The following is a 144179-nucleotide window of genomic DNA, read 5'->3' on the forward strand; positions in this document are numbered from 1 at the left end:
ACAGGGAACAACCTGAATTCCTTTTCAGATCAAATAATAAGAGATGATGTGCAAACCACAATCAGCAGCGAATGATTAGCATTATGTGAACTACAGCAGTATAGTATCAGCAGAAACTATAGTACCGTCTTCTGTAAATCTGGAATTGGATTTACTTCTTGGATACAGTAATATTAGGTCATTAGGGGGGGTTTGATGATACAACATTAGCAACAAGACCACTTCTGTCCAAACAAACAGATGAGCTCTCTGCACTCTGCAGTCTGTGCAAACAACTGATTATCAGTTATAAAAATATACAAGTGACTTCCTCAGTGTAGCCTCACAACAATTAACCCAACAAATGAAAAAACTCCGAAAATGATTAACAAAAATGATGGATAAAAAAAATACAAGCTAGGGACACCACAGCGCCTGAAACTTATCTTTGAATAAACAGTAGAGTAAAACATTACTACAGCAGATAACGTGGACATGTACAAAAAACAAACACAGGAGAGACTGCATTGTTTTAACACACCGCACACACAACTACGTTGCTTAGCAATTATGCGATTGTTGACTTTCGGAGAGTTCAGCAGTGTGTTGTTGCACTCACCCTGTCTTAACGGCACGGCGAGGTCCTCCACACTCTGCTCCAGGTTCCACTTCTCTTCTCGTTCATTCTCAAAGCATAATGAAACCAGTCCATCCGGGCTTCTTTACCCTGTATGACAAGTCAACTTGAAGTCTTTGTCCCGTATAACAAGTCCACTGCGCTCAGCAAGTCCACTACAAATCAGGGATTAACATGAGAATGTTAGCATTTACCATGTTAGCCAGATGCAGCGTGCCCCGACTGTTAAGGTCAGGAATGTCGTGGGTTTTGCATTACAAGAGTTATTAATTAAGATATATACAACATTTTGCAACATTATGCTGAAGTACAAAAATGCTGTGAACTAAAACTGTGAATGCAAACATTTATATAATTTCCGGAAAGCAGAATGGAGCTCTGCCCGCGCAAACACACCAGTAGCTTCTTCTCTGCTGCAGCTGCTGATTTAACTCCTTTCATCTCTTCCATTCACACACAGTTTATCAGGACTTGAACATGTAGTGAGACACAATAACCTGCTCGTGGTGGTAAAGTAGAGTCCAATTTCATCCGATCGTTTAGTTATTCCATTTAATCTAGCCAACGAAAAAAAAAAAAAACATATCAATATAATCTTCGTCCCCTTTTAAGCTTACAAAACCGAAATGTGTGTTTTCTTGAATGGGTTATCTAATAAATAAGAAAACATTAATAAAATCGAAATCTTAGTCACAAATCTGTTTGTCCATTTTTGGCATTTTGTTTGGTGGCCTACTGTTTCTCTGCTGTTTGCAATCTTATCTGCAACTTATTTTAAGCAACGTTTCATGCATTTAACCGATGACACTTTTTGTCCTTTTTGTACATGAAAGTTTAGACAGTGATGTTGTGATGCTCTATGAATAGAGACAATAACACTCTTGTTCCCTCATTGACTTTGATTTGCTAGGCATCTAGAACAATTGAATGATCAGATGATATATGGACCAAAGTAGCCCACCAATAAGCCCACACACACAAACACGCACACATAAAACAACTTTGTTACAGTAACGAGTGCAAATGTAGAATTTGTTATTTCCCCCACACTGTATGTAACAACACACTGGGCTGATGTTTTCCCATTCAGGGATCGTTTATCCGCTCTGTGACTTTGCCTTTTGACCTCTTCTCTCCTCCAGGCTCCCTGGTGGTTTGTACAGACCTGTCTATATGCAGAAAAGGCCTAGGATGGCAGCTGCTGTGTCAATGTGAGAATTCATAGCTCTGCCTGAAGAAGGCACTCGTTGATGCCCGGTGGCTGTTAAGATGATCTGACAGATGCTGCCTTTTCTTATATTTGAAGAGTGGATGAGAGGTTGTCTCGGATAGTTTTCCCTGAGGGCATTACAAGACTGATAGATGCATTGAAACAACAATCTTAGGCACTTATGACCCGTTAATGAAAACATGCCAGATAAAGAAGTAACAAAATAAAGTGGCAGGAAAACTGTAGAATCCGTGCCCATATTTAAAGTGTTGCTCTATTGTGGAGACTTTGAACGCACCAGTAAATATGTGACGTGTGGGTGGAGCTGTAGGTTCAGACCTGCTGTACCAGTTCCGACTCTGTGATCGGGGAGTTTTTAACAAAGGATGCCACCGTGGAAAACCACCGCAAGGAAAAAATGCGTTAAAATGCATTTGATGTTTTTGTTCTTATTGCCTCAATTGTTTTTTGAGTGAGATCATTTTTTTTTAAACAACAGCTTCATAATCATGCATGCGTTTGCCTGCAGTCATATGGACTTTTGTTTGGTCTTTTTGTTTTTTCTGATATCAGTCGCTTGAGTCGAAAGACGCCCGCTTCACTGGAAATAGAGACTGACGACACATTGCTTTCTTGAGAAAACTTACTCTAAAGTTCTCTTTATGGCGTTTCAAAATGACTGACTTCAACTTGAGGAACGAAAGCAATGGGATCTATTTGGCTGAAGCTTTTAATGGATCTGTTCTGGACCAAATATTTCCAAACGACAGCCTCACGACATGCCCAAACTTCAATGTGGACTCGCAGGTTGTCGGGGTTGGGATCTTTCTCTTCGTTTTTATTTCGGTGTCAATTGTTGGGAACATTTTGGTTATCCTGTCCGTTGTATGCAATAAACATTTGCAGACGGTCACAAACTTCTTCATCGTCAACTTAGCCATGGCAGACCTGCTGTTGAGCATTATCGTGCTGCCTTTCTCTGCATCTCTAGAGGTTCTGGGATGCTGGGTGTTTGGCCGGGTTTTCTGTAACATCTGGGCAGCGGTGGATGTGCTCTGCTGCACCGCATCCATCCTCAGCCTCTGCGTCATCTCCATCGACCGGTACATAGGTGTTAAACACTGCCTGAAATACCCGACTATTATGACAGAGAAGAAGGCAATAGCTATTTTAGGGCTCGTTTGGGTATCATCTACGGTCATCTCTGTCGGACCACTCCTGGGGTGGAAGGAACCGCCGCCTGTGGACGACAGAATCTGCAGCATCACAGAGGAGCCCGGCTACGCGCTCTTCTCCTCTCTCTTCTCCTTCTACCTCCCGCTCATGGTCATTCTCATCATGTACTTTCGGGTCTATGTCGTGGCCCGCAGGACTACTAAGAGCCTAGAAGCGGGCGTCAAACGAGAGAGAAATAAGTCGATGGAAGTGGTCCTCCGGATACACTGTCGCAGCGTGCTGGAGGACGCGCGCCCGATCAGCTCAAAGAGCAACAAAAACCACCCGTTTCGAAGTTCGCTGTCGGTGCGGCTGATGAAGTTCTCCAGGGAGAAAAAGGCTGCTAAAACCCTCGCCATCGTTGTGGGGATGTTCATCTTGTGTTGGCTGCCCTTTTTCTTCTTTCTGCCTATGGGTATGTATGTCTGATGACTTATGTGGTCCAGCATTACATGTTCCCCAGCGCGTCTATTCCAGTGTATGCAGAAAGGGATGTTATAACTTGGTAGAGACTATGATCTCTGTCACTGACATCAAATTGATTCATTCTTAACATTTCTAGCACATTAAATGTATTCAAGGAACTAAAATAACAATTCAACAGATGGACTGATTATGAGGTAAATCGTTTGCAGTGATATATTTTCGAGGTAATTCATTTTATTGTGATCAGTTATGAATTCGCGTCACTTGTGATTAAACTTTATCAGCCTGCAGCTCCTCCTTAGAACCGCGTAGATCTATATACAACGTAATATACTTGCTGACAGTATTAAACCTATAAACTACAGTTCATGAAAATCTTCAACATAAACTACAGTAAGATTGAGGCATTAGAGAAAATAGAAAACAGCACATGTTGGATTTCATTCACTGTTTATTCTAAAAAACTATGCCAGGAAGTGATCAAAACTAAGATTTTTCTAAAAGCAAATATTTTGGTGAGTGCATGCAGGTCAAAACTGCAACTTGACTATTAATGTGGCTTATTTTCATGCCTGTCATTTATTTTTCAAGCCTATTTTTTCAGATGGCTAATATAACATTCTTAAAAGAGCAGTCATAAGAGACTAACATTCTACACTAATGAGAATCTTCCCAACATCTTGCAGCCATCACAGCCGCAAGTACCACTTCCAATGGGCTGCCTGTTTTAGTGAGAGTCTCACATAGTAACACAAATATGTATCATATATTTGTTTGTGAAGGGTTTTGTGTTCTTTATCTTCATTGCAGGGGAAGGTTACAGTTTAATTTGAACATTAAAATCTACCTGGAAGTCTTGAACATGTGAGATTATTTACACTGAGGACTAAAATTAGGTGTTAATGTAAGCAACAGACCACAGTATTGATTGGATGAGACAAGCCCTTCAGAGGGGATGATGAATGAAAGTCATTATGGATTCTACATCAAACTGAAGTATGCACCATGCATATACAGCTGCACTTTAAGAAAGTAGCCTATATTGACAACACACACTTATGGTGGCCTCATGAATTTTAATTTAGCATACTATTTCACATAATTGATTGTGAAAGCCATTATGAACAAATGGCCAGTGTCTTATCAGATATAGCACGTACAGACTTGTCATTCTTGCTGCACCTCCAGATTTATTGAATAAAATTACCGTCAAGCTTGCAGGAAGAGAGAGGGTGCAAGAAATGAAGTGGAAGCTGCTCATAACTTTACTCATTCAATGGAAGGGAAAAGGGCAATATTTGTATCCAGAAGTCTAAGATGGATATATACTCCATCTCCTCTTGTGATTGAATATAAGCAAGGACAATAATGAGATTGATTGTTATTGGACTACAAATCAACACACCATCAATCTAATATCATTTCAGATCGATGTTGGAACATTGTTGAGACATGATTAATCAATAACCTGAGAGACAAACATACTTTTATCACCTCTTGTGCCAATCAGGCCCGTTCTCTGTGATGATGCCAATCTGGACGGAGTAGTCTGACTCATCTGAAGCTCCAGAGAGCGCCCGAACACAATTAGCTGCACCACACTCATGAATACCAGAAACTGATGGAATAAAAAGAAATGGCCTTTCAGAAAAACGTCTCTCACAGGGAATATACATTTTTATTGTATGAATTATTCAACTATGTATAATTTGCTGCTTTTCCTTTATTTTTGGCTGACATAAATCCAACCAGCATAAAGTCACACATTCATACATGTTTCAAGTTTCCTATCATTGCTGTTTATAGTTGACTTTCTTTGTTTTAAAGGTGTACATTACTTCAGTTATGCTTAGATGGATTTACATTTTTACTTTGAGCTGTATGAGGACCCATACAATTTACTTAGGGTGAGCAAATTTCAACCCTGCTGATCAGGATGTGAGCCGGCAGTACTGGGAAGTTTGGAGAACCAAAATGATCACAAGAGTAAAGGAACTTGGTTTATGGTTTCTTACTTTAAAATCAGTATACGTAAGACAAATAGCATTGATAGAAGAATAAAGGATACTTCCCTGACACAAAGGAGGGATCCCCAGCTCACAGGAAAAAGACAACAAAAACTCAAATACTTCCTAGTTAAAACTACTTTGCTAACAGTAAGGGTACAATTAGGCAGACAATTAAAGCTAGTAGGAATTTTAGTAACATCAGTATTTCCATTCAGGCATTAAGATACAATAACTTTATAACATACGAGTCAAGCTACAGTGATTCTATCTAAGGCTGAAATAAAAATAAATAAATAAAAAATGAACCCATTGATTCCTCCCCCATCCCAAGGTCCCATTTGGTACAGTCCACAGTACCAACACCTGGTGGAGCAAGGGGCATTCACGTGTGCATGTTAATGAGAGCGCTATCCTCAGCCAGGAAGTGGACCTAGAAGAGAACAATTATTAGCAATCACAAGAAACAATAAAACAAATATTTGAATGAAAACATACTCAATGAAGCAAATGTATTAATCAACAAAATGGATCCTACATTTAGATGAGGAACACATGTCAAATAACCCCAAACCATGTATTTAACTAAGCTGATAAATAAAGGAGCGTTTCACCTGACTGGTGAGGGAGTGGGTGTATTATACTTGTTTATAAAGAACACAAGGCTGTCTCTCTATGAAGGGTAAGTCTGGTGATATTCTATATTTTTCTATTTGTCAACAAATCCCATGAGAAGACCAAAACCAACAATGAATTGATATGACCAACAAGTATTGTAGCCTGTGACCTGATGAACCTAATTTCTCTGTGCTAGAGACTTCCTTTGTTGTCCATAAACGATAGAAAAGAAAACAACATCAATTAGCCACACAGTTTCTCTGAGTGACATGTTCCTTTATTATGAGGCACCTGGGGACTGTCATTCATTTATACACCCCCTGCTGCTTTAATCACTAACACAGCAAATTTGAAGCTGAAATTAGTCCTCAACAAAATCACTGTCTACTGCTGAGGAAATGGTTTTGCCTTTAATAATAATATATCGATGATACGTTTTTAGAGACGTATGTCTTCTGTAGGCACTAATGTGCTTGGGGGTGTTTTTAAAGACAAATTCATAGTTTGTTTCAGTTTTTTCATGGAATTTGTTGACAATAAGAAAATGATAGAATACCATCAGTATAGGTAAGAATAGTAAACTTACAGTTTATGGCTTATCATTACAATATGTTATTTGGTCAACAAGACTCCCTATAAATGCATACCAGTGGTTATGCAAGTGTTCACTGAACTAGCTTCATCCTTGAAGCATCAAATGTCAAGGAGATTATTCTCTAAACTCTTTCCACCCATCCGGACCTCCTCCTTACGCATAATGTGTTGCTCTTTATACAACACTTATCTGACTTTCTCCTATAAATGTAAATATCCATTGCATTAAGCTGTTGACTGACTTATACTGGGGTTTTGTTGGGGAGGACGGTCTGCATCTACATTTTAAAAGATATTATCTAATAAGCAATAAAACAAAAATCTTAAATATATCATCTGTTGTCACGGTGTAGTGGTAGTGCGTCACGGTGGTGAATCACTTGCTGTCTGCCTTTAAGGTGATGTCATTTCAGTAAGAGTAATCAGTGGATAACATCACTCCCTTTAATCACTTATTCATCTTTAACAGTGTTGAGTCAATGACTTACAGACGAGACGAAAGGAAAGCAAAGTAAGAGGCAGGTAGCCGGAGCTACACAGAATATTCTTCATGCTGCAGAAAAACATACAAGTCAGAGAGAGAACCGTTTTATTATACCGTTTTTGTCTCTGAATAAATGGCACAATAAAGTGTTCAGTGTGTTATTGGTAGCTGATGTCAAAACAGCATGAACCATTGTTTAAATGACAATCCAAGCCATTTTGTATATTTCTAAATTGTACTAACACATCTGAAATGAAAATGGACTTCTGGGCTCAGGCAATGCAGACTTGACATTAGCACTGTGACATGTTGCCTCTGTGTCCAGGGTCAACAACTATGATAAAATTCAAGAGGGAGAAAAGAACAACATGGAATTGCAGTAGGATGAGGCCGCTTTCCATGAAAAATAGCATGTCATTTCATGTCATACCAAAATTGCCATTGCAAGTATGATAAAATGAGCAAAGCAGCTATAAGGCTTGGGTTGATATTAAGCAGAAAGGAAACTAACCTTTTATCACAAAACTTTTATCTAATTAATGGAAAATTACCATTCTGTAATGTTATTTGGAAGAACTTTAAAAAGCCTCAATCCATTTTTTTAAATGCCTTTAGGCAGTTAAAAAGGAAACATCTTAGCTGTTACATTTTAATGCTCTATCATCCCAAAAGAAGCTGATAACTGGAATATTTAATGTTGTCCATGGCAGGATTTTTCATAATGCAGACACTAATGACAAAGACATGGTTTGAATGAACCTGTGCACAAGCTAAGGCGGTGACATAATTACATGTGGAATCAAGTAGAGCTACTTCTGTGCTGACTCATTCAAACGCCTGACAAAGACCATATCCCCTCAGAGAAAGCATACACCACAGGAACATTTAAATCCCCTTCATGTTGCTTCATCTGTCTGGTTAATGAAGACAAATGTTTTAATCAATTAAAATCACTCAAGAAAGGATTCAAGTACTTTGCACAAATAACAAAACAGCTCACATGTTCTAGTCCAGCAAGAGCCTCATGAAAGGATTTGTGGTTGAAACATGCTCAGTAAATATCTGTCACCATGAATAAAAGTCCACAAAATGTCACAGCCTCCCATTACTACTGGTACACAACAAATCACCACACAAATGATGCTGTTAATACCTTACAGTCAAAGGGTTGAAAAATACATATATGTAGCACAAGCATAATACAATGGTAGAGTGCATTGTTTGTTTGAGATTCAGGTTCCGTTTTCCTGTATAACTTCTTAAAAACACAAACTATTTAAAAATGGATTGATTGATACAACAAACCTCTTGTCAAATTGATATGATAAGATACAATTATTCAAATTACTTATGAAATATTTTATACAGATTGACAAAATTAGATACAGCATCATTTTGCCAAAACTTTGAATCCGTTATTTATCATAGCATTTGGTATACATAAAAGATAATACAACGTATCTTACTGTACCTACATTGAGCTTCAACAGGTCTTGGTTTTGAAATATATCTCATGAAAATGTTCTTGAATTTTTAACAGAACAATGACAGCAGTTTACTGTTCTTGTATTGTGCGTTTCCTGTATGTTTCCTCACAAATATTTCGTATGGATCCATCTCCTCTTAGGTGCCTTCTTTCCAGCACTGAAGCCATCAGAATCATTGTTTAAAGTGGTCTTCTGGCTGGGCTACTTTAACAGCTGCATCAACCCCATGATCTACCCCTGCTCCAGCAAAGAGTTCCAGCGGGCATTCACTCGGCTCCTCAGGTGCCAGTGTCATCAAAGACAGAGGGTCCTGCGTCGCTTCTATGACCACAGGTGGCGGACGGCTGTCAAGGGAATGACAAGGGATCAGAGGGGAGACTGTAAGCCCGGCTATGCTGTGCACGAATCCTGTGGCAACTCTTTGTTTCACAAGGGGAAAGGGCCCTCGCTAGGTTTCAAGAGATGGAGTCTGTTTCCACCTCTGCAAAAATCTTCTTTTCAGCTCAAAGAGAAAGTGAACAATCTGTCAAACAAAATCAAGGGAGGGCCAGGAAAAGGAACCAAACCTGCATTGGGTCGGATGGACACAGTAGACACAGTCTCTATGGGGATTTGCAACTCTTGTGAGCAGAGCAGTTATCAATTCATTGATCTGGCAGACTGCTATGGTCTTAAAGAGACTGACATTTAGGGGGGCAACCAGAGAATCTTTTATTTATCTTCAGAGCGCCATATTGGACCGACGTGGGACGTACTTTTTTGTTCACAAAACATCTGTGAATCCAAGCTTTATTTAAGCTGCAGACTGAGAACAATGGCTTGATCCCAGCCCAAACAGGACTAAACGTTTTTCTCAATCCCATTTAAGTGGACACAGTAGTAGCCAGATTCTTTGACTTACTTTAATTGCTGTCACTTGGAAGCACTGTGCATCGACATTACACAGCCCAGTTGACACGCATACGCCCTTTCAGCAAGACATTTAACATTAGCCTCTATATTACCGCTTATTTCTTTAAATTTATATATTAAATTTATATTTCAGCTGATTTCAGAGAAAAAAAAGAACATACAAATGTAAAGGATTGAAACAAATATCTTGAAAACTCTTAACAGAGCAAAATAAGAGTTACAAGTAATATTTTTGTTGTTACGAGAATGTTTGGGTTTAATCAAAAGTAATATGTCAAAATGAATCATGATATTTCATCAATTTTGGGGGTTTTGACAAGGCATTGTAAAGGTAAGAGTCCGCCTATGAATAAAGATGCTGCACAGTATTTATTCTATCTGTTGGATTTAGAAGTTAACTTGGCATTGATATGTAAATCCATGTGTCCTCTTGGCCCGCTTAACTGTAATTTCTTTGCCAAGTGAGTGCTAATGTGAGATAAACATGCTTTTTTAGGGATACTTTCTAATGTTATTGTTTGTTAACGTAAGAAATAAAATAAAAAGCAAAACAAGTTGAGCCATTGATTTGTTTTATACTATCTGCCTCATCCAGCAGATGTCACTATTGTTCTGTTTGTTTCACCTCTTGCATCTTTTCACCTTTAAATCTTGTGCTTTTGGGAAGCAAAATAGTGTGTTTTGACAAATTAGCAATAAAATGTATGGAAATAAATCAATATCTGTATGTGTCAACCAAGGTGAACAGAGTAGTGGGAATCTCCTGACCTGATTTAAACACATTTTCCATCATATTGACAGAAAACTTGGTTTTACCAAATTAAAAAGTGACATTGATTTACAAAAATGTAGCCGTGTCTGTTCACTTTGTATGCCTACACAACATGTACAGATACTATCTTTATTTTCAGGTTAATCTGCACGTTCATTTGCCTCTTTCCTTGTGTGCGACAGGTCCATCCCAGGGGAGGATCCAGGCAGACATACCCTGCAGCCCATGAACATCAGGAATGCCCTACGGAAGGAACGGTTGAAGAACCCATACAGGAAGGGATTCAGAGATGAGTTGATATATCCTAGCCATAAAAATGTATCCCAGACAACCACCTCCGTGCTGTATTCAATAAACGGGTCCACAATGTTGACTGTAAAAAAGGGCATCCAGAAGATTAGGAAAACTCCCATGATGATACCCAAGGTTTTTGCTGCCTTTCTTTCCCTTTTCATTGTGTTTCGGTGTCTTTGTTTCTTGCTTGAGTCTTTGCCAACTCCAGCAGCCATCTGGCTTTCCATGGCGCTGATCTGCCTGGCTTGCCGTTTGGCAGCTTTGAAGATCTTCCAGTAGGCTATTAACATGATAGCCATCGGCAAGTAAAAGGCTACCAAAGAAGCCATGACAGCATAAATGCGATTGACCAAAAACACACATACATCTTTAGGAAGCAGGATGTCCACACCGGCAATATGGAGATCTAGCATTATGGGGCCAAAGGAGATGAGCGTAGGAACAGCCCAACATATAACAATAAGGAGAGCTACCCGACTGCGGGACATCTTTAAAGAGTAAACTAGCGGGTTGCAGACAGCAATGTAGCGGTCAAAGGCAATGCAACTGAGATGGAATATAGAGGCAGTGCAGAGCATGACATCTAGGCTAGAGTGAAGCTGACATAATAGGACACCAAAGTACCAGCATCCCTCCACGGTTCGAATCATACTATACGGCATCACTACCAGGCCAACAAGGCAGTCAGCCACTGCCAGGGACATGACAAAGGAGTTTGTGGGTGACTGCAACTGCTTGAAGTAGGCGATGGACAACACCACAAGGAAGTTTCCCACTACTGTGCAGACGATGCCGACAGAGAGGAAGGCATACAGGAAAATGCGAGAGACCTGGTTCCTCAAAGTAATACAGGATTGAAATTCGATCTGAAGAGATGTGTTAGCATCTCCGAGCAATCCCAAACTGCTGTTATCCATGGTCAAGTCAAGCCTGTCAAAACACACACAGATACAGTTGTTAGTAATGAGTGTGTTGGTCACACTCCTCGGTAGCACATTAACTGTGAAAACATTGACAAACCACCCAGGTTTCTGTTTGGTTTGTCCCAAATGCTGCTCCATGGTAACTTCTCATTAGTTAATTAATCTCTAAACTGTAAACTTAAGTTCGACATAGGAATCATAAAAGACTGTGGGCCTGGAAAGCACCTGTTTTGGTGTAATTGGCTTATCTAAAATGCCATCTCTTTGCTGCGTGTTGAGAGCAAAACCAGATGTTCTTTTCATCAACACATACCTATATATAATGAGGAAAATAATATATTATTACTTTTTGCATGTGTCTTCTTAACCAAGAAACACTCTGTGTCAGATAATACATGGAACTTGACTCCACAGTCACATTTTCTTACATACACATTCAGGAATGTTAACCCTGTATGTTACATGCATCCCATAGATTATTGGAATTCTTTGAGAATGTTAGCCATTTATTTAATTTCACAGGTGTGTTTGCCTCTGGGAACAATTACGTGTTTTGCTCCTCTGGATTCATACATTGCACATTACAGTATATCACATAACAGAATACATATGACTATACAGAACAGGGAGCAATATAATAAGAATAGATTTGAATGAACACTACAGGGACAGTGCAGTGGTGATGGGAAAGTGATGCTGAGTGAATATGTAGATTTTTGCAGGGCTTGTAGACTTATTTGAGTGGAACCTCTGAAATAAAGTTTATCCTCTCTCTCTCTCTCTCTCTCTCTCTCTCTCTCTCTCTCTCTCTCTCTCTCTCTCTCTCTCTCTCTCTCTCTCTCTCTCTCTCTCCACATTGCACTTTTAAAATTGACAGAACTTCAGACTTCTGTATAGTCACCTAACCTGGCTGTCTATCTGTGTATCTTACATAAAGGCTGATGGCATACTTATCATTTATTTAATAATAAAAATGTCCATTACTTTGCCATTTCTGTCTGCAACAATAATACAGTTGTATTATAATCTGTTATTGTGGTACAATACCTATTTTTGCTCATTAACCACGAAATAATGTTCTTATTGTTAATTGTAATTTACACTGCCAGTAGACAATAATTAGTACAATTTTAGTGCAAAAGCTTACTGTACGTAATGTCTTACTGTCAAGCTTATAAAAATGTAATTTAGTGAATAATAAAAATTGCCTGGTAATAATGACAATACCGTAACATATATAATTCAAAGATAATGGCCATCTCTTAATTTTGTCATGGATAATAGGTGGTTATATCTTTTGCAATGCAGCAATACAGGAATATACAATACTATTAGTATGATGGTAGGACTGTCAATAGGATTCTTCCATCTGATTCTACGAAGAACAGCTACATTACTAAGAATTAGCTTAGTTATAGAAGTTAGCATTTAAAACGTTTTTAGAAATTAAGATTAAAAACAAAGGGTTGTCTATCGTAAAACTTCACATCATGCACTACCAGAAAACGGTGTAAAAATGACACTCACCTGTGAAGCATAGAGATGTTCGTCTGTCCTCATGTCTGCATCATACTGCACCTTTTACACAGAGATGAGAGGGATGGGCTGGGAAGTGGGCTGTAATGAATGCATGCAACAACAATCACAGCAACAAAATACAGTCTGTTGCCAACTCCCCTGCCACCTCAAATCAAATGACTGTCAATTAAATTCTTATCGTGATATGTTGAATAAGGGCAAACCAGTATTTGTATCTGCGTCTCACTTTGGAAGGTATACATTTGTATCGCAGAGTGTGGAAAAATGATGTTATTCCCAACACTAAAAAGACAGGAAACGATATTTGACACCAAACCGATGTAAGAACATGACCCTGTCATTGGAACCATTGATAGATCCATAAACTGTATTGCTCCGGCTGAGAATACACTATGCACTTTACAGCAAAACAAACAATTTATATTCTCCAGAGACATCAGTGCACATCCTGAATGTTTTTGCTGTCTGTCAAAATACTTTGTTTTTTTTAGCCGTACTATACAATGTGGGTCTAGGGATGGCAATGTCAGTCATTCTACCCCCACTTTGGTCCATACAGAAATAACTATTGGGTATATCATGCAATTTCTGTACATTGACAGTCCCAGACGTGTATCCAACTGACTTTGGTGATCCCTCCCCTGAAGTGCCGCCAGCAAGTGGATATATATGGGATGGACTGCCATGACATTTGATTCAGACATTCATGTCTCCTTTAGGAGCTGTAATAACTTCACCAGGCACGAGTCATTTGTAATGAGTCAAATGGACAGAGGTCACTGAAGTGCTGTGTCTATCCCAAATATACTGTAAATAATTTTAAAAATGTTGTGTATTTTTAGTTTTGGCTTAATGTTTTGTATGATACAATTCATTATTAAATTGGAGAACAAAACAGAAATAATAACACTAAATGAAAATAGAAGATTTACAACAACACCATTTTGCTGTTTTAAATATATAGGATGGATGAAGCATGAATACTTATGAATATTATTATTATTATACTTACAAGTGCAACTTCACTTTCTTCATACCCTTAAAACGGCTCTCATCATCCCTTTCATGTGTTTCAGTGAGCAGTAGAGCGCAACCAATCCTGCCAAGCTTGAATACCTTGGGCCTCAGCCAGAGACAGACATATCTCAAGTGTGGCGGATGTGTTCTAATTAAACATGGGGGGATTTTTAATGAAGGGTGCAATAAAAGGCAGATTGGCTCAGATTGTTTTTTTTTTGTCAGACCAGTCATTCATATGTGTAATGCAAGTGTGCCTTACAGACAGGATAGACTGGCAGCACATCTGTTCTTTTGTTTCTGAAAGAGGAGTGAGCAGAGGTTGATTCCCGGGCTAAGCGGTAAATAAAGTGACCTATCGAATATGATTAAACATTTCATTATCAACGGTGTAATACTGATGAATAATATTACTATACCTCATGATGCTTCAAAATTGCATTATAATATTCTGGACTACCCTGTCTTCATAAAATTATGTTTATATACCAATAATTTGCAAAAGGCTTTTAAGAGAAATGTAATGCTGCAAGAATTCTTTTTTTTTTCTTTTTCTTTCTTTCTGAGAAAAGGTTTTCGTTTGTTTTTTAGGTAATGTGGAGTATATTCCATTTGTTTCCCTTCCTCAACTTAATTAAGCTTAGTTACCATACACTTACACATTCTCTGTGATTACCCCAGTCTCAAAAGTGTAGTGTGAAGGATTTGGCGTCATCCAGTGGTGACGTTGCAGATTGCAGCCAGTTGAAACTTCTCTCGTGCCCCAAGCATCTCTAGGAGAACCACGGTGGCCGCTAAAATATCGCAACACGTGCAATTTTGCTAGTTCATGCAATACCCGCAAACTGTATGTCATAAAGAAAGCCTCCACAGATTCCAACTGTGTCTTATCATGCGATAAGATCACTCGATCAAAACTCACTGAACTAGCACTGAATGGATAGGTAGGAGCTGTGTCAGTGTCAGGTGATGCACCAGGAAGGGACATGTTTTTTTACCAGAGCAAGAGAGCAGAGGAAGAGAGACACCGCATGAGAAATGTTTGCTTTTGATTAATACAATAAAATCCACCTAAACTGAAAATCACGACCGGACATCAAACCTCTTGTCTGAGTTACAAACCGACTAAAATGGTGCATCAGTGGCCTTTTGATGTAGGTTTTTTGTTGTTGTTGTATTTTTTCGAATAGCCACTACAATGATAACAATATTATCCAAATAGACCTTGTTGCAGAGATACACTCAATTCATTTTGGGCCGGAGCTAGAGCATAGGGTGGAAGAAAATGGTTTATGGAGTTCAATGTGTCTTCATTCACTGAGTGGACAAAATAAAGAAGAACACAAAGAAATAAATCAAAATCAGAATCAAAACTCATGTCAAGAGGCCAGGGGTGATGTGAGAGCTGTGTGACCTTGACGAACAGCAAACAAAAATGTCAATAAAACATTTTAGGGACGAAAGCTGCACACACACGACCAGGTTTGAATGAGCTTTGGGGCAATGCAGCCCTCTTCTGGTGTGTCATTCCTATTGCATGTACTGTATGGGAAGATGACAAGTTGTTGTTAATAGCAACAACTGGATTTTACATTCTGTATTACTAATATAATGTATGCACAAACTACACTCATGATGTGGTCTTTTGTTTAGATTAATAAAACACCGCTTCCATGTGTGACGCTAATTCATACTCACACAGTCAGCCATGAAAGCATTTTGACATACAACATACCATCCAGGTAGCAACAGTGGGATCCCCCATTGCCTGTTGCTGGGAAAAGTTCTTGCCCAGCAAATATTGACTGTATGGCCCCCATCAGAAATACTGAACAAGTTGTTCATGTGCTTTGGGGATGGAGTGGCTAGGAAAGCCCTATCCAAGAAATGCCTGTCAGGATGGTTTTGTGAGTGCATCTCCCAAACCTATAGGCAGGCAGGAAGAGACCCTTCCACTGTGGAGTGCTCACACTCTACAGGCAGCATGGCAACCTTGTTCAGTGGGGTGAGTATTGAGGACACACACTGCCTGGCCCAAAAAAAAGTCGCCACCAAAAAAAAAAGGTCACACACTCTAATATTTCGTTGGACCGCCTTTAGCTTTGATTACGGCACGCATTCGCTGTGGCATTGTTTCGATAAGCTTCTGCAATGTCACAAGATTTATTTCCATCCGGTGTTGCATTCATTTCTCACCAAGATCTTGTATTGATGATGGTAGAGTCTGACCGCTGCACAAAGCCTTCTCCAGCACATCCCAAAGATTCTCAATGGGGTTAAGGTCTGGACTCTGTGGTGGCCAATCCATGTGTGAAAATGATGTCTCATGCTCCCTGAACCACTCTTTCATAATTTGAGCCCGATGAATCCTGGCATTGTCATCTTGGAATATGCCCGTGCCATCAGGGAAGAAAAAATCCATTGATGGAATAACCTGGTCATTCAGTATATTCAGGTAGTCAGCCGACCTCATTCTTTGAGCACATACTGTTGCTGAACATAGGCTCGTACCTATTTGCTTAGTTAAATCCAGGTGGCGACTTTTTTTTTGGCCAGGCAGTGTATGTTCTATGGCAATGTGATCAATATATTGTTCCTTCATACTTTTCTATCTCTTTGACATGTCAGGCTCATTTTCAGGGTCTGTGCTCACTGGAATGACACAGGACTGGGAAAAAAAGGGTGGTGTGCGTTGGTTGTGTTGCACCTACCCCCCCATCTTGTTCCCTCTGATTTGAATAATATTTGAATGGCCCGTCCATGCTCTTTAGTGAGCGGCGGAATACGCTGCAGTGTTGCTGGAATAATTTGTCATGCTTTATTGTCATATCAATATATGTGACTGGTTCTTGTGAGTTTGGTCTTGTCATTGTGTTAATTACATTGATTTTGACTATATAGATTGTCTGTTAATGAAGCATCCCGTCATGCGCGGGGTTAGGGTCGGACATTTGATTATCTGTTTGGGGAGTTGTTTTCTTTAACAAAGCAAGAATTATGGTGTGGAGAAATGGGGATTGTGTGGTAATTGCTTTAGCCCTGTTTGAATCAGTAGGTAACAGCTGCCTAAACCCTGCGAGGAGAGTTTGGCGTGTGTGCTGCAGTTGGATTTCCTGCTAAGCTAGTTTAGCAGAACACATGCACCGTACACGAGTACAATGTTGTGGTTCCGGGGTGGGCGTGTCAGACAACATGTTGCCAGGTTGAGCGCAGTCCACCGAAAACATTATATTTCCCACAATTTAAGTTTCTGCATTTTCCAAATGCACTAGTATTATTCAAACGTATTGTTCGGTTCGTAAGCCTCGTACCGAACGGTTTAATACGAATACGTGTATTGTTACACCCTTAGAAACAAATAATAACCGTAGCTGTGGCATCATAATGAGGTTATTAGGAGGTGGTTCAACTGTAAAAGGGCAGCACTGAAGAACCAGGTACAAAATGCACGGCCCGCCACTGGACTAACGTCCAACAATAACATTAGTTTGATTTGGTTTTAATGTTGCTCCTGGGATAACACACACAGGTAACGTTACTGTTAGCAATACCTCAATTGTTCATCGTCTTGAACACACGTCGGCAATTTCTGGTCCGCTCTCCATTTTGATAACCGTCCCGTTTGCGGTCGTACAGTCGGTTCAATAATAGCACAAGTAAACACAAGTTAGGTTACCAATGTTACTTCTTAAAACTGTAATTAGTGATTAACTTTATTTATGTTACCTCAACTTGCTATGCTGTTAGCTAGCTAACCTTTCTAAGGCTAGATTGAGCTCGATCTAGCTAACGTCACAGAGCTAGCTCCGCCAATATTAGCAACCTATTGTAACGAAACAGACCAAGTAAAACATTATCTGAGATGTTAACAGTTCAATAATCATGAAGACAAAACAGTACTGGAGACTTGGAATTTCGGATGATAAGCGTAAATTACCTCGACTCCTCGGTTGATCTCAACATGGCTGTGCTCAGTCACGTTCAGAAGCAGTTGGTCACGTCTTGTAACTCAAAAATGACTTTTAGGCAGTAAGCAGTTGGAATAATAAACAATATTCTATCTTCATTACAGACACATTAACCTACAACAGACGATGTAGATGGATTGTGATTCACTGAACTTGTAGAGAAGCATATTTTATTACAGTGCACTGTAAATCTTGGTAATCATAAATATTGTTGTTGACAGTTATAAATACAGCAACAAGTTGGGAATGATTTGATTCAGTCATCACATAACCTAATCTATAACAGCACTAATTCTAAATGTTCAAATCTGCCATTCTGCTGACCAATTATAATGAAATATTTTTCTTTTAATACTAAAAGAGAGTCAAAAAGAAACATTTGAAAACCAACAAGGTCATTGGAAAGGTAACATTTTAATACTTTTAGATTAACAAAGATACACATATTTATTATTCCCCTTTTTGAAAACATACAGGAAGAACCAGTGTTTAATTTGAAGAGTTAAGCAATTACAATCAATAATCTTTCTAAATGTTAGAATAATAGCAGGACACTTTTAAACTTGCATCTACCAATCCACTTGTCATACTATTAACTTGATACTGGATGGTTCTGCAAAACCCAACATAGTGCTTAATGACAACTTATTTCAATGTTCAATGACATTTTTTTTTTACTACAACATTCTCATATGGCAACTGTGGTGTCGTTAAAGTAAGCTACCTTAAACTACATGGTTATGGTTGGCGAAAGATCGTCTTTATAATGATTGGTCTCACATGTAATATAAGTCATTGGTCTTCAGCATCAACATTATGTTAGTTCTACACCCCTAACTTTTGGTATCACACTACATTAACTGCACACTTCTTCCTTCATTTGCACTTCACAATGGCGTTGGATGTAAATTGTGTCCTGCTAAATCGTACAATGCTTTAATTGGAAATAAAAATGTTCTACATTTTCCTATACATATTTGCATGTTTTAACTATGTTAACAATGTCACATGAATATTGCATATAAAGAAGTATGGCCAAAACACACACATTGTATGACATCTGCCAAAAAAGTAACATATTAAGTATTTTCAATTACTCACAATCTCTGTGGTAATCAATGGTTAGTTCTTTAAATACAATTTAATTAAAACACGAGTGATTGTAACATCAAATGTGGAAAATACTGAAAAACTGTCTCAATCTTTGACACAGTACACATCTTTTTACCAAAATACATTGTATTGGTAAATTTCATTATGCACACTTGTTATGTCTTTTGTTTTTAGTTCGATGGTAAATTGCTTTTTCCCCCAAACTTGATAGCATAGCAAAAGCTTTTGGCAATCTCAGTGCATTTACTTTGGGTTTCGGTTAAAAGTCTATCAGCATCTGTGCTACAGCCAGCAGTGTTAATGAAAAGAGAGCCAGTGAGCCCATTGTGGACTGAGGAGGACTGCTTGATGTTGATGTTGACTCTGAAATATAAGAAAAAGCAAAGATTGTAGTGATTGTTAGATTATGTTGTCAGTGAAAATATCTGGACAGAAAATAATTAAGTTAAATACTTTATAAAAAGAATATCTAAAATAGTTCAAACTTCTAAAATATAGGCTAAAAAGGAAGCTGCATCGTACTTTTATATTTAAAAATGAACAAATAATTACAAATATCACATTGTAATATGCATTTAATAATTTTAAACATTAACGTATTCAAAACCATGAATTTAATATATTTTGAAGTAAAACAATATACTTTAAGTTTAAGTCACCAATAACTTACGTGCTGAAACGCTGCCTGATATAACGTTCAGGGAGGTGGAGCTAAGTCCACTGCTGAGTTGTGAAGTTGCAGTGTCTCCTGAAGGAACTGAATTTGTATCTCGAAACACAAGGGTCATGTCGGCTCTCACTGATCCACTCCTACAGTGACAAAACGGTAAAGCAACACTTTTTAAAGCAAAGTAAACGGCAAATGTCAAGGAGAAGTTGGTTAGTGATCGAAATTAATCTTACGTGAAGTTGTTTACAATGCTACGACGGAAGGATGATCCATAGATATTTCTGGCCACTCTGTTAACCTGAAAGACAACATTACTGTCATTTGCAATTCAAAAATACAAACATGTCTACAAGCACCAATGCGCAAGTTCCCTGATTGCCCTGTAAATCAGGGATGTTGCTAAGGTTTGAAGACAATGGCGAGTGAGCTGAACTGGGCTGGGATATGGCACAAACTCATTTTGGGGACTTGTCTAACTTGCAGCAAGCGAGAACAGAAAAAGAAACACCTTCCAATATAATGCAATAATCTCTGTGTGAATTATAGACATTTTGATGTTGAATTCTTAAAACATGGCTCGTGCATACTGTATTCAAATGCAGCAACAGCTCTATGAGCTAGAAAGCTCTTGTATCATTTTAGTACAGGCTTTCGTTAATTAACAATATCCCAATTAAAAATAGTAGGACAAATTTGATATTTTCTCAAAGATGATGTTTGGTGTTGCTTGCTCTGGTGTTGACGAAAATGTCTGCTTAAAAAAAACTGCCATAAAATATTATAAATTAATATTATTTTCCTCTTTCAGTGAGTTCAACCTTTACACCAACATCAGTCCTGATCATATTTACTGTTGTTTTTTATGAAAAAGATAACACAAAATGAACAATGAACAAGGATATGTCAATGTTTAGCAATAGGGATGTCAGTTTCGGTTGGTATTGCATTTGATAGCCCAAACCGGTTATTTAATAGAAAAAAAATGCAGAATTACTTTACATACAAGAGATGCTTTTCTTTCCTTTCGGCGCCGCGTTTCAAATCGCTAAATCCATCCAAGTTTGTATGTTTTGTTTATTCTTTGCTGAAGTGTGTTGCCACATTTTGATCAGGTCATGTGTGTTCTGGTCAATTGGCCGGCTAAAATCTGTTCTAAATAGTTTGATCGGTGAACTCTATAAAGGCCTATCATGAGAATTGATCAGATGAAGCATCAATTCTGTGGATGTGTGTGCTGTATCGCACATACACTGGACCCGGCACTGCGGAGCTCACCGCTGTGCGTCGATTGTTCGAACAGTTCGATGAGTGCCGAAGCTTCTTTCTGTGCCCATGTTAAATTACTATGCAGACTGTAAATCTATAGACCAACATGTGTAACCAGTTTAAAATGTCCTCAGTGGTTAACTGTTGACACCCCTCATTAGCAACAACATTGACTTCGCCACATTGTTATTTTTTCTGCAGTGTCAGATTAAAAATTAACTCCCTTTGGTACTTCAAAGGAAAAAATATCCCCTGCTAAAACTACTATAAAATTATTATGTATTGGTTCCTTCATTATCTTTATTTGCTGTCAAGATCAAAAAAGGGTTGACTCAATAACCAAAATATAAGGCATATTAAGCAAAATAAAAATTCCAAGAATAACATTAGATTTAGTTGTTTCCATGTGAAAATTATAAGGACAGACTGAATGATTAATCTACATCAGTGCAGTTCCTGTAGTCAGTGTACACAATGAGAATTATTTAAAAAAATACATTATTTGCAGTTATATTTAGAAGATGCTTCTGTTTCTTATGATGTCCATGGAATAGTATTGTAACAAAATAAGATCTCAATTAATTTGCAGTACATTATTATAAGGCAAAGACATCTTACCTCTGTGACCACTTCTGTAGCCAAAGTCTGAAACGCCGGTGAGGATGATACTGCAAGATCTGATGTAAATGCTCGGTCAAGACGAAACCTGAGGCCAAGGGTTCCCTCACTGGATGTAGGAGGATCTGTTGATGCAGTGGTGGTTGACGTAGTTGGTGCAGCAGTAGCAGTGGGAGCAGCAGTTGTGGCCACTGTAACCACGGGAGCAGCAGTTGGGGCCACTGTAACATTGGGAGCAGCAGTTGGGGCCACTGTAACATTGGGAGCAGCAGTTGGAGCAGCAGTTGGGACCACTGTAACATTGGGAGCAGCAGTTGGGGCCACTGTAACATTGGGAGCAGCAGTTGGGGCCACTGTAACATTGGGAGCAGCAGTTGGGGCCACTGTAACATTAGGGGCAGCAGTTGGGGCCACTGTAGCATTAGGAGCAGCAGTTGGAGCCACTGTAACATTGGGAGCTGCAGTTGGAGCCACTGTAACATTGGGAGCTGCAGTTGGAGCAGCAGTTGGGGCCACTGTAACATTGGGAGCAGCAGTTGGGGCCACTGTAACATTAGGAGCAGCAGTTGGGGCCACTGTAACATTGGGAGCAGCAGTTGGGGCCACTGTAACATTAGGGGCAGCAGTTGGGGCCACTGTAGCATTAGGAGCAGCAGTTGGAGCCACTGTAACATTGGGAGCTGCAGTTGGAGCCACTGTAGCATTAGGGGCAGCAGTTGGGGCCACTGTAACATTGGGAGCTGCAGTTGGAGCATCCGTAGCATTAGGAGCTGCGGTCAGGGCAGTTGTAACAGTAGGTGCAGCGGTGGTAGTAGCAGAAGAAGCTGAACCAAAACCAAAGAGTTATCAATGAATATGACACTAGCATGCATTTAAATAGATTGATGAATAGATTATGTTTGATTCTTAAACACTCCAATCACTTACTTGCTTTTACACTGCCTGATAGAATATTCAGGGTGGTGTTCGTAAGTTCACTGCTGAGTTGTGTAGTTGCAATGCTTGCTGAAGGAACTGAGCTAATATTTGTGAACACAAGGGTGGTGACGGTAATCACAGATCCATTCCTTTAATGACAAAGAGACACAGCAGCACTGTTTAAAAGCAAGTGACTGGTAAATGTCCAGAAACATTAGCCAGTGATTGAGATTTAGTCTTACGTGAATGAGTTAACGATGGAGCGAAGGAAAGTTGATCCAAACAGATTTGTACCCACTCTGTTTATCTAAAAGACAGCACAACTGTTACTTGCAGTTTAATGGCTCACAAGAAATGCAATGATTGATTTTGAGGCTGCTGTACCTTTTTTGTCTTCTGTATACATATGTTTACAAGATTACAGAAGTCATACTAGACTACAAACAAAATAGTGAGCAAATGAAGGAATACAATATTTTAGTTATAACTGCTTTACAATTACAATTATGTGGAAAAATATGTAATTAAGATCAGCACAAGAACTTGAGTTTATTTAGGGGGCATGTTAAATAATTTCCAAAGATTAAAATTTGCTGAATATGTGGTTTTAACTTTAATGTAAAATAAACTTGTTTTTTAGGGGCTAAAATGCCTTTTGTTGAATATTTGCTTTTTTTTCTTATGATGCCCATGGAGTATTGTTACACAGTAACATTTCAATGTATTTGCAGTAGAGTTTCATAATGCAAAGACATCTTACCTCTCTGACCACTTCTTCAGCCAAAGTCTGAAAAACCGTTGAGGATGAGTTTGCAAGATCTGATGTAAATGTTTGGTTAAGACTAAATGTAAGGCCAAGAGTTCCCTCATTGGATGTAGGACGATCTGTTGATGCAGTTGGTGCAGCAGTGGTAGCAGCTGTAACATTAGGCGGTGAGGTCATGTTGATCGGTGGTGAGGTCATGTTGATCGGTGGTGAGGTCATGTTGATCGGTGGTGAGGTCATATTGATTGATGGTGAGGTCATATTGATCGGTGGTGAGGTCAAGTTGATCGGTGGTGAGGTCATATTGATCGGTTGTGAGGTCATGTTGATCGGTGGTGAGGTCACGTTGATCGGCGGTGAGGTCATGTTGATGGGTGGTGAGGTCATATTGATGGGTGGTGAGGTCATATTGATTGGTGGTGAGGTCATGTTGATCGGTGGTGAGGTCATGTTGACTGGTGGTGAGGTCATGTTGATCGGTGGTGAGGTCATATTGATCGGTGGTGAGGTCACGTTGATCGGCGGTGAGGTCATATTGATCGGTGGTGAGGTCATATTGATCGGTGGTGAGGTCACGTTGATCGGCGGTGAGGTCATATTGATTGGTGGTGAGGTCATGTTGATCGGTGGTGAGGTCATATTGATCGGTGGTGAGGTCACGTTGATCGGCGGTGAGGTCATATTGATTGGTGGTGAGGTCATATTGATTGGTGGTGAGGTCATGTTGATCGGTGGTGAGGTCATGTTGATCGGTGGTGAGGTCATATTGATCGGTGGTGAGGTCACGTTGATCGGTGGTGAGGTCACGTTGATCGGTGGTGAGGTCACGTTGATCGGCGGTGAGGTCATGTTGACAGGTGGTGAGGTCATGTTGACTGGTGGTGAGGTCATGTTGATTGGTGGTGAGGTCATGTTGATCGGTGGTGAGGTCATGTTGATCGGTGGTGAGGTCATGTTGATCGTTGGTGAGGTCATGTTGACAGGTGGTGAGGTCATGTTGACTGGTGGTGAGGTCATGTTGATCGGTGGTGAGGTCATGTTGATCGGTGGTGAGGTCATATTGATCGGTGGTGAGGTCATGTTGATCGGTGGTGATGTCATGTTGACAGGTGGTGAGGTCATGTTGATTGGTGGTGAGGTCATGTTGATCGGTGGTGATGTCATGTTGACAGGTGGTGAGGTCATGTTGATTGGTGGTGAGGTCACGTTGAGTGGTGGTGAGGTCATGTTGACTGCTGGTGTCGAAGGTGCAACTGTAGCTGGGGCTTGAGTTGGTGCCACGATTGCTAAAAATAAAGATTATGAAGTTATTGTGTTGTCTTTAAATATGTTTCTCAAATCATATATTCAGTATGCGCTTGCTATAACCATTGACAAAATTTGACATTAGGAAATAATATGATATCATACCTCCTGCAGTAATAGAAGATGTGTTGACATTGAGGGAGAAATTAGAGCTGGAAGACGCAGTCTCCAAAGCTTCAATCACAGAACTGGCATTTGGTAGTGCAGTCACATTGTTGAATATCAGTTCAGCTTGTACTATAACGGATCCTTGACTGTAATAGAAATGTTTTTGAAAATGTATGTTTTAATGCTGTTATCTTGTTAGGCGTTTGTGCCTGCTATTGTTTAACTAAGGCTCGATGACAAAGATGAGGGTTCTAGTTATAATTTTTAAAATATCTATTTAAATACGCCAATAACATTCTGGATACTGACTTCTAATACCAATGATATAACATTTCAAAACAGAAATATAAAAAAGTACATTGTTCTGCTCTGTTGTAATTAATAACCTAAGAAAACTTATATTATTTATCATTAAAGTAAAAATAACTTTTTAAGATGTAGTGGTGAGCAATGTTTTTCACCTGAAGCTGTTGATAACAGTTCGATTGAAGGCCTTTCCAAATCTTTTTGAATAGACATTGTTGAGCTGTGAAGGAATTTTGTTGAAAGATAAAACAAACTTAATATGGGCAAAACGATTTGATATTGTAAGAAAAATAATATTCCATCTTTTTTCTCTCCTCTTATGTTTTGTATTTTTTCATTCATGTTTCATGCTGTATTTGAATATGATTGTGGAAAGATGAAAAAATAATAAACAAATGAATATATAAAAACTTACCGCTGTGGTCACTCTGTCACTTAATTGCCTGAACTCTGGTGATAATTTGTTTGTAAGTTGTGATGCAAAGTTTTCCTGCAACCTAAATCCTACATCAATTCTTGGCTCCCTTGTTGTTGCAGCTGTTGGGGTTGTAGCTGGAGTAACAATAGTTGTGATATTTGGTGGTGCTGATATTCCAGTTACAGGTGTAGAGCTTACATTGCCTAAAAATTAAGGGAATATTTATTAGTAATATTTATTACATGAGAGCATGACAATCTGCATTGACAAATATAGAAATGCAGTAAGTGCTAGAGGTGCTATAAAGGCTCATATTGATGCTACGTGTTAAAGTTTACCCATAATTTTAGCTAGACAAAAATATTAATGAATTGACTGTTGGTAAAGTTGTCATGATTGTAAAATCAATTGAATAATATATTGATTGTGCTAGAGGTTGCATTACTTGGCAATGGCGTAATGGTGACTGGTGGTGAGGTCATGTTGACTGGTGGTGAGGTCATGTTGATCGGTGGTGAGGTCATGTTGATCGGTGGTGAGGTCATATTGATCGGTGGTGATGTCATGTTGACAGGTGGTGAGGTCATGTTGATTGGTGGTGAGGTCATGTTGACAGGTGGTGAGGTCATGTTGATTGGTGGTGAGGTCATGTTGAGTGGTGGTGAGGTCATGTTGAATGGTGGTGAGGTCATGTTGATCGATGGTGAGGTCATGTTGATCGGTGGTGAGGTCATGTTGATGGTTGGTGAGGTCACGTTGATTGGTGGTGAGGTCATATTGATCGGTGGTGAGGTCATGTTGATCGGTGGTGAGGTCATGTTGATCGTTGGTGAGGTCATGTTGACAGGTGGTGAGGTCATGTTGACAGGTGGTGAGGTCATGTTGACTGGTGGTGAGGTCATGTTGATCGGTGGTGAGGTCATGTTGATCGGTGGTGAGGTCATGTTGATTGGTGGTGAGGTCACGTTGAGTGGTGGTGAGGTCATGTTGACTGCTGGTGTCGAAGGTGCAACTGTAGATGGGGCTTGAGTTGGTGCCACGACTGCTAAAAATAAAGATTATGAAGTTATTGTGTTGTCTTTAAATATATTTCTCAAATCATATATTCAGTATGCGCTTGCTATAACCATTGACAAAATTTGACATTAGGAAATAATATGATATCATACCTCCTGCAGTAATAGAAGATGTGTTGACATTGAGGGAGAAATTAGAGCTGGAAGACGCAGTCTCCAAAGCTTCAATCACAGAACTGGCATTTGGTAGTGCAGTCACATTGTTGAATATCAGTTCAGCTTGTACTATAACGGATCCTTGACTGTAATAGAAATGTTTTTGAAAATGTATGTTTTAATGCTGTTATCTTGTTAGGCGTTTGTGCCTGCTATTGTTTAACTAAGGCTCGATGACAAAGATGAGGGTTCTAGTTATAATTTTTAAAATATCTATTTAAATATGCCAATAACATTCTGGATACTGACTTCTAATACCTATGATATAACATTTCAAAACAGAAATATAAAAAAGTACACTGTTCTGCTCTGTTGTAATTAATAACCTAAGAAAACTTATATTATTTATTATTAAAGTAAAAATAACTTTTTAAGATGTAGTGGTGAGCAATGTTTTTCACCTGAAGCTGTTGATAACAGTTCGATTGAAGGCCTTTCCAAATCTTTTTGAATAGACATTGTTGAGCTGTGAAGGAATTTTGTTGAAAGATAAAACAAACTTAATATGGGCAAAACGATTTGATATTGTAAGAAAAATAATATTCCATCTTTTTTCTCTCCTCTTATGTTTTGTATTTTTTCATTCATGTTTCATGCTGTATTTGAATATGATTGTGGAAAGATGAAAAAATAATAAACAAATGAATATATAAAAACTTACCGCTGTGGTCACTCTGTCACTTAATTGCCTGAACTCTGGTGATAATTTGTTTGTAAGTTGTGATGCAAAGTTTTCCTGCAACCTAAATCCTACATCAATTCTTGGCTCCCTTGTTGTTGCAGCTGTTGGGGTTGTAGCTGGAGTAACAATAGTTGTGATATTTGGTGGTGCTGATACTCCAGTTACAGGTGTAGAGCTTACATTGCCTAAAAATTAAGGGAATATTTATTAGTAATATTTATTACATGAGAGCATGACAATCTGCATTGACAAATATAGAAATGCAGTAAGTGCTAGAGGTGCTATAAAGGCTCATATTGATGCTACGTGTTAAAGTTTACCCATAATTTTAGCTAGACAAAAATATTAATGAATTGACTGTTGGTAAAGTTGTCATGATTGTAAAATCAATTGAATAATATATTGATAGTGCTAGAGGTTGCATTACTTGGCAATGGCGTAATGGTGACTAGTGGTGAGGTCATGTTGACTGGTGGTGAGGTCATGTTGATCGGTGGTGAGGTCATGTTGATCGGTGGTGAGGTCATATTGATCGGTGGTGATGTCATGTTGACAGGTGGTGAGGTCATGTTGATTGGTGGTGAGGTCATGTTGACAGGTGGTGAGGTCATGTTGATTGGTGGTGAGGTCATGTTGAGTGGTGGTGAGGTCATGTTGAATGGTGGTGAGGTCATGTTGATCGATGGTGAGGTCATGTTGATCGGTGGTGAGGTCATGTTGATGGTTGGTGAGGTCACGTTGATTGGTGGTGAGGTCATGTTGATTGGTGGTGAGGTCATATTGATCGGTGGTGAGGTCATGTTGACTGGTGGTGAGGTCATGTTGATCGGTGGTGAGGTCGTGTTGACAGGTGGTGAGGTCATGTTGATTGGTGGTGAGGTCATGTTGATCGGTGGTGATGTCATGTTGACAGGTGGTGAGGTCATGTTGATTGATGGTGAGGTCATGTTGATTGATGGTGAGGTCATGTTGACTGGTGGTGAGGTCACGTTGATCGGTGGTGAGGTCATGTTGATCGGTGGTGAGGTCATGTTGATCGGTGGTGAGGTCATGTTGACTGATGGGGAGGTCATGTTGACTGGTGGTGAGGTCATGTTGACTGGTGGTGAGGTCATGTTGATTGGTGGTGAGGTCATGTTGAATGGTGGTGAGGTCATGTTGACTGGTGGGGAGGTCATGTTGACTGGTGGTGAGGTCATGTTGATTGGTGGTGAGGTCATGTTGAATGGTGGTGAGGTCATGTTGACTGGTGGGGAGGTCATGTTGACTGGTGGTGAGGTCATGTTGATTGGTGGTGAGGTCATGTTGAATGGTGGGGAGGTCATGTTGACTGCTGGCGTTAAAGGTGCAACTGTAGTTGGGGCTTGAGTTGGTGCCACGACTGCTGTAAATAAAGATTATAAAGTTATTGTGTTGTCTTTTAAATATGTTATTCAAATCATATATTCAGTATGTGCTTCCTCTAAACATTGTGGAAATGTGACATTTGGAAATAATATGATGTCATACCTTTTGCAGTAATAGAAGATGTGTTAACACTGAGGGAGAAATTAGAGCTGGAGGACGCAGTCTCCAAAGTTTCAGCCACAGAACTGGCATTTGGTAGTGCAGTCACATTGTTGAATATCAGTTCAGCTTGTACTACAACGGATCCTTGACTGTAAGAGAAATGTTTTTCAAAAGTTATGTTTCAATGCTGTAATGTTGTTAGGCATTTGTGCCCGGTATTGTTTATCTAAAGCTCGATGACAAGGATGGCGGTTATAGTAATTGTTTTAAAAATATCTATTTAAATACGCCAATAACATTCTGGACACTGACTTCTAAAACCTATGATATATCATAACAAAAATAAAAAAAGTACATTGTTCTGCTCAGTTTTCATTAATAACCAAGAACAATTAAATTATTGAGCAATAAAGTAAAAATAACTTTTTAAGATGTAGTGGTGAGCAATGTTTTTTACCTGAAGCTGTTGATAACAGTTCGATTGAAGGCCTTTCCAAATCTTTTTGAATAGACTTTGTCGAGCTGTGAAGGAATTTTGTTGAAAGATAAAACAAACTTAATATGGGCAAAACGATTTGATATTGTAAGAAAAATAATATTCCATCTTTTTTCTCTCCTCTTATGTTTTGTATTTTTTCATTTTTGTTTATTACTTTTCAAAATAATTTAAATTTCTACTGCTGTCATGATGATCATTTGTTTCTGACACCAGCTATGTTTGTTTCCAAAAATACATCTAGGTGATGTGAAAAGTCATCAATATTCTTGTATGCCTACGGCTTACATCCGTCTCAAACAATGATTATTAAAAATATCATGAGTTATACATATGTGCTGTGTTTTTAATTATATTTGCTAATGTCTTAATAAAAGCTAATTCATCACTGTCTTCCTATCAATGCTGTATGTGCTATCCTGCTGCATTGCCATTTAATGTTCTGTCATCTAAACGTTTCATGCTGTATTTGAATATGATTGTGGAAAGATGAAAAAATAATAAACAAATGAATATATAAAAACTTACCGCTATGGTCACTCTGTCACTTAATTGCCTGAACTCTGGTGATGATTTGTTTGTAAGTTCTGATGCAAAGTTTTCCTGCAACCTAAATCCTACATCAATTCTTGGCTCCCTTGTTGTTGCAGCTGTTGGGGTTGTAGCTGGAGTAACAATAGTTGTGATATTTGGTGGTGCTGATATTCCAGTTACAGGTGTAGAGCTTACAGTGCCTAAATATTAAGGGAATATTTATTAGTAATATTTATTACATGAGAGCATGACAAGCTGCATTGACAAATATAGAAATTGCAGTCAGTAATAGAGGTGCTATAAAGGCTCATATTGATGCTACGTGTCAAAGTGTACCCTTCATTTTAGCTAGAAACAAATAATAATGAATTGACTGTTAGTAAAGTTGTCATGATTGTAAAAGAAATTGAATAATATATTGATAGTGTTAGAGGTTGCATTACTTGGCAATGACTTTGCGGTGACTGGTGGTGAGGTCATGTTGACTGTTGGTGAAGTCATGTTGATCTGTGGTGAGGTCATATTCATCGGTGGTGAGGTCATGTTGATCTGTGGTGAGGTCATGTTGATCTGTGGTGAGGTCATATTCATCGGTGGTGAGGTCATGTTGATTGGTGGTGAGGTCATGTTGACTGGTGGTGAAGTCATGTTGATCTGTGGTGAGGTCATATTCATCGGTGGTGAGGTCATGTTGATTGGTGGTGAGGTCATGTTTATCGGTGGTGACATCATGTTGATCGGTGGGGACGTCATGTTGACTAGTGGTGAGGTCATATTGACTGGTGGTGAGGTTATGTTGATTGGTGGTGAGGTCATATTGACTGGTGGTGAAGTCATGTTGATCTGTGGTGAGGTCATGTTGATCTGTGGTGTGGTCATATTGACTGGTGGTGAGGTCATGTTGATCGGTGGGGAGGTCATGTTGATCGGCTGTGAGGTCATGTTGAACGGTGGTGAGGTCATGTTGACTGGTGGTGAGGTCATGTTGATCTGTGGTGAGGTCATGTTGACTGGTGGTGAGGTCATGTTGATCGGTGGGGAGGTCATGTTGATCGGCTGTGAGGTCATGTTGAACGGTGGTGAGGTCATGTTGACTGGTGGTGAGGTCATGTTGATCTGTGGTGTGGTCATATTGATCGGTGGTGAGGTCATGTTGATCGATGGTGAGGTCATGTTGACTGGTGGTGAGGTCATGTTGATCGGTGGGGAGGTCATGTTGATCGGTGGTGAGGTCATGTTGACTGGTGGTGAGGTCATGTTGATCTGTGGTGTGGTCATATTGATCGGTGGTGAGGTCATGTTGATCTGTGGTGAGGTCATGTTGACTGGTGGTGAGGTCATGTTGATCGGTGGTGATGTCATGTTGACTGGTGGTGAGGTCATGTTGATCGGTGGGGAGGTCATGTTGATCGGTGGGGAGGTCATGTTGATCGGCTGTGAGGTCATGTTGAACGGTGGTGAGGTCATGTTGACTGGTGGTGAGGTCATGTTGACTGGTGGTGAGGTCATGTTGATCTGTGGTGAGGTCATGTTGACTGGTGGTGAGGTCATGTTGATCGGTGGTGATGTCATGTTGACTGGTGGTGAGGTCATGTTGATCGGTGGGGAGGTCATGTTGATCGGTGGGGAGGTCATGTTGATCGGCTGTGAGGTCATGTTGAACGGTGGTGAGGTCATGTTGACTGGTGGTGAGGTCATGTTGATCTGTGGTGTGGTCATATTGATCGGTGGTGAGGTCATGTTGACTATTGGTGTTGAGGGTGCAACTGTAGATGGGGCTTGAGTTGATGCCACGACTGCTGAAAATAAAGATTATGAAGTCATTGTGTTGTCTTTTAAATATATTATTTGAATCATATATTCAGTATGTGCTTGCTCTAAACATTGTGGAAATGTGACATTTGGAAATAATATGATATCATACCTCTTGCAGTAATAGAAGATGTGTTGACATTGAGGGAGAAATTAGAGCTGGAAGACGCAGTCGCCAAACTTTCAATCACAGAACTGGCATTTGGTAGTGCAGTCACATTGTTGAATATCAGTTCAGCTTGTACTATAACGGATCCTTGACTGTAACAGAAATGTTTTTCAAAAGTTATGTTTCAATGCTGTAATGTTGTTAGGTATTTGTGCCCGTTATTGTTTAACTAAGGCTCGATGACAAGGATGGTGGTTATAGTAATAGTTTTAAAAAGATCTATAAATATCTATTTAAATATGCCAATAACATTCTGGACACTTACTTCTAAAACCTATGATATATCATAACAAAAATTAAAAAAATACATTGTTCTGCTCTGTTTTCATCAATAACCAAAGAAACAATTTATTATTTAGCAATAAAGTAATAATAACTTTTTAAGATGTAGTGGTGAGCAATGTTTTTTACCTGAAGCTGATGACAACAGTTCGATTGAAGGCATTTTCAAATCTTTTTAAATAGACTTTGTCGAGCTGTGAATGAATTTTTTTGAAAGATGAAACAAACTTAATATGGGCAAAACGAGTTGATAATATATTGTAAGAAAAATAATATTCCATCTTTTTGTATTTTTTCATTTATGTTTATTACTTTTCAAAATAATTTAAATTTCTACTGCTGTCATGATAATCATTTCTTGATGACACCAGCTATGTTTTGTTTCCAAAAATACATTTAGGTGATGTGAAAAGTCACCAATATCCTTGTATGCCTACGGCTTACCTCTATCTCAAACACTGATTATTAAAAATATCCTGAGTTACACATCTGTGCTGTGTTTTTAATTATATTTGCCAATGTCTTAATAAAGGCTAATTCATCACTGTCTTCCTATCAATGCTGTATGTGCTAACCTGCTGCATTGCCATTTAATGTTCTATATATATATAATATATAAAAACTTACCGCTGTTGTCACGTTGACCTGTAATTGCTTGAACTCTGGTGAGGAGTCGTTTGTAAGTTGTGATGTAAAGTTTTGCTGCAACTTAAATACCAAATAAATTGTTGGATGTGTTGTTGCAGCTGATGCTGATGTTGTTCCCACTAGTCCTGTGGAGAAAAATTTCACAAAGTTCAAACTTAAATTCAGTCCATTTAAAAATATTATTATTATTATGAAGTGTTACAATTAGAGTCTCCCTTAATCCCTGCAACTTTATTACTTTAATGTCCCTCTCTCTCTCTCTCTCTCTCTCTCTCTCTCTCTCTCTCTCTCTCTCGTTCTGTCACATATGGAGCGTTTTGTCTAGCTTTATTTCACTTAAATAGACCCTGGGCTCGGATTTCTGCTCAAACTGTATGCTTGCACTCAGATATATTTTTGCTTCCACAGATTTCCTTTGCTCCAGAGAGTGACCAACGTCAGGGAGTAAAGCGAATGCAATCGCAACAAGGCAGGGATCATCGCATCGGTCAACACTACACCTGGCATACTATTGTTTGGGGAATCTTTTTCGGGTTCTTGCACAGAAAATCAAGAGCAGAGGAGAACTCTGAGAGCAGACATTTCACAAGCATGAAGAAGCAGCCTGACTGTGGGGAGAAGGGCTAAAGCTGGACCACAAGAAAAATGTGCAAGCAACAATATATATGCATGCAAGCATACAGTTTAAGCAGAAGCAGAGCAAATCTATGTGCAAGCCGGGGCTATTTCAGTGTGAGGACAGGGTTCTGAAGGAAAGCATTACAAAATCTGAACATGGATTTAATAAGTCATGCTCTCAAATTGAAAAAGCACACTCTTGAATAAAAATAGGAAAAAAAGCTCCATAGTTACACACACACACACACACACACACACACACACACAGATGCATGCACTGCAACAAATACCTGCTAACAGGAGAACAATTATCAGAGGATCCATCCTCCTTTTTTCTGGTTCCTGTGAAATATTAAGAACACATTATAAATACATTGCAAATAAAGTTTAGTATGCAGAACAAATATGCAGACTGATATAATTTGAATACAGGTTACAATAATTAGCCAGTTTATTGTGTACACCTAGATTCAAAGTAATGCATGCTAATATAACAGCTCTCCAATAAATTAATTCATAAAGGTTATGACGTTCAGTTTTAGTAGAAGCTGTTTTTAAAAAGGTTTTGATTAAACTGAAGGGCCATTTGGATGTTATAGTTAGAAGTGAGTAATTCAAAGTGAAATTTGTAGTATTTTTTCACCCCATTAATATCAACAAGGATGATGCACATTGGAAACATCTCTTAGTGTGACAAATACAATTCAACAGCACAAGTAACATCCTGTGAAGTGACTATAGAGTTGAATCAACACATCTTTTAAAACTGTTTCAAGAAAAACTAAACCGTATAACCATTATGTAGGATTTATTGCAATGCTGTTGTATTTGGCCACATTAGTTCTAACAAAGTGCACAGAATAAGCAGCAAACAAAGCCTTTGGTATAGCAACTTAAATACAGTATGATAAAAAAAGGTCTCTTCTTCCTCTGTGTGGCAATGATGCACTGATAAACTCATCCTCTTACTGTAGCCATGCTTAAGACATTTAACACATTCTGAGTGTGAGAAATGCAGAATCAGGTATGTCAACATTCTGCAGAGACGAGATTGGGTAACTTTGTCATGTCTCACTCTGTCAGATAGTATCACACCTCCAGGGATGTTAAAGATTCAAACAGGAAGCGTATGGTGCGCCTACAAGACTATCAAGATTTTCTTTCATAAGCTCAGTTCAATTTATTCACAGCCTAAAACACAATGTGATCCATTCATATTTCTCAAAGGAAATAATTTATGTGACCGCTGGCATTTCGACTGTCTGTGTGGATTCAATTCAAATTTCTGTCACCTTTATACATCTCATAGAGGCCAAAATCAGAAACAAGAGTCTGTCAGGTCTTTTTCAAACACCGGATTTTTGATACCAGCTCAGTAGACAATAACAATACATATAATGACAAAAACAACACATCATCTTCTCAATTATCTTGTCTCAATTGGATTTTGATCTGGACTTTGCCACCTCAGGACTTCAACATTTGAATATCATCTGATAGTGATACACTTGTGGTTTGTAGGATTATTAATATAAAAGAAACAAACAAATTCATTATTCAACTCCCTAGACATCCTGATGCAGTATTGATCTGTCTAAGCCATGTATGCGTCAACCTCTCAGTTGGAGATCGTCTGTGAAAAACTGAATTTGTTTGAAGTAATTTGGATCAGAATACATTTCTTTACTTTATACCTTTTCTCCAATTAGATTTATTTAATTATTATTATTATCATTTTATGACATAAATATTTATATATATTTGTCAAGTAAAGCAATTATTTTACAAGAGTTAAATTAATTCCCATTAGACAATCTCGGCGGCTACAGCACAGGACATTCTGCTCTTTATATTCATTATATACAGCGAACAGAACATTAAGGTGCAAGATAGAGCAGCCACACCCTGACAAGCCAAGCATCACAATCCATTAGTATATAGGCCATTGAATGTTTAACTGTTACAGACTTCAGAATCATAGGCGTTACTTTTAATAATCAAAGGTGTATCGGAGCAAATACCTGAAAAGTTAAGAATAGTCAATAAAAATGAGAGAGATAAATGTTTTACACATCTTAAAAGGAAAAGCACAGATTGTGAATTAGAATTTCTTTCTGACCACAAATTCAATTCACAGTCACGAAAAGGTGGTACATAAAACCACCAAATCCAAAGTACATAAGTATTTATGCATGCATTGAACATTGAAAAAACTAAAGCTACATTTATGGCTCACTAACAGCCTTTTTTAAGGTAAAAAGTGAATTGATTTCTTATGGTTGACATTTTATATGTACATCCATGTCAATATAAATTGTTGCTTTCTTACCTCAGTGGAGTCCAACTGTGCAGCAATATTGTTGTATTCGCAACAATTCTTCAATGAATGGTAAGAGCTGACACTAAGAAGGTACCAGACACCTTGACGACGTGAAGATGAAAGTGACGGCTTGTCAGTGACTGAGGGTTTTGTAAGAGTGACCATAAATTCTTTCTTTTCAAACCTCTGACATATCTTGCAGAACTGGTTCTGCTGTGTTATTTCCATGTACAAGGACTGACGTAAGAGCTAAAGCACAATGTAAAAGTTAGAGGAAAGGGGGGGGGGGGGGGGTTGTTGACGTTTAGTTGAAAGATTTAAATACCAATGTAGGGTGAGTAATGAAAGCATTCTGGCTATTTGAAACATCCATGAGGTGTCATCAGGTATTGTAAAGAGCTGCGCACATGGATTCATTAAATAACACACAGGTGATTTGTATTTAAGTAGAACAGGTTGATGGGCATACTGCTATGTCCAAATAATAATAAGCAGTACATGCCACAGTAACAAAATACTTTGAAACATTGATGTTCAACATCACACTTCTGACTTTGCTTCTTCCCCAGTCTTTGTGCTTTCTCTGGATCGTGGTTATACCTGGACCATGGTCCTGCCTCCTGCTTGACACCCACTGCTACTATTATTAGTAGTGGCAATTTTCCCATCATTATTCTGCTCACTACTCTCATATGAATAATTGATGTCATATGCATTGAATATATTGTAACTTTGTTATGTTGTTCATGCTGTACACATGACATCTATTGCACTTCGGTCCATCCTGGGAGAGGGATCCCTCCTCTGTTGCTCTCCCTAAGGATTCTTCCTTTTTGTCTCCCCGTTAAAGGGCTTTTTTGGGGAGTTTTTCCTGTTCCGATGTGAGGGTCCTGGGACACAGGATATCGTATGTTGCATCGATTGTAAAGCCCTCTGAGGCAAATTTGTGATTTGTGATTTTGGGCAATAAAAAATAAATTTAATAAAAACTTTTTTGAGTATCTATTCAAAGTAAACACAAGACAGTGCTTGCAGCAGCTAATACTTTATTTTGGTCTGACAGACCCAGAGAAATGTTTTGGTACACTTTTATCAAATATAGAATTAGATTAATCGATTTTATATACTACTCCCCAGTTCTGGTTTAGGCTACCTGACTCTCAATCAGTCTACAAAGACACCTAATTGACAGCTGCATTTATGGCTATGAAGAAACTTAGATTGGGAATCTAATTATCTTAATGTCACGCATGTCTCTTAACCAAACATATAGTAAAAAAACATCTTGTCTAATACTCACAGAAGTGAGTATCATTTGCTACAAACAATGAAAAATGTTTTGAAGGGAAATCATTTTTACCTTTCATGAGTTTTTTTTCTCATCCTTTTGGTAAATCTGTCTTTACAACTAATCTGCGTCATTACCATAAAAGGTCAGCACATCCTATCAACTATCTCATCCAAAAGCAAAAGATCAGACAGGAAGACTGTTTCACTCCTTTAAACTCATCTCATGCATCTATTACTGTATCCAAGCAATGTCAATAACCTGGGGGGGGTTTTTTCATGTTTTTTTCCTTATTTTCTTTACTTGAATTCAAAAGTTAGTCCTGTCCTGGATTAGGCTGTCCACCTACATAGTATACCTCTTTCAAATAAGACAATCCTTAATCGGTGTGCTATCTATTAACTGATTAATTAAGCTGTGGTTGTTTGTTGCTTCTTAATTAGCAGCCAGACTGAAAGCATCAAGTTTTCCATTTTGTACAGGCAGCTGCGTTAGGGTCAGCCTCATGATCAGGTATTACAAAAAGGTAAAGGCTATACCATTTAATGTCACTCTTTGTCACATACTCTGCTTTTATACTGTAGTAGTTCCAAAATTAACATATTTAAAATCCTCATTTAAAAATGTGTTTGATAAATTGTATTTGCAAAACATTGAATAATCAAACACATTATGTCATGACTAAAGTTACCCTAGGCTATATATTTTATTTGTATTTATTTATTTTATTTCAAAGGGACCATGTATAGTTTAAAACATAAATGTCACCATTTGGTGCACTGTACCAGATTATAGCTTTAAGCTAATTCACATCTGTAGTCCCTTGGCAGGTCAAAACAAGGAAAGCACAATAACAAACAGTACAAGGTAAAGACATAATACAAAGATATACAAACATGAACACACAAGACACACAATACAAAGCTACACACAATAGCATATCACAAATGTATGTTTGTCAGATAAAAGCAAGTCATAAAGACCGTAAGATTCGAGGTCAGTGAGTACAGAGCTGAGCAGCTTTTAACAGACTTTTTAAGTTGGTTTTGAAAGTGCTGATGGAGCTGCAGCTCCTCACATCGTCAGGCAGGGTGTTCCACTGATGTGTGGCTTTTACAGACAAAGCTGATTGACCAAATGCAGTGCGGCAAAATGGCATGGTACAGTCTCGTATAGAGGATATTCTTGAGGATCGAATAGAATTTACTGAGCGAGTATACACAAAGTTACGTAGTGGAGGAGGGGCCAAACCATTTAAAATTGTATAAACCAGACACAAATTTAAAAATAATCTAAAATTCTCGAAGCTCAGTAAATTGTATTTCTCCAGTACCCTACAGTGGTGAAAGTGCAATGGCTTTTTGTCCAGAAAGCTTCACGCAGATCTAAAAATACAGCACCAACTACTACTCCTTGATTTCATTGGCTCTATTAAGTGCACGATAACAGTTTCGGTTGAATGATTTGATCTCAAGCCAAGCTGCATCCGAGCATACGGTGTATGACCAGAAATTCATGTGTTCAGAAATGTTGTCAGTTGTTTCTCTGCAACCTTTGACAATACTGGCAGTGTCCTTATCGGTCTATAATTACTGGCTTCAAGGCTTCCAGATTTAAAAATAGGTGTGACAATGGCACATTTCCAGTCATCAGGAAACAAGCTGTGTTTAAAAGACATGTTAATTAAATGAGCAATGCGGATGGAGTTAAACTATCTTTGTGAGATTTAACAAACATGGTATCAAATTGAAAAGCATCTCTACATTATCCATTTGACACAGACACAGTATCAACAAAGAGTCCGATACAATACTCAACCCATCACAAAACTAGACCGATGTAAACACAACTACTTCAGACAAAAGTCCCTTTGGTATTCTAAATGTAAACGTGATTTCGACACACGGTCATACCTGCCATGACGTAAAAGATCACAAAAGGACAGCAGTATAGGTATAGGTAGGTTTACACAAACACAACTAATTTTAGACACAAGTCTTTAGTATGCTAAAGATGTGACATTGTGGTCATACTAGTCATACCAAAACGAGGTCATACGTAAAAGATGAGAAAAGGACAACACTATGAAAGAGGTTATAAGCAGCAATCTTCACTGATAACATGTTTTTACACTGCAAGTATATTTGAAGTTATTTGAAGAGATAGATAAGCAGGTAGATGGATTACAGATTGCTATGCTATCATGCTGATTTTAAGAACATATGCTGGTTGAGTCTTCTACTTGTGCCTCATCCTTTTTTAAAGCATGTGGCTGATTTTCTCATCCATCACACGATGTGACCTCTCCACACCGACGATACCAAGTCCAGAAGCCCAGTGGATTGTTTCACTTCAGAATCTGGATGACTGAGATATTCTACATACAGTAGATCTAATGCTGTATACCTGCTTAGCACACATGGATTCATTAAATAACACACAGGTGATTTGTATTTAAGTAGAACAGGTTGATGGGCATACTGCTATGTCCAAATAATAATAAGCAGTACATGCCACAAAAAGTAACAAAATACTTTGAAACATTGATGTTCAACATCACACTTCTGACTTTGCTTCTTCCCCAGTCTTTGTGCTTTCTCTGGATCGTGGTTATACCTGGACCATGGTCCTGCCTCCTGCTTGACACCCACTGCTACTATTATTAGTAGTGGCAATTTTCCCATCATTATTCTGCTCACTACTCTCATATGAATAATTGATGTCATATGCATTGAATATATTGTAACTTTGTTATGTTGTTCATGCTGTACACATGACATCTATTGCACTTCGGTCCATCCTGGGAGAGGGATCCCTCCTCTGTTGCTCTCCCTAAGGTTTCTTCCTTTTTGTCTCCCCGTTAAAGGGCTTTTTTGGGGAGTTTTTCCTGTTCCGATGTGAGGGTCCTGGGACACAGGATATCGTATGTTGCATCGATTGTAAAGCCCTCTGAGGCAAATTTGTGATTTGTGATTTTGGGCAATAAAAAATAAATTTAATAAAAACTTTTTTGAGTATCTATTCAAAGTAAACACAAGACAGTGCTTGCAGCAGCTAATACTTTATTTTGGTCTGACAGACCCAGAGAAATGTTTTGGTACACTTTTATCAAATATAGAATTAGATTAATCGATTTTATATACTACTCCCCAGTTCTGGTTTAGGCTACCTGACTCTCAATCAGTCTACAAAGACACCTAATTGACAGCTGCATTTATGGCTATGAAGAAACTTAGATTGGGAATCTAATTATCTTAATGTCACGCATGTCTCTTAACCAAACATATAGTAAAAAAACATCTTGTCTAATACTCACAGAAGTGAGTATCATTTGCTACAAACAATGAAAAATGTTTTGAAGGGAAATCATTTTTACCTTTCATGAGTTTTTTTTCTCATCCTTTTGGTAAATCTGTCTTTACAACTAATCTGCGTCATTACCATAAAAGGTCAGCACATCCTATCAACTATCTCATCCAAAAGCAAAAGATCAGACAGGAAGACTGTTTCACTCCTTTAAACTCATCTCATGCATCTATTACTGTATCCAAGCAATGTCAATAACCTGGGGGGGGTTTTTTCATGTTTTTTTCCTTATTTTCTTTACTTGAATTCAAAAGTTAGTCCTGTCCTGGATTAGGCTGTCCACCTACATAGTATACCTCTTTCAAATAAGACAATCCTTAATCGGTGTGCTATCTATTAACTGATTAATTAAGCTGTGGTTGTTTGTTGCTTCTTAATTAGCAGCCAGACTGAAAGCATCAAGTTTTCCATTTTGTACAGGCAGCTGCGTTAGGGTCAGCCTCATGATCAGGTATTACAAAAAGGTAAAGGCTATACCATTTAATGTCACTCTTTGTCACATACTCTGCTTTTATACTGTAGTAGTTCCAAAATTAACATATTTAAAATCCTCATTTAAAAATGTGTTTGATAAATTGTATTTGCAAAACATTGAATAATCAAACACATTATGTCATGACTAAAGTTACCCTAGGCTATATATTTTATTTGTATTTATTTATTTTATTTCAAAGGGACCATGTATAGTTTAAAACATAAATGTCACCATTTGGTGCACTGTACCAGATTATAGCTTTAAGCTAATTCACATCTGTAGTCCCTTGGCAGGTCAAAACAAGGAAAGCACAATAACAAACAGTACAAGGTAAAGACATAATACAAAGATATACAAACATGAACACACAAGACACACAATACAAAGCTACACACAATAGCATATCACAAATGTATGTTTGTCAGATAAAAGCAAGTCATAAAGACCGTAAGATTCGAGGTCAGTGAGTACAGAGCTGAGCAGCTTTTAACAGACTTTTTAAGTTGGTTTTGAAAGTGCTGATGGAGCTGCAGCTCCTCACATCGTCAGGCAGGGTGTTCCACTGATGTGTGGCTTTTACAGACAAAGCTGATTGACCAAATGCAGTGCGGCAAAATGGCATGGTACAGTCTCGTATAGAGGATATTCTTGAGGATCGAATAGAATTTACTGAGCGAGTATACACAAAGTTACGTAGTGGAGGAGGGGCCAAACCATTTAAAATTGTATAAACCAGACACAAATTTGAAAATAATCTAAAATTCTCGAAGCTCAGTAAATTGTATTTCTCCAGTACCCTACAGTGGTGAAAGTGCAATGGCTTTTTGTCCAGAAAGCTTCACGCAGATCTAAAACTACAGCACCAACTACTACTCCTTGATTTCATTGGCTCTATTAAGTGCACGATAACAGTTTCGGTTGAATGATTTGATCTCAAGCCAAGCTGCATCCGAGCATACGGTGTATGACCAGAAATTCATGTGTTCAGAAATGTTGTCAGTTGTTTCTCTGCAACCTTTGACAATACTGGCAGTGTCCTTATCGGTCTATAATTACTGGCTTCAAGGCTTCCAGATTTAAAAATAGGTGTGACAATGGCACATTTCCAGTCATCAGGAAACAAGCTGTGTTTAAAAGACATGTTAATTAAATGAGCAATGCGGATGGAGTTAAACTATCTTTGTGAGATTTAACAAACATGGTATCAAATTGAAAAGCATCTCTACATTATCCATTTGACACAGACACAGTATCAACAAAGAGTCCGATACAATACTCAACCCATCACAAAACTAGACCGATGTAAACACAACTACTTCAGACAAAAGTCCCTTTGGTATTCTAAATGTAAACGTGATTTCGACACACGGTCATACCTGCCATGACGTAAAAGATCACAAAAGGACAGCAGTATAGGTATAGGTAGGTTTACACAAACACAACTAATTTTAGACACAAGTCTTTAGTATGCTAAAGATGTGACATTGTGGTCATACTAGTCATACCAAAAAGAGGTCATACGTAAAAGATGAGAAAAGGACAACACTATGAAAGCGGTTATAAGCAGCAATCTTCACTGATAACATGTTAAGCAGGTAGATGGATTACAGATTGCTATGCTATCATGCTGATTTTAAGAACATATGCTGGTTGAGTCTTCTACTTGTGCCTCATCCTTTTTTAAAGCATGTGGCTGATTTTCTCATCCATCACACGATGTGACCTCTCCACACCGACGATACCAAGTCCAGAAGCCCAGTGGATTGTTTCACTTCAGAATCTGGATGACTGAGATATTCTACATACAGTAGATCTAATGCTGTATACCTGCTTAGCACACATGGATTCATTAAATAACACACAGGTGATTTGTATTTAAGTAGAACAGGTTGATGGGCATACTGCTATGTCCAAATAATAATAAGCAGTACATGCCACAGTAACAAAATACTTTGAAACATTGATGTTCAACATCACACTTCTGACTTTGCTTCTTCCCCAGTCTTTGTGCTTTCTCTGGATCGTGGTTATACCTGGACCATGGTCCTGCCTCCTGCTTGACACCCACTGCTACTATTATTAGTAGTGGCAATTTTCCCATCATTATTCTGCTCACTACTCTCATATGAATAATTGATGTCATATGCATTGAATATATTGTAACTTTGTTATGTTGTTCATGCTGTACACATGACATCTATTGCACTTCGGTCCATCCTGGGAGAGGGATCCCTCCTCTGTTGCTCTCCCTAAGGTTTCTTCCTTTTTGTCTCCCCGTTAAAGGGCTTTTTTGGGGAGTTTTTCCTGTTCCGATGTGAGGGTCCTGGGACAGAAGATATCGTATGTTGCATCGATTGTAAAGCCCTCTGAGGCAAATTTGTGATTTGTGATTTTGGGCAATAAAAAATAAATTTAATAAAAACTTTTTTGAGTATCTATTCAAAGTAAACACAAGACAGTGCTTGCAGCAGCTAATACTTTATTTTGGTCTGACAGACCCAGAGAAATGTTTTGGTACACTTTTATCAAATATAGAATTAGATTAATCGATTTTATATACTACTCCCCAGTTCTGGTTTAGGCTACCTGACTCTCAATCAGTCTACAAAGACACCTAATTGACAGCTGCATTTATGGCTATGAAGAAACTTAGATTGGGAATCTAATTATCTTAATGTCACGCATGTCTCTTAACCAAACATATAGTAAAAAAACATCTTGTCTAATACTCACAGAAGTGAGTATCATTTGCTACAAACAATGAAAAATGTTTTGAAGGGAAATCATTTTTACCTTTCATGAGTTTTTTTTATTACATTTTTTATGTAAAATATTTTCCAGTTCTTTTTCACCTGCTGAAATTATTTTATTGGCACTTAAAATGTAAATGCAAAAGGAGGCAGACTAAATTAACATTACAAACAACATTGTTTGCAAAAACAGTCAAATTACATCTGGAGAAAAAGTATCTCCAGAGAAGAACTCAAAGTTGGTAGGAGTATCATGTTCTGTCTTCTGTTTGGAACTGCATTTTTGAAGTCCTTAGATTAAGAGTCTCCTGCTGAAAATCCCTTTTCGGACACTTTTGTTTGATTTAGATGCACTGCAATTTAAAAGGCAACAGTACAGGGTGGGTGCTGGCAACAGATGCCTGACAGGAAGACACTTCAAATGTTAAACCAGCAGAACAACGGTAGCCGCACAAATCGGACTCATGAGATATACCTTCCCTCCCCAGGGGCTATAATAGCAAGTTAGATCTGATTAATGCGATGAGACAAAATATCCTGCATCTTTGTTTCCCTTTGTGGAGACACAGTGCAGTACCAAGATTCTGTCCCCTCTTTGTAACAAACATACTTTGTACGATGGAGTATTTCATGTCCAGAGGATTTAGCTTATGCTTAGACTTAAATGCTGAACATAGGGTGTTTATGTTTCCTCGTGCCACTGCAGAAAAACAACCTTTGTGTGCGAGGATTTAAAAGGCATATATTCACAATTACTGCTGTATAAGACAGTCAGTTTATGGAATTGATTTGATTACAAAGATGACATGGCTTGTTTTAGTTTGAGGAGGAAGTTTGCAATATTTGTTTTCGGGAAAACCAAAACGTCATGTTAGCAAGGGGACTTTCCAGCATGTTCGTTGTGTTTTTGCTGTTCGGAGGGTGTATCTTCCAAGTGTCAGGCAGGTTTGACTGCATTGTCAAACAACTCTGTCATTTATTTTTTTCTCTCTTTTCTTTTGAAGAGCTATTGTATTCGATGCACGGACTGGGTGGGCGATCCAAAAAACTATCAGATATAATAAACAAAGGAAAAACAAACTATAATAAAGACAGTTTGAATCAAATATTAAGTGACAGCTATCGTTGATAATTAAAGCTAAATATAGTGGACTAATGTCTACCTGAACAGCGACACAAGTTGCTTTACACTGCTCTTGTCAGATTTAACATGGAGTCTAATGGAGTAGTTGGTTGGAGTTCATGTCGCTCTGCGGCTCTTTGAGCCGAATGTGTAAGTCTGTTTGGATTCCACAGTCATTTATCTACGACAAGGACAAGAATAGCTCCTTTAAAATCCCCAAATTATGCATGAAGAGTGAAAATTGTGGAGTCAAAGGCAAAAGACAAATATTTTTTTCACAAGAATCTCAAGCTCCCCTTCACTCTAGCGGTGACATCACGCACTCTAAACTGTGCAATACACACCCATTATAAAGTCAGAAACAGACCCAAATGTTCCTGAAACTTAATCTGTGACTTCATGAAAACTGTGCTAGCTATCAAAATGTCCATTTGGCTCAATAAAGTCCAGCGTTTTGTCTACGTTTTAAACTTTGAATCATTGTTCTACATTAAAGTATGTCTACTCAATATGGGCCCAAAGTTAAGTGTTTTTTTTAGCTCTCTTCATGCCGAAACCCCATTCAAGTGAATGGAGAAATTTTGCTCAGAAGTTTGAGATTTTTGGGTAAACCGCTGGGCGAATCTCTTATAAAAGTCATTGCACACGATTCTCAATCGGGCCGCACGTTTGGATATACTTTTTGCGCCGCAGTTGGCAACGCTGTGTGAGGAGAAGCGTGTCAAACTTATCTGGATAAACCTGATTATTATTATTATTATTAAGCCCGCAGGATTATAGACAGTGTGCTTTGGCACAAACTGCCTTTGTGCTACAAAGCCACACTGAAAGGTGGTAAATAAACAAACATATAAGAGTATATTAAAACAAGTATGTTATTAAAATGTCAAAAGTATATTAATAGGAAAGAAGTGCAATGGTGTTTAAGGAGGAAATTGTCCTGGGGATGTAAGTGTCAGAGTCAGTGGGGGTCCCGGGCTTTGTTAATGAGTCCAACTGAAGACGGGAAGAAACTGTTCTTATGGCGTGAGGTCTTGGTCCAGATGGACCGCAGCCTCCTGCCAGATGGAAGGGGCTCGAACAGTTTATGTCCAGGGTGAGAGGGTCGGCTACAATCTTGGACTGGGATGGGTGGTACAGAGGCATGAGCCCCTGCTGGGCTAGGGGAGGGGTACATGGTGGTCTGGAGCTGGTGGATGGGGTCAGGACTGTCCCATTGTCTTTCAAAGCGAGAGAACTTGTTCAGCTCGTCCGCCAGACGTAGGTCATTCATGGGGTGGGAGGGACAGAGTCACTTGCTGAGAGCTGGTGTTGTAGTTCCTCAGAGTACTGTCGTTTAGCGTCTTTCAAAGCCTTGTTAAACCTGTATTTTGCTTCCTTGAACATGTCCTTGTCCCCACTCCAAAATGAATGTTCCTTGTGCAGCCTTAGCTGTCTGAGTTCTGCTGTATTGTGGGTCGTATTCATTACATCAATGAATACGACAATTGGCTAACCTCCCATCTAGTGGATTGATTAAAAAGGCATGGAATAGCTGTGATGTAGTCAGCTGTTTGTGTATTTCCTTTAGCTGTTAGCTAAAGAAACCGTCCAAAATAATACAAGTGGTCGAACTGTTGTTCCCTATTGCATACAGCTTATGGTTTTCCTCCACTGTGTCTCAGGCAACAGAGTCGCGGCTGGGGGTTGGCGATGCACTCATCTGTGTTATCACTAGTGCCCCAATACCAGCCAGGGACCATTTAAGACTAGTGAGTGAGAAGTCAGTAGGCAGTCATTGGCAGTATAAAACAGGCAATAAAGCGGTTTTAAAAATGTATGAGCACCTTCGAGCATGTCTCAAAAAATATGACGCAGTTTGCTGCAGAGAGTGAGGGATTAGTCCCTCACCTACGGACACATGCATGCACACACGCAAACACACCAGCGATTGCATAATTCTCCTGACAGAGATAATAACAACAGAATAGAATAAGATTGCAATTGAAGATACTGGTTGACCTATTTTGTAATCCACCTCTCGATGTATGTATGGATATGACGCATGACACATACCCGAAGGTTGGCAACCTCAAAAAGCACAGGAACTTCCCATCACTGAATCCAGTTTGCCAACATTCTGGGGAAACAAGTTTGGGTTACCAGAAGTGCTCCATGGCTTTAGGGGCTTTTAAACATTCCAGCTTTTTGATCCACCTACACGAGTTGTCAAGAATTTAAACCTTTAGTTTTTCTTTTGTAAGCACAGTAACTATGCACTATGCACACCACTTTAATCTGTCACAAAATAAGGAATTCTGCAGATGAGACTTGAAACTTGCTGATAAAGTATTTAATCTCTCTAGCATATAAGTGATGACACTTTTGAATAATTACTTTTACATTCCCGTTTTGAGTCCAAGGGATGAGGGGGAGTAACAATTTAAAAACTCCCGGGGAAAGAGACTCATGAGCAACCGATGACTGAGCAAAAAAAAACACTGCTACACAAAAAAACACAGCTTGTGGGCTGCCACTTGGATCACTGGCAATGGGAGCCTGTCGGTCTGAATCTCCCAGCCTCTTATCCACCCTGTCACTGATCAGCAATTGAGAACAGCTGTGGTCCTTCATGCGCTGCAGCTGGGAGGCAGTGAAAAGGGCTGCACCTGAACAGACACTGGGAGTGTGCAAGGTAAGCATTCCAGCAAGCGTTCCAGCAAGTTACTGGAACACCACTCCCAGTCTTGCAATGTGGTCTGCCAAGTCATTTGGGTACACCACAACATCATCAAGTTACACATTACAGTGGGGCATATCCCCCAGCACCACTTGCATTAGAGACACTGGAAAGCCGCAGGCGCGTTTCTCATGCCAAAAGCCATACAAGTATACTGCATGAAATGGTCTGGTGTTACGAATTCCGAGATGTCAGATGCTCTAGAGCAGGGGTCACCAACCTTTTTGAAACTGAGAGCTACTTCATGGGTACTGAGTAGTACGAAGGGCTACTTGTTTGATACAAACTTCCTGAATAACAAAGTTGCACAGATCACCTTTTAATAATAATAATATATGTGAAGAGACTGTCTGGTCACATGTCAATGTTAATTATTCCTCACAATAATTATTAACAATGATGGTAGGAAACAGATATATTTGAACATGCAACATTTATCTGTTTCAACATTTGAAAGTCAGAGGTATCACATCTCTGATATTTTTGTAAATATCTTTCTTGACAGTTTTGTATGAATAAGCACATTTGTAGCATTTTGTTCAAAATCACACCTGTTATATTCTTGTACAAATTATCACTTCTAACCTTTTTTAGGAAATCATTAACTGTCATATCTTCAAATCATGTCTCGTTTGTACTAACCACTACCTTTGTAAAATGTTTGAACAAATCATGAACTCTGTTCCAGAGTTATTACAAATTATTAGTTATGTGTAAGATAAAAAAAAAATCAACTTTCACATTTTTAAATGAATCCTAATACATTAGTACTAATCACCAAATCTGTATCATTTTTAACAAATCATAACATCTATTACACTTTTTGAACAAATTCTTTTTCACATTTTTGTGCAATATTTGAGTTTAATGTTGTCGTATGTTAAGATATGTGAGGCACATGCAAACCCACAGTGGCACACCCAAAGCGTCTTGTGTTTATCCTGGACGTCATAGAACTTTCCAGAAGTTGAAAACATTGTTTTTAAAGTTTTTATTTTGTTTGTTTTACAGGCACTCGTCATCAGAGATTGAAGATACCAGCCCGGTACCGCTGAACAACAGGATCACACCTCACCTCATGCATTGCAGGAGTCTTCTTCCTGTAAGATGCTCGCCACTCCCTCCTACATGATTATACCACAATGAGGGCATGGAATTTAGATTGTGTGGTTTCCTAGGTAGGAACCAACAAAGGAAGTTATTTTCACAGATAAGCTGAGAAAATAAACAATGTGTTGTTCTACTGTCCCATTGGACATAATGTTGCAATCACCCTTGATTCACCCTACAAAATGTATTTGAAAATGGTAAGCACAGAATACTTCTAAATCTACCTCATGTCACTGGAGGTCATTTTTCCTTTTGGAATGGGTACAGTGCCCAAAGCTGAATGACGTCTTCAAAGGAATGCGTAGCATTAAAGGATGTTGAATGCTATTCCATAAATAGCACCCCTATTAAACGGTCTGGTGGACGTAGGACATACATTCCTCAACAGCACGATTGTAGAGCATGAACAAAAGATAACTGCCAATCAGTTTTCATAGAGCTCAACTCATGCCGTACAAACTCAAATGTCAAATACTTTGGCAACAATAGCAGTTATCAGAGAGAACCCTCTTAATCAGTGTCTGAACAGCAGTCAACCACACCCTCTATACATATCAGCTAACTATGATGTTGTAATTACCTCCATTAACTAGATATTCAAGGACAAGACATACAACAAAAACCAACACACAAACATTAAAAGTGAAAATAATATTTATTCAGACAATACCCATTCAATCTAAAGTATATGTATGAAAAAATATTAACAAAAACACAAAAGTTCAAAAAGATTGTTCACATTCACTAACTTCTCAGCTGTCACACACTAACCATAGCATACACTGACTGCATTAAAAATAATCTTGTGTTTGCAAGTTAAGCAGATGGGGATTTCTAGCATCAGTCTGGGTGGCATGAGCTCTTTGCTCTAGCGAGGTGGAAAGCCCCTATGTAGCCCTCCCCTGCCCCTGAACCCTCCCCTGTCCCCACGGAAATTTGGCCGGTTTCTTTCACGGCCTCTGTCTCCGCCTCTTCCTGCATTTGGCCCACCACGGCCCCCTCTGGTTGCTCCACCACCACGTTCCGACTTGAGCTTAGCGGGGGGAGACTTGGGCCGCAGCCTCTCTATATCCTCTGTGCAGCCAGATAGGTGGGAATTGGCAAAATGCGAGGTGTAGCTCTCTTGGTTAAAGTTACTGTTTGTCAAAGTAGGACCCACGGTCAGCCAGCCTAGAAAGAGAAGAAAACCAAAAAGCAACAACATGGGTATTGAGGAGGCACAGAGGAAGACGAGACACTCAGAAACTAAACGCAAACATACTGTACAATATGCAGTTATCACCTAAATTGACCATGGAAAGAGATTGTCCAGCTCACCTGGTCTGATGGTCGAGTCTCGTCCAAACAAGTGCAACCTCCTGCGGCCCAAACAGAAGTGCTCAATTATGTGGAAGATCTCAACAGGCTTCTCTACATTTCCCATCTCCGGCTCCTCAGTGATGATCAAGTCAATGTCCACGTTGGCATGGATGAAGTCACCGTCAGTACTCCTACGCACTGTTCCTTTGATTCCCATTAGGCAGTGTTCCTGGAGGGAATAGGTTGTATGCATCATAATATACAGTTGAAACTGCTTTTACTTGACATTCATCATATGTAGAAGGGTTCTTTTAAATTGGGTATCTATAATTACAATTTGCAGATAAAAAGGAACAAATCCCAAAGCAATTTGATTCTGTAAAATTGACATTAATGTGAACATGTATTTGACATTTCTGCTGTACCTTGGTCCTCTGGAATACTGCTTTTGGGTCCAGTGCCTTGGTCTTGCCTGGGTTATTCTTGTTGGTCTTGATCCAACAGATATCCTCACAACGCCTAAAGCCCCACTTCCTCAAACACTGAAATGGATGTAAATACAGTTAATGTGATGGACTATGTACTACACACACTCACGATACAGATGTTAATATTGACAGTTCATATTTTTGTAAGTAATTTGAGACAATTAATGCATTATTAACACAGTACATGCAGAGTAGGGCTACCCCTACCCTTCTACTGTATAGCAAATCAAAATCAAACCAAGAAAACGGATTTCTGAACTGCTGAAGAGTACATGGCCTACTCCGTGGCTCAAAGAGCAATAATGCCAGTGATTCTTTCAGTTTTACGTAACACCAAGTTTGAGTAATCTGCACAAAAGATAATGTTTTGGCTTTTGTCTCCATCTCGTTCTTTGGTTGTAATACTTCAATGCTATTTGAGATAACAATGCATAATTGTTCAACATTTAGTTTACAATAAGCATGTTCTGTCTTCCTTTCTTAAAGGTTGTCCACATTTAGCTTTTTGGTGTTTTTGATAATGATATTAGCAAAACATTCACAACAATTAAAACTCTTGACAACAGACCAAAATATTATTGACTGGAAGCTATTAAAAGGAATGTGTGTGTATATATATATATATATATATATATATATATATATATATATATGGTGCCACGGTTCGGTACGGTACGTTTTCAATACAGCAAAAAAGCAGAAATGCCAAATCCTCGCTGGTGAGACTCTCGCGGGGGCGTGTCTGAAGAACATGGCTCTTTATCTCCAATCAGTAGTGAGGTAAAGTGTCGTTACAGTCGGGTAGCTTTGTGTAGTCCGTGACGTCCAGCCGTCTGTTGTCAGAGCAACAGCGGGTGCTTCGATCATTTGATTCTCTGTTTGGGCTTTTTTTTTTTTTTTTTTTAACAAAGCAGGAATTATGGTCTGGCGAAATGAGCTCGTGAAGCTGAATAGCATTAAGCATGTTCCTACAGCCTGGTTTTCCGGTCCAGAGTAGGGTCTCATATCCGCAGCTACAGATATACCTTTAGCCCTGTTGGAACCAGGAGGGAATATCTAACATTACCTAAATGCTGCGGGGAGAGTTTGTAGTGCGTGTGCTGCTGTTGGATTTCCTGCTCAGCTAGTTTAGTACAGCACACTTCCCAGATCACACGTGCCTCAGATTAAAATGTTTTTCTTTCCTGGTGTCAGACAGCACGTTGTCTGTTATGTGGTGGGAGTGTCAGACAGCACGTTGTCTGTTATGTGGTGGGAGTGTCAGACAGCACGTTGTCTGTTATGTGGTGGGAGTGTCAGACAGCACGTTGTCTGTTATGTGGTGGGAGTGGCTCTACCGAGAGAACATTATATTTCCCACAATTTAAGCTTTTGCATAAATGCAATAGTATTATTGAAACAAATCGTACCGAACCGAAAGCCTCGTACCGAACGGTTCAATAGAAATACGTGCATTGTTACACCCCTAATATATAAATATAAAAGCTTAAACGCAAAACTTGACATCAGTTTGCCACAATTCAGTTTTCCATATTTGACTGTAACGCAGTGTTATTGACAAGCTCAAAGACGACATACATCACACCGACGAAAATAAATAATATAATTTAAACACCACTCTGGATTTATAGGGCTTTTTTATTTTAACAGTGTGACGTTGTACACACTCTTTACTTGATTAAAAGCAGATCATGTGTATTGTATAAAAATCAAAACAGTCTGAAATGACAGGTGACTATGTTCCTAACGTTCCGTTGACTTTGCTCCAGTTTGGGTAAAGTTCAACATGCCAAATCAAACTTGTTCTTGCAACTTGGGATTACAAGTTTAAAAGAAGACTTCTTTATCTCACCGTTTGGTGGTTTGACATGAATATATGAAAATGTTTATCTTACTGCTTGTCTTTGAAATCAGCCAAATGTCACAGGTTTTCATTTTGCACCATACCATCATACCAACCATTCATTTTGTAAATATAAGTAAGTAACAAAGTGAAAAATACTGTTTGTCTGACAGCCTGCGAAACATGAACCAGTACTTTAATTTGGTTTGAACAGACGTATAAGGTGTTAAAGGTTACTGTCATAACATCATACAAACAGTTGCCCAACTGTCAGAAGCACACTGAACCAACCAGTTCCTCAATGACTGGCAGAATTCAGTGTTACAAACAACTTGCAAGTCTCATGTTGCAAAATCTTGTGAACCCAGTAAAGAATGAGAGATGTATTGCACACAGAGTAAGAGTTTTCCTATAATTTACTTTGTGCTTTTGATTTTTGATTGATTTAAGGACAATGTTACCATTCTGCCCAAGTCCAGGCCTTCACCAGAGCCGCACCAGAGGAAGACAAAGGAACGTAGAGAAGATATCTCCTCAATTTCCAGTTTCATGATCTGCAATCGCAGGGAACAGAGAAGGGAAAGAGGGGTGAGGGAACATAATGTCGTAGTCATCCATGCAGGGTGAACATACCACTCACTAATCACTTTAACGCTTGCTTTCCTTCGGCAAAGAGAGAGCAGGACAGGTGATTCTGCTATGCCATCTATCTTCACATCTGGACATTTGTCAGGCTCATTCTGAATATTTGTCACCACCTACTGGGTGAGGGTCAGCATACTGCTACTTATTTGCACTCACAAGCTCTTAACATTGTGCGTTCACACATCACTGATACTGACTTCCACACTATGACATGTATTACTATAGCCGACTTTAAGCAATTTCAGTGTATAATTGTTATACAATGAAATTGCTGTGGCCCATGAGCCGGTCATAACAATATTCTATATTTTTCACATACTAGCACAAACTGCTAAATGTCAAACCAGTATAACATGCATACATACATCATCCCAGGTCCAGAAACGTTCAGTGTGGCTGATGCCTGATTCTCTGTAGTATTCCTCTAAGGGAGGCTCAAGCAGAATGACATCAAACTCGCACTTCAAATCTTGCAGGTCAAAGTGCATTGGATCAGCCTGGAGGTACCTTAAAACACACACATGCACACGTTTTAAAGTTAACGCCAACTTGATCTCAATTTGGTCTTCTTAATTAAAGTTTTTTTGTCTCTCGGTGTAATCACATTGACATTCCGGTAAATATCTACTCTAACGTTCATCATTTAAAATACATGGGAGGGGTGTTGGTGGTGGAGATGAGCTCGTCCTTCAGTCTGATCAGCTCTCGAAGCTTCGGGTATTCTTCAAATCGGTCAGCCAAGCCTAAAACACAGGAGGCAACGAGGTCAGAACCACACACAAGCACGCACATGTACATAAAACAGATAAAACACAAGCACACACTCACCAACATCTCTGATGAAGTTTTGTGGCCTGTGCCCCGTGTCAACAAAGTGCTGACAGTAGTCATTGTGAGGGTTCAAACTCTGGGTACCCTGAAAAAGAATTAATGAAGATCAATAAGAAATGCAGGAGAAAGGGTCATAAGAGAAATATATCTGCATAAACAGAGACAACATATCGCTGGATTGTGTATTCAAGCATTTTAACAAACATTTGATGTCTGGAAACTGCAAGTTAGACAATTTCCTTTTGTTGTGGCTTTGGCTCATTTATTATCCTAATTATAATGTTGAAAGTGAGACTTACAAATACGTGTATTCTTACACGCCTAATATATAAATATATATATATATATATATATAGTGAAAAATACTGTTTGTCTGACAGCCTGCCAAACATGAACCAGGGTGTCTTACACAAACACATTTAAAAGATGTGTATATATGTAATACGGGCACTATTTCTGTTGATATTTTCTAATGTAACTACTTTCTACCTGCTTGACAGGCTACAACAGCATAATTAGTGAGACACGACATAAAAGAGACATTGTGTGTATAGAAGAAAAGGACAGCAAGAGTCTAACCTTAAGGAAAGTACTTGAGTCCTTGTACACTTCCTCATATGGGTTGCTTTCATCCAGCTGCTGCACCTCCACCTCATCCTAAAACACAAAAACACAACGAGGTTCATATTTGTCGTCTATGAAAAGATCCTCAATCTGCGTGCGAGACGTGTGTGGTTGGTCGATGAGTGCAACTGAAAAAATATTGATCATAACAATTCATAAAATATGAGCAAAATCACATTCATGATAAAGCGATGTATCCCATAATAACAAAGAAAACCAGTAAAGATGTTGGGATAGTAAATAGAGGGGAAAACATATACATTATTAAAGGGCTTATGGTAAAATAGTTAAGATTCTTATTTTCAAATCAATCAGCTGGAAAACAAAGACTAAGCAGGAACATTGTCAATCCTGTATTCTGCACAAGTCAAATATTCACCCCAAAGTCATGGGGGTCAACCTAAAGTCAACCTAATATTTCACACTATGCTCAAATATTTAAATTTGATTTATCCTACACACGAAGCCCCATAACGAGTCAACTGAAACATTATTAGCTTCTTTCGGATAAGAAGAAAAGGTAAAGGCAATTCTGGGTGGTGGCCAAATTTACATCGACCGCCTGCAGCTACAAGCTGACAAAGCTGAATGGAGCCAACGATTGAGAACAAATCATAGCCCTAGGGCTGGGCGGTATCACAACGTACACAAGATCTAAAAATATATATCGTTCATATTTTACTATATCTTTCTATCGTGAGTTCAAAATACTTTGATTGTCTTTCTAATTTTGTTTTTAAACTTTAAATCACATTTGTTCAGAGAAATGATACATCAGTCAGGTTATTACCAGTACATACAAAAGGTTTGAGGTTTCTTTAACCCATGTAGATTCAAAATGCTCACCTTTTGTTCTTCCACATCTTCCTCTGTGTCCTCTCCCTCCTGTGCCTTCCTTTTGGAGGGTGCTGCTGAACTGTCAAATGAAGCCCTGCAGAGCGCACACACACACACACAACACAAACACATTTCCAGATTCTGTGATCTCACCAAAGCACAACATTTACATGTTAGTCCTGGGGACGACAAGACAAAACCGGCAAGCAAGATGGACAAATGCTAACAAAGATATGTTAAAGAGCGAGGTTGTGAATGTAGCCAAATGAGTGAATTCAATATGCTCAATATGTGCACAAACACAAGGACTAAATAGCACAAAGAACTCAAAAAGGCTTGGGCAGCTCCTCTGTTTAGCAAGCTTTTTTTGTCTTCTTCGTGCCATTAAGTCAATTCAGTTAATGCGTTCCCAAGTTTTGGTGAATGTGTGCTCGCAAGATAGAGCCAGCACAGCGCACACAGCTGTAGTCTCTAACTGGAATAATGGTGCGGGCTGTCAAGCAACAATTACACAGGACAGATCCACGCATTGCATTTTATGCAACCAGCATCAGACTGTTGTAAAAATAACCACAGAAACCTCAGTGCTTAAGTATGTGTCGTTTTGATGAAATATTCTACACAGTGGAGACTGACACATTGAAAATAGTTCACACAGCTCCACAAATAACTGTGAATCACCTAAAACTTCTCGCTATACCTCGTTTGGTAGGGTAACTCCATTACAGAGATCAGAAAGAAGCCATTATTATAGGTGGGTGCATGAGAGGCTGTGGCAATCATAGATTATCCCATTTCCTACTTCCACCTGCTGTAATCAGCTCCCCCAGTCATGACGCACTGACAGTTTTAAACCCCCAAAAAACTCAATCACAACCTCATAGCAGCCAAATATCTACTTTAATCAGGAGGGACCTTAGGGATTCATAAGGGGAGCGAGACGATTTAAGTGATTCAAAATGTTTCACCGTCATGTCTGTTAATATGCAGAAGAAACTGAGTGTATAATAATTAATCAACAATATGTTTAATGTGTTTTTTGGGGGGTATTACATCATATCTTACCTGCATGTTTCTCTTGTCTCTTCAATCTCCTTCAGTTCATCTTTACTGTTGAGGACAGCTCCAATGCTGTCTGCGCTTTCAGCTCCCAACTGTGGTTAGACAACAACGAGAAAGCCAGTGTAAAGTCACATATTTTCAAATTCTGGTATTGTCTCCTTTAACATATTATGCATTGTTGGACTCAACGTTGTTTCCTTTCTCATTGTTTTGTAATGCTGTTATATAGCTACAGATTCAACTATTCTCCCAGCAATAAAGCTTTATCTTATCTCACATCTAATATTACGAAATGATCATAATCTAAATGGATCTCAGTATATTTTCTTAGTAACTCACTTGTAGCGTGATTCTAACTGACATGGCGTCATTTTTGTTTGCTATATTAGCTCAAATAGCTTTACCATGTTGATTTACTCAATACACGTTACATTCAGCTAGCTATATTATCAGTGCGACTGAACTATGCCCATGTTCACCACAGAGTCTAGCAGCTCCAAAGACGGTCAATAGATATAGCTTAAGTTAGCTAACGTAAACTGGTTAACTTAAAAGAAATGAGTTAGCTAAGTGCTAACAACAAGAGGCTAGCTGTCCACTTGCCTGTTGAGCTAAAAGCTGCCGCCTAAGTTTTTGTCGCTCACGGATCTCTTGCAGTCGACTGTTCATATCTTCAGTTGTACTGTTGTCTCAATAATGCTAACTATCTAGTACATGTGATCGTTGTTACAACAACGTTTTTCATATACATGTAATCGACTGGTTATCTATAACGTTAGACAACAATCGGCTAACGTCTAATAGCCGCTAAAAATCAAAATGGGTGTGCTCGTTATGAACACCGGGGTGCTCGGGTTCAATTCAGGGTCTTAGCTGTAGTTAGTCGGTAAATAAAATGCTTATGACACCCGGCTGCGACTGCGCAATAGTTGCAATCTCAATCACGTATACGGGTTGTTTGGATCCGCAACGATCTTGGCAGCCCGGTTGGAATGGTTCAAAAGGCGAACGGAGCGGTTTATCGAGTGTCGACTCCGCCAACCTGGGCGAGTTTCGGCGTACGCAGGTCATAATTACGAGTGCACACGTCTGGGGTTGAATGGACGCGGCGTGGTGATGTCACCATATAGGACGCTTTAGTTTGACGTTACAAAATTCATCCTCCAATCAGATAATACCATGAGGGAGACACTGGTCACTAGAGGCGCTCTGATGTCCATTTCAGTCTGTCTGTGATCGACATGGTCATAACCACATAGGGATAGAGCGATGTGTATTCATAAAATCTTTCGCCATACATGACCGCCATGCGCCAAACTGCATCATATCAGTAGTTGTGCTTAACTGATGTGGCTACAAATAAAAATATACTTTTCAACGTTTTTCTTTTGTTAACTTGCATACCTAATGATGGATCCATGTGAGTCGATGGATGATACATTAATTTAATGTAGTGTAGGTTCGTGTTGATAGGAAAATTACGATGAGCTTCAGAAAGTCGTAAAGCATAAAGATCTCAACAAAACAAGTAAACAACTGGCTAAGCGTTTTGGGCATGGCCGTGTTGCCACAACAATAGGCAACTTCTCAGTTGTTTTGGGCGCTCTAATTATAAGGACTATATACGACTGACTGCTTACAGTATAGCTAAATATCACATTATATAGGATTGAGCCCCCTCTACTCTGCAAATTTGCTCTATAAACCATATCATTATTTTTGATTCAATATAGGATTATTTTTCATAAAATAGCCATATATAATTGAATTGTGTAAATCGCAATCACACACACACACACACACACACACACACACACACACACACACACACACACACACACACACACAATTACTCCGAAAATTGGATTTCGGTAGGAGGGTTGATTTCCCAGTAGCCCACGCAAATAGGAGTTTCATTGATCCGCGTCGTTTCTCCTTCCCCGGTTCTCACTCTCGTCCCACGGTAGGGCGATGAGGCTGACTAAAAATCGTCTCCTCAGATGATGATAGAAGCTGCTGCTGATTGAAGCATCGTTCTGAGCTGCCTACAACCAGAGACCAAACATGAACGCGGCATTTATTGCTCTAACAGTCGCGCTTTTTGCTGCGAATAGTGGCTTCTGTTATTCCAGTAGCGTCCCTTCATTCATCCTGCCGTTCACTGACTGCGTCCAGAGCCGTGGGAAAGGCGGCTTCTACCAGGGAGCGATAGACGTCACCGAGTCCGGCACCCGGTGCACGAACTGGACAGAAGTGGACGGCTTCAGGGAACGCTACCCGGGCAAAGGAATAGGGGAGCACAATCACTGTCGCAACCCGGACGGCAGGATTAGACCCTGGTGCTTTTTCAGGAACCACAAAGGCAGAGTGGACTGGGGGTACTGCGACTGTAAACAAGGTAAACACGCAGGCTTATAGTCACACAGCAATAGACTATTGTGTTATGTCGAAACGAGTTTGAACTACACAGGAACTGAAATGACCCCGACCCAAACAAGCCCCTGTAATTTGTTACATACTAAATTCATTTTTGTGGGGCTGATGAATAGCAGATAACTGTGCAGTTGTTTTGTGTGCGACTATCTTAACACATGTTCTAGCTCCACTTGTGTTAAACTCAGGAAGCCCAAGCTTAAATAATTAGAGAGGACACACCTAAAGAGTCCCAGGTGTGAGTCAGCTGTATGCAGATGGCATGTCTAAGCACATTTGTGCTGTAATGAGTGCACTAGGTATTTGCTTATATGGTGTGTTTGGGAATAACACAGTTTAATGGATCCCGGGTGTAAGAGAATAAAGTGAATAAGCTCAATAAAAATCTTTCTTCTAAATAGTTTGCCATAGGAACACCACACTATCAATACCTGCCAAGCACACAGGATTGCACTGCTAGAAGTGTTGCTAAAATGAAAAATGATGGCAAAGGATGGCCCCTACATCTCTGGATTGATGAAAGGTAGAAACGTAGAGAGAGAAAGGGAGTGGTGAGAGGAATAGAGTGTGTGATTTCCATCTGGCACAAGACAAGCAGCCTGTGGTATTTGTAGTGTCGGCAAAGCATGGGTAAATTATCTCCTGGTAATTGAAACATGGAATTGTCATTCATTGTTCAGTTATTACAGATGTTTGGACAATTACAATCCTTTAGAAGGGGTGGCCAAATTTGAAGTCTGAATTCTGTTAATTTTGTGTCTATGACCAAAATGATATACAGCCACACACCAGATGTTGTCTCTGATTTAAATTCAGATATGCTGATGGCAGTAACAGGCAGGCACTTTTCTGTATGTGTGTGTGTGTGTGTGTGTGTGTAAATGTGTGAGATAGAGATGCACCCTTGCATTATATGTTGCCATAATAACTCTTCCCAAATGTATCAAATAGATACACACAAAACAAACTTGTTACTCCAACAATAAACAACATACACCCACACACACTGTAACCATGTATTTTATAAAAGTGATATCTTCAATTGTATGACAGCAAGGTAAACCTATGGGGCCACACACAAAGGAAATCCCCTTCATTCTCTGGGAAAATAAAAATGGATAGCTAAATATGTCACTTGCTGTGAAAATGAAAAAGACAGCCAGAAGCACGTCTCGTTTTTTCATCTTTTTATAAAGTAGTTGTGATGTGATAACACACTGTTTTGTCTGGATGTCATAATCTGAAGTGCAATGAGAACTTCTATATGCAGCTGTTTTGACACAGACCGATTTACTGCTTCATTTATAAGACAGTTCTACCCCTGTAAATGTGCTCTCCTGTCATCTCACGAAATAAAATACCTTCTTCTATTTCTTCTTTTTCCACTACTATTGAGCATTTTGTCTTTTTTTGCTTCCCAACTTTGCACCCAGTTCTGCCCCTTTTATTGCTTTTCTGTCTTTCATCCTGCTACTTTACTCTCTCTGACACCCTGCTTATATATATATATATATTGCCATATGGTGTGACACATCTCTTTCGTGTCATCTTTTATCCCCCATTTCGTGTGTGCTGTATTATTAAACATCTGCTGTTCTCCAACCCTCTTTCCATCCCAGGCTCTGTGCGTCTGCAAGGAGGCCGCTCCAAGCTTGATGGCAGGGTGGAAGTCTATCTGGGAGGAGTGTGGGGGTCTGTCTGTAGCGATGACTGGGGGGACGAAGACGCTGCAGTGGTTTGCAGACAGCTGGGCAAGGGGTGAGAGAGCACACATGCATACACATGCGCTCAGACGTGCAATATTTGCCGCTCTTTGTCTGCCTCTTGCTTCTACATACATATTCAGACACAGGTGCAAGTACAATCCCCATCTGTCGTATAAATTCACAATGTGAAGCAGCCCGCAGAGGTCTGACATATGGTTAGTGTGATGGAATTTTGGTGGGAATTTAACAACACTTACAACGCAGACGTACATATGCATGCACTCTCTCCACAGTCTTTGTACTTTTCTTCTGTGACCCTTGCATTCCAACACCCCCCCCCCGAAATACCTTCAGTGCTCAGCTATTTACCTTGTTACCAGCTCTCTCTTTGTCTCTCTCTCACATACATACACATGTACGACTGTGTCTCATGGTCTTGAATTTTGAGATGCTTTAATGGTAGAGGAGCCACTGATTTGCAGCGTCTCAAGGGAGCCTGCAGACAGATCATACATATCGACAGCGTTCATAAGCTGGGGAGCGTCTTACTACCCTGGAGAACAGAGACGTTCTGTTAACGCACTACACATGTTCACAGGCCAGCGCTGGCACGCATGCTGACAGAAACACATGCCGCTGTGTGCATATTCACACAGGAGTCAATGAAAGTCCTCAGCGGAAAGGAAAGAGGGCAAATGTCAGACATATGTCAGCTGGAATGGTTGGTGATGATTTTCACGTGGCCAGTTATTGAAGCTGTTGGGTGTAAAACTTCTGACCGCATTGGCCCTGGAATGGCAGATCATGAACATACAGACGGCTGAAGGTTACTGCTACCAGACGTTAATGACTGCTGTACCTTTTCCTCTGAGATGGTCCGCCTTTTGCCTGGCTGCAGGATTTATCTCAGATGATATGAAAAAAAACGTTGCATCTACCTTCTGCATCTATCTAGCGCACATGCAACATTTATTAAGGCTTTGATTCCAGCCGGAGCCCTTTGCTGCATGTCATCCCACTCTTTCACCCTGCCTTTCCTGGTTCTCTCCAAGCTAACACTATCCAAGAAAGCATAACTGTCCAAAAAAAAAAAAGTATTTTAAATTAGTAAAAGTAAATTGTTTGCTTATCGATCCCATTCCAGGATCTCAGGTCGTGCACGTGAAGTTCCCCTGTTTCGGCCAAGCATGGCCAAGCTCCATTGGAGGGCAGTCCATTGCCAGGGAGAGGAGCCAGACCTGCTCCAGTGTCCTAAGACTACTTGGAATGGAGGGGAATGTCCTCAGGCTGCAGCCATCACTTGCATACAGCAGCAAGGTACACACTCCTCATAGGGAATTATAGGTCTATGATGGATGGATAGAGGTTTGCATGAATATAATGAGATCTGATAACTCTATAAGCCTTTTACAATTCTACAACCCCTACTCAGTTTTAGAATCATCCTCAATATATGCTTTAAAATTAAAAAGTCACAGCATTTTTTGTCAGTTTTGCTTAGATTCTTTAAAGTGGCTAAAAGCGACGTCTCTTAACTTGGCGATGTGGGGATACACCAAATCTGTTGATGTATGTGAAGTGGACAGATGCTAGACCTGGGGGGGGGAACCGGAGGGTGGGCACTAAGCTTCCGCAATGGCACCGTGGGTCGGGACGGCTTTATATACTGTACTCGCCATATCAGCCCAGTGCAGAGCAGCGGCCATGAGCTAACCAGTGGGGCACGCTCACATGCACTAAAAACATGCATGCGCGGCCATCCCGGCTAGGTAAACAAAGCACAGTGAAGCTCAGACAACGACACACACAGAGGGAGAGTGACTTCATTCTCTGCTCAGGTAAACATTACTCCACTATATCTTTTCATAGCAAATAGTTGTTTGCTGCTATATTAATGCTCTGCACATCAAATAGTGGTCATTTAGGTAGAATATGTGATAATGTGTGTATTCATGCTTGGTTTCAGCGGTAGTGGTGCTCCCTATACGGCTAGTGGGAGGTCGATCAGAGTCAGAGGGCGCAGTGGAGGTCTTCCATGCGGGGCAGTGGGGTTCCATATGTGACGACCAATGGGACGACAGTGATGCGGAAGTAGTGTGTCGACAGTTGGGGCTGAGGTGAAGGGGCACGCACACATACACACACATATTAATGTTCATATTCAGATTAATTCTATCTAGCAGTGAGCATAAATGAAATACATTGTGAGTATGAGAAAACGAGGGAAAAGTGTGAAGATAGAAGCTTAGATTAGTTAATGTGGGTGTCCAGCCGTCTGTCTCTCCCTCTGTCTCCAAAAGTATGAGAAGTATTCTTTCCATTTGGCCACACACAGAGAGAGGAGCAAGCAGTAAAGAACATCTGGGGGTCAGACAATGAATCAGGCTCATTGTTCCTGCATGAATTCTAGTACCACAGAGATATGCATATTTAGCAACACTACACTCTCCGCAAATGTTCGCGTGTGCATTTTGTGTGTATGCCACTGTGGTGTTGGTGTTGCAATGTCTATGTATTCACATATATGCGTAACGAGGCAAGGCAAGGCAAGGCAAGACAAGGCAAGGCAAGGCATTTGTATAGTACATTTCAACAACAAGGTAATTCAAAGTGCTACACATAAAACCATTAAAAGCATCAAAACATAAGGCAAAAGAAAAGGAAATTTAAAAAAAAGCAGTGTAAGAAATAAAATACAGTAGTAGTAAAATGCAGAAATGCAGGAAATTGATTTATATCCTTGAATCTGGTTCAATTAAAGCCAGCAGCAAACTTGATTTAAAGGAGCTGAGGGTCTCAGCAGACCTGCAGCTTTCTGGGACTTTGTTCCAGATGTGTGGAGCAGAAAAACTGAACGCTGCTTCTCCATGTTTAGTTCTGACTCTGGGAACAGAAAGTAGACCGGTCCCAGACGACCTAAGGGGTCGGGATGGTTCATAAGGTAGCAGCAGATCAGAGGTGTATTTTGGCCCTAAACCATTCAGTGCTTTATAAACCAACAGCAGGATTTTAAAGTAAATTCTTTGTTGGACACGAAGCCAGTGCAAAGACCTCAGAACTGGAGTGATGTGATCCACTTTCTTGGTCTTAGTGAGGACTCCAGCTGCAGCGTCCTGATTAACCTTTTACAGAGACCTGTATACACACCGTTACAGTAGTCGAGTCTACTGAAGATAAATGCATGGACAAGTTTTTCCAAATCCTGTTGAGACATAAATCCTCTAATTCAGGTGATAGTAGGCTGATTTAGTAATTGTCTTGATATGGCTGTTCAGGTTGAGGTCTGAATCCATAACTACACCTAGATTTCTGGCTTGGTTTGTGGTTTTTAACATCAGTGATTGATGAAAACAAGCACTTTTTCAAAAGTTTATTTGAAATACAATCGGTTTATTCCATTCAATATCCAGATTAAACATGTCGTAAACAACTTGTAAGTAAGCCAGTCATTGCATCTTTTTTTTCATTGTATCACTCTTTCTGTAAACCAAACCTTTCTCCTGTACCTTCTCTGTTCTTTGTAGCGGTGTGGCAAGGGCATGGGGCCAGGCACATTTTGGCAAGGGCTCAGGCCGTGTGTGGCTGGACGAGGTGCGTTGCACAGGCAATGAGCTCACTCTGGAGCAATGTCCAAAAAGTGCCTGGGGGGAGCACAACTGTCTGCACTCTGAAGATGCAGGAGTGTCCTGTAACCGTCCTACAGGTAGAACAAGAACCTGACTTGGTATAAGCAATCCATAACATTCACATATATATTGGGTCATGGGTACATGCAAAAGGTTTTGCATGTACCCATGACCCCTGAAGCTGTGTTCCTGGAGCCAACAGACATTTTGGCTTGTCAAACACAGGTGTAACTGATTGCATTAATAATGGTTGCATTCCATTTCTGGTGCCTAAATTGAAGAGAGCAATCATTGAAGTTATTAGTTACTCCTGTGCGTTTCCTGTTATGACTAGTCAAAATGTTCTCTTTGAAATAGATATGGCAATTGGTCTCAGGAGAGACAAACAAATCAAAGACCCCCAAGAGAAGGGTGCAAGGGGAAAGGCATTGGAGAGGTGCTTTTAGGAGAGCTCATGGTGGATAGACCTTGAAATATGGAGGTTGACTATTGCCCATCTGTGTGGTTTCACCACCTACAAGTAGAGGATTAGGAGTCCGGTGTGTCCAGGTGACCAATGTGTGAAGGTAGAAGTCTAAAGAACTGAATCCCGGCTACAGACACTGGCTTTTAAGTCAGATTAGGATCTCCCAGAGCTTTGCAGCCAGAAATGACTGCATAGTGTTTTGTTAGGAATTGTAGCATTTTGTTGCAATAACTCAATCTATTTAAGATTTCTTTTGAAAGCTACATGCGTATGGAAGGCCAGGAAAAAAAATATATATCTACATTTTTAAATGTATGCTCATTAGCGACTCACTCTCTGCCTGTCTCTGTCTTCATCTCCAGATGGTTCCGTTAGGTTGGTAGGGGGCACAAGCAGCTACGAGGGGCGTTTAGAAGTATTTTACCGTGGTCACTGGGGAACCGTGTGTGATGATGGCTGGACAGACTCGAACACACAAGTCGTGTGTCGACAACTTGGTTACAGGTAATGTGAAGAATTCATGCGCATACAAATAATATTATATGAACTTTAATAAGAAAACATGTGAGTTTGTGTGTGTACATGTCTACCTTGCAGATTAGGTGAGACTCTCCTCTCCGAAGGACTAGACATCACACCGGTCCCACGCTTTGGGGTGGGGTCAGGTCCCATTCTTCTGGATGACGTGAGCTGCACAGGGAAAGAGCCTAGCCTCCTGCTGTGCAACAGGAAGGAGTGGCTCCGTCATGACTGCACGCACCATGAAGATGTTAACATCGCATGCGGCCCTGATCGCACTGGAGAGAGTCTTCCAACGAGTAAGATCAAGTCTTATCTTACAATACGACCTTAAATGGTTACAGATAGCATAGACACCATGAATGGGTGAGAGAGGCTCATTATGAACTTTAAAATGACTTTGAAACACAAAGAGTCGGGCTTTTTGAATATGGTAATGGTCTTTCTCAAAAATTCCATTCCGCTTTGAGAGTTGATCCTGACACAGAAACGCCACTCGTAACTTTGCTTATTTTAGTCCATATTAAGGCTTTTTATATCGTTGATCATTTGATTTTATGTTGCCATTGTTGAATACAATTCATTAATCCTCTTTGAATTTGGAGTGCCTCAGGGTTCAGTCCTAAACCTGTTTCTCTCCTCTTTCTATTGCAGCAACCGCAATGTACATACAAAGAGATTGAACATGTTGATGTCTGAAAACCTCTTTTTGTTAAATCCAAATTCATCATCATTGGTCCAAATATAGAATCTCCCCTAATCTTGTTTTACTGTTTTCCAATATCATCATCCCTCGTATTAACAATAGTACAACTCTCTCTTCCGTCCTGTTTCCCTGAGATTCAAAAAGGAAAGATTCTATCTATTTAACCTAAATTATTTAAATTTTAAGTTATTACTCGAGGATGCCGCAGCCCATTTCCTTTTTGAGATCCAGTTGGAGACTATAAATCACTATTTTAGAATCTCTGCACTGGTTACCCGTGTGTTTGGAGTCTATTTGAATGAATATTTTCATCACTTTTATAGCTCATATGTGGTAAGCTCCAGACTACTGACCTTTACTCCCCTTTTTGCTGAGCTCTGCCTGAGATCTTCTGGTTCTTCCTTTTTAGTGGTTCCTAGGTGGAGACTAAAAACACTTTGTTATCAGTAATAGGGGTAGCATAAAAGAAGGACTGTAGAAGATAAACCTTGCACTAATAGCACTCGTACTTTAAAGGCAGTGAAGAACAGGAAACCAAATGATGAAAGCCTCCATGTAATTTCCTTCACTTCATAAAACCCGGTAATGGAAGTGCAGGCTGGTCTGAAATCTGTTCCTGAGATCTCTGCCAAACTCAACCTGCAAGTCAATTAGATCTCATCTTACTTAGATGAGTAAAGCCAACATTCTCCAAGACATATAGAGGATGATGTAAGTCTAATAGGCACAGCTGTTAGTTGGCTTGTCCTGCCTTTATTACCGGGACTCTTGTAAAGTCGTCATGATTAAATGGACCTACTGTAAACCTATACCTAAAGTAGGTCTCCCTCATGCCACTATTCCCAACTGCAAGACCATAACTATCAGGCAGCAGTGGGGTGATACGTTGCCAGACACACATAACTGCACCTTTTACTTCTTTATAAGAAGAGACAGAAGGGTTCAGTGGTGTTACTACTTGCTGAAAGAGGGGGAGAGGGTTGAATGGTAGCGCCATTAATCAAGCCTATTTCTATAGCCTTCAGACACCAATAAAGATACGTGATATAACGTTATATAATGTTGAATCTAACAGATATGAGTCTGATAAGTCTGGTGAATGTCACAGAAAGGATACGTCATGTTTTCTGTCAGCGATGATAAGTTGGGTTTAAGTAGCTTATGTTTTTGAAGAAGAGTCTGAGGGACACTCTCGCTCCACAAACACCCTCTAAAGAACGCGTGTCATTACTACATAGCATTCGTGTGTGTGTTTGTGTGCATTTGTTTGAGTGTTTGTGTGTACACAAATCCCTCTTTCCCGCTCAACATGCTACAGGCAGATTGGTTTATGTTGTTTTTGGAAAAGGAGACAAAGCAGATAAGCCAGGCTTTGCTTTGAACTCTCTCCCTCACACACACACACACACACACACACACACACACACACACACACACACACACACAGAGTCTGGTGTGGGGGACCATCACATTAGGGTTGTATCAGAGCAGCAATTTAACGTGTGTGTGTGTGTGTGCGTGTGACGTGTGTGCTGAGAGGGAAAAAAATGTTTATTTCTAAGGGAGAGGACAAAGATGAGCATTTCCTCAATAGCAAACACCAACAAAGAGATAAACATTCCCACAATTTCCCTCTCTTACAATTCGTATGTGCCAAACACAAAATGTTTGAATGTGGTATGCCGTTCAACTCAACACAGTGCAATACAATGTTTGAGCTACAAAACACAACAACCAACTTTATACATCATAGCATACAATTCCAAACACTTGGCAAGAGTGTAAACTGATCTTGAAATTGTCCACGCATGGAAAAGACATCGGCATTCATGTAAATGTGATTAGTGCGTGTATGTGTGTGCATGCGTGGGCAGACAAATGAGGATGGATGGTTTAAACCTTAAGCCCAGACTTATTTGATTAACAGTGTGAGTGAATACTATTTGAGAGAGAAAGAACAAGAAAGGGAGCGTGTGAAAAACAGAGAGGCAATAAATCTTTTCATAGCGACAGGAGTCTAAAAACAAAAGTGGTTATGTGCATGAAGACAGACAGGTGTTCAAGCTACTTCCTTTCTAGGGAACATGAGCACACATGCCCCATTCGCCAGACTTGCTAGCCTGGGGGATCAGTTTTTTTGGAGACTATGTGTGTAATGTCATTGAGTATTTCTAGACTCAGGGGTTTTGGGTAACATCAGAGAACAAAAATAAACCTGTGCCAGCAGCATGAGTCTGTGTGGTCGGTCTAAATTGCGTTTGTGCACATGTGTGTTCTTCAGGTGTGCTGGTGAGACTTGTAGGAGGAGAGAGCCCTAGGGAAGGCAGAGTGGAGCTCTATCTGTCTGGACAATGGGGGACTGTGTGTGATGACGGATGGACTGATCGTGACGCCGAGGTGGTTTGCCGACAGTTAGGATTCAGGTATGTATATGTACAACTTGCACACTGATTTGCATGCATAAGCAAAAAGAATGCCATATGGGCAGACAAAGTTGTTAAAAGTGGGTATTTCAACACATTGGTCACAGATGTAGGTTCAGTTAGGAGGAGGAAATATTACGAATAAGTTTCGAGAGATGGGTGCATTTTACGGATCCAACGATTATTTTCCTTATCGGTTGTCGTGGTCCATTTGTCATTTGGCTAACAAAATGTCAGAAACCAAGTGAAAATGCCCAATAACCCAAAGATGTTCAATAGATGGTTGAGAAAACCTGGAAACATTCACTTTTGAGAAAGTGTTAATTAAATGTTAATTAACTTTGACAGTTGACCCAGTTGGCAATTTTCTGCTGATCATTTTATTTTCAGTCGTGGTCCGGATGTTGGAATAGAGGTAACATGTTGGAGAAAGGCTCAGCTGTGGCATTGCAATGTGATGACTCTATACATTACACTTCCTTAAGTGAATCCAGACGGCCTCTGTTTGCAAAATCAATCACCACTTCTCAACTTGGCATTTGTTTTATACACTTGCTCCCGCTTTCTCTGTCCGTCTTTCATCTCTCAACCCTTCTGTTTTCAGTTTGCACATCATCACGCACGTCTCGAGTTTCAAGCAGACCTACAATGGACAAACTAAAGTATGCTTTGAATCATTTAAGATGACTGTATTTTATTAATCAATCTGTACAAATTGTGCGCGCAAGTTTTTGAGCACTTCTTATAGCTGCTGGCGTGCTGCCATCTGCTTTTATTAGGGGTGTTAGCTGTGCCCTTTTGCAGAGCCAAGATAAACATCCAATTAAAGGGCAGGCTAATTGTGCATATGACTCATTCACAGTGACAGTCATTCTCTTGCGTCCCACTATCTCGTCTCGCCGAGACACTGTCCAGATTTCCAAAACATTGGCAATGGGATGGCAAGGAACAACTGTACTGTAACAAACTGTCTTTATTTTCTCTCTGATCACTGCTCTGCATGAGACACTCCCCCCTCATGCTTAGTTCACACTACACAACTTTGACCCTGACTTTTCGTCTTTGGAATTCCCAGACAAAAGACCCAGATCAGAGGGAAATCCACGTTGTCTTGGCCCTCGAGCGATACATGTGAACTGTGCTATGGCACGTGGGTGCATCGCAGATGCCTTTCCAGATATCTAGCACGCTAAATATCTGGATCTGTCAAGGAGCAACAGCCAAAGAGAGCGCTAGGCACAGGTTGAGGGAAAACCTGGCGGAGTGGTCGCCTCACCTGTGTCAAATCAAAGTTGTTGTTGTTGTTGTTGCACCTAGGGTGTTGGATGTTTGCATGAATAAATATAACACACTGCAGTGACTGATCCACATAGGGGAAATAGTAGAGTCGTGTGGAAACAGGCTATTATGTGAACACGTGTGCCCACGGCAACATCAATAAGCATGACAAGGCTACGCCCGTGTCACTACTCGCACCTGATTTTGTGACAAAACTAGCTTGGAGGCCTCATCAGTATTCCAGATGAAGGATCTTGTAGTGTGTGACACCCACTGTCGAAAGTCAGTCATGTAGTGTGAAAACCACACAACTTTAAGACTCACGATTAAAAGACAACAAGTTGTGTGTAGTGTGAGCAGTACATCCAACTGACTACTTTGAAGGTCATGTAGCGTGAAGTTGACTTTAGCCACCCAATTTTCTGTGACACATCTGTGTGTAAGTGAAAGCCACATCTGGAACACATAAGCGTGAGAGAGGGGAAGCGTGTTGGAGGCGTGTAAAAGCCCTGTAAGGATCATCATTCAGTCTCACACAGGGTGTGGTGAAAGGTCGTTTCATACTCAGCAGGTCCCCAAGGGTTAGAGGTTGCTCTAGGGGTGATAAAACAAAAATACACACACACACACACACACACACTTACAAATTATATTCAAAGACAACAGTTTGACCCAGTGTCACCTTGAATAAGAACCTACATTAAACTGGACAAGATGCACATGAAACATTTTTGAAATTGTATTTTGGCAACAGTTTCATTTGCTTGTGGTTTAAAAGCCTATAATGTGGATTGAAATGTAGCGAACACTCTTTGTACCAATAATCTGAAAACAGTAACTGACAACAAAGGGAGCTTGTTTGTCTAACTTCAGGCATTGATGTTGTATTTCTGCAAGTGTGGCAAAAGGCAAAAACATGAATGTACGACACAGGATACAAGGTATGATCAAAAAGGCAAAAAAGACAATCTGGCTGGGGGACAGGGAAAACAAGGGAGTATATAAAGGGGTAGACCAACAGCAAAATCAGGGGCAGCTGAGTAATTGAGGCCAGGTGAGGATAATCAAGGAGGCGGGAAACGTATGAGTGCATGAACTGAAACAAAAGGAGATGTTATTATATCAAAATATAACAGGAAACTCTAAACAGGAATAAATAGGCTCGTTTGAGATGAACTGCGCCTCACCTGGAAAGTGGATGAGATTAGGCGGCAGCAGCAGGGAGCGTTGAGAAAAAACTGCAGTCAAGTCAGACAGTTTTTAGCTGCCTTTGAAGAATACACAGGAAGTCAAAGCTACATCCTGTTAGATCCGATATCTGTAAGCTACTTGTAGTTTGAAGATCTCATTCGGATTTATTTATGTGTTTGTAAATGTCCTGTATATTTATGTGGAAATGTGCGTGTAACTGGCATTTTTTGCTATCCTTTGGTTTGTGTGCCTGCGAAACACTTTGCTGCTTGTTTTAATATGTGTTAAATTAGCTTTATTATTTCCAATCACACAAGACATGTTTTTAGATTAAACCTTCGTTGCACAACATGAGACTAATAACTAACAATCTAGTGTTAAGTATTACAATTACACAGAAAAATAGGATTTTCTATAGGATTGTCACGCAGTTGGTGGAGAGCAACTGCGGCGCCTGGCTGTAAAAAGTGCGGTCGCCTCGCTCTTGTGAGGTTATCGTTGCCCACTTGCTCGTGACGCCAGAGCAAGTCGGGATCAAGTCGGACACAAATCTAACCAGCATGCATTGTGATCGATTCTGTGCAGGACTGGCTCATCTCGAACGAGCCTAATAACATGAAACAGGGAAAAACAACAAACAGAAGACCTAAATCCCTGAACACGAAATGCTCTAGATACTTGATCATCTTCTAAAGATGCAGCACAGTCCAGTGTTCACAAAAAGTCACAGGGCATAGAGCCAGATTGTGACAACCGTGTGACAACAAAGGAACAGTAAAAGGGATTTCTTAGATTTAGGACTTGTTTGAAGTTTGTCCAAACTGCATTAAGTGCCAGTTACCTGCAGCTCATGATGCAATCCAAGTCACCTTGGCTGCATCTTTGCTTCCATCCTTCCTTTCAACATTTAAAGCTGATCCAACAAAAATGCAGCCAAGACAGGAAATATATTTTGAAGATAATTCACGGTACATGGACAGCACATGAAATATGATGAGTAAGAAAATACTGGGCTTTCCATTCTAAGTTGAGCATTTAGTATCCAAGACATGTTGCATTTTGGACTCATGTTGTGTTACTGTGTGTTGCCACAGAAACACACCAAGCAGGCTTGATGTCAGGCTCTCGGCTTAGTTCCAAGTGACTTGGAGGTTCGCGCTTTGCATGCTAAGTACTGCTCGGGGAGCCATTGGAGACACAGACGCGATGCTAGATGTCTCAATAAGTGACATGAGATTCCCTTTGGATGAGTGGGGATACAAGACCTGCCACCCATTAAACCCCAGGGAAGCAACATGAGATCCTCTGAGTCGGTTATCTATCAATCTTAATCAAAATCACAGTTACATCCTACGCAGGCACACCTCGACCTACAGTCTCGTGTGTTAGCTGTTTGCTAATTAAAGTCAGAGGTGAGAAAGTGACACAAATACTGTTATTATTATCAGATTGTGAAAGTGGTTTGACCTGGTTTGCGTCACAGCCAGAGAATGTCAAACCATAACATCTATACTAAGATGTCATCACCTATATGCTTACACATGCAGAGAGAAAGATGTGTCAGGCAAGCGTTCAACTCTTCAGTGTTTGTGACACGATTAGCGGTAATGTGGAAAGATACACAGAATTAAATTATAAAAACAACATAAAAGAGTTATATTATTCCCTATTAGTCCCTATTTATTGACTTACTTATGTTTCTTTGCTTTTGTGTTGATCTTCATTTAGTTTTGTAAACTCTATTTTGCTGCGTTTGAATCTGTTGAAATCCTGTCTTTTGATATTTAATGCTTTAATTCTGAGACTGATTTTGCAGTTCGTTTTGTCTCCAGCCTTAAGATGAAGTACTTTTTCGGCAGTTCTAATAGTTTTCCAGTTTAACAAAATGTATAAGGCAATGGCAATAAAATGTGTTTTCTGGGTCCTGTCCTTCCTCCACAGTGGTGTGGCAAAGGCCCGTGTGATGGCTTACTTCGGGGAAGGGACGGGGCCCATCCACGTGGACAATGTGAAGTGCAGCGGCGAGGAGCGCTCGTTAGCAGATTGCATCAAACAGGCACCCGGCACACACAACTGTCGCCATAGTGAGGACGCCGGGGTCATCTGTGACTATGGTGAATCGCAACCCAGCTACAAAGAGATCAAAGGTCAGTCAGGTCTGTTTCTTACTCAGAATAAATGGAGCTCTTGTGATTGATTTGGAGCATACGAGTGTGCATTGAGCACGCTTGAGACGAGTGTGTTTAGCAAACATTTCAATTGTCTTATATACACTGAAAAATTAATGAGAAACAAATAAAGAAAAGCCAGGAGGTAAGATTCTGAGAGGAAAGCGGGCAGCACTTCAGTTTGTGCGTATCCAGATGGTAAAATGGAGAGAGCGATGTTATTGCTTCACCTTGTCTGTCACACATCAGGGCAGACTCAAAATGCTATCCATTACCTGCACATATGCTATTACTTCCCTTTCTCACAGGCACATACTGTGGAAAGTCAAACCAGTGCAGGAGGGTGATTTGTCTCTTCAGTATGATGAATTACATCTTCTACACACAGACTATGAAAGTGATCCCCCATTTAATTTAATTTACTTTATTTGAGGTTCATATGTAGTAGTGAAAGATTTCAAAAATGAAATCTAAATATTTAATAAGAGCAACATCTGAGCGCAAATGTATGGTTTAACAATCATCACCCTCCCACACAGTCTTACATATACACACCCAATGGTTCCTCTTTTGTCTCTGTCAGATCCTGTCAACTCTATTTGTGGTTTGCGGCTCATACACACTCGCCAGCGGAGAATCATAGGAGGAGAAAACTCTCTGAGGTAAGCTGGCTGGAAGGGACATTAGGGATTAATGACAGCACAGAGGACGCCTGCCAGAGACATATAGAAAAATAAAATTGGACACATTTTCAAGTCAACAGGTCAGAGATGGAAAACAGCTGATCTGAAGAGACAGGCAATGGTCTATCTCTATCCAATTGTTGGTACTTCCAAAAACAAACTATATGTGGCTAAGTGGAAGCCTGGGAGTAATTTACATAAAAGAGAAACAGGCGTACATGGCCAATCCAGAAAAACATGCTGGAGTTGAACAAGAAAATCCCATGGTTATGACTTTCTCTGTTTTGCTTTGTGTGTGTGTGTGTTTATGTTGTGTGTAAGAAAGAGAGAGAGAGACGGAAAGAGGTTGGGACCAACAGAGAGAAAAGCAACATTAATGCGTATTTGTACGCAACCGAGTGTGTGCGGTCACATTGATGTGCTTGTGTGTGTGCATGTTTAGATGACATCCTGCATCCTTACACTTCACGAAGCTGCATGTAAACTCTGTCTGCCTGCCAGGTATGCTAATGTTTAGTGTCCTCCATAAAAAAAAATCACAAATCATGTTTGGATAGAATTCCTGTCACTCCTGCTTGGCTATACCTGTTTCAGGCTCTTTACAGTACATGGTACTTTATAGTATATTTGTGCACTTTTATAATTCCTTGTGTGTTCGTGTGCGTGTATGGCTTTGTGTCACGATTAGGCTTTGCCTCTGTGTTCTGTGTTTCTCTACCCTCCTCACTCTACCTGTCAGTCACTCCCTCAGCTTATTCCCTTCACCTGCCTCTGATCACTAATCAAGCACTTCCCCCTCATCAGCACAACTCCTCTCACCTGTTCTTCCCCCTACATAAACTCCTGCCCCTCAGTCACTCCTGGCCAGATTCTTGTATTGTCTACCCGCCCGTTCGGCTTGTCCTGTTCCCGGTTTTCCCGTCTGTCTTCCCTGTCCTGCTGGAATTTCCTCCCTCGTCTCTTGTCTGTTCTGTGGATCCCCTGCCGATTCCTGTATGGTCTACTATTGGTTTGTTTTGTTCATTAAATATACCCGTTTCACACTACTCTGCCTGGTCTGCGCTTGAGTCCTCCACCATGCCCCGTGACATTTGTGCTCATGTTTGTAGGGGCGGCTGGCCATGGCAGGCTGCGGTCCGTTTGCGAGGATCTCGAGGAGACGGGAGGTTGGTGTGTGGAGCGACTCTCATTGATACCTGCTGGGTCCTCACCTCGGCCCACTGCTTCAAAAGGTCAAACTCACACACACACACACACACCGACATCTACTTACACACAAATGCATGTGTGACAATTTGAAAGGCCATGTTGAACTTTCAACAGCCAATTCATCTCATGCAGCAGGTTCAGTATGGAGGCCAGGAAATAATAACCCATAATCACGTACGTGTTCACGGGCCTCTCAATACACACAACACAACATGGGTCTTCCCTCTCATCCTGGCCACTGGTCTTTTCCACACGCCCACACCGCTGGACAGACAGCAATTTCTGTGGTGGTATTCCACATATAGTAAGAATTAAATATACTATTTCAATACACTAAGTGCAACTAAATCGTGCAATAATTTAGTGCTCTAAGCCCACTGTGAACCCACTTTCAAAGCCGCTCTCCTGACGTAACGCATACCTTTTACATTGTCTGTTTGGATTTTCTGCACATGTTTGAGGTTATCTTTGTTCAATGAAATGTGGGTTTACATAATGTATGTACTCTTCCTGCAGCTTGAGCGACACCCAAACTAAACAAACGAGTCCGACAGAGGCATGAGAATCTCAACAATGTAAGCAGTGATCAGTGGGTGGGTTTGGCTGTGGTTGTGGTGCAGGCAGCAGGGAGACAGCCAGAAATTCATCTGGTCTGGGGGCCTCCACATGGCACCACCAACATGAAATCAATCACTTTAATGCATAGAGCAGAAAAGGCAGCAAAAATAAATAAAAGAGCTGAGAAAGTTGACGGTTGTGAGGACACTAACCCCAGAGCCTGCCTTTAATATTTGTACAGGACATGTAAGGTTCTCAGACTGTATGTTAAGAATAATATATTTTGTGTTACGTTACCAAGTATTAGTTCCAACATTTGGGTTTAGGAAAACCAGAACTCTTTATCGGCTCCAGCAGCTCTACCACTATAAATCCTGATATTTCCACATTAAAGAGAGGATGAGGTCAATCACTAAATCCTTTTCTCCTGCCATTCCCAGTCCCTTTCCACTGCCAGAGTTGTACTTCCTAATGCAGGAACCTCAACTTTGCGATGTGTCTGGCACACCTTCTTCCTTTAAACGACACACACAGGAAACAGACATCTGTGCTATGCTGCAAATTAAGACCACGAGGGATGTAGCAATCAGGACTTCTACGACTGATTAACGGAAAGTGTAATTGCAGACTGACATAAATCATTTTACTGTCTGACTCTTTACTAACAATGGTGAGTCATTTAAAATTGCACAGTAGGCACTCTAGTAGCCACAATAGTTAGCCTCAAACACAACACCATAGCTTGCTTGTGCCAGAGTAAATAAACGACAGGCTTTATCCAAACACATGACTTATATATTAGTGTTGTGCTTAACATGCCAGGTGTTCACTCAGCTACTGGCTCAGGCTTTGCTTTTGTATTTATATATTTATGTATAACAGGTTTTAATAATTGATTGTAGCTCTTGGAATTCGCCTTCACATTCAGATTGATGACACTCCTTTAAAAGATATTTTGCTGACTGCTGCAGATTAGCACAGCATTTGTACAGCAAATAAGCCCTGTAACAGTATTTCTGGTAGACTTTTTATTTTGCTAAAAGGATACTCAAAGTCCACACCTATACACTACATATTACATGACAGAAATCAAAGTATTTTTAGCTGTATGTAAGATATTTGTTAGACATTGTAAGCAAACAGAAATGGTCAGACACTACAAAGTACTTCTCTTGCCTGCCTGATCACATATCAGTCTTCAGTGGCCCGAGCTGTTAGCCTCGGCCATGACAGCTTTGAAAAGTCATTTTCTGCACGCAAGCCAGAGCATGCAGACCAAGATAGGGACTTCCGACTTCACAGTGTCACCTTTCGTATACGGTAACCAAAATGGGGTGATACACATACAAGCACACACAGCAACAAACAAACAAACAAATACACCCATGCAGTCAAACAATATACAGAAAATACATCAACAACTTAGCATACCCATCTCTTCTTGCTCTAGATTGCACAGATGACGTTAAGGTGCACCCACCAAACACGATCATGTTACCTTAGACCTTACACCACCATTACCATTAATAGGTTCATAAAAAATGACCACAGGTCAGTGGTCACATGCTGTCAACATATTTATCCTATTTATACCTTCTTGCTGTACAGCTGGTGGCAGGCCAACAGTAAGATTTGGAGCTGTTATAAGCAACAACAACGTGTGAAAGGTAACTTAGATGTCACATCAAAACACATTCAATGATGGGTATGTGCTGTACGCAAATGACTGGTCAGCAGTCTCCGCTCTGCCAGGAACTTCGTGCAATTCCCAGGTCAGGAAATCTTTCCGGAAACACTACCAGTTGTAACTAGACACAGACAGTTGGCTCGATTGAAAGGCCTCCTTCCTTCACTTCTCTCCTCTCCCTCCCTCTCCCTTCCTTCCTCCCGCCCCCTCCCTTGTCCCTGACTTACCCTACTCCTCTCTCCTCTCCTTCTCTCCCACTTGGCCAAACATCTTAAAGTAAATTGAAAGCATGGAAACACTTAATTATGTCAACCTATGAGTCAGTTGAAAGCATAAACACACGGACACAATGACAGATCTTTTGTTATCAGTCTCGCCTATACTCACTCTTTGTCAAAGTTTTCATTTGTTAAGCTCTTAGAAGCAGTGTAGCGAGTGTGTAAACCTTCCTTAGTCATGATTTATAATGAATTGATAGAATATATAAAAGCACTTCAATAATGTTGTGTTGAAGGGGTACAGCAGAGATAAATAGAAACCATGTAGCTGATAAGTTTCTTGGGAAAAGCTTTTAGGACCGTCTGATCGAGCATATGAAACATTAATAAGACTATAAGGGGCAACGCAAACAATATACATTGTTGAAAATGTTGCTAAAAACAAGACCATTTTAAACAAGGATAATAAAAATTTCTTTGAAAGAAAAAAACATGATATACATACTTTAAGGGAAGACTTGAAAAGATAATTCCAAGGATGACCTGAGCCCAAACCCCTGTGTGTCCTCAGTGTTAGTGCTTGTACTTTTTCAAGCTTTAGATGAACTATCTCTGAGGTAACCCCAGCCAGAGCTTGTCATTTTATTGCGCATGGTTTATGTATCAGCTCTGGGATTGCACACACACACACACACACACACACACACACACACACACACACACACACACACACACACACACACACACACACACACACACACACACACACACACACACACACACACACACACACACACACACACACACACACACACACACACACACACACACACACACACACACACACACACACACACACACACACACACACACACACACACACACACACACACACACACACACACACACACACACACACACACACACACACACACACACACACACACACACACACACACACACACACACACCTCTCTCTCTCTCTCTCTCTCTCTCTCTCTCTCTCTCTCTCTCTCTCTCTCTCTCTCTCTCTCCTTTTTCCCTTTCTCTCTCTCTCTCCTCTCTCTCTGTCTCTCTCTCTCTCTCTCCTCTCTCTCTTTCTCTAATGGCCTCTCTTGATCCATCCCTGTATTTATCTCTGCAGGTATGGAAACAGCACCAAGCAGTATAAAGTTAGAGTGGGTGACTACCACACCCTCGTCCCTGAGGAATATGAAGAGGAGTACGGCGTCGATCAGATTGTCCTCCACCCAAGCTACCGCTCTCATAGTAACGATTACGACTTGGCCTTGGTTCGTCTGTCACCGGGGGCAGTGGGCCAGATGCTGGGAGAGTGTGTGTCATTCAGCCGTCATGTTCTTCCCGCCTGTCTGCCCATGAGGAAGGAGAGAGTGCTCAAACAAGCCAGCAACTGTCACATTACCGGCTGGGGTGACACGGGTGAGGGTGTGCGTGTTTGTGTGTGTGTGTTTGTATGTAAAGGGTAGGTGGATACTGAGGCCTTGAGGTGACATCTTTTCATTTCATCCTAGCATTTAACGGGAAGGCGGCACTGTACGTGGAAAAGTGTAGGACCTTCACAAATGTAAATTATTTTATGTTAAGGGCAATGCAGAAAAGATATAGATGACATTAAAAGACAGACCCAGCAACATTTTAGTTTGTGCTTATTTCCATCTCTATAATGTTAATTTTAGCATTTTTCACAAGCACGTGCCATGACCAGGGATATATTTTCACCGTTGTTCATCCCTCTTCCTTGAGCCAATCTGCCTTAAACCTTTCAAATCAAGCAAACGCTGTCTTTATATTGACGCTGACTGAATAAGAGATTGCAGAATTTGGAAATTGTTTTACTAAATCTTTCCTAAAAGTTGGTGCCCGATTTAATAGAAATCTTTAATTTAATTAAAAATATTTATCAGAACAATTGGATTTTAGAAGATATGTAACAGTTTAAAAAAGCACTGAGAATCAATTAATAAACAATACAGTAACCTGATATCAGTAAGTTAATGGAGGGCTGTAGTTATTGTACATTTGGACACAGTAAAACAGTCATGTGCTGTAACCACAGTATTCCTTCCATATGTAAGTCATTTTGAAGGTCAACTGCAAATGCATATAAAGTAGAAGAGAATCCTCCACCAGTAATTACACTTGCTTGACATCCCGCTCTGTATCCGTCCATACACTTGACAGTGTAAACCAACACACATCTGTTAGTGATCTCTTAATAACATGCTGATGTCATCAATCATAGCAATGTAGTCACAAAGGGCTAGAGTACACGCTTATGCAAAAAACATGTACTCCCTATTGATAGGTGTGTGTGTGTGTGTGTGTGTGTGTGTGTGTGTGTGTGTGTGTGTGTGTGTGTGTGTGTGTGTGTGTGTGTGTGTGTGTGTGTGTGTGTGTGTGTGTGTGTGTGTGTGTGTGTGTGTGTGTGTGTGTGTGTGTGTGTGTGTGTGTGTGTGTGTGTGTGTGTGTGTGGGGGGGGGAATATTTTGGCCACAGAAGTTCCGTGCTGGTAATTGAACAAAGCAACCGGTGACAGTATGTGTATCAGAGGATGCACATTTTTGTTGACAACAGACAAGAGTCGAGACTGGAGACAGGGTCTGCATGCAAGGGAATTGTATTTTGTTTTAAGAGACACAGAGAAAGATATGTAATGGGAACCTTCGTAAGATGAAAGAAACAGCCTCCCTGAGACTCTGCCAGAAACCTTGAAGTGATCTCTAAATTAGAGCCCCCTAATGCTTGAAAAAAGTCAAAGCCTTTGATAAGAAGGTCGTGTCTGTCTGCTGCCGGTTGGCAAGACAAGGCAGATAAATCAAATTTATATTTTGCACAAGTCATGCACTTGGGGAACACCCTGTGCTTCACATCCACAAATTTGAACTGTCCTGAGGCACTCTTACCAGACAAGCACAGGCTTGTATGCAAGTTTCATATTGTAACCTGTGCGAGTACATTAATTTCAAATATCATCACGATTGTGATTGATGCAGTTATATAGCAGCAATTCTATGAAAATTACCGTTCTGTTTACTTTGCAAACTTGTTGTGGACCTGTAATGCCCTTAGAGATGACATACCGGGATGTGAGGCTCAAATAAGCGACATAGTTGCAGCTGTGAGCCTTTGACTACGGTTAGCAGAAGGCTAAACTACTCGCAACATTTTCTGTCCATATATGAAACGATATTTTACTGCGTTTCTTGTCAGCTCTCTTTTAGACCCTCTGTTTGTTAAGTCCAGGTTGCTTTCCAGGCAGTTGTTGCAAATGCTGGAATAGTAACTTTTTCTGCAGGATTTTCCGCCATTAAATCAGGCTTTGACCACCTGAAGGGATGCGCACTGGCAGCTGCATTTGGAGAACAGCCAATAGGAACCCTCTCTCTGAACTGACCTGTGATTGGCCAAAGTCTCCCGTCACAGGCTAGATTTTTTTAAAAACTACAAACGGAGCCAAGACGAGATTCTGTAGTCTAGTTTTTTCTCAGACCACTTAAACTGAGAGGTTATTATGTAATTTGTGTGCAATGACACTAAATATGATGCTCTCACACACACACTCTTCCGCCTACCTTCTACCTCTCATTCTAAACTCTTACGCTTTGCCTCTTTTTTCAGGCCGCTCATACTCCAAGACCCTACAGCAGGCACCCCTCTCCTTACTTCCCCGTCGTCATTGCCAGAAGCATTTCCACAGTGCCTTCACAAGCCGCATGCTATGCGGCGGAAGCATCCAGTCAGAGAGGCGTGTGGACAGTTGCCGTGGTGACAGTGGCGGTCCGCTGGTGTGTGAGCGTCCGGGAGGGGGTTGGGTGGTTTACGGGGTCACGTCTTGGGGTCATGCCTGCAGGACACAGCAGTCTCCTGGCGTCTACACAAAAGTCTCTGCCTTCAGCTCCTGGATACGCAAGGTGATTGGACGCGATGACAGAAAAGAAAACAAGCGATGAAAGGTGAATAATGACAAGTTGAAACAATTGACTTCTCGATCAGAAAGAATGACTCGATCAACTGGTTAGGCGACAACTGATACAACAATATAATTCAGTCATGATTAACTGATGTCATGATGTTGTACCTGATGTAAGTTAGGATCTGACAAACGGAGAGCACAATGCAACGCTGGACTTTTTCCGAATATAATTTTATTTTATATTTTTTGGAGAGAGGAAGGTTTTTCTTAATTTAATGATTTAATATTCTCTGGAGCTGCAAGAATTTGAATGGAGTTAAATGTCAACTTAAGGAAACGGCAAATATGTAACTTACATTTCTTTTTGTTGTATCTGACATTGCATACTACACTAAAATGTTTTTTTTTACCATAATAATAATGTTTTCTGTGATTGCTTATGTTATAAAGTTATATTGTCATTTATGACGTGAAATATGTGATTCAAAATGTTGTAAAGGGACCACAGAAAAACAGTATACATGCATGCATGCACAGCAAGTATTTGGCATGATATCACCTTGCAGACCTGCACTATGAACCCCTTTTTAGGTACTTAATGCATAATAGTCAGTGCTTTTGTGTTAAGCATTCTAGTCATATTGACATTTGCCAAACTGAAATATGTTTCAACATTATTTCATCATTGTTTATGTAATGTTTCTCCATTGTGCTCATGGTTTTGCTGTGTAAAAAGCAGATGTCGGGTCTTTGTAATTACTCAGGCATTTTCATAATTTACATCAAGTCAGTATTTGTCCTTGTCTCAGTGCTGCTTGACATTTGCAGAGAAAGGAAAGGACTAAAGTGTCTCTGAATCAAAGCACATGACAGCATTTCTCAGTGTTGATTTGTCATATTGACACTGTTAATTCATGTAGTGAAGTGTTGTGGTGGATTTGACAACTCTGAATGGAGACAATCTGGTACACTTGGAAAAATGACACTGCCTTTTTATTTGTGTTTACTGTGTATGTGTTGTGATTTAATGTACTGTAACATTTCTTTATACATTTTTGTAAAAAAAAAAAAAAGTGAGTTTTTTGTTCGTTTAGTTAAGACACTTAAAGTTTTGGGTCATAATGGCTCTAGTCTGTTTACGTAAAAACATTCACTGTATGTACTTTCTAAGTTGTTGTCATTCCCTCACATCTGAAAGGTGAGTAGCTGGAACAAGAGAGCTCTTTGAGGATTTGATCTGACTGCAAACTGTCAAAGTGAGCACCACTATGTCAGACAATGTGTATGCACACACACACACACACCGAAGCACACACAGTGTCACTGGTTTTTCGCACAGTGGCTACGAGAATAGCAGCCATTTTCTGAGTTGTCTTCATTTGCAAGGCAAACAAGTCATGTTGACTTAACACCCATTTAAGAACTGGGACCTGAAGCTGCATCAAATCTTGGCAACAAACATACAAATATTCTCATTGTAGTGTCTATAAGATCTATACTTTTGCTACTGCTGGCTGCTAATTAAGCTGAATTGTTTAGACGTGCTCAGAAAAACAACACACAACGTTACCAATACTTTATTTCCTTGCATTTATTTTTGCGTCCCTTCCAAGTTTAGTCACATAGTTAAAACGAATAACACCACCTGATATTAACCGAGCACAGTCAAAAACTGTTTGCAACACCTGCGGTTACTGGCATGAACTTAACTTGGCACCAGCATCGCCCTGTTCAAAAACAGCACCTCGTGCTTGGAAGCATATTCGATTTAAACAAAAATCAAATACATGGCTCATACACTCTATACTCTTTATTTCAGTTTGGAAAAGCTGCATAATTGAAATTTGTATCTCCATTATAGCGGCCTTTTCTTTTGTACGATGTATGTTTACTTACAGACCTAACTGAGACAATGACCACTCTCACCTTTGACAGCCCAGTAGGGTGACCAGATCAGTTTAAAAATAAATAGGCATATTTATTTACAACACAACCAAAGTACATACAAAACCATAAGGCAAGACAATACTTCAAATGATGTTGAAAGGAATCTTAAAAATGTATGAAGTTGTCATAGCTCTGAAAGTTGTGGCTAATGTTATTTCTGCCCTGGCTCTGCTTTTAGATCCGCTTTTACTTGATTTCAAAATGATGATTTAATGAGCATGTCATGAGACGTGTTGCTAAAATGGAAATGCAAACGTCATCATACATTACCGCCTGTACATCATTGAGCCTTTCCTTTTCATCCTCATTGAATTTTGATGAAGCACATAGGGAAGTAACAGTTTTTAATTAAAATTGAATTATAAGTCAACCACACGGGATGGTTCCACACACATGAACACAGAGGCAGATAGTTAATTTAAGTAATAATGCTAGAGGGGACAACATTCTGCAGGGGAATGTTTGTGGGTGTTAATGTGCCACCCCATCAGAATTTATCTTGGCTTACTTCTGCTGAGAATTGATTGCCTTAACTCAAAGAACTGCTCTCAGCTGGAGCACAGTTGTCCTTGTTGTCTGAGACCCCCCTCCTGTGGTCATTATCATGCATTAGAAAACATTGACTAATGGTTAATATAAGGAAAATCAAACATCCACAACCTTCCTATATTTCCTGTTTAAAGACACTGTGATGCTTGATGAGTATTTTGACATAATAAAACATAGAAGACAAGCATAGAAGACGTATATTTCAAATTGTAAATGTGTTTTTATTCTTTGGGCTGATATCAAGATTAACAAATTAAACATATAAATGAAATCAAGAAAAAAATAATCATGAATATAGAGATATAAATATAAATCTTAATTAAATGAATGTAAAGATTTATTGAATCTAAGACTTAATGTTCATCATAAAGCTGTCATGGCAGTGTGTATTTAATCTGAATATTGAAACCCTTTTTCTTATGATTTTGCATTGTTCTTGTTGATGTTCGGCGTTTTCGTCTGCTGATTTAGATTTTTGGACCTACGAGCTTCAGTATTATTCAAATCATTCAACGTAGGCAAATCAGTATAAAGTATTATGCACAAACATTCAAATGAGATGAAAAGAGGAACCAGACTACTATTGGCTTATTATGTATTTTTCTTTTCGCTATTCCCACTGAACCTTTAGCCATAGCTCTCTGCACTAATGAGCTATGTCACCAGAGGTGGAGCAGAACAGACGGTCTCATTATTCACGGATAATTTATTTCGACTAATATCTGTTTCCATCCCTGAAACTCTGGCAACATGTGGAAAACCCAGTTGGGAAATATCTGAGGGTAATAATTAAACCTGCATAAGAGATCACACACATCGCATTTGCTGCTAAAAGTACCCTCCTCAGCTAGCTGCTTTCGAAGATGGATTAAGAAGTTCATGGATTTGGGATTTCGATTACTTTTAGACTGATTACATCTAGATGTGCAACCCTTGAGTAATGTACTTCCTTTATCTTTCTGTTATATCTAATATGAATTATTTATAATCAGGTCTACATACCGTAGACCAAATCACAAGTCTATTTTTTTTATCAATAACGATCTGTTTAATTAATGCTGTAAAAACAGAGAAAACATAACATTAAAGCCATTATATCACGTCCAAAAAATTACTTTTTTCATTTATAAAGTATGCAGTTTATAGACGTAATATGTAAAAACTCCTTCCTGCTATGAACTGCCCCTGGGAACTCTGCAGTAGAGATCTAACTCCTGCAATTATTTCAGTCCCCTTCACTCACTCAGTTCTGGGAAGCCATTATGTATATTTCAACTTTCATCCATATCCGCCAAAAGTGGTTCTATGAGTGTAGAATTTGAGAGTTGCTTAAAAAGAGTAAAAGAAATGCTGACATTCACATGCTGTGTGTTTTCCTTCACTCCTGCCTGTCACAGCTCGGCTCAGACCAGATGAGCAGGCTGCTAAGAAAAGTAATTTATTTACAAAAACATATACAAGTAATGCAGTTTATAGGTCTCAGCTAATCAGTGGTGGACTGCATGTATGGGTTTGTGGTAGAAAGAGAACAAAAAACAAACGCTGCATCATGCCGGAGGGACGACAGGATCTCCCCCAGAGAGGCCAAAGCTGCCAAATGAGGGAGATGTATATGGCCTGAGCAGGCAGCGGGCCAAGGTGTGGCTCATGCAGCTGACGATCCTCCATTCAGCACCTGCAACAGACAACCAGGAACAAAGCAGCAACAGGGACACCTAGTGGACGGGAGGAGGAGGGTCGTGACATGCCTTACTGGCGATGGATGTTTTTATTGATTTCTCACACTGTACGGTCGGACCCATCAGACGTGTTTGGACAGTAGTGTGTGACTTCACGGCTAAACGTTGTTTCCTGTTGCTTTGGAAATGTCAAGGCCCTCCATCGCATTCCATAGTTTATTGCAAATGTCTACATTTTATGTACAGAAATAAAAATGAAAAGCTCAACAGCAGATTGAAAAATACAATCTCTCCTGGCAACCCTCACTGCAGGATATCAAAACACGTACCCACACCCTCTAACACTGACTAATATGTGTTTACCATGCTGTGCCTTGGAGGATATAGGGTCACATATTTTCAAGTCTGTCTTAGAACAATAGTCAGGTGCCTATACAGTCGTTGAAACAGGTTTTGCTTGCTTGCTTGCTTGCAACATTCCTCCTGTTCCTCACACTGGCTTTTGAAAGATCACTTGTTAGTGTACTTTCAATGCAAGTGATTTAGAAGCATATATGAAGTTAGTATGAGTCACTATCTCAGCAGTCTGAGATAGTCAAGTCAAGTGGATATCTTCTGGAGATCCAGTCTTTTTAGTTCAAAACCCCCTATTTGTTTTGTCCCTGTTGAGCAAACTGTGAACCTTTCCCTCAACATTACCACAAAATGTTGGTAGATATATTCTAAAGTATTACTCTTTCTGAATGAGCATGTGAATGCATTGTGGTCCAATGCATCACGTCACGTGTGACAAATAACAGTGTGGCTCTCAGAAGATATAGCAAGGAATCTTCAGCTGCTGTAATTTACCAAACGAAGAGGACTGTGAATGTTGTGAATGTCTGCTATTTTGTGTTTGTCCATATTGGCATTCTTTCTTGTTTTATTTTGTATTGTGTAATGGCATTGTCTATACTTTACAGTCTGACATGTGTGCTCTGTGCATTAGTTCCTGGTGACTGTTTCCTCAAAGAGCAAACTGTCTTCTCCATGTCATTTTAAACTTACCTTGAGTCTACTGTCAACCATTCAGGCCAAAGATTAGACTTTCACAAGTGTGTATTCAAGTGTGTCCCGGCACAATATGGTTCATCCGTGTTGCTTCCTCATTAAAAAAATAAATCGTATGCCATCAGTAATATCCATTTCTTTAATTTCGGTTTCCGTGTTTGACATTTAGGGTTTTTTGCATTCAAATAGAAGCTCAACAACGTAGGCCACTGGTTTTAAAAAGGAAAGAAAAAGGAAGTTGAGACTTAAATGAAACACTGACAAAACAAAAACTGCCTGCGTTTACAGTAGCTACTTAAAGAGTGTTGGAATTGAGTGTCATATCCATGAGGCTCATTTTGGTCCGCTTTCTTCACAAACTCATGTGCCCTCAGTCCTTAGCGCTAAAATCATCAGCGCTCATGCTCTGCTAAATGGACACAGCGTTCTTCTGCATGGCTTGTCACAGGAAAATAATGAGCGGGCGACGCATCTCGCTCGACTCATTTCTAGGCCACACTTTCCAATGAAAGCCTCCAGGGACATCTCTAAATGTGAACAAGGCTACCAGATCGACCAGAAACTAGCTTCACTTTAAAAAGTGAACTTAAAAATGAACTCATAAAACAATGAGAACTTATCGTGGGAATCCTTTCACTCAACCTGAGTCGATGCACTTATCCTCCCTGCTTATTCACTCTCATTGTGACAAAAAAACAACAACTAAAAGATAGAAAAACAGAACCACATAGGGTGAGGTTTTTTTTTTGTGTGTCTTGGAAACGCATGAAACAGAACTTAGTGCAAAGTCATCTCTATGGGAACCACGCACAGCTGACCAGCGCTGTTCTGGCATCATAAATTAGAGGTGAAAATTTAACAAAAAGTAATAACTATCAAAGTCACTGCCGCTCTTCGCGAGAGTTCACCACATTTCAGAACATGGTTTGAGCATCAGAGACCTGCCGGTCATGGTTCTCTTCGTCCTTATAATGTGGCTCTTCCTTCTAGTCCCACATTCTGCAGAGCTGGCAGAGTCACCTGGAGCTCTGATTCCTCCGTCCATCCTTTCATCCTTCCAAGAGTTCAAGCTTCAGCCCGCTGCTCCCTCCAGCTGTGTCACAGCTCCTAGGTGAAACAAGGCACCTTGTCCTTGCCTCCACCTCAGGGTTCACTAAAAGGCCACAGATAGATCATCTGCAGGTCAGGTGCTCCTGGTCTTCGACCCCTTGACCTTTAACCCTGGTTCATGGATGCAAAGGTTATCTAACCTTCAGAAAGAGGTAACGAGAGGGAGGGGATAGAGAGGGAAACAGAGAAGAGGGAAAAGGGAAGGAAAAAGTGTTCATTTGATTTTGTTTACCTACTGATTCAAATGCCAACCATGAAAAAGGAAAGAAAACATGCTGCAATTGCTGTGAATGGGCTGAAAAAACCTAAACAGACTTGTCAAGTGGCTCCCTCTAAATTCGCAAACAGTGGCGAGCAGTAGCACAAACAAATCCACAGACAAAAGAAAAACAATGTTGAGCACTAGAAGAAAGAGGGCTCTGCAGAGATCAAGGTGAGACGACTGTCAGCAGCAGCACTTACACCAGGAAGCCTCATTTAAGTGCATGCTTTGAATACCTCGACAGGATTAGGAGGTAATCAGAAGGATGTCTTTTTTTGAAGAAGCCAACTATATTTGTATTCTCTTTGTATTTTGAATCATCCATTGATACCTTTTGCTTTTGTTGCTTGCTTTGTATGATTTAACGAAGGGCTTAAAGGCCCTGAAAACCTATTCAATTAGATTCTTACTATCTTTCTAAATCTTTCTGCCAGAACAGATAGGGTTATTTAACGTGGGGGATTTCTGTGTTGTGTTTTTCTTTCCTTTCTCACTGGTTTGAAGTGAGCCGGGCTCTGTTAAAAGAGATAATGACAAATATATTTCCATGCACCAATCAGAGGTGAGCAAAGTTTGAATCAAAATCTGGCAACGCTTAATAAATAATAACTAGTTTTTTGTTTGCTATCAAACTATATCTCTAATTGTTCTGGTAGTTTACCAGGGCCCAGGGCACTTTGCTGCATGACATCCCCTCTCTCTCCCCTGCCTTCCCTGTGTATCTCTATTGCTATCAAATAAAGCAGAAGCCAAGTTTGCAGGGGCTCCAAGAACAAGTTTTGCAGTCTGCCGACGTAAGTCCATTTTGAGATGTTGACTTGCATTTATAAGCTGATGAGATAAGTGTCACAGAGTTTAATGCACGCTGACCTTCTGCAGCTCCTCTCTTAGCCAGGAGGGGAGGGGCTGTCCGAGGCGATGCAGCAGCTTTGACAGCTCCACGTTGTGTTCCCTGTAGTACCTGGAGAGGTATGCATGTGCCTGAAGAGGGAAGAGTGGGAAAAAGATGGAAGAAGAGGAAGGGTGAGTGCAAAATAGGTAAGAGGATGAGCACACATGGGAGGTGGGGGAGTGAGGGAGATCAAGTGAGGAAATAAAACATATAGGGAAAGAGTAAAGATGGTGAGTCAGTATTCGATAAGTGGCAGAGGCAGAAGACAGAAAGTATAGTAAAACATATGGAAATAAGCAGTGAATGGGGGAGAGACATGAGCAAGGAGGAAAAAAAGGGATTATAGAAGGAGACAGGAAAGGTGAATGGAAAAATGGTTGGAGGGAGGCATATTTAGAGGAGAAAATAAAAAGACAGCATGAGAGTATGGGGCAAACAAGAAATTGAGAGAGATTAATGATGTGCCAGCATCTTTAGATTAGTTTATTTCTCCTCAATAGGACTTTAGGGCCACTAAGTGCCATGTGGTCTGAAAAGAGAGGTTAGAGAGAGGAAGAAAATAATAAGAAGGATGTATGAGATCCATTATCCCTCTCCCTCCTGTGTGCATCCTTCATTTCCCCCTCTGTGTCTGTCCTCCCTGGTGTTCCCTCCATTTCACTCCTACTCATCTGTCCTCTCCTTCTGTTCCCTTGGTGAAAACTCAAATGCAGTTTAATTACAGGTGATACTGAGAGGCAGCCATTAGCCATGTGTGAGCACATGAGGGAAGACAAATTGTGTCTAAGTGTGTTTGTCTTCATGTGAGAGCAAATGTGTGATTCATTGTTGGCAGGTCTGGTCTCTCCTCTGTGGCCAGGACAAAGATTTATGAATTGGATTTTCTCCTACCACCGTTTCTCCTTCTACCCCCCCCCCCCCCCCCCCCCCCCACGGGTGCTATGTCACTATTGAGTCCCCGTAATTAGGTTGTAACTTTCTGGCTGGATCTGATTGGCTGACAGTTTCCACCCCACCACTGAGTCCTGTGGGAAATGTTGCCACAGTGGTGGAGGGGACTGTGTATCACTGTCAGTCAGGCTGCTGCTTTTTCTTTTTCTCTTTCTCTAACATTTCATTCAATGCATATCATTTTTTCAGTGAACAGAAATCTATTGTATTTGCAATGTGTATGTTTACCTCTGACTCCATAGGAGGGTACTTTCTCCCTTTGCTCTTTCCCAAACATTTTGTCTTTCCTCCCTCAAGGAGCTGGCACCAAAAGCCCTTCTGAGGGTCAAACCTGGGAGAAAAGAAACAGAGAGAGACGGATGGAAGAGAAAAAGAAGAGACATCTTAATACAAATTTAAATAATTATTTGACCTAAGTTATGGTAAATGGACTTGTACAGTGCCTTTCTAGTCTTCCAACCACTCAAAGCACTTTAACACTACATGTCAATCACCCATTCACACCCATTCATACAGAAACAGCCTACGCTGAGCAATTTGTGGTACGTGAACGAGCGGAGCCGGGGATCGAACATTCGATCCTCTGATTGGAGGACGCAGACAGTATGCCATCCTTGTTTTATCCAACGTGTTTTAGATATAGATAGTTGGCTTTATTAATCCCCTGAGGTAAATTAAAACACCATAGCAACAAGACAAAAAATACAAGGCAATAAAAAAAAAACACAGGTTCACATAAACCAACGATGGAAACACAACAAAAGGACAAAGACACACAGAGTTGCTATCACAGGCTGACACTAGCACAGCGACACCCTGCCTTATCTTCGATAAGTCTCTATCCAATAAAGTATTTTGTTAATAGGAGATGTATAATCAAGACTCACTCTAGACAAAAAACACAGCGGAAGATTATCTGACTGCCATAGTTTACAGGTACATGACCAGATCAATTCAGTAATTAAAAGAGCAGACATCAGAAAACATGGCTCCCAAAGAGAGATAATAACAAGGGGATAAGAAAGATAACATTTAATCACATGGAGATGTACTTGCTCTGTATGTGCCCTAAGATGGTACTTCAGTTCATTACTAAATGTAAAAAAATACATAAATGTCAGAGAGAAATATTTCAATACAGCTGATGTCTCTATAACGTTCCTATATTGGCTCGATGAGACTCCCTTGTGAAGCCAATTTGCCTCTCATATTAGCATTGTGCAAACACTGTTGCACCCCAGCAGCAGGTTATGTGACAACCTATCAAACGAGGAAATGGTAGGTGACTTTCAAAGCAAAGAACCCTAGTATATACATGCCTGTTGTCCTGTGTATATGCATGAATACATAGGCATGTATATATAGTTATGTATGCACATATACTGTATAAGCATATTTGAGTGTATATTTGCATGTGAGGTATGTATGCCTGCACAAGGACTGTTTATTTGTATGCATGTTTATCTACTACATACTGTTGATTTCTTATAAAATGTCGTAGTAGTACAATGTACGTCTAAAGAAGATATATAAAGATATACATTACTGTCAACTGCTATTTGGCAGTCAGTGTAAAGGCTAATGTTGATGTGACTGAAAGATGCAAATATTGTTCTTTATCTGCACGCATCAGTGAGTGAATAAAAGAGGAAAAAAGAGTTAAGTGGTTCTCCTTCAGTTTTCCTCTGACAGAACAGGAGGAAGGAAGAGAAAGAGGGATTAAATAAATAGACTCCAGTGTTGAGGATCTGTCAGACCGCTGCCATGTCAAAAGAATGAGAAGTTGAAAAGAAAGATTAGGCTTTTGTGTAACTCTGTCTTCACCCAAAAATCACACACACACACACACACAGCTGCTTTATTATTCTGTCAAAATGCATCTCTTCACACATTATTTGTATGCATGTGGGCTTGTGATTCAAGACAGAGGCACTCTCTGTCCTAATCTGAGCTACATATTCTAGATGTCCCTGTCTGGAGATTTGAGGGCTTGCAAGCAGATGCATTCTGATGAGTGGTGCTCAAGATAAATGAACCAGCTACCACTCCTACCAAACTTGAAGGTCACTTGAAACATCTCTATTGGAGAATGAGTTGAGAGCATCAAGAGGCCAAAGCAAATTTGGTGGATATGCATATATTCTAGGCCACATCATATTTCGCTTTACAATAAAAAAAAAAAACGTAGTTTCTCCCTTTTCGCCTGCCTTTTTGTATCTGTTGTGAAATAATGCAATGTATATATTTAGTTCATGCTGTAGAAGTTGCGTTACTTATTTACTTTGGTTACTGGTGTATTTGCAGTTTTAGTTCTTTCGGATTGACAGTGTGCAGTGCACTAACCTTTTGGTTTTATTTATTCAGAGAGATGTAATACAGACAGGCAGGCAGTGTAAGTGAGACAGTCAACGCTCTGTTGGGATTTGATCCCTGGCCAGCGGCTCAGGGGGCTGAGACTTCACCACTCAACTGTCGTTTGGCAAGAACAAGCATCAATTTTTTATTGCTGCTTGTGTATATGTGTATATGTAATAAAAAAGATATTTATGGACTTCAAAATTGTACAAGCAATGTAATCAAATGTTAATATTCCTAATATGTTCGGAAGTAATGCCTAGAATATGAGATGGCATGAGTCGGGAGATGTAAGTGTCTGTCATTGATGACCGGCAATTAGAATAAATAAGGCTTTCCGAATCATTACACGTTACATAAAATTACTCCTTTTTACAACCGTAACCTTAATTTGCAATTATAGCGAAGAACGTCTGCCATGTCCTCTATACTTAAAGGTGTATACAAAATTCCTCGATGTTTATTTTCTCTTTTTTGTCTCATCATCTCTTTTTCGTCTTGTATCTACAGTGTATCCTCTGTGCTCTCTCTGTTGGGACCACCTACTACTACAGACAATTTGCCCCTTGACAATAGTCCAAACCTAAATTTGAGTAAAGGGATAAATGTAACAGCTCAAAGCAAGCTGTGAATTGACCATATGCTATTGGCTGATCTTTGATGCCAGGTGATGTCACTGCCTGTTGATGAGTGCCTGTAGATGACCAGTTTAGTGTCCCACTGTTCACCAATAGATGTCAGGCTTCACACAGGTTTGGGTTTGGAGTCTTTTTACGGCTTGAATCTGTACTAAAATTTCTATCGCGGTGCATGCCAGGAGAAAGGCTCCTTACCCAGGAACGCCAGGGATGGAGGAGACGTAAGCAAGAAAGCAAGAGAGACTTACGTAAGGGCCTGGGAGTAGTTGAGGTGAGGAGTGACTCCCAGGAACTTCTGCACTTCATCCATCACTGCCGCAGGGTCAGTTCTCAGCTGATGGCCATCTATGATCATCACCTACACACAGATACATTCATACTGTAACACTGGGTACTATTAACTAACTTGTTTGTGAAAAGCATGGGAGCAGCTTCTTTAGTACAATTTGATCCACTTTTATCATAGCTACAAATGCAGGAAAACAGAACTCTGAAAGCAGCTGTAACGTAATTCTTTACTCTTTTTCGTGAAGTTGTTCAACTAATTTCTTCAGGCAATGAACAAAGTGTTACTGTATGTAGTTCCCATCACAGAAAAAATCGGTAAATGTCATATCTGAAATATTTCATTCCCTTTCTTCCAAATGTGTGAACAACAAATAATATTTCACAGAACCAATGCAAGGCTTTTACATTACATACTGTGTTATTTATGCATGAGTTTGGTATTAGAGCGCAACGGAGTGCGTACCTGGTTAGCAGGGTAGTGAGTAAGCCACCTTTCTAGGTGTGAGGAGTAGAGACCGGGGATGAGACAGCGGCTCTGCAGGGAGCGGAGCTCGGCCGGTGCTCCCGCTCTCGCACTGATGACATCATAGAAGGTGAACCGCAGGGCTGCGTGGTCCTCGTGAGCTCTTTGATGCTGCGAAGGGTAACAGATACAGCCACATAAAGAACCACTCTAAATGTACAATGGATCTCACTCCTTGTCTTAAACGTCAAGTAATAAATTTACAACTTTGCACGAGAGACTATTTTTATGGTCGACAATGACATTTGAGCTGGCACGTTGTTGACATTCATGTCTCATTAATCAAACGGACTTGAGCGGAAGATTTCAGGATCTTGTGACATTTCCCACACTGAGACGTATGGAAAAATCAGGCTCATTAGCTCCATAGTCAGAGTGAGGAATCCCACTCCAAATTCAATCTTGGACACAGAAATTCAATTAAAATCAACACAGAGACGAAGCACGTCATATGATGAAGCAGGCCGCTGAATAGAGTTAAAAAAGAATACATGTGCAGTCACTGGGATCTAATATATTCTGTGTGTTTGTGTATGTACCTGATACCAGCTGTAGGCCCGATCAGAAGGGTTGATGAGCAGGGTGATGATCTTGGCCTTGGGCAGCAGGGCAGCAGCTCGACGCGGGGACTCCTCTGAGGGGAAGTAGTTCGCACTCTTCTCAAACAGGAAGTCCGTGCTAACATTAGAGGGCACGGGGAAAAACTCCATGTACCTGCAAATACCATGCAAATGCACAGACACACACTCAGGCTACCAGCTCTTACACAAGCAGCACAGCATTTCTGCAAACTCAGTCACCCGTAGTGTAGTGTGCTAAATCTTTACAAAGTCAGATACAGTCTCAAAGTTACAGCATTAATATGTGCTTAGACAGGGAGCCTAAAATAAACTTGACAATATAATTTTAACAGTGTTTAATGACACATTTTCAGAGATAAGTCTTTTCTGGATGACTTCGGATACTGCACCAGCTGTGTATCTGTCAGCTAAGTAACCCATTTATGGGTCAATTTGGGCATCCATATGTCTGCTGGCTTATGTTTGCCGGCTTAAAAGACCATTTTGAAGATGCTTTTAAATTGCTTGGAACTGCTTAATGTATCATCGAAGTCTGCAAGACACATTGACATCTACAACAACCTTGCAAAATGGAAAAGGGTTGTTTATAATATTTCTTTTCACCTTAAGTTTTGACTAATAAAAAGGCCCAGAGAGTGTGTGTGTTTGTGTTCTTACCAGTCAATTCCTTTGTGGTAGTTATTGGTGTTGAAGAACTGGACCTCCTCATACGTCTTTGGACTGGGGAAGTTACTGGAGATGGAGGGATGCATGAGTAGGAAGAGATAAAGTGCTGTCGTTCCTGGAAGAAAGGGCATAATTCATAACCGGCTCGTTAATGCAGCTCTGCAGAGAGCAGTCTGTGTGTGTGTGTGTATGTGTGTGTCCGTCAGTACGTGCGAGAGCTGTCATCCACTGATCCATACTGGATGATTTTACCCTCCGCAAGATTTATATCTTGCTGAGAATACACTATGTGTGCAATGACCACATGCCTCCCTATCAAATGATTCAAAAACCATTTGACACCAATCAGAACCTGGGGCTTTGGTCGTGCCCTCTGTTTCACCCTCAGCAGCTCCCTTTTCACCCCGGTCCCCTAAAACTTACTCCCACGCATCCTGCTACATCCCCCCTCACCTTGTTTTTCCATTTGCTCTAACATCTCTGTCATGTGAGGCATACCCTGCAATAAAATGAGAATTTATTGTACTGTGGTTGTTGTCGGACTGCTAATGTTGCCATATTGACCCCATTAGTAAATTATCACCTGGTTAATCAGCAGCATTACGGGACCTCCTCACCTCTCACATCAAACACCAGCAATTACAATTCCTGTGATCACACGAAGCCAGTGTATACAGATGTTTAATAATCTCATCTTTTTCTCTCTTTGAGAGAGATATTCAGAAAAGGAGAGGGTGGAAGATGAGTGGAAGAGAGGAGGCAAGAGCCTCCTCCTTTGTCTCGCGCTGACAAGACCAAAGCTGCGAGGGGGATTGAATGAATGGGCTCTGATGTTGAGGATCTATAGACACCTGGACACACTGAAGGAGTCTCTCTGTTGTATGTGCATGTCTGAGTTTGTGTTTGTGTGTAGCTTACCTGTTTTCTGTGGGCCTATGACCATAAACTTGGGTAACCTGTCACAGGTTTTCTCTTTAGACCAGATGTCTTTATGTCGTTTGTCATCGCATGGGTTCTACAAAAGGCATAGACAAACAATTAGTGATTCAAGTAATGATGAACACATAACACATATAAAAACAAACCCATATAGCCCATATACCTTCAGTACATACAGGATGTACTAACTCAAATGACTGAATGAGGTTTTTGTTGGTGTGTCATGCATACAACTATTCCCAGCGAGCATGGACTTACAAGACACCAAGACAGAGAGAATAATGCATCGTATCATTTTTCAAACTATACTATAAAAGCTACTTGAACAACTTTACAATCATATGCTCAGACTTGCATTGCCTACAACAAAATTCCCATCATAAAGAGAAAATCCATTTTTAAAGCTGATTGGTATGACAATGGATGGAACCTTTTTATCTTGTTGCCATCAAATATTAAATTCCTGTTTTAAGAAATAAGTATGACACAATCTATAAACTAATTCCCATTCCTTTACCTCGATTTATACAAAGCAGTATGTAATTTTCCTTACCTTCTCTAAAAGTTGGTGATGTCAATTTGTTGGATACAAAACGGTTTGTCTGGTTTTAAAAAATAATTTGGGGCACTTTAACTCATGCTCTGTACAGGATGTAGAGGTCACTTTAAGGGGACAGTCCTTTTCCTTTTATCTATCCTGCCCTATTACTCATAAAGTCAAATTAATTATTTTTAAATGTATCAGCAATCTACCCTATAGTGTTTTTCTTCACAAAAGATATACATTTGAAGTGGAACCTTGCATGTCGTGTTCTTCAGAAGCTGAAACCATTGACCATTTATTTTTGAAATGTTCATACACAACTTTGTTTTGGTCTGATATTCATACGTGGCTGTTGTTAAAAACGGTTCCGTCATTTGCTTACAATTATTATTTGTTCTATTTCATGGACAACTTGGATGCATCATTTCTGATTCCGGTAACCTTGTTAATATTTTAGGCAAATGTCATATTCATACTTGGAATGGCAGTACTCCCTCTTTAACTGTGATCATGTATCATTTTGTCAACTACTTTAAACTGCTGAAACATGGCAAAATTAATAGAAAGGCAAAACAATTGTACATACATATTGCTATTTTATTGTCTCTTACCTTGCTCTTGCTTGCAGATTGTTTCCTTTTTTTTGTTGTTTCTCATTTTGTAAAATAATATAGATCTTTTGTATATTGGTACCTCTATGGTTTGTTGTTTGTGTCAGACTCTGTTGGACAATCATTTCCACCATTGTTGATTACATTATATCCATCATCTTTGTATATTAATTCCCTTTTTTTCATATTTCCCTTGTGCTAAGAAAAATCCTAAATTGCTTTTTTGTCTAATAAATAAGGGTAAATACCAGTTAAATAGTTAAGAAATAATCTTTCCATCTTTTCCAGGCTTTTGAGACAAAGTTAGCATACTGGAAAATGAACTCTCATTAAATCCATTAAATCCACATAATAAGAATATTTTTACACAGGAATGCAGAAACACACAAGCCCATACATGTGGGCAAATATCCATGCAAACACACCTGCCAGAGTGGGTTCCTTTGTTCGGGAAAAAGCTGGAAGTACTTGTGTGCAAGCTGCAGGGGTGGGAGTGTGTGGAGTTTCATGTTTGTCCACGAGCGAAGGAAGGAGGCCAGGTGGACGAATGTGTAAAGGCCCAGTCGATCATTGCCATAGTTAGACAAGTGGGTCATGAATATACTGATCTAAGATGGGGAAACAGAGACAGAGTAGAGGGGTAGAGAGGAAAAGGGAGAACAGTGGAGAGAAGGAAACACATACTTATTGTATTGTGTAAAATTGCGATAGAGTCAAAATCTCATTTCCCAAGTTCCCGCGTTTGGGAAGAACTGAGGCGGCGCAGTAAATCGAATCAATGTTGTTGTGACTGCAGTGGGAAGCAAACAGATTATTTCTCAGTGTGTGATAGTTTTAAAGTCACTAACAGAGCAGCTGCCCACTGGGTATCAATATTTGCCATCACTTTGGAAAGAGACACACTCGCTTTTGTTATGTAAGATTATACATACACTTTCAGCGAAATACAGTTTCAAGTATAAAGAGGAAAACAGATAAACTGAAGCCGATGCATTCACCGCTCCTGATACATAAAGCTGAAGAGGCAGCAGAATACTCCTCAGCCACTGGGTGATGGGAGAGATGCAGCTACACGCGGGAAAGTGTTTTCGAGTGTGTCGGTGTGTGTTCATGACGGCTAATGTGTGTGATGGAGAAGGAGTCACTCATAGGGACTGAAGGAGCGATAGTGTGTTGGTTCAGGCTATCTCTCCACGCCTCACTGCTTTTATAGGCTGATCAAAGAGACAAGCTAAGATAGCTGCTACAGACAAATGCATGCAGACACACACACACACACACACACACACACACTTCTTTTGTGATTGGAGGGAGCTTGGGAACGTGAAGTGTCTGGATGAAACGGTAACATCAGCCATTAAGATATGAATTATTTGGTGGGTGTGAGCATGTGCGTGTCTGTCAGTGTGTGCATGAATGATTGTGGGATATTTGGGAGAATGTCTCTGAATGTGAACAGACATATATAGAAAGACACACATAAACATAGAGAGTGAATTTCCAGGTGACAGAGGACTGTCGGTCCTCCTCTTTAATGCTGAAGGTTGCCGCAGATACAAAGCGACACAGTGTCGGGGTTTGATGGATCAGCGTCCGGCCGACCCGGGAAGCTGTTCAGAATACTGATCGCCCCCGAATACTGATGTGTGTGTGCGCGCGTGTGTGTGAGAGATACTGTGGGAGGGAGAAAAAGGAACCAGATGTGTGTGGCTAGTTGTGTGTGTCTCTGTGACAAAGAATGCAACACAGAGAGAAAGGAGCAAGGGTATGCATGTCAGAGTCATTTCTCGTGTGTGTGTGTCAGCATAATTGTTCATGCATTTGTGTGTTTGTGTATTCCAGCACAAGTGTGTGCAGCTGCCACTGCCTTCTTTTCTTGTGCTCACTTTAAGCAAACCAGCAGTGCACCATCCAGCCGTGCCTGCTTCATATCAATCTGGTTGATGTAAGGGCAACAATGTGGAACCACTGTCAAGGCATCACCAACATGCACTCGACTCGGAACAACAGAAACACGCGGCAGCAATAAATGTTTGCTTACTCCTCCTCTCCAACGATTCGTAATGTCAAAAAACGAAGAACCTCTCTCTTCCAAGCGTGCATAGAGAAATTGGGAGTACTGCTCTTTGAAACGTGTAATATTAAATTTGACAGCATCTCACCGGAAACATCTATTCACATTTAGGATTGAGACAGGATATTTCCCACGGCACACTGCGGTGGTTTGGGTGGGGGTGAATATTGTAAAATGAAAAGGTTTTAGACTGATACGCATGATGAACGCAGACACATCTGACCTGAGTAAATAAACTATGAAATAAACCATTAACCATTTCAAAGTGTCCCACCTCTTCTTGTGTTGTTTTGTGCTTTTTTGAAAGCAGGCAAAGTGATCAAAAAGTGATTTATGTTCCTTTCAAACTACTCAATAGCCTATGAAATCTGGCCTAGTACGTGTGTGTGTGTGTGTGTGTGTGTGTGTGTGTGTGTGTGTGTGTGCGGTTTATGTGCGGGTGTGTGCGCATGAAAGACAGAGAGAGAGAGAGAGAGAGAGACAGATTGAGAGAGAGAGAGAGAATCTGGGTGTTATTGAACAAGGAAACATTCATTATGAAGCTTAAGCACTGACTGCCAAATTAAACAATGGGGGAGAGAGAAGATGATTTGTGTTTGTAATTGGAGAACTGCAGGAAAAGAGAAAGCAAAGTACAGAGTGTGTGTGTGTGTGTGTGTGTGTGTGTGTGTGAGGGGGGGGGGGGGGGGGTTTGGGGGGGGGTAACCTTGGCAGGTGAGTCTGAATAAAAAAAAAGAAAAAAGCCACTTGAGAGAGTGTTATTCTCCCGCCAGAGTGCAAGCCCCAATCCCTTTTGGTCGAAGAACTCACTGTGGGTAAGAATTCAATTAACTGAACCATATGAACCTTTTCTCTGCATCTGGTGCCACGTCTCATTTCCTGAATATTGGATTGCTTTGAGTCCCTAATGTGCCTTTAATAAAGAATACAGCGCTAATAATTTAACACCAGAATTGGGCTCAAATCATACTTGGAACTGGACTGGGAGGGAAGTGTAAAAATGAGAGAAATAAACCCAACCCTGCAGCTTCCCTCTTTCAAGCTGTTCCCCTTGTCTTTTGTCCTTATTGCTCCTATGCAGCTTAATTTACTTCCTCTTCTCTCCTGCTTTTACTGTCTTGTTCTCACTCTCTCGTTTTATGCAAAAAAGTCACTTTGTGTATTTTTTTTCCTCTACTCTCTCCGATCTCATGCTGACCTAGATGCTCTGATGAAGCATGTCAGTCCAACATGGAGTGATGTTCTTCAAAATCCTTGTGCACACATGAACCCACAGCCACACAAACAGTCTCACACACACACACGCACACACATATGCCATGTCTTGGAAGATTAAGAGAACGACAGCCATGTATTTGAGTTTGTGACATGCTCCAATCCAGTGTAACATGATTGCATTTTTGAGGAAATTACGTGTTTTAAATGAGGTTGGATTTATTTCCACTCTATCCTTTTTTTTTTTTATCTATCGCTCTATCCCTCTATCTATCCATCCATCCTTTCATGCATGCCTACAACTCTCACTCTCTTTCTGCTCTGCCTTCTCTGCTGCCTTCTCTCTCCTTCAATGTGTAGCTGAGGTAGCCTGTTTCCCATTACGTAGCACTTAGTTCCATAGACATGTTCCCCCTGATTGAATTGCTACTAAAAAGAAGCCTACACCCCCCCCCCCCCTCCCTCTCGGTTTCCCCATTCACCGTCATCGTCCTCTCTCCCCTTCCTGCTCTTGCAGTGTCTCTTCCTCATCAGTGGATAATTGAAATCTGAACGGCAACACACCAAATGATTTCGATTCAATTTATTCTGCCTGCTCCAGTCAACATCTTCTGCCCCTTTCCATTCTGCCAACTTCCACTGCTTTACTCTCACTTTGTAATTTCTACTTTTGGATTGTAGTGTATCGTGTGTATGTATGCATGCGTGTGTGTGTGTGTGTGTTTTATGTGTTGACGAGCTGCCAAAGCCTTCAGTAGCAATCAGCAGGATTCTGGATTAAGGGAAGAAAGGAGTGGAAATGAGACAAAAAGATTCACATGTGTGAAAGTCCTCCTGAATAAGTTGTTTAAATAGAGACAGAAAGAGTTGTAGGAGAGGTGAGAGGCGTGCGGGTGAGTACTGGGTAAAACAGAAGGCTAGGAGGAAGGGAGATTGTGCTGATATGGCTAATAAGCTTAGTGGCAGAGCTAAGCGTTAAATGTCAGCCCTGATATATGTCTACAGCTCTGCTTATGTCAGCTATACACTCATTTGTCCAAAAATACACATGCACACAGACGCAGATATTTGGATGCTGACACACAAACATATGCATGGGTGTGTGTTTGTGTGTGTGTGTGTGTGTGCCTGTATGTGCATCACTTCCTCCCTGTATGTGTCTGGATTCTCAAGTGACACAAGATGCCGTGACCTGAAAATTAAATCTCAGTCTGTCTGCCACCTTCTCACCCTTCTCTCCCTGCCCCCCCCCCCCCCCTCCATCTCTTCTTGTCCTCCCTCTCTCCTCTCTTCTCTCTTACCCCTCTCTCACCATCTCTCCGGCCATTTATCGGGGAATGGCTTGTGCCCTATTGGCTGTTTGCAGAGTCTAGGTCGTCCAATCGATTGTCGAGCTTATGTGAGACGGGGAGCTCAATGATCGCTGATGGAACCCGGAATGATGCAAAAGTATCCTAACGCACATGGACACATGCACAAGCACGCGCACACACATACAGTTAATGCACATGTACACGCACACATTCAATATGTTGGCTGTTGTCAGTGAACTGCCACCACAGGCCAAATGTGATTTAAATTCGCTGAATGGGAAGTGACAATGTTACCAATGTGCAGATCATCAAACAATAGGAAACCCCCGGGGACTAAAGCAGTAAGCTCCCGAACACTATTGATTGTACACACAAAGTGCACGCACTAATGAAAGCATATGCGTCTGCAAATGGAAACATAGGGAGAAACAAAAACAAATCAGTCTTCATGTATGTGGGAGCATGTGTGCATGTGTGGGTGGACGTACGTCATGGCAGAATAGTTCTCCTCATTAAGAGACACAACAAGAGGAGAGTTTCATCTCTTATTACACTGATTAAAAAAGACGGTAGTGAAAGAGAAGGACAAAAGATTGTGGAAACAGAGGAACAAATGTAATTAGCCTGTGTGTTTCTGTCTTTCAGTAAGAATGTCAAACCCTGTGTGTGTGTGTGTGTGTGTGTGTGTGTGTGTGTGTGTGTGTGTGAGTGTGCAGAGGCATCCCTCTTGGTTTGTGAGCTCATGTTGAGATGACATCACCGGTGATGTGAGCAAAAAGCATTGTTAGGTCCTTTGTTCTTCGAGCAGCAACACAATTACAGTATGTGAGTAAGGAGTCACCGTTTGTATCATAATTACTGCAATGTGTTGGACTTCCTGAATAACCGTTCAATATAATGTATAACATGTCTCTCTCCATAGAGTTTCAATTTCTTTTCCTATAGCAATTTCTCTTTACGAGGCAATCCAGGAAGTATTTCATTCTGTTATCTTCAATCCAAAGCTATACTACTGGTCTTCCTCAACAACACACAGTTTGTTTACTTGTGCTGCTCAGTCTAACTGCTGCAGAGTTTTAAAGGTCACATAGTTATTAGTGCATTCTAACAATTCATGCATTGTTTAAATTGGTCATGAAAAGACTTTTATAGGCACAGGAGACTAATCATTGGCTGCACTTTCCCTTATTATGTTCATACAAATCCCTGGAATAGAAAAAGGTGAATTATGCTACCTCTAGCTTTTTACCCGACGCAAACCATCTAGTTCTTTGTCTTATGGACCCTTCTGCAGGAAATGTAAAGCACTTCCCTTTATTCGTACCAAAGGCCTTTCTTTCCTAAAAAGTGCTACCTGATACAGAGAAGTTTGGAGCAGCAAAATAAAGCAATTATGAGAGTTTTTGTTTTAATGTATACAACCTGATAACAAGCTTATACTGTATATTTGGCATGTATCATTTTAAGACAATGAAAACTGAGGACGGAACAGGGATGCACTGACATGCAGAGACACAGAGGACAGACAGCACGAAAGACAATACACATCCACATGAATAAAACACTAAGGATTGGCAGACACAAAGAAGAAGAAGAAGAAGAAGAAGAAGAAGAAAGAATTAGATTGGGTTGTTGTGCGTAGCTGTGATGTTCGCGGAGTTCTGACAGCTCCTCTAGTTCAGCAATCCCCCACCTGACACTTCAATACAGCCTGCTGGTCTCTCTCTGTGTATGTTTGAGCATGTGCATGGTATGAGTCAAAGGAAGTTGTTTGGAGATAATTCCTGGGAATTTCTATGCCTACAGTTAACTGTGTGCATGCATGTGCTTGCAAGTACGTGTGCAAACATCTTGGATACCACCAAAACCTAATTCTTTTACTTAATTCAAAACAAAATCGAGTTGAGCTGACATACACAGCAGGGGTAAGTAAGAGGGGTAGGATGTGTGTGTGTGTGTGTGTGTGTGTGTGTGTGTGTGTGTGTGTGTGTGTGTGTGTGTGTGTGTGTGTGTGTGTGTCTGTGTGACAGCAACTCCCCCTGTGGTGTGACCTAATTTAAAGTGGGGAGATGAACACAGCTCAACAGTAAGAAGCAGCCCCTGACAGGAAAAGAGAGAGAGAGAGAGAGAGAGAGAGAGAGAGAGAGAGACACACACACACACACACACACACACGGCAAAAATGAAAAAGAAAGAGCCAGACAGAGAAAGTTACCTTTACAGAGTGAGCGGAAAACCCAGCTGGGCCTCTTTAAGGTGCAAAAATCAAAACAGAAAGTAACAGGCCTCGCTGCTTCTCACGCTGTATATCCGTTTGCATGTGCAAGAGTGTGTGTGTTTAAATGTGTGTATGGTTTTGTGACTCACTGGGTTGAGAAGCACAGTGAGAAACAGCTCTCCTCCACGGACGCTTTTGTCCAGTTCTTTAGGTCCACCAGGGTATTCCTTATAGTAGATGGTGTGAGTAAACAAGCCACACGTCTGGCGGGGCAGCACCTACGCATACACATAAAAAGGAGGAGTTTTGAATAGCTTTCATTTCTATAGTTTAGACAGGAAGTGCAAATGAACAAATAGTTTATGAGAACAGTCAACCAAGAAAAGTATGATCAGTATAAGTAATTTATACGACAAAAAGTAATAAAGCAAGGAAACGCAGTCTGTCTGTGTGTCTTTTTCATATTGCGAGAACCGTTCATTCTCTCTACTTTACTCTTGGCGGGTTTTCTTGATGTGCAGTGTTGAATTTAGAGCAAACCTGACATGTGACACAATCAATATTAAGAAACAGCGTTTTGTGCAGCAGTTGGGGACGGGCATCAGGGCTCTGTGGACTGAGTCGAGCATGTCGTCCACAGCAGGCCATTATACAGGCGGAGATTTTGCTGTGTTATGCTAGTAGCGGCTGTTGTAGCCTTGAGCCTTAACTCCACACACACACACACACAAACACACACACACACACATTTTCATTTTCAAGCTTGTAGTAGAAGAGCTCACATTTATCAGGTTTGACTTAGGTCCCCCTGGAGCCACAAATGGCTTTCTACTATTTTTTTCACATATGCAGTCTCCAAGATCTGTAAACACACTTTAATGTTCCCCTTTAAGTGGCAAATGAAACTACTGTGATACAATGATTTGAGATTAAACAGCCAGCTCTGTTTGAGGTGTTTGAGAGTTCTCACTCACCTATTTCAAGGCATAAGTACAAACAAATAGGTACCAACATGACTTAAAATAACACAAATAATTCAGCTAGCAGCATAAAATATGACAGATGCAAGGGTGAAATGTACAACTATAGAGCCAAGGTTGTCCACACGAGAAATATGAGAGCAGACAGCAGAGCATGTCAGGGATATTCTGATGTGTTGTGTCATCCAACATATGGTAATGCTACCTGTTAAGAAGCACTGGTGCTAATTCCACAGATGGTTCAAGTCACAACACAACTCTTGCAGTGTGAGAGACACCTTTTTCACAGCTGGCATTTTGACTTGTGATAAAATTAAAAAGCACAGGTGTAATTAATAACATAAAAGATAGCTCTGCTCCATTTAGGGGTTTGAGTTCCAGGACTCTGGTATCGTGCATGCTGGTTCACAGTTACAGCTTACTGGGATACTTAAATAAAATATACTTCAATAAAATAGAACCATCATTAAATGTTACAAGCTCCACCTGTGCCTTTCCTGTAATGACAAGTCAACATGTGTGCTGTGAAAAAAGATCTATGAGAGTCAAATTAGGGTTGTCCAAGGACACACCATTTACTGCTGAGTCCCAAAGAGTGGTCCAGCTGAGATTACTTCCCTACAGTAGTAGAGACCCTTCATTTTCATGCAGGTGTATGAAATGCACGGGTGAAGTTAAGTCTTCCCGGGGCACCGTTCCTCACCCACACCTGTTTGGTATTTTGGTGACTCGTTGTTGTGGAAGGAGAAGATAATGGATTGCTTTTAATCCCACCTCGAGCAGGTGCCCCGTGCATCCTTGATCGCGAAACCCAGCCACCGCCGTGTGTGAGTTACATGCCTTGATTGATGAAAGCAGCGTCCCACATGTCAACTTCTCAGATTCTCACTTGTAAATCTAACAATGTTGTGGTTGGACAAGGTTTTAAGAGTGACAACAACAATTGATTTCACAGCAATGACATGTTGAAATTACAGGTTTTTGGCTTCATATTTTAATATCTGAATCATCAAGTCTTTACAGCTTACCCCAACTGTAATACTACATTTGTCAAAGACGAGACAAAGTATGAGTAAAAAAGTATTTTGGCTGATTTAAATATATATATTTAAATTAATCTATGCTACAATAAAGCAAAATAATGTTCCCAACACAAGCATAAAAGAGTGCGGGATCAAGTGTTTAACAGCGGATGAATTAATCTCCTTTTCATTAGGTCATTAAATGACTAAAAAAGAAGAGAAGAGAAGAAGAAGGTCTTTATTGTGAACTCCTTGTGGAGCACTTCTCTGTGTGAAATAGAGAGTAAAGGCTGGAAGCGCTGATATTGGTTTATCTATAAAACACTGCAGTCGTTCACACTTACACACACACACACACACACGAAAGAGACAGAGAGAGAGAGTGAGAGAGAGAGAGAGAGAGAGAGAGAGAGAAGCCACCAGAGCCACATACACTCAGCACTATTTCACCAAACCAATTATCCACAGAGCTATAGCTCAAACTGATATAGTATATTTTAAAAAGAAATACGTACACACACACACACACACACACACGCAGACACACACACACACACGCAGACACATACACAGCACAATCCCATATTTCAGTCTGATTTGTTCGGATACTGTGGGTCCACTGGGTGGCTCTCAATCTGCTGACAGAGACACACAAACACCAATTTTACAGCTTTAAGACAACTTCCTGTCCTCCTCGGAGCAAACAAAGATGGAGCAAGGGGCAGAGGGGAAGGTTGTGAGTGATGTGCCAGAGTAACTTTATGAGGTTAGATCAGGAGTCTAGATGGATTATCAGAATCTAAAAGCTAACCAGACAATTTGTGGCGAAATTCATTTACATTTAAATTCTGCATGCATGTGCGCATACGCACACACAAACCATCACAAAAGATGTTCTGCGGCCATGAGCTAACTGTCAAATTCGTCTTGAAGCAAGAGATGGGCCTCTTCACTATTTCCTACACTGCTTATTTTGCTCCCCATTCTAAATATATTTAACAATTGCTATTAATTCATTCAAGTCTTTTCAGAGCACTTTTCGGTCATGTTGGCTTAAAAGTTGAGTTTCGAAGAAAAGAAATTCTGGTCGAGTGGTGGCTAATTCTAACTCATAGAGCCGAGGTCCAGCTGTGCTTTCTGGAGGTAATTTCAGAACACTTTCCTCAGAGAATAACTGACGTCTGACTGGACTGAACAGAGTTACATGTGGTCTCTCTGCCAAACATCTATAGCTTGCACCAGAGCAGGGCAAAGCTGAGAGACCAGGAAAGCTCAGCTGATGGATTTAATTGTATTTCAGCCTACTTCCTCTTCAGCTTTTCTTCAAAAAAAACTTTTCTGGTATAAAACTAAAAGGAGATTTTCGTTTTTCTGCCAGTTTGCTTGTCCTGTTTTCTGTGCGATGTATCATATTGAGTATGTAATTTAGTTTGATGGCTTATTATCTAATTCAGTGATTCACTGATGCTTCTCAATACCTTACTATTGGAAATGTATAATAACACATTATAGCCTGTCAAAGTGTCAGATTGCTATTGTATTGAAAGGACGTAGGATTAAGTGGCTGTCTTTTACGACTCTGTGACAAGATGTCAAGAAATAAAAGCAGACTTCGAGGACTGATTAGGAAATTGACATAGCTGTCGGTTCAAATTGTCTGCTCAAGACCCAAATACAGCAGAACAACATGGACTGGTAATTTTGGTGTCAGATGTGATTGGTTCTTTTGTCAATAAGGGAGCAGTTATGCACACTGACAAAGAGTCTGACTGACAAGTGAATGAAGAGGAGGAGGGGAGGAGGAGGAGGAGGAGGGGAGACGGAGAGAGGGACGAGGACAATTTGCTGAGGTGGAATGGGCGACGGGAGTTTTATTCTATTGCTGTCTCAAACAGTGACTGATAAATTATTTATTGAACCATGAAATGCTCACATTATTAGATCCTTATTCCAAGATATACACCCTGCACATACACAAATATAGAAATGCACACAGACTTACACACACACAAAAAAGCCAACATCTTTAGCCACCTTGTGACGCCAATAAAATTGAATCAACACAGAAATGTGGTGAGACGAGGTCAAAGAATACATATCACACAAACAAACACAGACACACACCAGGGTTACACACCACGCAAAGCATCATTGATTTTCCGTTTAAGACCGCAAAAAAACAATCAGCACACAATTTGCTATTCAGCAAACACTTACTTGAACAAAGAGACAGTAGATAAAAAACAGTTTTTCAAAGTAAGATAAAAGAATCTAAACAGACAATGACGCTGCTCTTAAGCTTTGATTTAGAGACCCATGGTTTTGATTTCATTTATTTGATTTAAGAAAGTAGTTTTCCGGCAAGTAAGGACACAACATACCACCCTTTGAGTGTTGGTATGATTGATGACCTCTGTATGACCAAATGTGTTGTGTTAAGAGTCGCGCATTTAGTATTTCTTCAAATATTGTGATATTCATCGTGTTTATCTGACTAACCTGACTCACCTTTTTTTGTCAGATAACGCACACATCTATGCTTTGTCTGTCAGGCCAACATATTTTATAAAATGTGTCTACACACTGCACCAGCACTGACTTGAATCAAAGGATACCCACGGAAACCAGCTGTGGAAACGCTAGCTAAACTATTACTATCTCTAGCCCCACAGAAGAAAAAACAAGTGGGGAAAAATCAAAAAAACTAAATAGTAAAGAAAGATATTAATTAACTAATAATAGAGGAAGAGAGAAATAGAGTTTGCTGTAGAATGTATTTTAAAATGAAAGCTTTAGCCATTCAGCTAAACCAAAAAAATAGTTCTTCAATAATGAATGCCCTGTTTTGAAGGTGTAAATCAATTTTTCTGCTTGTGCAGAAGCGCGTCAACTGATCAAAGTGCAGTTATGGATGTGCATGAGCACATTTGGACGGGTGTGTGCTTGCGGCGATTCTTTGTCTTTTTCCAGACATGTGATTAACAATGTTGTCTCCTCACCATGATGCTGTTGTGGATGAAGCCCTTGCGGTAGCGCGCTGGTTTAAGGTGGGGGTACTCTTCAGTGCTGGTCACCTGGATGTTCCACACATGTCTCCAAGCCTTGTACAGCTGCAGGTGAACCGGGTAGACACCTGAGTGGTGAGGGGCCACGGCGTAGCCCATGTCCACTGGGATGCTGTGCTCCTGGAAATGGAGAACATGCATACGCAGAGTCAGACAGGTATGTGAGGGTTATATACATAAACAGAAGTTATAGCGCATTTACAACTCTGACAAAGGACATGGTGGGACATAAACACACAGAGCCCAGCAGGCTGACCTTGTAGAAGAAGCGCATGGTTTGTGTTGTGTTTGTTACGATGCTGGCCTTCAGGTTGAAAATAGTTTGTGTGAGCATGTGTATGTGTAGGAGAGTGAGGGTGGATGGTTGCTTGGTGCATCTTGCAGACGGATGGTGTTGTCCTTCGCTCTGACACACACCTACACACACTGTCAAAGCTAAGCATCAGCGGTCAGGGGATGAGGGAGTGGAGTATGTGTGTGTGTGTACAATAGAGGTGAGGGATCACACTTTATGATCGTATTCACCTTCAACAACATGAACCAGCCCCCCCCCCCCTCACTGTAGTGTATGCGTGACACGGCGCTCCAGTACTATCAGGGTCATACAAATCATTTCAACTCACTCACACACATACTAACGTAGCAAAACAAGGCAGAGCAGGGCAACGAAAGCGCTCGAACTTTATGGACGTCAGATGAAACCAGGCTCAGGTGTGCCCATCGAACACTTCCCAACAGGAACATTTTATTCATTTTTTTTTGTTTTACTGTAGAAAAGGAGTTCATGATGGTTATTGCTTATGCTGACAGAAAAGCAACAATTTTCCCAACCCTGCCTCTTAAAAATATGTTCATGAGCAAATATGCAAAGACATATATATATATATATATATATATATATATATATAGTACTCTGCAAAACACTCACTGTCAATATTGTAATGTGCTACATTATTGGCTTGTAGAAACAAAAACACATTTTAAACCTACACCTGTAATACACAGAACATATGATGTGGTTTACAGTGTCTATGCCCTGTGGTATAGGAATGGCCCCGGGGATGGAAAAAAAACCTAACAAATGAATGTAAGGCAGCAATTATTTTGGTTTCCTTTAAATAATGTAGTGTCTGTAACAAAACGTGTATTCTTTGTGTTCGAACAGTTACAGCGCTTTGACCTGCAAACATCATTTCTGCAATCTGCTGTGGCAAAAACACAACAATTACCAACGGCAAAAGACGTCCTTGAAGAAAATGCAATCATTGGAAGCGAGCATGATTAAAAGGACCACGAAATAAACAGCTGCAATAAATGTGTGTACGTGCATGTGTGCGTGCATCCATCTCACCAGAGCGAACTCCTTGTTGAGGACCATCTGCTCCAGCAGTGAGGACTCGTTGTGGAAGAGGTGAGGCTGCATGTGGCTCCACATGTGGGGGAACCACCAGAACTCATCCACATACTTCAATAGTAAATCATCTCCTTCGTCCTCCTCCACCGTGCCTGCACACCCAAAAACACACACACACACACACACACACACACACACACACAAGGACAAAAGGACAATAATAAAATGTATAAATGCATGTTTCATGCAGGTCCAGGGCACATTAAACATAGTTGCTATATACAAATTCTCGCTGAGTTGTTTTAAGGTTGTGTTGCTAAATAAGGTGGCGGTCTGATACCATGGTGATAAAAAAATCATGCCATGTGATATGGGCAATAATAGACGCTAAAGCAATATGTTCCATTTTGGCATCAGATTTGTCGTAATTATAATTATGTTCAGTCCCACCTCTATTTTTCGTTTCCAGTGCATCCTACTCCTTTGTTCTCTTGCTGCAGATTTAGACACTTAACTAGAAAATCAATAAAATCTGTCCTTGGAAACAAAACAGAGCTTAGAATGCACAGCAGTATGTCAGCACATCACTTATATGATATGAAATCTTTTAAAGATTAATAGGATAACATAGCACTTATACGCACTACCAGCTCTGGCAACCGTGTGGGATTGACTACAACATCTGTACTGCAAGTTCATCCTTTATTTAGTACATTTTATTTGGTAGTTCATCTACTGATGACCTTACGTTTACGTCTTTATAGAGTTTACTGAAACCCTTACTGTAAATAGAAACATCAGATTTACTGAAAACACGTAACTAAATTAAATAATTTCTGCCTTTGCTTTCGTCTTAACAAAACAATTATTTTACGCCAATACACAACCTTACTAATAAAGTCTTTCTTATTTGTCTAATATCATGGGGTTAGTTTGCAGATGCATTCCTACAATGTAGTATACGTCTAGATGTACAACAGAAATCGACATAAATAGCTGCTTCTGTGAAAAATGTTGTATATTTTGTGAACATTTTGTACGGCATGGTATAACTTGTCATGGTTCAAATAAATGCAGCACTGATTTTCACTTTCTGTTAGAAGAATCGTAACTGCAACTTATAGAACCAGAGTAACACTGAGCATCTAACTGATGTATCATGATGTAATAGATCATGTATAGATCATAGACCATTGTGTGTTCAGTTCATGGATTGTGCTTAGTGCCATCAAAATAAAAATGTGTTTGAACCTTATACTTCATCAATTAACCAAACATGTCAAAAGTCAAAAAAGTGAAATTAAAAACGAAAACAGCTTTTTACATAAAACTACTGCGTGCGCTCTTCTGAGTTTGAGACATATGGATAGCTCTTAACAAAGACAAACAATTTAACCACTCATTTTGACAAGTAGAATATAGAGCGTCCACATAAAAACCCACTCAAATGAATCAAGTAATATGTGAATCATTGATACAAAACATCAGCCTATAAAAAACAGCGTTTTGTAAAGACATTTTAGAGTCATTATATTTATATTTGTCAAAATTAGTAAGCCTGGCACTGGTGTGTATGTTTATATGGAAAGCATACAAACAGAACTCACCTGTGTGGTAGAACTTCCCCGAGAAGCCCAGGTTGAAGGTGAAGTTGGAGATTTGAGAACGCAGCTGTTTCTGAGTCTCAAGGAGCGCCTGTCGACGGACAGACAGAGATAGACAGATACATACATGAAATTGATATTAATGACAGAATCACATTCAACCCCACAGACTCCAGTGTATCAGGTTCAGGTGGCAGTCACTAACATACAGTGTGTTTTTGTGTTCGGTTTTCTGTGTGTACGTAGTGGTCCAGTGCCTGTCCTTAAAGTTACAAGTCTCTGCTTTCAATACTTGAATCAGGAATTTCTCCACCTATTTAATGACTTCATTAGTTTACTGGCCTTTAAACAAAGACTCTGTAATGAGTGTTAACTAAAGAGAGTTGCACATTCACACACACACACAGAGTCACACACACCGACAGTAATGCGAGTTAATGAAGGTCAGTGCATTAGTAGCCTCTGGAGGGTGGACTAATAACCCCCGCACACACTCCTCCCCTCACATCATTCTCTCCATCCATCCCTAACACTACCAAGTGGAATCCTGCCCCCCCCTCTCTCTCTCACACACTCCTCTGCTGCTGCCTCTTTTTCTGATTCTCCCTCTATTCTTCCATCTCTCCGCTTCTGAGAACCTGCAGTCGCCTCTGCCCCCCCCCCCCCCTCCCCATTTGTCTTCCACCCCCCTCCACCCACCCTTCTCTGAACCTTCATCTCTCTCTCTCTCTCGCTTGCTCCGTGAAAATGTCACATTCTCAGGAGACGGGGCTGTTCTAATTTGAAAGGAAGGCTGGAGCGGCATGGAGGAGAGATCGCTCTCTCTCCCTTTCTATAACGCTCTCCCCTCCCCTTGCTCTTTCCCTTGCACTCTCCCACCCCGTCTTCTTGCTATCGTTGCACTTCTCCCTTCCACAAATGTTTTGTTTATTTATGAAACTCTTAAAATTCCCTGTATATTTCAGTCTGCTGGGTCTTTCTGTTGGGCTGTGCGCCACTTCTCTATTACCAATCTTTGTCACGCTGCTTTTAATCGATCCCCTGGAACACTGCCTGATTTAAGAGACCTGAGCAGCTGATGTCAGAGCAAGGAATTGGTTCCAGGCAGTCTCTCCGTGTCTCTTTTCAGCCACTCTTCTCCTCGGTGTGTGAGTGCGTGTACGTCCCAAACTAACAAATATACAAACACATGCACACAGTGTCTTCATTAGCTCTAATCTAATGGTGTTGAAGAAGGCCGCATGCTGACAGATGTGCACAGCTCCCTAATCTGATCCCCTGTCTCCTCTGTTATGACATCCTCTACATCTTATCCACACACACACACACACACACACACACACACACACACACACACACACACACATACACAAAGACATAAGACTTCAGCTACAAATTAAGTTTGTAGGTGAATGCTTTGCATTGTAACTCAATATACACTCCCCGATGCACTTGGTCGAAATGCATTATTAACATGTGCTGGTATCTGTGAGAGTCAGCGTAGGTGTGTGTCCAAGTGTATCCAAGTGTGCAGCGTATTAGTTTAAACACCTCATTTGTATTCTGCTTCCTTACATCCATAGCAGAAAACAGAACAGTCGCGTAAATGACTAATTTCTGTGATCTGTCAGTTAAGACTCGGGGCCACAAATAACCCTACAGATGCTTTGGCATGATTTTAACCCTTGTGCTGTGACGGTGAACATTGTGTTACCTTTATTTCTTTTATGTTTTAATTGCGCAGTAATGCCATTGTGAGCAAAGAAACATTTCTAAAGCTTGTTTTGCAAATCCAGCAAATTTTAAAAAGGGGGTAATGTGAACTTAGCCAGTTCTGGCATCAAAGAAGTTGTTGTTCAGCCGACAATTCTCAAATCTCACAGAGAAGACACAAACAAGGAACGTTTTCAAAACCGCAACACTGATTATGAAACTTTCACAGGCAACAAATTGCTCACGTTGATGTATCAGCCTTTACAATCAAGTTTCCAAAGATGTGTAAGGCAGTGGGCTACATTTAATAAATACACTTTACAGATTACTGATTCCATTGAAGTGTAAGGTAATATTGTTTAAATATGGGAACAATGACACACATAGTGTTGCACTCCAGTGTTTGTGTGAAAAGTGAAAAAAAAAGAATAAAGAATAACAAAAACAAGAGCAAAGAGAGAACTTCCACACATCTGGCCAATCACTGTGTGAAGTATGAATTGTCAGAAAGATGTCGGGGGAGGTGGGTTCTTCAAGCTTTTTAACCATCTCACGAGCATCTCTGTAGTAAGTATACTGACTGCTTAATAAGGGCCTTTGTAATTTGAATAACATTTCATTTTGTTAACTCACTGTATGTGTGTCCTATCCAGAGGTTCTCCAGACAACAGGGATAAAGTGCACATTATTGGCAAAATATTCATAGCACAATCATATCAGGATACCATTTACCACAACAATGGTAATGCAATGGTTTGTTAACACCGGAGTCAAAAAAGAAAAGAGAAAATGGGCAAATTGTGGTAGTTTACTGCCCTCAAACTAAAGACCGGGATGTTCTCAGAAACCCTACTTTCAAGAATAGAGAGCAATGGTAGCACTGCTATTGATCATCATGGTGAGGCAGAACTGCTGGTACAAATTATGCCCAGCAATAAAGAGGAGTGCACTTCTTGGAGTCACTCGCACTGAGCGTATGACAAAACCCTACCTCTGGCTCTGAGGGACAATGAAGTCCCCTCCTGCTGTTTTTCTGAAGGTAACAGCAGCAGATCCGGGAGAATGGAGGGATTTGAGCAATATGGAGCCAATCTGTCCGGTGGATGCAGAGCTCAAAGCTGGACATGGTTTTAAAATGGGCCATAAGAGATACTTTATAAGAGAGAAGGGGGATTTAGATTAGCAGGAGGTGGGACTAGTAGCATGTGAGAGATCTTGACAATCCTAGTGATGAAGGTAAACACACAAATGGATTAGCGGTTAGCGATAGCCCTCATTTCTGTGCCCAATCCCACAGCTGCCTAACACTGCTAGTGTCAGAAGTAATGCCAGTTTGTTTCTGCGTGCGTGAGAGCGACAGTGGGTGTGTGTGTGTGTTTCTGTGTTCTTGAATGTGTGTGTGGTAAGCACTAGAAGAGGTGCCAGCTAGATGTTGGGGTTCAAACAGATGGGAGACAGGCATCTGGACAGCTGGCATTCACTGCCTTTCACAAACCCTTTACACCAACCACCTCCCCACCATATCCCCATTCTGTCATTCTCGCCTTTGCACCATTTCTTCTCTTTTCTTTTCACAACCTTAAGCCTGGCTGGGAGATCTAAAAGAACAAAAGTAATTATAAATGTGTGTGAGGGGGATTTTATGCGCGGACGGATTTGAAGGCGTGATGAGAGGAACAATACAAAAATGAAGGGGTTTCATTTTTCTGCAAAAGAAGGTCAAAGTTCTTGATTCATCTACATGAGTGCAGTGTTTGTGTGTGTATCTGTGCATGTAATGTGAACACCAGACCAGCACATTTAACTGGGTCAGGCATCTCTATTTGATGAGCAGGGAGAGTACTTTACCAGTTAATGTCTCTCTTTTGCTTACTCTTCCCCTCTCCGTCTCACTTTCAGTCTCGCTTGTCAGATTTAAGTCAGTGTAGCATTTTGTATTTGAGAATTTTACAAAATCATCTACTGCCTTGCATTTACAGATCCAAGGTACTTGCGATTGCTTTGTCATCGCTTTATTTACACTCTACTTGGCAGACCCTCAAGGATTTTGAGTTTCCGTGATTGCTGTGACCGCAAAAACCTGCCTCATTTTGAGGAAGAAAATACAAGGCAAACTGCCACATTCTCACAGTTAATTTGACTAAAATCAAGAGCACTGACAAATTTCACTAAACAAAGTAAAGTTATTAAGATGCTTGCTTTAGAGTATTCATCACATGTCTTTTTGTGTACTGTATGTTGAAAATGAGCCCGTTTGCTCTTTCTAGTGTAACTAAAATGTGTCCTTCCCTGCAGGGCTGACTGTGATCAGATTCATTTTACAAGTTCAGATCGAGGGGGGGGGGGGTGAAAGCAGATGTCAGGACGCATCATGCTGGAAACAATATTCTGTTCCTTTCTGCCATCTTATATGTCATCTCCTTTTCTCCCTTTCCCACCTGCAACTTTGTCACTTTAAAAGCAATTAAGACCTACCACCTAAGATTCCCTCTCAAGGGTGCCAATTTGTGTCAAGCATTAAATAAATGGTGTTGCATGACATAATATATATATATATATATATATTTGTATGCCTAATGTAACAAAAGCATCTCCTTTTCTCACATTTCTTTGTCTGCTTCCAGTCGTTTACATATCTTCTCCAGTGTTTGCCTTTTATTCATTAGTTGGCAAAGTAATGGTCGGATATGGAATGAGCTCAGTTCCATTGAATCAATGGCATCATACTTAATTAGTCTAAAGATTAACTCTAAGTAGGACTGCACAATAAATTACAGACTGTTTCAGACCTTTCTTGACGTCTGAATATTGCACATTTTGTGAAAATCCCTTTTTTTGTTTTCAATTTTATGCCAGATTTTATTGCCTGACCAAAGTGATCATGTCAACATGAAAAAACACTTTAGCCTTTACACTCTTCATTTCAAACGTCCCAAACTCAGTGCAATGCAAAATATGTAATATATGTAAAATAACAACCTCCTAGTAATTATTTGACTTGCAAAATCAAACAAATGAAAGTGGAGCACCTGCCCCACTGCGTTTTTGGAAAGGCAAGTTTGAATCTTATTTAGCGAATGATCCCTTTCCTGGAGAACAAGAGACTGCAGCAACATAAAATGTGCAAAATACAGGGGATTTCCTTTGACGTGATAACAATCCATCTAACAGACAACCACACAAACATGAGGATCATTTGCATATAGCAAAGCTACACAGAATGGTTCCGAGTATGAGGTAACTGTGCATATCAATGAGCGTCTACCTTCCTTTAGATACATAAAGGCTGTATAATTAATGCTAAACATATTCAGTTCAAGTAAATGTAGCCTAACAGAGTGTGTGTCTTGGCTTCATGTACAGTATGTGTGTTCACATGTGGGTGTCCCCCTCAACTGAGATGACACCACTACAGAACCCACTTTGTGGAGGGAAAGAGTGCGAACGAGTTGAGAGGGAAGCTTAGGGAGGAATACAAATAGGCCGGAGATGGTGATCAATGACTCGGGCAAAGGAGGGGGTGAGGAAGGTGAGTGGAGGAGGAGGAGAAAGGGGAGAAAGGACGAGGTGATAAAGAGGGATCTGAAGATGAGAACCGGACACCTCCCTAACAACCATTCCGAGGCAGAGAAGAGGGGAAAACCTGCAGACATGAATACAAAAAAAAACCACAAGCACCAGCACGCGCAAACCATTGATGGGAGTTTTTGACTGGCATCATCCCTCATTTTGAGAAATGTCATCCGTGAGGTGCCTCACTGTGAATCATTTTAATAGAGGGAATACAGCTGTGTGTGCGAGTGCGCGTGTGCGCGCAGATAGGAGTGGGTGTAGGTATTGTTTGTCACCAGATGAACTCGTGGGGTGAGACTAATGAAGAGTGCAGAGAGAAGGAGGGAGGCATTTTAATTGGTCTCTCTTTCTCTCTGTCTCTCCTGTCTCACTCCAGGAGAGACAGGAGATTGAATGTTGGCTTTACAGAGGTAAGAGGGGATTTCTAACATTGGCACTGCAAACGCCTTGTCCTACTAATTGGTCAATAACACATCCTGTTACATACTTATGTGTGAGACATAAGCTGTTTTTGAAGCACCAGGAATGAGAGAGGATTTACATCTTCACATAATTTGTGTGTCATTCCTAATGATTCACCGCGGTATACGTTTGTGCTGTGGTGTCTTGTAACGGATGTTTGCTTATTACAAAATCAATTTTTTAGAATGTAAAGAATGCATAGATGTCTTGATAAAGTAAGTCACAGCAGAGGTATCTTGCTTAAATGTAGATTTTTGGAATAAACCTGTTTTTGTAATGTCATCGTGGCCATCAGTCAGTTTGTTCTGACCCAAATTGAACCAAAGACCGATTTTACACAACCTCAACTTAACTTGGTGCAAGCGTCTTGCTTTCATGATTAAATAATTCCCTGGATTCCACATGCATTAATCATTTTTAATAAAATGAAGAGCCCTCTTTTCAGCTGTCACCTTCACCCAAAGCTAGATGTGTATTTGACACGTGCTCATCTACTATGAGTCATCCTTTCAACAGCTTTTCAATGGCAATCTGCTGGAGGGGAAAGAGTTCCATTGAAGGGCCAATCTGAAAACTAACCATGGATTTACTAATCAAACAACCCCTGCCTCACGACAAAGATAAAAGACATTTAGACAACAGTGAGATGAATGAGTTGATGCACATAATTATGAACCTACAAGATTTACACACTTGTCACTGTAAATAAGCCTTGTTCAAACAGTAATCTGACAACTCTACCTGGGGGCTGCTACAAATCACTATATTCCTGCTCCCCTCCTCTGCTTCCCAATTTCCCCTCAGTATTTTGTTTCTCTGAAATTAGCTGCTAGCTCTTCCCCTAGGTGCCATACTCCACCTTCCCTTCCCTCCCTTTCTCCCTCCAGTCTTTCTAGCTGTGATTGCAAAGAGAAGAGAAAGAAGAAATGTGGAAGGAGTGTGAGTGTTCCAAATGACATCACGTCTTCGTCTTTCGTCTTTTTTTCTCTGCCCCTCTCTCTACCTCTCCATCTCCACCTCCCTCTCCCTTCTTCCTCCATCCCCATCTCCCTGTCCTTCTGTTAAGGCACTGGTTCATCCTCATGTATATTTATGCTACAAAGCTGAAGAGTCAGGCAGACTTAAAATGAAAACTCCAACTAGAGAGCACTTGTGTGCTCATTTTGTGAATGCGTGTGTGCACTGTGTGTGTGTGTGTGTGTGTGTGTGTGTGTGTGTGTGTGTGTGTGTGTGTGTGTGTGTGTGTGCGTGAATATGCATTCTTTTATCCTTTTAGGATTCAAGCATCTTTTTTTATATTCAAAGGTGGAATTCCTCTCCACTTCACCACACACTGCCCCCCTGTTTTCTCAGCCTCCTCATTCCTCTCATCTTCTCCCCAAGTTTCAGCCACGGACAGGTGGCTCGTCTTTTTTTCTTTCAACGTCTGACGAGACAGGTGCCAACCATTGACGGGGAGTGACATTCTAATCTAAAGTAGTGATTCAGAAAACACCCGCGCGAGCACACAAACACACACAAACACACACACACACACACACACACACACACACACACACACACACACACAGTTCCCTATCATGTATATTGGGCGGACAGGATTAGCTCATGCACATCAGCGCAGAGCAGCATAAATCTCACCTGTCTTAAAGTCCCACACACACACACACACACACACACACAGACTCCCACACATTAAAAAACCCACCAAACACAATTTGTTTCTCTTGAATGGCCCGGAGTGAGGACACAGTGGGAGAATACGACCACTGATTTCAAACAAAATTATTTTTGCAGAACTGTTATCCACTTTCCACTTGTTCGTTTGCCCGCAGTAAACCTGAAGTTTGTTAGCCGCTATTTTGAAATATAATATATTTTTTAATTCCTACAGAAATTACGGTATGAATGAATGTGAACATATGCAAATGTGATTATTTGCGGAGGTGCACGTCTGAGTTTATATGTCTATGCATTGTGTGTGTGTGCGTGTGTTTGCCCATGCAAGCGTGTGTGTTGAAACAAAAGCTGTCTTGAGAGGCGGGCTGCATGGCTGACTCTCCTTTAGTTTCCCTAAGAGGAGGAACGTGGGAAAAGAGGAATAAGTGCCATTCATCTTTTCACTGGCTCATTCACTACCTCGCTTTCTCTCTTTCACTTCACGTCTTTGTTCCCTTAAATGGCCTCTTTACTTCTGGCTAAACCTCCATTTGAGATAAATAGCCTCTCGCTGTACCCCAACACACAGCACGCACAGACATTAGACAGACACACACACACTCACACAAGCTTCCTAAATACCCTCTTGGCGCACCTGTGCTCCTCAAAAATACACTCCAGGTAAAATGTTTTGCTGAGATGTCTGCGGACTTACACAGCAATAAGTGAATATTCCATATTTTCACCACTGCCCTGCCATCAATTACTGTTTTTAGAAGTCGATAGCGGAATGAAAACTATAATCCAACATACTGACCCCACAATAATTAAATCTCTATATTCCACTGTCTTGCGCCAATGCACGTTATCACACACCCATCACCCTCATTACCTTCACATCCTTGGTGTTCATACGTGTCCCTTCCTTTCCCACGAAAATGTCGTCTATATCCACCAGTATGTGCCGGTCCAGACCCAAAGTAAGCTTCCTGTCTGTGAGGTAGGAGATGGCATCCACCAGGATGAGTCTGTGGAGCCAGTAGCCTAGTCCCTGGCCAAATAGCACTCTCCTCACCCCATCATAGAGTCCCATGTCCTGCACCACAGTGGCTTGGAGGCCTAAACTAAAGCCAGGCCCTGGATTATCACCACTACCTGCCCCTGCTCCCTCCTTGGCCCGTGCATGCAGCACAGCCTGGTAGGTGGAGTGATTGGAGGAGAAGGAGGTCCAGTCCTCCCCAGGTAAAGCCCCTCGATCTGTGCCGGGCTTGGTCAGGTGGAGGAGAGGTGAACTAGACACCACACAGCAGTCCCAAAGTGCCTGGTTGGTCCGAAGGACCACCGGGAGGCCTCTGAGTTTGAGGAGAGGTGGGGAGTTCTCGGTGGAGCGGTAGAAACCTATGATGCCCACTCTGTACTCAGTGCAGTATTGATGCAACAGCTGTCTGTTCCATGTGTCTGCATGCGCATACTTTAATAGATTTTCATAAATGATGAGTGAATATCGGCCACGACCTTTGTCTGTCAGCGGCGGAAGGTCGCCCTTTCCTGAGGCAATCTCCATGCGAAACTGGAAGTGTGCTGACTCCAATATAGCCACAATGTCCTGACCCAGCTGGGAGTACTGGGACTCCACGAGCACCAGCACAACTGGATCCGTGTGGATATGTGTGTGAGGAGGGTTAGGGGGGTACGGGTATGGAAGTTGATGATAGGGGGAGAGTGGCTGGGAACAGGCAGGTTCGGGGGATTGTCCAAGCTGCATGGAAGGGGAGGAGTTTGTAAACAGAAAGTAAGCAGAGAGGAGGAGGGAGAGGAGACAGCAGGAGGCCAGCAGGAGCAGGAGCCTACGCAAGTGGCGACGGAATCGCACGGCCACCGTCATCGCGAAGTGGGGAGGTTTTGTGCGTCGGAGGGGAAGATGTCTTTTTCAGTTTGCTGGAGCCTAGAGAGCGCGCGCACGGGTTTGGGGATTTGAGGAACCCAAGAGATTGTCTGTGTGTTCAACAAAGGAGCAAAGCCACTCAGGGGTGTGTCATGTCACCATGGCAGGTGGAGAAGGGAGCTGTGCCGGATGCTGGGGAACAAAGGTCTTCATTGAGGAAATGCAGTCGAGGTACTCTCCTTCCAATCCTTACGGAGGAATCACATGCAGAGAAGGAGGGAGTGATGATTAATGCCTGCAGAAAACGGGGACAAGGAGAAAAGAAGAAAGAGTGAATTTGTTGGGCAAGGTTGAATAGTATGCATTAGTTCCCTGTGAACGTGCTCGCGGGTGTGCATGTACCTAGGTTGTGCAACTCTAGGGAATGTGAGGGCACAGCTGGTAACTACAGAGCTGATTGAACAACAACTTATATCCTTAGGGCTTATACAACCTCTGGCGCGCGCACACACACACACAAAGTGACATCACAGTTAAAAGCATAAACAAAAGTCAATCCTCACAAACAAACAACAGCTGGTTCTGTGTTAATGTGGTAGTGTGGGGAGGTGGATGGGAGCTCAACTAATCAGTCCCATAAAGCTCTACGGAGAATTCCTATAATTGCACCAAACTCTGTGCACTTCTGTCCTAGTTCTGAACCTAATCATCTGAAATGCCACAAAATTAGAGTTGGAATCCTTTCGCTAGGAGCACTAATCTGGGGGGAGCCCATGACAGTACAGAGGAAATGGAGAGCAAGAGAAAAGTGCACGAATAAGAGAGACCGAGCAGAGAAGAACAAAATGCAATGAATTATAGAAAGAGACAAAAAAGACCAGGATTAGCATCTTAATGTATGTGCCCGGAGCCAGGGAGAAGAAAAGATCCCACAGCATCTCTTTCTCTCTCTCTTTTTGCTCTTCGCCTCACTCTCCCCCTCTCTCTATCTTGTCTACACCCCCTCTTTCTCTCCTTCTGTCTGTTTGAATATCAATAGTCTTCCCTCACGTTCCCCACGCTTCTCTCCTTGTTCCTTTGCTTTAGATAACAAATGCAAAGAGAAGGTCATAGAGGAGGGACAGCTATATTCTTTAAATATAACACCGAAAGACAGAAAATAACTCTTGGTATCTTCCTTTGTAGCCAACACAGAGGAGAAAATAATCTTTTTTTTATAAATAAGTTGTTACTTCAATGACTATACTTCTCTTAAATAGCTTCTGTGGTGTTACAAGTTTTACAAGTGTGGAGGAAATTGACTCTTGGAGTCTACCAAGATAAAGAGCTTGCACTTACTCTTATTCTTAGGTTAATTCAAACAGGTGTTTTGAGATTTTAAATGAGGAAAAGCATAACATCTGACACACAGCTGAGCGTCTCAACTGTAGGTGAGTGCCCATTTAACTTGTTACTTGAGGTACGCATGTGTCTCACTATTAGGACCCACAGGAGGGCGCTGGAATTGGATTAACACATGAGAGTTTGCGTGGAAGTTTTAATCTTTGCATTTAATAACTAAAATGGTATTCTAAATCATGCAACATTAATCGTGTCACTACTAGTCCTGTTGGTGCTTTTTTTGTTAAATGGCTCATGGGGAAAAAAAAGTTTGGGACCATTTTAAAATTACAATTCAAATTGTAAACCAAATGTATTCAACTTCAAAATGAATAGTGTCTTTTTTTGTATTTCAGTGAGTGATACTAATAATAATTACTGTTTATAACTGCAAGCATTTTTGAAAGCCATGGGAAAATCATCCAACGATAATTACATTAGATTAACAGTGAATGGAGGGTCGTGGTGTTAAGTAGCCTATAGTGAACACTAAAAAACGGGAGGAACACACAATCATGGTAATCAATCCAGTCTAATATGCTATTTGTGCGGTTAAATCTGTAACGAAAAAGAAAGCAACCCGTAGCATAAATGCCACTGGCTATTGTCAGGCTGAAAGATTGACTCAAACTAACAGCAGATAATTCCAGAGAGTTTCCATCCCGCTTTCTGTCGTAGAAGTTTATGTTAAGAAGGAGCACCGACTCGCCCACTTACCTCTTGCCGAGGCTGAGGCGCTGCCGTGCGGAGAAGAAGCGTGAAGGGAGAGCGGCGAGTGTGGTGCTGCTTCGGGTGGGTCCGGGGCTCCGGTCTCGGTGGCGAACCACTCCCGTGTGTTTTGGATGTTTAAGCGATGTGCCATCTCTCCCCCCCCTCTCTCTATTTCTCTCTCTCACACACTACCCTCCGCTAGAGCAGCAGATGCGGGCAGCCGGAATGATCGGCTCTCCTCCCCCCTGTCATCATTCTTCTCTTTCTCTCGTCTCCCCCGCTGTCTTCTCCTCTCTCTCCCGCTCTGCTCACTTCACCCTTAATCTCCGCTCTTTCAGGTGGAGATCAGCCTGCGAGTGTAGACGGAGGAGCACCGATATCAGCCAGCCCGTCAACGACTGACACCCGTGCGTAAATGCTCCGGTTTAAGAGCGCCTACACAAGTAGAGGCGATTGAGGGAGAGAGAGAGAGAGAGAGAGAGAGAGAGAGAGAGACAGAGGAGTGTGTGTGTGTGTGTGTGTGTGTGTGTGTGTGTGTGTGTGGGGGGGGGGGGGGGGGGGGGGGGGCTCGGTTTTGATTGACACAAACAGCCGTTTTCTCGGGCATCACCGATCACTGGCCCCGGTAAAAGCTCACGGCCCGTTAGTTGGTGTTTGTCGGATGAGGGATGTCACGCGCAGATATACTCACCGGTGCAAGTTAATGGTGCGCCTGGCTGATTCTCTTTTCGCTTCTTGCACAAGTTGTAGTACTCAAGGATAAAAGGAAGTGGAACACTGAGACTACAGGCGGCGGGTGTAAAAAATGCATTTTCACATAATCTGGAATGGCAACAAGCATGGGAAAGAATACAGGAATACATTTCTGATCTTCACTATAGTTCTACATACTGCATGTTCACCCGCGCGTGAATCAGCCCCATTAAGCCTACTTCTGCAGAATGTCAATCAACCAAGCACACAGCATGTCAATCACACCCTGTTTTTAACTTGATTAGGTGTTCCCTTCTCCCTTCGCACTAGTCCATCAATCTCTCTAACCTATTTGCACTGACACACACTTACACTCATCTCAGTGGAGCTGGTGGGCCCCTCATTCACATTGTAATGGCCTTACAATAGAGTTTGTTTAGTGTGTGTGTGCATATGGTGTGTGTTTGAGAGTGAGAACACTAGTCCGAAGCGTGAAGAAAGTGTATGAACCCGAAGCAAGACAGACACACAGTTGTGCTGTCACCTCTCAGACGGTGATGTTGGGGCACACTCTCTCTCACACACACACACACACACACACACACACACACACACACAGATAGTGCACATAATGAAGACAGTGCGTTGAGAAACCCATTTTCATACTTGTATCATGTTCCTTTTCGTTACCCTTAGTTTGAAAAAGCGTACCATCTCACTGGAAACCCTATTTGTAGCTCTCGGTTAGTGTAATGACTAAGCAGTGGTGTTGAGAAACAGTGCTTGAATGAAACATAACAGCCAGAATATCATGCCCCACAGAATGGAAACCAGAGATAATGAAGGTTTGGATTGGAGTGCGATTGTGTTTGTATGTAAATTAGTGTCAGTGGGTGAAGTGTAATTAGAGAGGCTGTTCACCCATTTCCTCCACATTACAAGCGAAGAACCAATTCTGCAATGGTGCTAGTTGGAGAAAATAAGCCAGAAATTAAAACTATAAAGCTGTGCATGTACATTGTAGGCTACAATGTGTAGGTGTTTTCACATGTTTGTATTAAACTTAAAAATAATTACGGAGACATTCACTGTTGCTAACAAAAGAGCTGCTGGGAAAGCGGAGGAAGATAATGCAAACAAACACATAATAAGCATATGGTCACTCTAATGGAAAGCTTTATTCTGACCCACAGGCCAAGGTACAAGTTTACAAAGCACATTGGCAAGCAAGTGCAGAGACACATGCAAGCCTGTGCTTTATACAACAAAACACGCAAGGATGCAGCCGCTCACACACACGTGTGAGCACACACAACAAAGGACTAGAGATGTGAAAAATGTCGGAGCTGCCATGTTCAACTAGCACTCTGACAGTTAAACAGAGGAGAGCAAGAGACAAATGGGAGAGAGCATAAGAGAGACAGAGCGGGAGAATGCTTGTTGTCTTCATCACAGGCTTTTGTTAAGTGAGAGATAAGAGAGGAGGAGCGACTGATTCCCCCTCTTCTCTCTCCCTGCTGAGAGCTAAATGGTGGCTCTGTTAGTCCCGTTCGAGGCCTGAAGAGAGCAAATTGAGCTTGGGTGTAAAAACAGGGAAAGACATTATCATCACGATGCATCACATCATCCCAGGAGTCAGGCATCCAGACAGGGCAACAGTCACGCTTTACCCCCCCTAATTAAAAACAAAACAAAGCATTGGACAGATTGTTGCATGCTCGCACTGAACACATACTAGACCCTGAGCCCTTGCACTAATAATGATACTCTTCTCTCCTGGCGGTTTCCACAAAGAGCCGGATCTATTGCTCAAACTAGCAGCTCTCTGAGATGCATCAGCTCTTTGCCTCCCACAGTGTAAACAACAACAACAAGCTCCAGCTTTGCTTAGGTGTGCTGGCTGCTTGATGCTGTTGCTATTTTAATGATTCCTGCTACCTCTACTCTCTGTGTGTGTGTGTAATCGAACCACCTACCTGCTCCTGCCCCCCCCCCCCCCCATGCCTGGAAATGTTGATAGATAGATATTCTCTTAAGAGCTTGGAGGCTAAGTGAAAGCTCCCCCCCCTCCTCCTACACCTCATCCCCAGGCATATTAGAGGAAATATCTTTTGGCCAATCAATACAGCGCTTCCAGATTGATAAGGCAAAGATAGACATATACGAGTGCCCACACGTGCACACACTCCCACACACAGAAAAAAAAAAAAAAGAGTCCAGTGTATAGAATAACCAGACCCGAATCAATCCATTACTGGAATGTTGCCAGAAGCAGGATTACCATAGCAACATACACCACCAAACTACACTCTGCTAAGAATAAGTAAATAATAAGTAAATAATATCAAATCAATTCTTTATTTAGCAGTTCCAGATAAACTTCTAATTTTAATCTCATCCATCCCTTAGTATAATATGATATGCATACACAGCAAATTCCCCAGTGTCAAATATGCAGTGTCATAGTACATTGACTCTTTCAGAGTTATTACAACAATGGCAAGAGTAATTACTACCAATTTATCGGCCAGTGTTGGTGAAAATAATCAGAGTTAAACTTTTCAGTGTCAAATATACAGTGTCAATGTACATTGACTATTTCAGAGTTATTACAACAACAGCAAGAGTAAATCGCTCCCCAGTGTTGATGTCATTGTTCACTGCTGTAGTGTACTCTGGAAAGAACTCTGAACTCTGGAAAGCTCCTCCCACCTCCTTCTCCTTTCAAACGGATCATGAGCTTCGCCCCGCCATTTTGCACTTCTCGACAGACTGTGGTAAGTTTCTCTAAATCACTTAAGAAACCAAATTTTGGCATTTCAGCAAAAAAGAATAATTAGAATAACTTAATATTGTTGTTCAACATAGACTCCAGTTGTTTTTGTGTCTTGAAATATCGAATAGCAGAGGGCTAACCTGACCGAGTTGAAAGCTAACGTTAGCTCAAATGTGCTCGCACATTAAGTTAGCTAGGCTAACTAGCTAACATCAAACTCCACAATGTGGGCAAGAGAGGTCAATGTGAAGGATTGACAGTGTTGTATTGTTTTCAATGTCCATAGATGACAGTAAATAGCAAATACTGCGTGTGTGGGGAGTTGTGATATTATCCGTGACAAACCTTCCCTTTTGAGTGCATGGGCACTCCTACAAGGATTCACTTTAAAGCCAATTAGATTAAATTAATAGTTTATTTTCTGTCTATTGCTGTCTAATTACATTCAGTCGTTTTTAATGTGTTTGACAAAAGCTAATTAGTGTTAAATTTAACTTCAGTGTTGTCTCAGAATGAATTGTGATGTGGGTCATAATGCCATTTCACTTTTTCTGTTTTTACAGATGCCATGTGATTAAAACAAAAATCATCGTTTCACAGTTGGAAAAATCTGCGTTGGCCAAGAAACCTGGTGGAGACGATATTGTCAAGGAACACAACCGGACGGACGAAAGGTGACTGAAACTCTGAGGTAATTTAGATGTCTCTTCTTCATGCACATCTGTTCTTCTATGCTTGTGGGAAAAATATATACATATTTATTTTAGGGCTGTACTCAACTCAGAACGTTGTCTGTCAAATTGGATTTGGCTGTTCAATACAAAGAATTGTTTGTTTGTACAATTTTTGCCAGCAAGACTTGAGTCATTTGTATTTTCCGAAGGATGATTTGTCTGCATTTACTGTGGTTAAAATAGTTATTGTTATTCAACTTATAGACATCTTTCTATCATCTGCCAAGATACCAATAGATTCCAACCAAGACCTTTACAATAGAGCCATGAGGGCTGTCACTTTAAAATATTGTATCTGTAACTATATGTTTTAATACCAAATTTGAGTGCAGTTAGATTTACACACTGTTTTTCACACCATGAGCAGAGAAATTGAAATAAAAGGTAGAAATCTGTGAATCTTTCCTTTAAAAATGTAATTCGAACACCTGCTGGTAGATTGCAGATGATAGCGAAGTTTGTTCTATAGGGTGAAAATGGCTTGAATTGTTCTCTGTGTATATCCTCTAAATGCACTGTAAACACACATATTTCAATGTTTACAGACATTGTTAAGATTGTACTATTCTAAATATACCGTGTCTTTTAAGAACAATGTTTTTTTTCCATCTTTGAAACTGAAAGTGAGGTTTAATTAATTGTTGCACAATGTAGCACAAATGGGAGTTACACTTGCATCTCTAAACTGTTAATGAAAAATTGTATGCAATCTAAATGTTTTTATTTTTAATAAATTGTTATTAAGATATGATATAATGGTGTTTGTTGTTTTTTCTCCTGCAAACATTTTTTGTTTTATTGTTTGAAGTGTTAGCTGGACATGGTCAAGTAGAAAATGTAAAACTCTTAAAAGTGTTCTGTTGAAGAGTTAAAACAGAGTAAATTGAAAATAAGGTGTTGGGTAAGAATTACGCTAAGGGAGTAAATACAAGAGGAAATATGTTTTAACACTGGCAGGAGTCAGTTATAAATCAACACTGTATTTGGAGTAATTTCTTAATCAACACTTAGTGTCAAGTAGGTTTAACACTCATGAAGAGTAACTTATTTAGAGTTAATTTTGATTAACACTCAAAAAGACCTAGTGTCAAATTGCAATAACACTAAGAGTGTTATTTACATCATAGTGTCAAATTTGAGTAACACTTCTCAGTGTAGTGTAGTGTAAAATATTAACTCTAACCAGTGTTAAATTGACTCTAAAAATGTAACACTATGTCCAGTGTTACTTTAACACTCTGTAGATAGGGACCATATGTTCACTGAATCAGTGTTAAAATTTACTCTTTAAGTGTTGCATTGACACTGTCGATTTTACTGTGTATACGTGAGAATAATAGGAGCAAAAACTATAAGAAACAAATCATTTTATTTTCTATGGTTACACATGTTTGCATTTGTTTTTCCATCAGTTAGTGTGAAAAGTTATTAATGCTTTCTCTTTGTGTTCATTGTGTCTTTGTATGTGTTTTTTTTTTCTGTGTGTATGTATGTAGAACTTCAATACAAACAATTTTAATATAATTTTTGTGTCACTGAAATCTTCACTGTCATAGACATTATGCTTGTGTGCGATGATGAAAGCAAAGTAAGAAATGAAAAATCAATGTGTCTTGATTTTTTGTTGTGGTAATGCAACGAAATCAACAATATTTAGGCCAGAAAGCAAAACAATAAGTGGTCAGGACAAATGAACAATCACCACATATCTACAGTTCAACCAAACATTTACGTGAGTAGGACCGTAGTAGAGTGTTTTGGTACGGGTGTGCATTTCTGTGTGACTCATTGAAAGACAGGATGCGGTAGGCCAATAAGAACATTGCTTTTTGATCTATTCAGGAACAATATTGCCTCCACACAAACAGAAACACACATAAATGCGAACACATAACCACAAAATCATGCCTAACGCCCCCACTTCTCTGTAAACAACCCAACACTCCTACACTTTTGTAAGCCACAAACACGAGCAGGCTTGCTGTTAGAGTGACAGAGAGCACCTCCATTTCACATCATATCAACACTTCATCCCCAAGTGATGCTTCTGACAGACACCACGGAAGGGATAAATGTATGCAAGTGTTTGCAAATGAGTCTGCACGTGTGAACAAATAAGTGCTCGCGGTATGGTTGTGTGAGGATTCAAAAAATAGGAAATAGAAATGAGTGAAGAGAGAAAGGACGGGGGAGGATGTCAGAAAGCACAACAGTGATCAGATCGCACAGCACTCAAGGGAGGGAGAGGTAAAGTGATCTATCTCTGTCTCTCTCTGACCTTGTTCACTCTCGCCAAAAACCTGACTTACAACCCCAAACTAAATATGATACCTTCTCTCTCTGTCTCCCCCTCTCTCTCTCTCTCCCCCTCTCTCTGGTAATAAATCGCACTGTAATTACCAGGCAGGATCGATAACAGTCACATCACTCCTCTCCTCTGCTCATCTCCCTCGTCTGCAACTGACACTAACGTGTTCATCCCTCGCTGTGTGCCACCGTTATAGATCCGCGAATGATAGATCGCATCCTGTTTCGTCTGTACACACACAACGACACATGCAAAACACAGGTACACACTTAAAGGCCGCACACACAGGGGGGACGAGCCCATGCAAACACACTCACAGACAGACATGGACACTCACAAGCGAAAGTACGAGAGCTAGACGCCACAGGGGGTAGGCCATAGGTCTCAGTTGCTATTGGAGACGTCGCTTCAGCAGAGCAACCAACAAAGAGTTACTGCTCTCTCCCAGAATAGCTCACTCGGCCCCCCTGTCTAATGAAATGGATGACAAGGATGAGCATCACATGGGCAGTCACGCAGTGTGAACTTGGTGAGTTTGTCTTTGACAGAGAGACACGGTGCATTTATGTGTGTGTGTGTGTGTGTGTGCAGATTTGTACGCGTGCACGAGTGTGGTTTTAATGCATAATCATACGAGTGTAATGATGTTTAATAGGAAATAAAAAAATATCCTGGAGAGGAAGAGCAACTTTCACACCTTAAAATCGCTGACTTGTAATATTCTTTCGCACCCACACCTCCATGCAAACTTGATGGTCGTGTGAGTGTGTGTGTGAGAGAGAAAGGGAGAGTATGTGTCCATCAGCATAACATATCAGCACGAGGGAGAATCAAGACGGTCTGACATAAACATTCATTTATCTGCAGCTTTCATTGAAAATGTGTAACATAAGAATATGAGCAGAAGACGTTTTGCAAGTTAGCGTTGCGGTCCTCTATTCCACCCATGTTTTATGCACCAACGTAATTATTCGTGTTATGACCAAAAGCCGCTCTGATAACCGACTAAACAAAGACCCCGTATAACCAAAGCAGCTCCTTAATTGGAGACGGACTGGATGTTTGAGTCTTTTATGAAGTCTTTTTCAGCTAACATTTCCGTATTGGCGATGCAAAGTGCAATCAAATTGTTGCCCCCCCCCCCCCCCCCGTGTTTAATTTCATAAGAAAGAAAGAAACTATATTTCAAAGTTTGACTTTTTAAGAAAACTTTTTCCTCAATAAAAAAAGATGGTATATCTTCCAATCTTGTGCATATCAATAATATATAAATATGTGCAGGTAGATAGTAGGTCAAAACATGTACAATACAATAACACACTGCTGTGAAGTGAAGACAGACAAACACCACCGCTTTTTGTTGCTAATGTTATATTTACTTGAGTACTTGTACTTGAATCCAGCACTGTATGCGTGGGTTGTGCTGTGCCTTGACTGTTAGTCGGGCTGGGTGGCAAATGTGGTGAGAGAGTTAGCTGAGGTGGGCAGTGTTCAGACAAGTGATGGTCCAGGGACAAAATTGTGCCTGAATTGCAATCTGCAAACAAAGATGAGGTAGCAGAGTGGGTTGTGTCTGTAGAAATGTTTATGGCCTCCAAAATGTTGTAAATGTCCTTGATGTCTGAGGGCTGTGATCTCATGATACTCTCTGCAATTTATATCTCGTATTTCATCTGTAACAGAATATATGCACCCAGTCGAAGCAACATAATAAAAAGGCAATTTCCACTATAAACTGCAGTATCCTAGAAATTATGTTCATATTGGATGCTTCCGCACCACATGATTTACCGTCATTGCCAATGCGGAGAAAAGAGCTGGATTTGTGCAAAGAGTAGTAAATACGGTTTTGGAGGTCAAGGTGGAGAGTGGGCACGTGTCATTCATTGACTTCTATGGATGGGAGCATTTACCTTATATTTACCTGAAGTGACCTCAGACTGAACTGGGTTTCTTCATTTTCAATGTAAGAGAAATGTTACAGGTCATCCTCATCATTATCACCAACATTAACATTACTTAACACAACAATAACACAACACTTTCTTAAGTCACACGTTTGCTTGCTTCAGGAAACAGAGAGTTGCATACTTTGCTCTTAATTTTTGGTTTATTCTCTGGCCACTTCTCTTTGGTTGCCAATTTCTTGAAATGGTTTGTTGCAGCTGTGCATACATCTGGAATAGGCCACTTGTTCCTGAAGTCCATCAAAAGAAATAGCGTGTAAGTAGTTTTGGACCTCGTAATTTAAAATGCAATTAATTCACAGTTTTTACAAATCTATCGGCCTCTAAAAAACTGATTTCCACGATACTTTTAAAATAATAATCTGTTATCATATTAATTTTGTATGGTCGGTTATAAAACACAAGTTTAAAAAATGAACTGGAGCGAGACTGTAGTCTGCTAGTGAGCTGATCAGATGTGACTTGTCAGGTTGCTCCTGTCCTGTATGGTAGCGGCAATGAAGTCCACTTAAAACTGAGCCGGCACACTTGTGGTTTCACACATCAAAATCAAGCATAAGCCCAGTAGGTTCACACTTCACGAGCTGAGATATTTTCCAGGTCTTGCAATGGCTGATTCCACACAACCTTCCATAACAACTCGGTCATCATTGCTGAAGACCGCAAAGGCGACAACGTGCGGAGAGTTACAGATTCAAGCTTTCAACAGAAATTCTTTCTGGACTCACAAAAGTCATAGATAATGAAATCCGCCATAGCAGACACAGAATTACCAGCTTCTTCACCAACAGCAGCCTCAACGGACCAGAGTTCAAGACATTTTACCTCTGATTAAAGAGCCGCTCCACCAATTTTACATATTTGAACCAATTTACTCGCCATGGGGAGTAATATTCAGCCTGTGACAAACAGCGGTGTAATGTCCTCTGTGGCATATCTCAGTTTTGAAATTGGAGAGTACAAATTAAATTCCAAAACTGTGTTGCAAAATCTTTGCAGGAGCTTGAAGGATGTTGGAGTTTCAAGGATCTGCTTTTTCTTCTTCGTCTTTGATTGTACTGCTAAAGCCTCATATTAACTTGAGTTAAACTTCAGTGTATTTTTACACAGAACAAGAACTGTGGATTTTGTCCTTTATCACTTCTATTTTGAGTGAGTTATGGGGGATATTTTAAATGGTTAGTATGCCGAGGAGGAATTATTACAGCGAACAAAACTTGTTTCAATGTTTAAATGGGCGCCAGGATTATTGTTTTAAGAATTGTAAAGCTATCCTTTAAATTGCAGTATTCCTTTAAGGGTTGTCACTTCTATCATAGACCTTTTGTACCAGCCTGATCTCTTCAAAATTGCGTTCCCCTCCAACAAAACGGCATTGTCAATTATGCTTTGAAAGAAATGCGTTTGCTCCCGCATCACATTTGTTTTTTTACGTATCACAAATACTTTTCAAATAGTTTTCGACGGAATTTCACATACAGAGGAGTGGATTGGTGGGAAGAAACACTGGACTTTCACCCAGGACCCTGCTGTCTGTGTTCTGTGTGAAACCCAAAAAAATCAATGTTCACAAATTTGGAATTGTGTCAGCAACTTAAATAACATATTAATGAATTTATTTTAAGCCAAACCATTAATGTTTTACTAATGTTTTTCTAATAACAAAGTTAACCACATGTTTAAAACTGCAAGGAGATAATATGTTTCCCTCAAACAGCAAATGAGATTGCATTTTAGTTGATGTTCACTATCTGGTTATATTTGTACTAATGTCTACAGTATTCAGAAGAAAGAAACCTCTTCTTCACCAAAGAAGAGATACATTTCCCCAACCATGCATTGGGGTTTTGGTGATTGAAATATGTTTTTTCCTTTGTGTATTTGTTTGTGTTTTTAATACTCACATGGGCAGTATATGAGAGATGAAGGGCAGGCGAAGAAGAGTCGGAAAAAATGAAATGAGTGACAAATGGAGGTGAGATAGATAGATAGATAGATCCTCTGTCTTGTTGAAAATGAAGGTGTACATCTGGACACGCGTGCACATACAGACACATGGACACATGCGCGCACACACACACACACACACACACACACTCACACCTAGGATGAGACCTGCAGAGAGTGTATGATTAACTGTTCTGTCAGAACTGAGAACTCTCTGGGGCGGGAAGGGCAGAGGAGGGGGAGGAACAGAATAGTGGATAGGGTGAATTGAAAAGGGATGGAGAAGTATTAGGAGGGAGTTGGAGGTCTCTGGGGTCTCTGAAAGGAGGTCTCGTGGGTTTGGGGAGCAAAGCTAGAGCCAACTGTTGCTCATGCGGCACTTGTGTGTGATGTCTTTCAGAGTGCACGTGTAAGAGAGAGTATTTGTGAGTGTCCTACTCACATGATACTTTTGCAGAACCTTTCTTGTGGACAATCTCTGTTGTAATTTATATGCAGAGCAGAATGGGCACTGCAGTATGGAATGCAGTTGCTGATTAAGTATATGATTGTGTGTGTCCGTATGTGTGTGTGGCCCTTATCACAATTCTGCAGTGCAATGCACTCAGAATGGTCAACTGAATCTCCTGCTTTCTCAATAAATCAGAATGGCAAACGTGTAGTTGCGGACACACACACACACACACACACACAATCACACACACACACACACACACACACACACACACACACAGCGTGACTCCTCTATTTTCTCCAATTCGTCACAGGGCTTGTTGTTCTAATACCATGGATAGGTCTGCGTTCAGGGTCCCCATGCTGGGCGGCTCTGCCCATAATGACTGGCGTCTCAACATTTCTCACCGACTGTGGGGGATAAGCCGACAAAGAAAGTGAGAGGTTGACAGAGAAACTGGTTGAAAACATACTTAGCAAATACAAATGTCCACATTTGTATTTGATGCAGCTTCTTGTTATCAAAGTCTATCATGTGTCTTTACATTTGGAGTGGTGGGGAAGTGGTGGGGAAGACCTTTAAGGTGCTGAACCAAGCTTTAAAGCTCTTTAAAGGGAGAAGGGAAACTAATCTCTGGAAACCTGCAACCACCAGAGTGTGTGGAGATTATACCAACCCCCAAACACATCCACACTCACAAACGAAACTCTTCTTCTCTTTGAACAGAGACAATACAATACTTTAGTTAAAGCTAAAATGAGACAAATAGCATCTCCCCCCCCATGTTCAATTTTCCCTCTCCCTCTCTTGCTGCCCATCATAAGCTTTTCCTCAATCTCCCTTGTTCCTCTCTGCTGAAGCGTCTTCTTGCTCGCAACCACAGAGCTCTAAAACACTTCACCCCACTTTAGATCCAGAATAGCACAGTTCTACACGGTTCTTCTAGTTTCTGAATGTTGCTTATGAAAGGGTATTGTTTGCCCACTTCAGCTGATATGGCCTCAGAGCTGTAAATCACCAGTTACTACTTAGCTTACTAACACTCCATTCAGGAGCTGGACACAATAGATCCACAACACATTCATTCACCCACTCTCCCACTACCGCCCTCCTCCTATTCAACTTTACGCTCCTCCCGCACTCTCCCTCTTTCTCTCTCCTCCCTCCTGCTACGCTAAGCTGTTTTCTCTCCTTCCCCTTCTTTCTTCTGTATTTCTCCCCCCCCCCCCCCCACTATCAATTCTGCCATTCTAGTTCCTGATGCGGTTTTGTCTGTTGTAGGGGCCAACAGTTTCCCATGCACCTGCCAGGTCTTAGATATGTCAGAATGCACACACACACACACATACACGCACACACACACACACACACATGCACGCACACACACACACGCACGCACGCACACCTTTAATTTATTCTCTAAAAGTTCAAAGAATTTGCTTGTTTAATGAATTAATTTCAGCTAGATTCCATCTGTTACTAGCGTGACTGTGAGCCTTTGTTGTCTTTGCGGAAAGGCAGAGACACAGAGAGAGAGAGATCCAAACTGCACCACAGAGAGGAGCATCATCTGATTGGTCTTGACATTTCAACAATCTTTTTCTTATTGGCTGTGGCACTTCAAGAGTATGCAGTTTCACTCCCTATCTGTTGGGTGTTAAAACAGTGATAACCACACACAAACACGCATGCAAAGAACACCAGCATTGAATGTCAGACGCAATCACCTCAAAGTATGCGCTACATCCATGCAGCAGGTAGGAGCAAGGAGGGGAGAGAGAGGAACAAAATAGAAAGAGAGAGAGAGAAAGAGAGAGAGAGAGAGAGATGCCAAGCAGTGATTTATGACCTGAAAAGGCAGATTAACTCCACTGGCTGCCTAACTGGCCCTGAAACAAGCTGAATTACACTCCAGACCTGGAGGAGAGGAGAGGTAGAGAAATGGAGGAAGAATGAAAATGAAAGGTCACTAGTATGGCAGGACTGAGAGAGAGTGTAGACGACAAGATGGAGGAGCAGATTGGTATGGAGGAATTCAAAAATGAAAAGGTCAGAGGTAAAGAGGAAAAGATAGATTGAAGACTGCAGGGGGACATACAGATTGAGAGATGTGAGTATTGTCCAAAAGGAGACACTAGAAGGTGTGGATTTTGTATTGGGCCCTCAAGTTTGTGTGATCTGATGAACCCTATCAAGCCATGTGAATCATATCAGATTCCATTTCCCTTGCATGCTGTGAAAAAGCATGGGTTAGGGTCAACCCTATTTCACCTGCTTCGTGGCATGAGGTTAAAGGCCAACATACGATGTGTGAGCAATTCACACAAATCATTTAAAGCTAAAACCTCCCTGATCCCCCCCAGTGAGCTGCTATAAGGCAATTTCCTGTTCAGAGGACAGAGGAAAGAAAACAGATTTCAGATCTCAGTAAAGAGACTAGATTTGGTGCTTTACGCATTTGACAGCCAGTCTTAATCTAACTCATATTAGGGTCTGAGGCTAAGCTTTAGCTCTGGGGAGTTCAATAATGTCACTTTGGTCTAAAGGGGTCCAGTCTTGTATCATTCTAAACTATGGTCCTATTGTCCGGTCACACCAGCATTTTAATTGGCAAAAACTAGTAATTCCAATGGAATTACCACAATTTGTGGATTTGCTTATAAAGGCCAACATGAAGAACGCCATCATGTGCTGTTTCACAATTCACTTTTATTCAACCTACTGTGTCAGAGAATAAACTGCTCCACACAGCAGAGGGAATGGTTTGCAGAAAGTTATGAGACTTAATAAAAGAGGTTAATGTTTGATGTTGCAATCCGTGTTTTGAATAGACTCTGTGAACTCATTGTCCCAAATTTAACTAAGCTAACAAGCTTGCTAACTGACAGTGAGCAAGCAGTTAGAAAACTAGTTAGGTCCGACCGATTTCCCCCCTGGTCATTGAATCTCTATTTTGTGAAACGACTAAAGATCCTGAGCTCTCTTTCACTTGTAAAACAGTGGCTCAGGGAATGTGACAAGGAGAGAGTTCACACAAGGTTATACTTAAAACTGGCAATTAATTAAACTATATTTAACACAGAACCAACAAAGTCAATAAATGATAGCGTGTGCAGGTGCAAAACCAAAAGAAGGTGATGCAGGGTAGATGTGAGCTTTAGGAAGAGGGGGAGGCAGTGAGCACATGGACCAGCTTTTATAGCCTGAAAGGCCCAGGTGAGCTCAATCAAGCAAACGACCATGTCAGTCAACTGCCTGCAAAGGTTTGCCAGGACTGCCTCCAAGACAGTGGAAGGGGCGTCACACATTGATTTGTCAAACTGTTTACAGTGACCACATCTGCTCAGTAATCTGCGTTGCTAAATACACAAGCTGTATGTCTGCAGCACTTGGGTTGTTATGGCACAGGTCTGTCAGGAGAGACAACCACAGGCAATCATGTTAAAGATTAAGAAGAGTACAAACTTAAGCTCAGACAGCAAGTAATCCAGTGATACACGGGAATTCAATTAGACAGAAGGAAAGACATATGAGAGCAGCTTCTTAGCCCCTGAGAAAGAACCTGAGGAGATTTTCGTAGTCCTGCTACACTCTCAGCATTGACACTGGGTGTTAGCTGTTTGACGCCACTGCTGATAAAAACACTTCTGGTAAATTCCAATAGCAGTTCTAGTGGAGGGCAAGGGGGGGGGCAGTCCCCCTGTGATATTGAGCCGAGACCCCCACTTGGCCTCCCTAACTGTTGCAAATGTTTTCACAAGACAGAACAAAAATTAAACACGTAGAACCAAAAAAAAAAAAATCATGTTGTATAATTGGACCCTTTTAGATGAGGGACACACTGAATTTTGTGTGGAGTACTTGCAAAGTCAATCCTTGACAACAAGTGAGCCACGTTCATGATTTCAAAACTTACTCAACTATACAAATGTGTAGTATGTTAAAAACAAATTCTACAATATACCATGACAATATATTTTGTAGTTACTATTATGCTAACCATTAGGCCGGATTTGTTTTTAAAATTTTGGATGTAAACAGCCTACAAAAAATGCGACACTACAATAATCTGTAACTGTTGGTTACTGCACACTGCTATAAGGTTGGGCAATATTGTAATTCCCATGCTGACGATATTGGTGTGAGAAAAACAGCAATATATGCAATTGTCATAAAGTATACATACTGTATATATATACACATTTATAAAAAATTACATCATATAACCACAACAACACAAAATCAGACACATAGCATCAACAATGTGGTGAAGCGATAATCTCATCATATCGCCAAAGCCTTCTTCTATATCACTTTACATGATGTGACGAAAGCAATGCAAAGGAAGTCACAAAAGGACATAATGTCCCCTTTAAGGAAAATGTAAAATTGCAGTGAACTCAACTTTATTTATTGTGGTTAATTTGAAAAGGGACAGATACCGTATACATAGACAAACTAAAAACAGCTATCTGATGCACATAAGTATCAGACTGTATCTCCAGAGCGCACTGGAGACACTGGAACGAGTGTTCAGGGTCCAACTCACCCACAATCACCTCGATTTGTGTCAGAAAAAATGCCTATGCTTGGTCTTCCTCTTGCCAAGCTGCTGTGATTCACCTTCAAGAACAATTAATCAGCAGGCACATTTTTAACTGTGTTTTAACATTCACAAGGTTCTTTCATTGACTGTTTATGGTTGAACGTGTGCGTGTAGAGAGCCGGATAAGAGGCTGATCCACGCGCGAACAATTACAAGTTGATTTGGGATTTATAATGGAAAATTGCGCAGTGTTACGCAAGGTTTTATAAATCAGAATATTTTCGGGTGTATCTACATTTCTTAATTTTTACATAAGCAAACATTTAGTGTAGATCCTATGAACTGTTTTAAAAACGAGACCCCAGGAGGGAGAGACGACCTGATTTAGCTTCTCGCTGGTGACCTACACGTGTGACTCCACCAATAGACTTTAAATACCATGTAGACCAAACATTGTCTTTTCTCCTCCTTGGCCTTTCACTCCCACCTCTTTCTAACTAAACTACCATAAACAGAGACAGAAACAAGGCTATAAATACAAGCAGCTACCTCTCAGAAAACGTTCAATAAGAGCTGTTGACAGATGAAGTAACTGCCCTAGGTCCTGTTAATGTCTCTCAAGTTTATTAACTTACTGTTTTAATGGTTATCTTGTGCCGTATTTCTGCATACACGCACAAATACACATCCAGTGAAACGTCTTGTTCCATTAAGCACGAGTGTGTTTATATGTGCCTTGGTGTGAGTTATGTGACCGGTCGCTAATTGCAGACAAATCGCTTTGCCGCACACAATCATTCCTGTTTTTTTTATGTTTAATTTCACCAGTTGATTACCGGCAGAGTTTAGCTCCGCCATTCCTCTTCCTCCGCCACCGGGACGACTCATCTGTCTTCTCACACTCTCACTGTTGCGCATACATAATGAGCTCGCTCTGACGAACAGAGGGGTGGATTTCATAAATCATGCTCTTGTTTGTAACAGCTTTCCTCTCTCTTTCCCTGTCTCTCTTTCCCTTTCAATTAAAGTAGCAGAGCCCATTCTAAATGTTGAGTGCCTAGAGACATACAGTCCAAGTAAATTATTTCCTGTACAGATTTTCGATTTGAGGCAATTTTGCTGCCCTTCTCCCAATATCTTCCACACTACACCTGCCAAATGACACTCCACAACATTGGCTGGCCTTTTCTACTCACACTGAGTCTTTTATGTTTGTTGACTTTCCAATAATAAGTGCCATAAAGAGAGAAAGTACAGACACAGCATAGGGACAGCAGTGGGCCAGGGATGAGGCTATAACATTGTTTATATATCTGCGCACATAGCATGGTTGATATTTCTGCGTTGTTAAATGGAACCCAGTGGGCTTTTACTGTGTATTGGTTATGACATTGTGCAGCTGTTTGGTGAATAGGAACTTGCATTTCTGTCTCAAGCACACACACAAAAGTGCAGTTGTCGCTGACGAAGGCAACTGTCTTGCAAAAATATATTCACACACGCACACAAATGCTATGCACGTAAAGGAAAATGCAAGCGAAGCTTAACAGTGGTGTAATACAGTTTTTATCACTGCTCTCTGTGATCGGAAAATAAACCCAGCAACTAAATTGATTTATTTGTTTTTATCACTTGCTCTGTTGCTCATCCCTTCCTTGTTGCAGATTGGATTCTCGTATAAACCCGAGAGATACACATTTTTACAACCTAATTTAAAGACATGTTCAGAAGAATGGCTGGGGGTGTAGGATGGGTCTGTTTGCTAGCGTGTTCTATTTAGGCTCAATTTTCTTTTGTAGCATGCTGTGTTTGCTCTTTACCCTCTGTGACCTCTTTAAAAGAGCTTTCCTGGGTTAAGCAAAGAGTCAGTTCTCACAAGGTGTTAGCGCCTCACCCTCAGACCCTCCACTAACAGGTTCACTCTCATCAGTTAAATAAATAGCACCTTTCACTGTTCCTATTCAACTCACCCCCTGGCCACTTAGGTTCAGTAATACAATGTGTTTGTGTGCATGTGTGCATGACACTCTGTGTTGCGGCAGGAAATATAGAGAACGAGCTGCTGCGTTTGTGTGAAGGCATCCACACATTTTTTCTTGTGTTCCAAATGATGCGAGAAGCTCGCCCTTGGCATGGAGGAAATTGGTGTTCGATCCTTAGCAAGGACGGTGGGCCTCCAGGCTAGCTATTAGCCACGTGCTAAGCTAAAAACAATGCAAATACAGGCCCGTGGTCAAGCAGCGGATCATTAACAGGCACTCAGCCTCTTCAATTATACAACAGGTGATGCATGGTAGCATTGAGGGGATGCTTACACCAATTGTTCCTCAATAAAGCTCCAGTGACACACTCACTTACCTAGCAAGGGGTCAAGGGAAGTGCACTACACTGAAAATGTTTTGAGAGGCAAAACTGACGCTGCAGGCTTTGTTTTTATAAACTTGAATGCAGTTTATGTGTTTCTCCCATTTAAGATATACTGAAAATATCTGGATAGGTGTCTGTTTCAGGAGATTTTGGAAACGGATGAAGGAGCTTTGCTTTATTGCGAGCTCTCATAGGCTCAAATATATGGTTCTGCTTGAGATACAGGCATTTACTTTGATAATGGTTTTCTGGGAGGACACATGTCACCAGAGGGTAGGAGGAATAAAGCTACATTCAGCTTTAACTCCAGGCCCACTATCCATCATGACTGAGGTAGGTATTGACCACCTTCTCCTGCTATGGCTTCCTTCTCCTCTTTCTTTCTTCCTCTCCTTCTTTCTTTTCTTAAATTGGGATTTTTATCCAAGCACATAATCCAAACAACCACCCACACACACAGCAGTAAGTAGGGAGAAAGTGCCTGTGATAAATGTGTGTGCAGTGTCGATGTTGGTGACCACTGATGTTAATTCATCCAGACCGTGTGCATTGTGAACACTAATAGACTTTGGCTGTGAGTGTGTTTGTGCATGTACTGTAAGCTCAGTGAGCCTGGCTGCTTGTGAATCTCAGAGTGCATTTGAAACTCGAACATCCCACCATTTTTATCAACCCTACGATGTTCTCTCTAGTGATGTAAATGTATGTGTGGCTCTATCTGAGCGTGTGTGAAGTGCAAAAGTGTGTATGTGTGTGTGTGTGTGTGTGTTTTTGCGCATGTGCACCGTAGATCTGGTTGTTCCAGTGATTCTCATTTTGCTGACAGGAATGAACACGCTATTGGGCTCGGAGTGCGGTGAGCCGAGACCGGGGAGGAGGAGAGTGGAAGAGAAGGAGAGAAAGAAGGACAGGAGAGGAGAAGCACATCGGACACCACCTATTTATCACCCTGACTCCTTCCGTCCACTGCCAAGGAGAGAGAGAGAGAGAGAGAGAGAGAGAGAGAGAGAGAGAGAGAGAGAGAGAGAGAGAGAGAGAGAGAGAGAGAGATGGGGCAGATGAAGACAGCAAGACTAGAGCGTTAGAAATAAAAGAGAGGTGAAAAAAAAGATAGAAAATCTGTATCTCAGCTTTAAGGCCCGTCTTTATGCTTGTGTTGTTCACCGTGGTTCATGCTTCCTTCATAACTCTGACGCCCACCCCCTGCTTTCCCTAAAGCCCTCACCCCCAGCTGATTTGGTACAGCGGTGGATGAATAGAATAAGAAGGGTGTTGGGGGTGGTATGGGTGGAATAGTGGTAAGGGGCCCCCAACGGAGAAAGCTAGTGTTACCAAGGAGAGAGTGAAGGAATGTGCATTTCAATAGAAAAAAAACATCAAGCGGAACAAACTATGAAGAGAGAGATTTCTACTTCCAATAAAAGCTTGATGATGAGATGGTCGATATCCAGAAAAATGTTCTGATCCTCAGCTACAAAATTATACACTTAACTTCCATATCCAAACTCACTCTCCACGCTATTTTGTGTGTCTATGTGTCTCAGTGTGTGCATGTGTGTGCCACAGGGCATACACAATAAAGATTTTTATGCTCACAAACCAATTTAGGCCCTGAAATGAGATCTAAAGTACCGTCTCAACACGCTCTCATAATTAATTGAAAAGAACTAAAATAATGATATCTGGGGAGCTATATTGATAGCCATGTTTTTTTCCTGACAGCTGGTTCATACCGAGCCCTAAAACCCTTGTTATTATCAAGCCAGAAAGAAAACTCCATGGTTGCACAGCATGCCTTGACTTTTTCTTGGTTTGAATATATTCGCAGCCATTGTCAGTGCATGAGAGCGATAATGACAGAGCGAAAGAGGGAGATGGGAAGGCAGACAGAGAAATTTAATGGTGAGGTCATGTTATAACAGAGTAATATTATCAAATCAGTGAGGCTTTGGTTTGAAACTATTTGATCGTTGCTTGTTTTACTTGTTGTTTAGTTATTTAGGGCAGTAGAGAGAGAGAGAGAGAGCGAGAGAGAGAGAGAGAGAGAGAGAGAGAGAGAGAGAGAGAGAGAGAGAGAGAAAATGTTGTTCTATGGGCATTTGGACTCAAGAAAAGGTCCCTACCACCAGTGGGATGATAAATTGCATGCCTAAGAAGACGGGACACCTGTCAGCTACCCCCTACTGAGACCAACACTACAAAAGAGGAGACATACACACGTGTGCTTACACACCCAATCATGCACACACACATCTTGTACACAGAGCTCCCATCACACAGCGCAACACTGGATTGATTGGAGGTAGCCGTCACCTTGAACTGTCAATTCTTTCATCTAGAACATGTACTGGGCTGTCAGAGCGCAAATGAAGTGTGTGTTATAAGCTCTACAGTGTTTGTGTGCACTGGCATGTCTCAGTGTTTATTTGTGTGTGTGTGTATGTGTGGGGGGGGGGGGGGGGGGGGGGGACCACTTATTACTGAGTGTGAGAAGTTGTGACAAGCAGGAAAAAAGAAGTGCAGAAATGCTGGCGTTTGGTGGTGGCCTGTTAATCACATGACTATTCTCTCTGTGTTAAACACACATATACACACACACATATATACACACACACACACAGATTTGTATTGGACTAAACACAGTTAAACATGCATACCTCGCTGACTAACTAGCTGTTAGACAGCTACAAATTTCAAGCACACATGCTTTTAAATATGCAGGTAATTCATTTTAAATCTTCTGGTTTTTGCTCTTCCCTCTTTGTCCCTTTTTTACCTCGTCTTAGGCTGAGGGTGCTCAGCATATTATAGGCAGACATCATCACGCTTTCTGGTGAAATCATATCTTAATTTTATTTTCACATTACCTTATATACGTTTTAAATGTTGATTGCTTTCAGCCTCCTCCTCATCTCTAGTTTATTTTCTTAATGCAGTGTGTGGTAGACATGATGTACTACATAAACTGTTTGACACAGCAGTACTTAATTAGCTAAATATTTTCTTGCTAATTTGCAAAAGCATAAAGCAACGCAGACATTTAGCTGGATACAGAAACGTCTTGCAGTCATAACTTGTTGCTTCCACCTTCATCTCTCTTTATGAGCTCTATGCTTAAAGTCATTAGATAAATGAACAGCTGAAATTGATCAATTAATCATATTGTTGGCCACAAGTATCACTGCCGCCACTTAGAAATTCCCGATATCAAAAATGTGGCATTCAGCAGAACTATGCACAGAGTAATTGGAGCTGAGTTGTGCAGAAAACCTCAGCAAACCGTTTCTTATAACTAAATGTATCTTTCTGGTTGTTATAAAAAGCCTGATGTTTAAAGAAAACTACAGTATGCCTTGCGTTTGTGTAACCTTTAAACATTATATAATATATATGGTCTCAATGTAAAAAGCCTTCCAAGAATTCAACACTACAGCTTAT

General features: G+C 40.7%; 6 protein-coding genes across 7 annotated transcripts; 2 read left to right on the top strand and 4 right to left on the bottom strand.

Annotated features, from left to right (window-relative positions):
• Nucleotides 1-2501: 2501 nt before the first annotated feature.
• On the top strand, nt 2502-9347 carry adra1d (adrenoceptor alpha 1D; the record flags this gene model as incomplete). Its single annotated transcript, XM_079160266.1, has 2 exons — nt 2502-3456; nt 8797-9347. 2 exons carry the CDS (start codon nt 2502-2504, stop codon nt 9345-9347), a joined length of 1506 nt encoding a protein of 501 aa, XP_079016392.1.
• A 1133-nt stretch (nt 9348-10480) lies between these two features.
• Nucleotides 10481-11551, bottom strand: LOC306696725 (5-hydroxytryptamine receptor 4; the record flags this gene model as incomplete). Its single annotated transcript, XM_079160403.1, has 1 exon — nt 10481-11551. The coding sequence occupies one exon, from the start codon at nt 11549-11551 to the stop codon at nt 10481-10483; it is 1071 nt and encodes a 356-aa protein (XP_079016529.1).
• A 6925-nt stretch (nt 11552-18476) lies between these two features.
• LOC306696754 (uncharacterized protein) lies at nt 18477-35976 on the bottom strand. Its single transcript, XM_079160446.1, has 24 exons — nt 35881-35976; nt 33842-33893; nt 32913-33058; nt 32415-32479; nt 31947-32095; nt 30466-31821; nt 30017-30222; nt 29450-29514; nt 28993-29141; nt 27911-28867; nt 27463-27668; nt 27203-27267; nt 26739-26887; nt 26015-26614; nt 25567-25772; nt 25307-25371; nt 24843-24991; nt 23427-24718; nt 22909-22973; nt 22676-22815; nt 21749-22572; nt 20098-20162; nt 19865-20004; nt 18477-19557 (listed from the first exon to the last, which is right to left on the bottom strand). Exons 2-24 carry the CDS (start codon nt 33873-33875, stop codon nt 19454-19456), a joined length of 7197 nt encoding a protein of 2398 aa, XP_079016572.1. The 5' UTR covers nt 33876-33893; nt 35881-35976; the 3' UTR covers nt 18477-19453.
• Nucleotides 35977-49570: 13594 nt separating this feature from the next.
• mettl14 (methyltransferase 14, N6-adenosine-methyltransferase non-catalytic subunit) lies at nt 49571-57139 on the bottom strand (the record flags this gene model as incomplete). The annotated part of the gene is made up of 11 exons (XM_079160045.1): nt 56935-57139; nt 56335-56423; nt 55279-55363; nt 54388-54465; nt 53806-53893; nt 53630-53720; nt 53343-53484; nt 52794-52886; nt 50427-50543; nt 50020-50230; nt 49571-49872 (listed from the first exon to the last, which is right to left on the bottom strand). Exons 1-11 carry the CDS (start codon nt 56998-57000, stop codon nt 49571-49573), a joined length of 1362 nt encoding a protein of 453 aa, XP_079016171.1. The 5' UTR covers nt 57001-57139.
• Nucleotides 57140-58304: 1165 nt separating this feature from the next.
• Nucleotides 58305-82281, top strand: prss12 (serine protease 12). Its single transcript, XM_079159238.1, has 13 exons — nt 58305-58729; nt 60384-60522; nt 61615-61787; nt 62437-62587; nt 63995-64173; nt 64925-65066; nt 65160-65380; nt 68069-68210; nt 72621-72826; nt 73431-73509; nt 74640-74762; nt 78347-78642; nt 80842-82281. Exons 1-13 carry the CDS (start codon nt 58396-58398, stop codon nt 81171-81173), a joined length of 2517 nt encoding a protein of 838 aa, XP_079015364.1. The 5' UTR covers nt 58305-58395; the 3' UTR covers nt 81174-82281.
• Nucleotides 82282-86496: 4215 nt separating this feature from the next.
• ndst3 (N-deacetylase/N-sulfotransferase (heparan glucosaminyl) 3) lies at nt 86497-120858 on the bottom strand (the record flags this gene model as incomplete). Of its 2 annotated transcripts, none has more annotated exons than XM_079158880.1 (14): nt 86497-87606; nt 88604-88714; nt 89805-89907; nt 92818-92927; nt 93321-93491; nt 93920-94094; nt 94619-94742; nt 95546-95642; nt 97147-97329; nt 103691-103819; nt 108543-108728; nt 109960-110114; nt 111570-111657; nt 119866-120858. In XM_079158880.1, the coding sequence occupies 14 exons, from the start codon at nt 120856-120858 to the stop codon at nt 87577-87579; spliced, it is 2655 nt and encodes an 884-aa protein (XP_079015006.1). In that variant the 3' UTR covers nt 86497-87576. The 2 variants fall into 2 exon arrangements, with proteins under 2 accessions (XP_079015006.1, XP_079015007.1); XM_079158881.1 differs by having other exon boundaries at nt 86497-87611.
• Nucleotides 120859-144179: the final 23321 nt, after the last annotated feature.

This window comes from Pholis gunnellus, assembly GCF_910591455.1.
Source record: "Pholis gunnellus genome assembly, chromosome: 5".
In the NCBI taxonomy this organism is placed as follows: Eukaryota; Metazoa; Chordata; class Actinopteri; order Perciformes; family Pholidae; genus Pholis; species Pholis gunnellus.

Excerpts from the sequence above, each read along its gene's own strand:
- LOC306696754 (XM_079160446.1), bottom strand. The coding sequence starts at position 33,875 with ATGGATCCTCTGATAATTGTTCTCCTGTTAGCAG. Across the intron at positions 29,515-30,016 it reads GTGACAGAGTGACCATAGCG|CTCGACAAAGTCTATTCAAA; the intron begins GTAAGTTTTTAT and ends ATTCCTTCACAG. Across the intron at positions 29,142-29,449 it reads ACTGTTATCAACAGCTTCAG|TCAAGGATCCGTTGTAGTAC; the intron begins GTAAAAAACATT and ends TTTCTCTTACAG.
- prss12 (XM_079159238.1), top strand. The coding sequence starts at position 58,396 with ATGAACGCGGCATTTATTGCTCTAACAGTCGCGCTTTTTGCTGCGAAT. Across the intron at positions 62,588-63,994 it reads TGTCGACAGTTGGGGCTGAG|CGGTGTGGCAAGGGCATGGG; the intron begins GTGAAGGGGCAC and ends TGTTCTTTGTAG. Across the intron at positions 65,381-68,068 it reads TGGAGAGAGTCTTCCAACGA|GTGTGCTGGTGAGACTTGTA; the intron begins GTAAGATCAAGT and ends TGTGTTCTTCAG.